The 109,154-nt window shown below is 39.2% G+C and overlaps 3 protein-coding genes across 6 annotated transcripts; 2 read left to right on the forward strand and 1 right to left on the reverse strand.

Annotated features, from left to right (window-relative positions):
• Positions 1–757: 757 nt before the first annotated feature.
• LOC130906666 (uncharacterized) lies at positions 758–6,005 on the reverse strand. 2 transcript variants are annotated; one of them, XM_057821200.1, is made up of 5 exons: positions 5,864–5,938; positions 5,572–5,626; positions 5,425–5,496; positions 3,445–3,792; positions 758–3,377 (listed from the first exon to the last, which is right to left on the reverse strand). In XM_057821200.1, exons 1-5 carry the CDS (start codon positions 5,921–5,923, stop codon positions 3,271–3,273), a joined length of 642 nt encoding a protein of 213 aa, XP_057677183.1. In that variant the 5' UTR covers positions 5,924–5,938; the 3' UTR covers positions 758–3,270. The 2 variants fall into 2 exon arrangements, with proteins under 2 accessions (XP_057677183.1, XP_057677184.1); XM_057821201.1 differs by lacking the exon at positions 5,572–5,626 and having other exon boundaries at positions 762–3,377; positions 5,864–6,005.
• Positions 6,006–21,851: 15,846 nt separating this feature from the next.
• f11r.1 (F11 receptor, tandem duplicate 1) lies at positions 21,852–33,867 on the forward strand. 3 transcript variants are annotated; one of them, XR_009061321.1, is made up of 10 exons: positions 21,852–22,000; positions 22,136–22,232; positions 26,774–26,833; positions 28,869–28,985; positions 29,230–29,373; positions 29,502–29,704; positions 29,800–29,902; positions 32,421–32,528; positions 32,746–32,949; positions 33,035–33,867. XR_009061321.1 is itself a non-coding variant. In XM_057820716.1 (10 exons), exons 1-10 carry the CDS (start codon positions 22,181–22,183, stop codon positions 33,068–33,070), a joined length of 894 nt encoding a protein of 297 aa, XP_057676699.1. In that variant the 5' UTR covers positions 22,007–22,180; the 3' UTR covers positions 33,071–33,867. The 3 variants fall into 3 exon arrangements, 1 of the variants encoding a protein (XP_057676699.1); XR_009061322.1 differs by having other exon boundaries at positions 21,995–22,050; XM_057820716.1 differs by lacking the exon at positions 21,852–22,000 and having other exon boundaries at positions 22,007–22,232; positions 32,746–32,758; positions 32,892–32,949.
• Positions 33,868–35,028: 1,161 nt separating this feature from the next.
• LOC130906398 (ubiquitin-associated and SH3 domain-containing protein B-like) lies at positions 35,029–63,408 on the forward strand. Its single transcript, XM_057820715.1, has 14 exons — positions 35,029–36,502; positions 52,231–52,284; positions 52,452–52,638; positions 55,297–55,495; positions 55,571–55,740; positions 55,840–56,048; positions 59,651–59,795; positions 60,270–60,390; positions 60,465–60,587; positions 62,034–62,126; positions 62,347–62,491; positions 62,579–62,685; positions 62,898–63,007; positions 63,102–63,408. The coding sequence occupies exons 1-14, from the start codon at positions 36,375–36,377 to the stop codon at positions 63,237–63,239; spliced, it is 1,929 nt and encodes a 642-aa protein (XP_057676698.1). The 5' UTR covers positions 35,029–36,374; the 3' UTR covers positions 63,240–63,408.
• Positions 63,409–109,154: the final 45,746 nt, after the last annotated feature.

Below are 109,154 nucleotides of genomic sequence, written 5' to 3' on the forward strand. Positions count from 1 at the left end.
TTGCAGCATAATGTAGGGCACAATGTGAGAAAGCTGGGTCTCCCTCAGAGGTTATGGGTATTCCAGCAGGACAATGACCCAAAACATACTTCAAAAAGCACTAGAAAATGGTTTGAGAGAAAGCACTGTAGACTTCTAAAGTGGCCAGCAATGCGTTCAGACCTGAAGGCACCCTTTAAATCTCAGAGACCTGGAACAGTTGGCCAAAGAAGAATGCTCTAAAATGCTAGCAGAGCATTTTAAGAAACTCATTGATGGATACCGAAAGCGGTTGTTCGCAGTTATTTTGTCTAAAAGTTGTGCTACCAAGTATTAGGCTGAGGGTGCCAGTACTTTTGCCCGGCCCTTTTTCTGGAGTTTTGTGTAAAATGATAATGATTAAACAAAAAACAAAAAAAAAGAGTCTTTTTATGTGGTTTTTTTTCATTGCAAGCAAAATAAATGAAGATATTACTACTAATACATTTGTAATTGCAGTCATTTTCTGGGAGAAATTGAGCATCATCTGACAGAATTGCAGGGGTGCCAATACTTTTGACCAGCACCGCAGTTATTTATAGAGCAAACCACTGTACTGTTATTGTTGTAAAGGCCCATGTTTGATTGTTTTTCTTCATGTTGTTTCCTAACTGTAATTCCATTGTGTGATATTCTCTTGAACCAAATTGAGAGAAGCATAAAAACTGTAGTTTACATGGAGCAAACAAGAACAAAAAATAACAACTAGTAACTAAATAAAAACATTATCTGGAATCTGTATGAGTAGATAAACTACTCACATTTGTGGATTGACACCTTTATTGCTTTAACATGGTTATAGCATTTAGTGTACATCTGGTATCATAACATAGTTAAATGAAGGTGTGTTCAAGAAAAAAAACACATACAGTATCATCATTAAAGTGCTTTTGTGAAAGAAGAACCTGAAAAATGATGTAAAATTTGTTTAAAAGAAAAGGAAGCTAAATAAACGTGACAAATATTTAATAATAATAAAATTAATAACTATAAGGCAATGATTTTGAAATGATTGAATGTAAACCAGTCCTGAAATCACTGACTTTAAATGACATAGTAACCTATTGTACTGTGCTTTCTCATTGTTCTCTTATGTTCTTTTTTTGTCTTTTTGTGTCTTTGTGTTACCTGCCTAGGGACTGAAGATGTAAATTAGCATATTTGCTACAATCTGGCAAATGTGAATCTTTTGGATGTGTCTATTAGATGTTCATCTATTTGCACTGTCCATATTAAATAAATAAATAAATTAATGAATGAATGCTCCTGGGGTGTGGCCTCCCCTCTGCCTGGGCTGCTGCCCGCGGGAGTGGGGTGGGGGGGTCGGGGCTCCGATCTTGCATCGCCCCGTGGCAGTTCCTAGGCGTTCTCCTGCCTCTGCCTTCCCTTCTCTTCTCTGACTGGACATCCGCCCTGCGCTCAGTCGCGGGTCGCTGGCTGGGCGCCGGTGTATCAGCGGGGTGTTGCCTGCACCGGCGGGGGACCCTGCCCTGCCTTGGGCTTGATGGGCCGCTGGGGGTCCCGTGGCGTGCCGTGCCGGTTGGGCGGCTGCGGCTCGTGGCCCCTGGTGGGGGTGGACGTGGGGTTGGTGGTGCGTCCCCTCCTACCATCCCTGAAGGCCGGTTGATGGGTGCGCGAGTGGCCCGGGGAGCACCCTGGATCCCGGGGAGGGGGACGATGGCTCCTTTGCTGGGCTGCGGGAGGAGGGATGGGCTGCGCTTGAACCCCCAAACCCCACGCCCGCCCTTCCCTCCCCGAGCTGGCTGGGTGGGGGCTGTGGCCCTGGGTTGGCGCCCGCGCGGCTTCTCCGCCCGTCTGCGTGGCTGTCGCACGCCCTGTGGGGCTCGCGTGCTGCTGGATGTGGTAGGGCATGCTCGGGTTGGGGGTCCTGGTGCCGGGATTGGCCATGGGGCGGCGTAGGGTTGGTCGCCAACGGGCTTACATTCATAAGCGATTCACACGATTACTGGGTTCTAGATCACAGAACTGATTTGTGTAGACTCTACCCCTTTCAATCGCTTAGCTTATAGACACCCCCACCCACCCCCGTCCCCCTCTTTCAGTGGCCAATAGGCCCCCACATGGTGTAAACCGGAAATACATCTTGCTGATGATGGCACCAGTATATTAGTAATTAGTCTAGATGTTCAATATACAGTATTTCTTGTTGTTGTTTGTGTATGTGTTTCTTTTCTTTCTTCTCTTGTGTTTCTTTTCTTCTGTCCCCCCACAATCCCTTCCTGTTCGCTGCTTGGTCATAATAAAAAGGTATTTTGAATGATCACAATGGGAGTATGTCAGACGCTCAATGTGAAACATTAAAACTGTTCAGACTATCCGGGCACTTAGACTTCCATTCTCTCTGTCAAACAGCTGAACAGGACAGGTATAAAAAAAAATTTTAAAAAAAAGAATGAATGAATGAATGAATAAATAAATAAATGCTTTTCAAGCAAGTGTGCAACTTGTGTACCAAATTAAATAGCATTAGAAGAGGTGAGTAATATTGTTTAAACGTCACAATATATTTTTTTCAATTTTAATTGAACCATTTTTTTAGGCAGGAAAATCCCATTGAGAATAAAAACCTCTTTTTCAAGGAATCCTGCACAAAGTTCAACATAACATGCACTCGTATTGCCTTTTTCTTGTCATGTCTGTTTAGGCTGTAAGGAATGTAAGTACCTATACACTTGTTAAAATGTTGTGTATTGAAACTGATATCTAGTCTAAAAAAACAATACTTGTTACACTGTTTTGGTTTTATATGACTCAAAAAGCAACAATGTGCAGTACACGTTTTACCTTGCAGTTTATCGTAATTATGCAAGACTATGATACTTGTAGTTGACAGAAGATAGTTCAGTTTCTGTATCTACAGATAATATTTCTCTTGTGTTGTTGGCATTTTATTATTATTATTATTATTTTTAAATTGCTTAATTTTATAATTCTGAAGGGTTCGGTGAATCCACATGGGAGACTTGTGGGGTTCGGTATGTTTAGCAAGTTGAGAACCACTGACAGGTTAATCCCTTTGTCATAAGTGGTGTACAATCCACACAATATGACCGTTTTGTTTTTAGGTCATTAATTTTTTGATATCACTGAAATGAAAAAAGGGTGAAACATGGTTCTATAAGGCTCTGGTGATGTGTTTTTCTGAAATATTCTGAATCAGGATCATCTCAAACTTAGCTAGCCACTATAATGAGTCATAATCTATAGGTCCATTGTGTCATTAGGAATTGTTCATGGATTTAGAAAACCCATTGCCGCAGGAAGTGATATCAGCATTGACAAAAGCCATGGCGCTGATTCAAACATCACGCTGATTGCTGAGCAGATTGGAAGAATCCCTGAAAAGAAAGATAAATGTACTTTATATTTAGGTGGTGGTGCAAAAAAACAGAAAACTTGACTCACGGTGATGGACGGCCATGCTGTTCTCTTTCCAACCAGTGCCTTGGTAAACCCTGCACGTGTATGTGTAAGGCTTCTCGTCGGCCATTGGCGCCCAGGTGAGGCGACACACATTTGGGGCGAACAGGCTGACGTTGCTCCTTCGGCGGTCCTCAATGGACACGTAAATGACGGCGTTTGGGTAGGTGCTGCCCACCAGCCTGCTATCCTGACGATACTCACAGTAAGGACCCGGTATCTCATCGGTGACTGGAAACTCACAGTCCACCCTAACGTTCCTCTCCAAATAAGTCAGGCATGGAAACATCTGAGGCCCACGTGGAGGGAAAATAAATGTGTAAAAGGAACTCACTAGAAGAGACACACAAAGAACAAGATTTTTATTATTATTATGAGTGAAGAATCTTGCAGAAGGAAAATTGAAGTTTTACAATTGGAAACAATATTTTCACATGCCATTGGAACCGTCATTTTGGGACTATAAATGCTGAGTTATGCTTCTGTGGCAGACCTACGCCGTCAAAGCAAACCCGATTTACGACCCTCCGATGTAGCCCGACGTGCACCCGTGCTTAGTTACGGACATTACAGTATGATCAACATTTGTTGTTCAATGTTGATGAGATGAAGTTCCACATTCAAGCGTTCTAGCTCCATTGGCATTGTTGTGTAACCGGAAGAAAACTAGAGGAAGTTGACAAGAGTCCCCACAAACCATACAAACACAATGCCACACCCCTCTAGTGGCTTTGCGGTGAATTTTAGAGCAACGCGTTCCCTTGCCGCAGAATTATCGAATGCTCATTGACGCCGTAGTCGCTACGCCGTCACCGCAACGCAGAAGCATAACTCAGGCTTAAGGTGCGACTGACTATAAGCCGCCACCCATCAAATTTGACATGAAAACGACGTTTGTTCAAAGATAAGCCGTACTGGACTATAAGCCTTAACTGTCTTCACTATATTATGCGATACTTACATCAGAAGATATCAACCGGTAACACTTTATTTAACAGCGACATCATAAGACTGTCATAAGACCAAATGAACCACTATAAAGCTTTTAATCAATTGACTGCAAAGTTTCATTCCTTCAAGAAGCTTCATTTAGCCTTCACTGCTCCCTTGCGGGAGATAGTCAACCTCTGCTGCCACCTGCTTTCAACACTGTTGTTGCCCAACATGCCTCCTATCATGCATTGCAGTGCTACGGATGTCAAAATGCATGTTCTGTTCTAATTATTTCTTCAGTTGCTGTTCCACTTGTTTCATTAATTGCTAGTTATGGTGTTTGGTAACCCTTTATTTGACAGTGGCACCATAATAAGACAGTCATAATTATGATGTGACACTGTCATGAGCATTAATGAATGCTTATAACAGATGTCATTTAGTGTCACCCGGCAAATTATCTCTTTTTTGAATGGATGTAAAAGATACGAGCTGGACATAAATGGAGTTAGTGAAATAATTTGCTGGATGACACTTAATGAAATCTGTCATAAGCATTCAGTAATGTCCATGATAATGTCATGTCATAATTATGAAGGTCTTATGACAGTCATATGATGCCGCTGTCAAATGAAGCGTTACCTATTAAGCCAAAGAAATCAACAAATAAACTGCACTGGACTATAAACCGCAGGATTCAAAATGAGAGAAAAAAGTAGCTGTTTATAGTCTGAAAATTACGGTAATTATGTTACTGTAATGGTGATTGATTTGAATCAGTAGCAAACAAACACCCAAATACTGTGATGAACCACACCAATGATTCAACTTTTCTGTCTCCACAGGGATAATTGAATACTGACATCATTGGTTTTATAAAATCGACAATGAAACATTTTTGCAATGCTGTCAAATATTTGGCTTTTTGACCTTACATACAAAGGGGATTATAATACAATATTGCAGCGTCGTGCTTCTCAGCATTTTAAAATCAACAATCCAGCATGAGATAAATTAAATAAAGTGACTTACTGTGAATTTGGTGTGTTATTATGATCCTAGCAAAGAGCAGCCATACTGTGGTGAGCAGGTGAAACGCCATTCCTATGCAGTAGACAGTACAGAAATCCAGATCAGTTCAATAACCTTCACACTGTGAAGTTAACAGCACGTTATCACCTGCTGACAAAGTGCAAAATGGGACCTTATGAGAGTTGCATGCCGACAGCAGTGACTACAGCAGGAAAAACACAACACTATGGAATATTGGAAGTGTTCGCTTGCCGCAAAAATAGCGGGTCAGAGCAGGCTGCAGATGTGACGACGCCCATGCAGTGACTTTGCACTGCAGCAAACTGCACAGTTCCGTCCCATCTCGTCTTCTACGCAGGTTAAAACCTCTGCACCTCGGTGCACCTTGCAGCATGATAAGGCCAGGATATGCGGTTTGCTGTCAAAATGAGCGTCTTACCTGCTTTCCTGACACGATCCTGCTTGGCTTGCGAGCTGGATGCCAAGCGCTCCAACACATACGCAGGCGCGCGCACGCACTACTGTATATAACTATGAGCATTGAAGACAAAAAAAAAAAGACAAAAGGAGAAAAGATTGGCATTTTTTTTTACCTTTATACTGATTTTGTTTCCATATATATTTGAATAAAATACAAATATGTGTTTAAATGGAAAAAAATGTACACTACTGAACAGTCCCACACTAAAGCAATGCCGCAGTTCTGCACGAGCTCCCTCTGCTGGATAGATAAAATAAGTAACGCTGTGGGACTAGTTGGGGGCCTTTTTGTGGTTTGGTTTGGATCAGACCTTGGACACACTGTTGTGATTGACTACTCCGAAGTTTAGATCAGAAGTGAGTCCAACAACTAATTCAGGAGTGTAGGTGCTATATATTTTGGAAATATTTTTCAATCATAACCCGCCATAAATGTGAATTATTATAATATAATTGGAAATGAATACTATTCATTCCCAATATATGGGGTTGGTTCAGGAGTGTAGGTGCCGTATATTTTGGAAATATTGTTCATTTATAACCCGCCATAAATGTCAATTATAATAAAACAATAATTGGAAATGAATACTATTTATTCCCAATAAATGGAGTTGGTTTGCTTCACAGCAATACCTAGTATAAAGTGGTGGTTCACATCTGCGGTTGTGGTTCATTCCAAAAGTTTCTGATGGGGTTATTCCACACTTAACGCATCACAGCATATAAAGGTACTTAGTGGTAGATGAAGTACTCACCATGCAAAAATGTAATATACGTCTATATATGGCGGAAAACACGGACAAGACTGAAAAAGCAGTTTCTGCTCTTGCTCTCCTCTTTGAAAGAAACTGCTATATTTTAGGCCAAAACAACTGTTGTGTTTGATAGAACAATATGTCTATACGCTGCCATAGCAGATTCATGGAACACTAAGCCTCCGAACTATTTTTAATTTGTCCGTTTTACCCTGAAAACGTCTGTTTACAGACATCGTGCAACTACCACTTCCCACCAACTTTCCTTTTTTCCCTCTTTGTCTAATAAGCACACCCTTGGATGTTGAATTCCAGACTTCTCATTACTGTGCTTTTGGGTCACACCGTCCAGCCACACAAACAAAAATTGCTTTAAAAAATTATTCACTCGCGTATTTGAAACTTTTAAACAAATTACATCACAATGAAAAATTTGGCGTTTGTAAAAAAGTCACGAAAATCTACCTCATAACTATCGCTTAATTGTTTTTTTTTTTTTGTTACTGTCGCATTTTCCCCGATATCTTAGATGTAGATAACGTTTAAAAGGGTATTTATATGAAAAAGAAAATCTGAACCACGCCATGTTGTCTGTGATTTCTGCATCGCGACCCTTGTTATATCACCATGTTTCACCCATTAAAAAAAAAAAAAAAAAAAAAATCCGGCTGTGGCCATTCACGGGTGTGTCTTGACACTCGGTGATACATGCTACATCGAGTTTTTGGATCAAAACATGGTATGTACGTGATAATATCTCGTTAAAATTGTGGCGTCTTTAATTCTGCTCTCGCGTGGTCTCGCCTCCAGTTAGGGTTTTACTGTTTAATTTTTGTTTTTTTAAATGCCCTCCTGTCCAAAAGTTTTATTCCCCCAGAAAATTGATATTTTAAGCTTTCCAATGATGTATCACACATGCATATTGGACAATTTTGAAATTTGGCCAAATTGGGGGTCTCATATATTCATATATATATATATATATATATATATATATATATATATATATATATATATATATATATATATATATATATATATATATATATATATATATATATATATATATATATATATGTATTTATATTAGGGCTTTCAAAATTATTGCTTTAACGGGCGGTAATTAATTTTTTAAATTAATCATGTTAAAATATTTGACGCAATTAACGCACATGCCCCGCTCAGACAGATTTAAATGACAGTTTTGCTGCCCTCTGCTGGCGCTTGGGTGTGACTGATTTTATAGGCTTCAGCACCCATGAGCATTGTGTAAGTAATTATTGACATCAACAATGGCGGGCAACTAGTTTATTTTTTGATTGAAAAATTTACAAATTTTATTAAAACGAAAACATTAAGAGGGGTTTTAATATAAAATTTCTATAACTTGTACTAACATTTATCTTTTAAGAACTACAAGGCTTTCTATCCATGGATCGCTCTAACAGAATGTTAATAATGTTAATGCTATCTTGTTGATTTATTGTTATAATAAACAAATACAGTCCTTATATACCGCATGTTGAATATATATATCCATCTTGTGTCTTATCTTTCCATTCCAACAATAATTTACAGAAAAATATGGCATATTTTATAGATGGTTTGAATTGCGATTAATTACGATTCATTAATTTTTAAGCTGTAATTAACTCGATTAAAAATTTTAATGGTTTGACAGCCCTAATATATATATAAATATATATATATATATATATATATATATATATATATATATATATATATATATATATATATACATGGCAGAAAACACAAACAAGGATGAAAAAGCAGTTTCTGCTCTTGCACCAGTCTTTAAACTTCTAAGCCAAAAGAACTTTTGTGTTTGATAGAACAATATGTCTATGCTGCCATAGCAGATTCATAGCACATTAAGTCCCCGAACTATATCCCTCTAGTGGAGAAAAAAACAATGTTAACTCTGATTGGTATAATAGATCTGGCTATTGTTTCGATGTCTCATTGGTGAAACTGAGATGGCCACTGTCGGCATCTGTGGCAATAATAAAGTTAATATGTAGAATAAAGACGAAAAATTAAACGACTCTAGTGTAGCCCAAAGTTGTGGAGCAAGAGTAATTTTTCTTCACAAATCTACTCAAAAAAAAGTAAAAAGTATTGTGTGGTAAAACTACTCTATGAAGTACATTTTTCTTCAAAGGTTACTCAAGTTAGCTGAGTAAATGTAATGTATTACTACACAACTCTGATATATACATACAAACATACATACAAAGATCTGAGTCAAAGAAAGAACCAGAAAATTCATTGACTGCTCAGTTTTATTTAGAACTGTACAGAATGGAAAAAAACAAGCAATAAATTGACTGCACTGTAAACAGAAAGCTTAACAAGCTCAAAAACGCCAAACCATAGCTTAATGACGTCTTGCAAGCAACTGTCAGGTGCATACCGCTATCTACTGTACAAGAGTGTGGTGTTTTTTTATTAGTCAATATCTTGTTGACCTGCCTAATCTTGCTTGTGGTCATGTTGCTGCCTCTAGTGCTCAATTATGGTATTGTTGCACAGGGCTTATCAATTGAGGCATGGAAACAAAACTATCAATTCACAATTAGAAAAAAAAAAGTAACGTATAACGCAGGTGACAATTTGAAATGTAAATGTACAGATACACAAAAATGTACTTAAGTACAGTAACGAAGAACTTCTACTTCATTACATTCTTGAGCCTTGCATTGCGTATATGAATAGGAAATAAATGGGCAGATTGCATCTGTAAAGCAAAAAATTAAATCAATACATAATGTACAGTTTTCAAAGTTAGCTAACATTACATAACTAGTTTTCACTAAATGAATAAATAATCATTTTAATGAGGACTGTTAAGGAGTTACATCAATTAACAGGAGCAAAATTGCATTGCAAAGTACATTGTAGAGCCGCCTTAATTAGCTGATAGCGTTTGTCTTTGAGAGGCTGCAACGCTGCTGCCAATGTCCTTAGAGACTACTTTGCAAGGGAGGTGTTCAGCAAATGTCCTTGAAAAGACGGATGAGCAGTGTGCACAGGATGGACTACAGAGGATACAGTGAGTTTAGCATTCAGGGTAACGTCCTCAATGTTTAAAAACATCCATTCCGACACTGGCTCTTGTTTAAATGCAAATAACCCCCCAAAAATGTGCAACTCTTTAAACCCACCGATGGTCGTTGTTGCTGTGTACACACCGCCCTCATTAATTGCCGTGATGGCAATGCCAATGTGCTGAATATTTGCTGGACAAAAAAAAAAAAAAAGTCAGTTTAATTGCCCTAAAAGACAAATAACGACACAGCAGAAGTGGATCACAAAGAAACTATGATAAAATCTATCAAATTAAACTGAGGTACAGTGGAGCTAGAAAATACAGGAAATCAGGCTGTACAGTTTTGTCGTGATATTTTGTGTTCATTTTAGATATTGTAAGTATAAATGCATGATCGGATATGTCTTAAGCGTAATGAAAAGCAATACATTCAATTATAATAAAATGGCCAACGTGGACCTGCTGTGCTTTTCTAGAGAGTAACCAATAAAGTGTGTCGGCTGATCAACTTCTGTCGTCTGTTAAAATATGGTGTGGGGAGAAAAAAAAATCAATAGAAATGCTGATGTAATGTTGATAAATGTCCCTTAACTGGAGTGGAGCAGCCCTTTCTCCCCCTCCCTTACCGTCCCCCTCCCTTCCTCTCGACTGTGTTTCTTCTCTGAGCCGACCTCTACTGTAACAACCCCTGGCATCACTGCAGAGCACTGAGGAGAGCAATAAAACTGCACCAGACAAGGTGAGGATGATTTATACGCTATTGCTCGTAGAATTTTACTCATGGGTTAATATAGAATTTTATGACACAGATACAGTAATTCATCCAAATTAGATTTTTTTTTTTCAACGGTGAATAATGATCTAAATGACTTTACAATGTTTGAAGTAAATATCCTAAAATATATAAAATAGGAATGACAAAAATGACAATTTAATTCAAACTTATCAATGGAATAGTGATTCTCAAACTAAGTGATCAATTTGAAGTTGACAAATAATCAGCATGTGTAGGTGTGGTTATGAAGAGGAATGCATCAATGTTGGCAGTTTTCCAGTGAACTTTCCAGCACTTCGCTGCACAGCATGAAGAGTCAGGCTAGGCTGCACTTATTCGGTCAAAAATGTGGGATCGTTGGTCTTTTTTAAATACCCAGTAACTCAGATCACCGGAGTTAAGTCAAGAGGATTGGTGTGGAAACTCAAAATGTTTGTGAAAACATGAAAATGTCACAGATGCGCATGTGTAAATTAATTCCAATCGTTTTTTTTCTAGGAAAGTTGCAAGAATGTTCCTTCTCACAACAATTCTTTTGTTTGGTAAGGTCACTCATAAGCATTTTCAAATCCGAACATGATTTTGTTAGTAAGAGCAAATTTAAGTTAATTGGCGATTTGCCATTGTGTGCTGGTGTGTTTTTAATGTTTCAGGCTTTGCCTCAGCTCAGAAGGTGATTCAATTATCCTACTGCTCGATAGATGAGAACCACGTCAGACTAGATTGCAAATATTCGATTCCCGCTGAGTCACCCGAACCATTTTGCAAGTACACGCAAGGGGAAAGACTCCTGGACACAACCAACCCGGAGGAAGAGCAGCATGCCCCCTACAAGCACCGAGCCAAAGCTCGCTTCTTCCCGGGCAACGTCTGTCGGCTGCTGTTTAAAAACCTGCCAAACGGCAAGTCAAATTTCACCTGCAACATCAAATTGGCCAACTCAACAGCATCTGCGACTAAAACCTCAGTGGTGGAGAAAAGTAAGTTACCTCCCTTCTTCGCATTCTGCACTATTTTGAGTGACAACCATTAAAAGTCTTCATCTGTTCTGATTGCAGAGCTCCTCCTCCCCTGTTCTGCTATAAGTGTCTTGTTACAAAGTTGCAGTGGCCTGATGTTGACCTTGATGACACTTCCAATGCTGTTCGCACTTGACTGGTTGTGACCATGGTGCCCAAACTAATGCACCCCATCATCTGGTGGCACCCACTGGACTCTTAAGGCTGTGTTTTGAGCTGGATGCACACACAATATACAGTATATCTAGGCTTAGTGTGCAAGTGTACAACTGCATTTACTGTATCCTCAGCTGAGTTCAAGCACGTCTCAGGAATATAGAAGTGAAATGTGATATATTCTGTAGTATTGAACCTAAAATGGATTATTATAGCTATTCTGTTCCATATAATGTGTAATTCTTAGCTCAGGAGTGATAGAAATTGCTTTCCCTAACCAAGCGATGCAAGACATCCGCCCAACAATTATTAGGAAAATCAAATAGCAATAATACCCTCAAATGCATGCATGAGATACAGTATGTCAGTAAACCACTATATAGGGGGCTATATTTATAATACTGAATGTAATTTGTGGTTAAATAAAAAATGTTTACATGCTCCTATAGCCGACAGTTTGGCTGCTGTGGGGAGCACAACGACAAAAGTGCGATTGCATGAAACCTGCCGAACTGATGTTTAGATTAACAGTATGTGGAAGGTGAAAAGAACAGTTCAAGGCAATCAAGGCCAGGATTATAAACAAAAGCAATGTTGAATTTATAATGCAAAGCACAGATGGGTGTTTCAATGAGATGTTTAAAGTATGTATCATTGTACCAAGAGTAACAGTGTTAATGGGCTATTCTTATATTTTATTATCATATAAAGCATATGATTGTTTTGTGTCCATTGTTTACCATATTAAAAAGTTATTTACAGGAGCAGTGTTTCCCCGATATATATGAGCCATATGGCACATATTTGACATTAGAAAAATCTCACTATACAAGTGGATACACATCGGCTTTTAACTGTCACTGTAAAATACATTACTGGCGTAGCAATACAGTGATCCCTCGATACTTTGCGCCTCAAACTTCGCACCCTCAGTCCGTCACGGATTTTTTTCAATTAAAAAACAAAACAAAACAGTATTTAAAACAGGGGTCCTCAAACTGCGGCCCGGCCCGCCTCCACATTTGGTCCGGTCCCCAGAACATTTTTTTTTTTTACTTGTGTTATTTATTTCCTGGCTTTTTCTGTGAAGAACCCAGAAAGGGTTATTCGGTTGTTATTAGGGTTGTTCCGATCATGTTTTTTTGCTCCCGATCCGATCCCAGTCGTTTTAGTTTGAGTATCTGCCGATCCCGATATTTCCCGATCCGATTGCTTTTTTTTTTTTTTGCTCCCGATTCAATTCCAATCATTCCCGATAATTTTTCCCAATCATATACATTTTGGCAATGCATTAAGAAAAAAATGAATAAAACTCGGATGAATATATACATTCAACATATAGTACATAAGTACTGTATTTGTTTATTATGACAATAAATCCTCAAGATGGCATTTACATTATTAACATTCTTTCTGTGAGAAGGATCCACGGATAGAAAGACTTGTGACTTTGTATATTGTGACTAAATATTGCCATCTAGTGTATTTGTTGAGCTTTCAGTAAATTATACTAGGCTGAATTGGCACCATGGAAAAAGTGCTTAGAAAATGGATTTCGTTCCACTGAAATGGATCTACATGATCTCTAGATTGTAATTTACATACGTTGCTAATTACTACCAAAAAAAAAGTTCTACTCACGGTTTCCAGTCATTTTTTAGTAATTAGCGTTTTCGTGTCGGTCTTTTTTTCCCCCGTGGCGCAGTGATATTGATACGGCGGAGTCGTATCGTCAGTGTGTGAAGCCATTTTAGGTCACGTGCACCAATAGGAGACGAGGACTGTTGCTATGCGCTTCGAAAACAAACAATATGGCGGCGACCGTGTCAAGCTACGACACGAGCGAAGATGAACCAAAGATAAGAAAACCGCATTCGGAATTTAGTCAAAAGGCATCGAAACGATGCTATATGCATCTCTCAACTGTCCAAGGGCGAAAAAGGGCAGGAATTTGGAAAAAACGTGCAGAGCCCGCGTGGTTGCGTCAGACAATGGCTTTCTCTCCAGGCTCCGTCGAAGGATCTTGCTCCTATTGGTGCACGTGACCTAAAATGGCTTCACACACTGACGATACGACTCCACCGTATCAATATCACTGCGCCACGGGGGAAAAAAAGACCGACACGAAAACGCTAATTACTAAAAAATGACTGGAAACCGTGAGTAGAACTTTTTTTTTGGTAGTAATTAGCAACGTATGTAAATTACAATGCAGAGGTCACATAGATCCATTTCAGTGGAACGAACCAACACAATTTTGGCTAATACAGCCTATACTGCAGCCATTCAACCCAAATGCATGATGGGAAGTGGAACCATGACTGTGCGTAGTGCTACCAATTCATATATCTTCTCTGTGTTGAGAAATAACATAAGGTGTTAAGAAAAAGATAATTGCTTCCTTGCTTCCCCACATTGCATCCCATGGTATTTCTAATCGTAAGGCGAGCGATTATAAGGCTTTAGCCTATTAAAAAAAGGCTCCAAAGGCTGCCAAAATTCACTCTACTCATTTTACGCTGCCTTTTATCTCTATAAATGTGTAAAACGGCGCCATTACTAGTGACGGGATCTGTCGTTCACTTGAGTAAACGAATCCATTCCGGATCGTTCAGTAAAAAGATTCGTTCATACGAATCGTTCAACAAATCGTTCGCCCCCCTCATCTCCCTCCCCGCCCAAATGAATCGTTCGGTTAGTGAACGGGAAGTGACGTTGCCGAACGAATCACCAAAGACCGCTTCGCAGTATAACTGAACGGGAAGTGACATTCTTGGTCCCTCCCTCTCTCTTGCACACAGGCTCCTCATTGACCGCTCGTCGTAGTTTCAGTAATGAGTGACAGGCAATATCATTCTGCTTTCACAGACAGCCTCGTCTCCCTCCCGCTGCTGCAAAAGCGAGGGAGAACGTCCGCGTCGTCTGTCCTAGTTCGATGGGCTCAAAGTCATGGCTCGTGCTTGCATTTCGATTGAGGACACGGTTAAACATTTTCCTTTTGTGGGGGGAGCGGGGGGGTTGGGGTCGGGGGCGCACGGACTTTCTTTAGCATGTTCTTGATCACATTTACAATGCTGCTGCTACCAGCCAACGCAGCATGCTTGCTGTCACGAAAATAAAAATAAATCGAAAGTTTAATTTCTAAGTATGGAACGACCAACACATCATATTTACCTCTCGCTCTGTTGTATTTTTGTTTTTATGCTCATCACTATTATTTTTAGTTACTATTGTTAAAACTATAAGTTTAAATAGCTAGTTGTCGAATGTGCTGCTCTGAAATAAAGACAATACTACATTTTGATATTTGACAGTTTAATTGCAAATCAGTATTAAGATGATCATATTGAATTTTTGCACTGGTACTAATAAATAAAATAATCCGGTCAACTCCCCTGTCGTCCCCGCATCTCAGATCGTCAAATGCAATGTAGACATATTGCGACATCTCCCGTGTCCGCGTGCGTTGTTTTGGGGCGCTTGAGTAGCGCATGATGGACGGATTGACATAATTTGTCAAACCAACCGACACGCTCTGACACGAAAAAAAAAAATAAAACACTCGGAAAAAATTGACATGTATATACAGTTTCATTGCAAATCAGTATTATGGTGATCGTATTGAATTTTTGCACTGGTATTAATAAATAAAATAATCCGGTCAGCTCCCCTGTCGTCCCCGCATCTCAGATTGTCAAATGCTGACGAGAAATAATTGTTTGCTCTTTACGATATCGCCTTTCTACTCTCATTAGTCTGTTAAGAAAAATGTAGACATATTGCGACATCTCCCGTGTCCATGTGCGTTGTTTTGGGGCGCTTGAGTAGCACATGATGGACGGATTGACATAATTTGTCAAACCAACACCTGACACGAAAAAAAAAAAAAAAAAACACTTGGAAAAAATGGACATGTATATACCGTTTCATTGCAAATCAGTATTATGGTGATCATACTAAATATTCTTTTTTTCTGTGCACATATGAGGTAAATATCGCTGCCATGAAGCCTCCTTATAGTGACAGTTCTTTGCCCCCTTCATTGCCGTCACGCGACCGCAGCTCAGCTTTTGCTTGCCTCGTAGCTACCCGTGTTTTAAATTACTGTAAATTTGATAGTATGTCGTAATAGGTAGTCGCGAGTCTGTTGAGAAAAGTAGTACACTAAACCATGCTCGCTAGATTTGTGTGGTGTTTTTGTCTTTTTGAGCTGCATTTGATAGGCTCCACGTTAACAAATATGTGACAAAGTCCTTTCCTTTCATTTTTTGATTCGTTCACCGCATAGCCATTACTGGAAAGTCAAGTTAGCAGCAAGCTAGGTCAGGAACCGGAGGACCGAGTCACTGAACGGGAAGTGACAAAACTCAGTCTTGTCCCCCTGCCTGCACGCTGGCTGCTCATTGGCCACATGTGGAAGTGAGTGACATACGCCCTGATTCTGTTTCCGGTCACTCCCCTGCCCGCGATGAGGCTGGCGTCTGATTGGTCGTGTGCGATGTCAGTAGACGCTGCCGCTTGCTCAACGCCCTCCCACGCAGTAAACAAGCACCAACTTCATAGAACGAATCAGTGCAGATGGTGATTAGTTCGGTCTCGTTCACCCAAACAATTAGTTCAAAAAGAACGAATCGTTCGCGACCGATACAACACTAGCCATTACAGATTGAGCGCGACAATGCGTGAGTGGGTCGTGCAACGCATGCATTAATTACGTTAAATGTTTAACACGATACATTTTTAAAAAACTAATTACCGCTGTTATTGGGATAAATTTGATAACCCTACTTTAAGCCTAAACTAAAGACTCTGGATGAGTGTAACATATTATGTCTGTAACATTAAATACAATTAGAAAACGATTTAATTTAAAAAAGGCATGGCCGATATTTTTTTGCCGATTCCGATACTTTGAAAATAACGTGATCGGACCCGATCGATCGGCATCCCGATTGATTGGGTCCGACATCTCTAGTTATTATCTATTTAATTAATAGTGTTATTATATTATATTATTTATATTATATTATATTATATTATATTATATTATATTATATTATATTATATTATATTATATTATATTATATTATATTATATATCATTTTTATTTTCTTTTGTTCCGTGAAGAATCCAGAAAGGGTTATTTGATTGTGGCTTTCTGAAAAACAATACATTTTTTACATTTAGGCACTCCTGCAATCGTCACACTTTTTCTGTTACAAACTGACCCCGGCCCCTCATCAGAGAAGGGAAGAGTTATGTGGCCCTCACAGGAAAACGTTTGTGGACCCCTGGGCTATGTAATATTTGTGGGGCGGACAGTCTTACTTAAATCTACTCTACAGCTATAGTACGTAATGCTGCCATCCTTAGGTGCGGATCGATGTTGTTTGGAACGTCGTTAGAGGTGTTTTGCTTGTTTTTAATCAACTTACATCTTTTCCTTGCCGCTCTTTTTTTTTTCTTTTTTTTTTTTTTCTAGAATTGTCAGTCAACATTCGTGCTTAGGGCTAATTTCAATTCCTGATGCATTCCTTTTAAAATGAAAGCCAATAAATGCATAAAAAAAGGAAAAATTAAAAATTACCCTAATTAAACATAATTACAATGCCAATTTTTTTTTTTTTTTTTTAAGTATTTTTAAAATTTTTAGGGAATTTAGAGGTTCAACAGTTAATCGTCAACTAATCGAAAAGGTTAAAGCAACACTAGGTAATTTTTCAGTTTTGGTCGATTTTAGCGACGCCGGTGGACAATAGCGGTAGTGTTTTGCCTGCATTTCCCATGAGGACCAGCACTCAACCGCACAGTGTTGTAAATCTCCCTGTCACCTGCAGATGGATTAAACAACATTTGTGTTTCCAGCGTCTGTGTGAAGGATGAATATTAATAAGGTAATGAATCCAGCTGTGGCTAAACAATAGCATATTACGTTAACAACCGTGTGGCATATTGTGGCTAACACCCCCCCACCCGAACTCGTCAGCGTTGACGAGTTCAGTTGATGTGGGGCATCACGCTACCGAGTGAAAGCTGGGCCAAAGTTTATTCTGGAGTATCCTGGTAGCCTCCCCTTTTTTCCCTTCTAGAACAAAACTTTTACTCTATTTTGTTGCTCTGCCATCTTTGCAGATTTCGCACGAAAGCGTTCGCATTGACTTCCTTCTTTATAATGAATGGGGTTAGGGGAAGGCGATGTATGCCGAAAAGGAGTCAGCACATTTGTTTTTTTTTTTTGTTTTTTTGTGCGGGAGGGTTCCTGCTAGGGCTGAACGATATCAGAACATTTTTTTTGGGGGGGGTGCGATATACACTCACTGGCCACTTTATTAGGTACACCTGTCCAACTGCTCGTTAACACTTAATTTCTAATCAGCCAATCACATGGCGGCAACTCAGTGCATTTAGGCATGTAGACATGGTTTAAGACAATCTCCTGCAGTTCAAACCGAGCATCAGTATGGGGAAGAAAGGTGATTTGAGGGACTTTGAACGTGGCATGGTTGTTGGTGCCAGAAGGGCTGGTCTGAGTATTTCAGAAACTGCTGATCTACTGGGATTTTCACGCACAACCATCTCTAGGGTTTACAGAGAATGGTCCGAAAAAAAAAAAAATCCAGTGAGAGGCAGTTCTGTGGGCGGAAATGCCTTGTTGATGCCAGAGGTCAGAGGAGAATGGCCAGACTGGATCGAGCTGATAGAAAGGCAACAGTAACTCAAATAACCACCCGTTACAACCAAGGTAGGCAGAAGAGCATCTCTGAACGCACAGTACGTCGAACTTTGAGGCAGATGGGCTACAGCAGCAGAAGACCACAGCGGGTGCCACTCCTTTCAGCTAAGAACAGGAAACTGAGGCTACAATTTGCACAAGCTCATCGAAATTGGACAATAGAAGATTGGAAAAACGTTGCCTGGTCTGATGAGTCTCGATTCCTGCTGCGACATTCGGATGGTAGGGTCAGAATTTGGCGTCAACAACATGAAACCATGGATCCATCCTGCCTTGTATCAACGGTTCAGGCTGGTGGTGGTGGTGTAATGGTGTGGGGAATATTTTCTTGGCACTCTTTGGGCCCCTTGGTACCAATTGAGCATCGTTGGAGCGCCACAGCCTACCTGAGTATTGTTGCTGACCATGTCCATCCCTTTATGACCACAATGTACCCAACTTCTGATGGCTACTTTCAGCAGGATAATGCGCCATGTCATAAAGCTGGAATCATCTCAGACTGGTTTCTTGAACATGAAAATGAGTTCACTGTACTCAAATGGCCTCCACAGTCACCAGATCTCAATCCAATAGAGCATCTTTGGGATGTGGTGGAACGGGAGATTCGCATCATGGATGTGCAGCCGACAAATCTGCACCAACTCTGTGATGAGATCATGTCAATATGGACCAAACTCTCTGAGGAATGCTTCCAGCACCTTGTTGAATCTATGCCACGAAGAATTGAGGCAGTTCTGAAGGCAAAAGGGGGTCCACCCCGTTACTAGCATGGTGTACCAAATAAAGTGGCCGGTGAGTGTATATTGCAATATTTAACTAGAAGAATTTTTAGCAGATAACTTGAATAGCTCTGTTTGGGAAGACTTTGGTTGACTCACCAGGACTCACTGGGTTACGAACGAGTTCCATTCCTATACTGGAGACGTAGCCCGAATTTCCATGCAAGTCGGAATTAAGCCGATAAGTACCCCTAAAAATAACTATCCAAGTCTACAAGTATTGTATTTGGTTTAAAGATGAATACACTGCTCTCTGGTGGCAGTGTTGGGTCTGGCTGGACTGTATGACTGACGAGCAGAGTCGCCTGACATGGATAAAGGACAGCTGCGCTCTGGTTCGGCCCACATAAGGCTGTAAGTTGTACATACATATTTATGGATCTAGGAGGCCATGTCTCTGCACACTTGCTGCTTTTATGAAGCAAAACTAAAGTTAACGTGTTCAAAACAAAACAAACGAAAAAAAAAATATCGCATGTCCTGCGATGGGACTATTGTGCACACGCACATTGCGATGTCCAAACGATATATTGTGCAGGCCTAGTTCCTGGCACCCTCCTCAAAGTTAATTTGTGCTGGTGAAAGCGACACAGACCCCATCAAGACATAAAAGAGGTGTCATTTAACTACCGTATTAGCCCAAATATAAGACGGCTCTGATTATAAGACGACCCCCTCTTTTTAAAGACTCAAATGTGAAAAAAAGACTTTTTGAACACCAAATTAATTTTTATACAGAAAATAATTACAGTAGATCTGAAACAAATGATTATAACAATATATTTGAGAGAAAAAGCATGTTATTCTGCCTCATTCAAATCTTAATATCTGAACATTTAAATATGCAAACTAAAGTGCAATCACATTCGTAAATGAATGGCTTCTGGTTTTTGAAACGTAAATAAACCAATCTATTGTGATAAAAAAACAAAATTGCAATAACTGCATTAACCATCAAAGTGAAGTCTAACTATAATTGTAGTCTTGAAACAAACTAAATAAATAAGGAAAAACATTGCAATAAAATAATGCAAACTGATTAAACTTGAGAGTAGCTGAGATCTGTCATGACAAAACATCACTTCAATGATATCTGGCGCCATGTAGCGTCGTGAATGGGTATAATGTCTAGACCGCAAATATAAGACGACCCCCACTTTTTCAGTCTTATTTGCAATGCAAAAAACACCGTCTTATATTCGGGCCAATACGGTAATTGTCAGTCGACATATCATTTTTTATGACAATACTTTATAAAGGTTGAAAAGTTACCTAGTGTTGCTTTAAGATATATGCATTTATACATGTACAAATCAAAGTTTTCGATGTATCTCACTGATATCATAATTATTACATTTGCTTAAAAACATTTATAAAATATACATATAAGTTTTTTTTTTGTATTTGTTTTGTTTTAATTAGGGCTGTCAAAATTATCGCGTTAACGGGCGGTAATTAATTTTTTAATTAATCACGTTAAAATATTTGACGCATTTAACGCACATGCCCCGCTAAAACAGATTAAAATGAGAGCAAAGTGTCATGTCGACTTGTTACTTGTTTTTTGGCGTTTTGTCGCCCTCTGCTGGCGCTTGGGTGCGACTGATTTTATGGGTTTCAGCACCATGAGCATTGTGTAATTATTGACATCAACAATGGCGAGCTACTAGTTCATTTTTTGATTGAAAATTATACATATTTTATTAAAACGAAAAGATTAAGAGGGGTTTTAATATAAAATATAACTTGTACTAAAATGTATCTTTTAAGAACTACACGTCTTTCCATCCATGGATCGCTTTAACAGAATGTTAATAATGTTAATGCCATCTTGTTGATTTATTGTTATAATAAACAAATACAGTACTTACGTACAGTATGTTGAATGTATATATCTGTCGTGTGTCTTATCTTTCCATTCCAACAATAATTTACAGAAAAATATGGCATATTTTATAGATGGTTTGGATTGCGATTAGTTACGGTTAATTAATTTTTAAGCTGTGATTAAGGCGATTAAAAATTGTAATCATTTGACAGCCCTAGTATATGTCTTGTGTCTTATCTTTCCATTCCAACAATAATTTACAGAAAAATATGGCATATTTTAGAGATGGTTTGAATTGCGATTAATTACGATTAATTAATTTTTAAGCTGTGATTAACTTGATTAAAAATTTTAATCGTTTGACTGCCCTAGTTTTAATTATACTTTGGGGAAAACATGTCTTATATGTTTCTCTTTCCAATGTTGTTAAATCTGAATAAATACATTGAACACGTAAATAAAAAAATAAAATAAATGTAAATAAGCTCGCCTCTACTTTGCGGATTTTCGATTTTCCCATCAAACGCGAAAAACGAGGGAACACTGTAATTGAAAAACTATCATGCATTTTTTGACGGGTAATTAAATAAATATTTTTCTTACTGATAGATATTAGTTGCTGCATTACTAGAAGAGACTGATTAGAACTCACTGTGATTACTTATCAAATGTTTAGTAGATACTGTGGTTTTGTTTCACTCTGAGCTATGACGCATACAACAACACGCACGATACCTTGCTGACTAATTTTAAATAAGCAACAATAAGTTATAAAATCCCAGCCACTTTCCGTTTGACCAACACATGAAACAACCCACGTTTCCTTATGTCAGGAATTACTCTGGTATTTAGTTGTCGGACCAGTTGTTCGTCTCGCCCAGCGACCGTTTCACCACCTGAACGATCTTCTCACCGGAAATGAGGTAGATTAAACACCAGTGTCACCTGAACCCAAGACGAAGCAGGTGGAGTCTCTTTCAGGTGGCCACAGTCGTTTATATCTTACTAAACTGAGCGTTTAACAACAAACGGTTGGATTTTTGCCTTTGTTCCGTTCAGTCTTCTTTGGCTATTCTTTCTAGTGGATCACTTTTTGGACCTTTGTAACACTTTTAGGCGACGGGACGCCGGGGAATAAACAACAGAGAGCCGAACACAAAGATGATTTCCGGTTGGTTGGTTTCGGTGCTCGTATTCGCGTCCGCAGCGACAGGTAAAATGACAGTATTTTTTTAAACGCGCTAAACCCATTTAATGGTGAAACTTATTTTATCGGTTTGAATATGCTCGCAAATCTATTACAACAGATGGAGAAATTTATCGAGGTAAACGTTGAGGCAATTTTCCAAAATGGAGTCATTCCTATTTCTGTTCAGGTGTGTTGGGAAAGTTAAGAACATTGTGCACGATCTACTAGTACGCCTAATAGTCAGACATCGTTTGTGGAACTAGTAATCTTTTCAATGTAAACCTGAAACTGGTTCTGAATTCCAAGAATAGCAGTTGTATGGTTTCGTCATAACACTAGGAGTTGTCACAATCTAATAAAGTCCAATTCCAAAGCTGCGTTAAGCGTTCTACCTAAAGATATATACGTCCAGTGTTGATGCATTATTATTATTATTATTATTATTTGTTAATAAAATGTTTAAAAAAAAAAAAAAAAATCGATTGGTAGTGGTCTGTTCGGGGGAAAAGTATATAGTAGGGCCGGGGTGTCCAAACTTTTTGTAATGGGGCAAGATTTGGTGTTGTTAAAATGTGGAGGGCCGACCTTGGCTGACGTCCTTTACTTAGAACAATATATTTCAGCAAATTTTAGCAAGCCAATCTGTGTTTCACATTTGCTTTATTATTTTTTTAATTATTAAATTTCAACAAACTTGCAACTAGCCTTAGTGGTGTTTTGTTTCGATTTTCGGGCTCTTGCGAAATACTGCTGCTATGAAATTAAACTAGCTTCAAATTGCTTTAATTTCTCGCTACGTGTCTTCCCTGTAATCTTGTCATACATGTCAGCCTGTCTCGTTTGGTAATATCGCCTCACATTGAACTCTTTAAAAACAGTGACTGCAAATGAGGCAGACATAGTTGTTGCGTATGTTAGAGAAGAAATAGTCAAATTTCCACCTATCCTTGAAGCGTCGGCCGTCGCAGTCAACTTTTTTTTTTGTGTGTTGATTGTCGCCATTTTAGAAAATTGGGAGTAAAGGGTCACGCGGGGTAATGTTACTTAGAGTGCTGCTGCCTTTTAGTGGTTAATTGAGGAGCAGAATTTGTGTGTAACCTACTTCATATGCTAGTAGCAGTACTGCTGACCAATTTATTAAAGTCTGTGTGCCGGCCAGACGTTATTGATTTTATGACAGAGGCTGGGGGCCGGATGAAATTTGACCAGGGGCCGCATTTGGCCCCCGGGCCGGACTTTGGACATGTCTGTAGTAGGGTGACCATATTTTGCTTTCCAAAAAAGAGGAAATTTAAAATAAACTGCTGTATTTTAAGCCAAAAGAACTGTTGTGCTTGACAGGACAATATGTCTATATGCTGCCATAGCAGATTCATGACGCACCAAGCCTCCGAACTATTTTTAATTAGTCCGTTTTACCCTGAAAACCCCCTTTTACAGATGTCGCGCAACCGCTTTTATTTCAAACTAGCCATAAAAAGAAGGTAATTATATTTATTATTCAAAATGTCTGTCATTTTTAGCTTAGAATCATTAATTGATGTCTAAATTTTAGTTTAAAAAAAAAAAGACTTAAAAAAATTATTCACTCGCATATTTTAAACTTTTCAACGGATTACGTCACAATGAAAAATTTGGCGTCTGTAAAAAAGCCATGGACATCGACCACATAACTATCGCTTAATTGTATTTTTTTGTTACTGACGCATTTTCCCTGATATGTTAGATCAGGGGTTTTCAACCCAGTCCTCAAGGCACACTGTGGGTCCTGGTTTTTGTTCCAGCCGATCCAGCAGAGACAGTTGAACCAATGAGGCTTCTGCTAAAACAAGCCACACCTGACTGCAATCAACTGATTGCACTTGTAAAACACCAGATTGGGGAAAAAGTGTTGTCATCTTGTTTGGTAAGAATGAAATCCTGCACCCACAGTGTGCCTTAGTGGAATAGGTTGGGAACCCCTGTGTTAGATGATAAATAATCGATTCAAACAAAAAAAAAAAAAACCAAAAATAACGTTTAAAAGGGTAACTATATGAAAAAGAAAATCTCAACCACTCCTTGTTGTCTGTGATTTCTGCATCGCAACCCTTGTTATATCACCATATTTCACCCATAAAAAAAAAATAAATAAAAAATCCGGCTTGACACTCGGTGATACATGCTACATGGAGTTTTTGGATCGAAACAACGTAAGTACGCGATAATGTCTCGTTAAAATCATGGCGTCTTTAATTCTGCTCTCGCGTGTTTTCGCCTCCAACTAAAGTTTTGCTGTTTAAAAAAAAAAATGGCTTCCTGTTCAAAATTTTTGTTCCCCCAGAAAATTGAGATTTTAAGCTTTCCAATGATGTATCACACATGCATTTCGGACAATTTTGAATGTTGGCCAAATTGAGGGTCTCTGAGCGGAACTTCAAGTCACCTGAGTGTTTTCCGCCATATTTAAAGTGTGCCTCCTCTTGCAGGATAGCAAAATTCAGTTAAAAAAAAACAAACAAAAAAAAACAGCCATATATAGGGCATTACCAAAGACAAATTCAAATTCTGAGAGGTTACTCAAAAGGCTTTATTATTATTTTTTTTAAAAAAAAAAGCTTTTAATAATAATAAAAAATATATACAATGCAGACCAATGCAGTGGGAGGGATGGCAGCGAATGAACGAATGTTCATTCGTTGCCACCCTCCCAGTTCAAATGGATTGGACGTCTACTAGTGATAACCTCATTCCAATTCACAGCAGAAGCTTGTTTTTTCTGTTTATTAGTGGTTTGTAGAATATCCTACAATGATTTCCTGACCAATGTATCTGTAAACATTGTATCGCCATATCGTCAAATCATCGTTATCGTGAGCTTTGTATCGCAAATCGTATCGTGAGGGACCAAGAGGTTCCCAATCCTAGTTGACGCCATGATAAATAAAGCCAGTCTGTGACTACGCACACATACGCAAATTTATATCCAAACTAGAATATATTTTTTCGATTTAATTACTCTTTTGGGTACATGAGCATTTGATTATATACATATTGATCGTAATAAAAGTCTTTACAACTCGGCAGGCTCTCTCACGTCACAGGCAGCACAGTACCGTAGTATTCTGTGCAAAGTGTCAGTCAATTTCAACACACGCTAATTGGTTGAAAATAATGAAAACCGGACATTTTCATGGATTTATAAAACCCGCCAGACGTCCCGGACATGATATGAAAAGTGGACATGTCCGAGCAAAAGAGGACATTTTGTCACCCTAGTATATAGTCTGCCATCCATTGCAGTTATACCCAACTATAAAAAATAAAAATAAAAAATTAGATATTGACCTAAATTAGATGTCATTAGCTGATGTAAAAGTTTTTATCTGCTGGTAGGTCTTTGTAGATTTAAATTTCTATTATTTAGTTTTTCCTAATTTTGTTTGACAGCCAGCATTATTGTACCTGAATAACATACTTTCACTATGCACCGTAGTTTTGAGGCTAGTTGTGGACTTGTTTTGTGCCCACGCCCTGTCGGCTGCTTGCCGCAGTCATTGGTAGGCTCAGAGCCTGACAAATGCTGTTCAAATTTATTGTCACTGTGGAGTGTAATATTTTATTTCAAGTTTTTCCCATCTGAACTGCCCTTCATGTAGAGGAGTGACTCTTGCAAATGATTACAGATGTTGTTATAGTGATTCAAGGAGCGTAGTGTGGCACTCTTGTATGTCATAAGGGATAATCTTAGGTGTTGTGGGAAATTATCCTACACCCCATAATTTGTCTGAAAAATAAAATGGTGTTTATTTATTGCAAATATATCTTGTTATCCATCTTTGACGAGGATGTATACTTTTCAAGCATTTACAGTCAAGTGTGCTTCTATTTGATGGCTAAAGATGTGATTAACCTGTGCACTTACTTGTTGTCATTATTTATGTAGATTAAAATGTCTTTTTTTTTTTTTTTTTTTGTAAGTTATATACAACAATACCCAACTTTAAATTTGTCACAGTAAAAAACAAAGCAAAACAAAACAAAACCTACCTACCTTTACACACAAATCCTTCTTTTATTAACTTGCATAGTTCTTGTGAGAAGAAAAAAAAATCACAGGACACTATCAAAACATGTTCTCATAGCTTTGCTAACTGTGAACTGAGCACTGAAATGCTGAATGAGCAAATGATAACAACTCAAAGCAAGCAAACAGACAAACAAACAAAAACTTATTAACTTTAGAGGCTCGTGGTTTTCCGGCTGGCACAAGACATCTCTCATACTCTGCAGCTTCCTGCTTAAGGGGAGAGAATGAAAGAAATATACATATAGGATATGGATAAATTATTCATTCATCTTTTGTGCCGCTTATCCTTACAAGGGTTGCGGGGGTGCTGGAGGATAAGCGGTATAGAAAATGAATGCAATGAACATGCACATGTACGCTGCCAACAACTAAAAATGTCATTACTCATTAGACTACATAGAACCTCATAACGAGGAAGTGCATTCTAATGTGTACAATCTGTTTATTTCCTCAAAAAATACATTTACATCATTAATCTTTTTCTTTTTGTCAACAGTTGTAAGTAGCTTTTCAGTTACAACTTCCAACGCAAATGTGCAAGTCAAAGAAAATGAAGGTGAGTTTTTTTCCCCCTTTTAATATATATATATATATATATATATATATATATACACACAGTGGTATGAAAAAGTATCTGAACCTTGTGGAATTTCTCACATTTCTGCATAAAATCACCATCAAATGTGATCTGATCTTTGTAAAAATCCCACAGATAAAAAAAAAAGTTTCTGCTTTAACTAAAACCACCCAAACATTTATAGGTTTTCATATTTTAATGAGGATAGCATGCCAACAATGACATAAGGGGGAGAAATAATTAAATGAACCCTCTGCCTAAGGAGACTTAAAGAGCAATTGAAACCAATTTTTACCAAACATTTTAAGTCAGGTGTTTGCCCAATCACTGATGAGTGCTTATAGCTACCCTGCCCAATATAAAACACACACCTTGTATGAAATGGCTTGATGAGAAGCATTGTCTGATGTGCATCATGGCTCAGTCAAAAGAGCTGTCTGAAGACCTGCGATCAAGGATTGTTGATTTGTATAAAGCTGGGAAAGGATACAAAACCATCTCTAAAAGTCTGGATGTTCATCAATCGACAGAGAAGTTGTCTACAAATGGAGAGAGTTTGGCACTGTTGCCTCTCCTGTAAGGAATGGCAGTCCACAAGAGATGATGCCAAGAGTTCAGCGCAGAATGCTCAGAGGTCAAAAAGAACCCTAGAGTGTCTGCTAAAAACTTACAGAAATCACTGGCACAGTCCAATATCTCTGTGCACACATCTACTATATGTAAAACTATGGCCAAAAATGGTGTTCATGGGAGGATTCCACAGAGCACTGCTGTCTAAAAAAAATATTGTTGCTCGGTTAATGTTCGCAAAAAGGCACTTGGACACTCCACAGAAGTTTTGGCAAAATATTTTCTGGACTGATGAAATCAAAGTTGAATTGTTTGGGAGTAACACCCAATGTCATGTGTGGATCAAAAATGGAACAGCTCACCAACATCAACACCTCATCCCCACCGTGAAGCATGGTAGAGGGAGCCTCATTATTTGGGGCTATTTTGCTGCCTCAGGGCCTGGACAACTTGCACTCATTAATGGAAGAATGAATTCAAAAGTTTATCAGGATGTTTTGCAGGAAAACCTGAGGCCTTCTGTCAGAGAGTTGAAGCTAAAAAGAGGATGGATGCTGCAACAAGACAATGATCCAAAACACAGAAGTAAATCAACTTCAGAATGGTTTCAGAAGAACAAAACACATGTTCTGGAGTGGCCAGGTCAAAGTCCAGACTTGAACCCCATTGAGATGCTGTGGCATGACCTAAAGACAGTGATTCATGCCAGACATCCCAGGAATCTGACTGAACTACAGCAGTTTTGGACAGAAGAATGGACCAAGATTAGTCCTGATTGATGTGCCAGACTGATCTGCAGCTACAGGAAGCGTCTGGTTGAAATTATTGCTGGCAAAGAGGGGGCACCAAAATATTAAATGTTAAATGTTCACTTACTTATTTTTCCCCCTTCTGTCATTGTTTGCATACTATCTTCATTAACATATGAAAACCTATAAATGTTTGGGTGGTTTTAGTGAAAGTTTGTATATTAAATGTAAAGAATAACCCCAGGTGTATTTGATGTGTCATCATGACTGTATGGTGTAATATATTTTTGTGGTCTAATTATTGGAAATACATGATTTTTTAATAGTGCATTGAACAAATTTTCTTTGTTTTTGTTTGACTTCCTTTTCCTGTTAGCATGGGACACGACAGTCACTCGTAATTGGTCATTCTGGCAAATTGGTGCACTTGGCTTACATGTGCCTTTTTTTTCTGTAATTGGGCAGATTTTATGGAGTCTTGTGAGCTCTGCCTCTTTACAATAAGACACACATTTTTGGTTTGAGATGCAGTTTGTTTTTATATCCAGTTGGTGTGCTTTGCAATGAATCACGGGAAATCGGTTGTGACGTGATAACCTTCCTGCCTTTTGTTTTTATATACTTTGGTCTGTTATATTTACTGTATCTAATTGCAAATTAAATTGTATTTATATATCTTCTGTGCACTATTACAGGGGTTGATTTGACATGTTCCTATTCTGCGGACTTTGGATCAAGTGCCAGAGTAGAATGGAAGTTTAAGGACGTTACAGGTTCACAGAAATATGTCTTTTATGATGGAAAACCCACAGGTAAGTTACAGTAAATATCTTACACTAAATATCTTTAAGGTTTGCTGGGGCAAAACTGTTACATTTTTATACAAAATAGAAATTTTGCTTTATTGCAGTCACGACTTTGTTTGTCCAAGGGACTGTTACTTTTTCAACTTTGCTACTAAACCCTGACAGCACCAGGAAACCACTATTGCTGAAGATTAACCAAGTAGCATGCTAAATGGCTAGCTGGTAGTGATATGCAGTTTTTCCTCCACAGCTCCATATGCCAATCGCGTGAACGTGTTTGGGAGCAATATCAGATTTAACAAAGTGACCCGGAGGGATAACGGAGTGTACGACTGTGAGGTGTCTGGTGTCAATAGTCAGTTTGGGGAGGCCCGGGTACAGCTTACAGTTCTTGGTAAATATTTTAAATTATTTTTCTTGCTTGCTCTGATTTGTTTGCATTCTTTAGCACAGTTTATTTTTAGATCTGCCATCTTTTCGTTTTTATTTTGCCATTCAACGGTATTTTGTTTTTATCCCCAGTGCCTCCGTCGCCACCTCTGTGTAGGATCCCTACCTCGGTGACGACTGGAAATAAGGTCATGCTGTACTGCCACGATAAAGACGGCTCCCCTTCTCCCCAATACAGGTGGTACCGAAATGACATCCTTTTGCCACCTGAGCCTAGCAAGATTTCTGGCTTCCAGAATAGTACATATATGCTGAACTCTGCAAATGGCAACCTGGTAGGATTTACGGCCAGTGTCGCGTATTTTTATTAATTTTTTAAAGTGAAAACTCTTTCAACCATAGCATTCATACTTTCTGTGTTTCTTCTCAGGAATTTCCTTCTGTCAGAAAGACGGATACAGCTCCGTATTCCTGTGAAGCTTTCAACAGTGCTGGTCCCCCACAGCGCTGTAGAGCGGTTAAAATGGAAGTCAGTAAGTGCACGTTATGCAGTTTGTTTCCTCACCTAGAGGCACTTTTCAAATGAATATATTTGTAAATAATAATTAAATGATTGTTTTCAAAATTGTAAATATTAAATAAAAGAGCTAGTGCAACTATTGTATTTAATTCTGGCTACTGTCATTCTATAGACCTTTTTGTATTTGTATAATGCAGCATGTTATACCTTATTTTTGAATACTTTTAAAACTGTTCATTGTAATATGTTGTGGGGGTGCAGCTACCTTCCTATGCAGTGGGCAGTTTTTATAAACGTTCGCCTGCAGTGATATGATTATGCATAGACTTCATAATGATATTGAAGGGACATGGGGCGTGGGGCCGATTAATAGGGGGCCTGTATTGTTGGCGTGGCCTTCAAAGCGGACCGAGTGGAATCACAGACAGAGCTTTTTTTGTTGAAAATTCTTGGGAATAAATGCTTGAATCCCTGAATTCTTTATAGATATGGACGTAAAACGGTCTCGATTCCTGGTTAAAAGAAACAAAAAAAAAAAGTGAAGTTAGCATTTATTTTATGTAAAAATGTCGAAGTACGATGCTAGTCTGTCAGTCAATGTGGCGGCCGCCACATGTAAGCAGAGCTTTGCCAGTGAAAATTCTTGTGAATAAATGCTTAAATCCCTGAATTCTTTATAGATATGGATGTAAACTCGATTCTTGGTTAAAAGCAAGAAACATTCAGTTAGCGCTTATTTTACGTAAATATGACAAAATACAATGCTAGTCTGTCAGTCAATGTGGCGGCCGCCATATGTAAACAGAGGTTTTCCGGTGAAAATTCTTATGAATAAATGCTTAAATCCCTGAATTGTTTATAGATATTGACGAAAAACGGTCTCGATTCTTGGTTCAAAGCAAAAAAAAAAAAAGAAAAGTGTAGTTAGCATTCATTTCACATAAATATGTCTAAGTACGATGTTAGTCTGTCAGTCAATGTAGCGGCCGCCATATGTAAACTGAGCTTTTCCGGTGAAAATTCTTGTTAATAAATGCTTAAAACCCTGAATTCTTGATAGATATGGACGTAAGACGGTGTTGATTCCTGGTTAAAAGCAAAAAAAAAACCCCGTGCACTTAGCATTTATTTTACCTAAATGTGTCGAAGAATGATACTATTCCGTTAGACAATGTGGCGGCAGCCTTACAATAAAGCGCTTTTTACGTTGAAAATTTCTTGTGAAAAAATTAAAAATACTGTAATTTCCCGAATATAAGGCGCACCCGTGTATAATGCGCACCCCAAATTTACTTGTAAAATCTAGGGAAAATTATTGTACCCGTTTATAATGCGCTCCCTAATTTTAGCACCAATTAATGGGTGTCCCCTGCCTACTGCTCATAGTTAGCTGGGATATGTTCCAGCAGCTCCGCGACCCTCGTGAGGAAAAAGCGGCATGGAAAATGAATGAATGAATGAATAAATAGAAGAATACAAGAAAACAGAGCTCGTGTACAGATACAGAAATGTCATTTTACTGACTGGTGAAACACAGCACGAGCATAGCACATTGGTAGTTCAAAACATTACCATAAACTGACAATATGTACGGTAATAATATGATTTGACAACTTCTCCAACTTACCAGAATCTAGGAGAAAACAAAACAGATGTGACTTTTTTTAAAGGCTGCTGTATAACTTGCTCTTTTCATCATGATGAATAAATGTTTCTTCCATGGATTGATAAGGTAAAATGAAAGTGAGAACGTAAGTCGGAAATCCGTGAGAGCTCATCGCTGTCAACACGACAGTAACAATAGGAACTATTGTTACTTGGGTTTGAGTTTCCCGAAGGACAGATATAGTTGACGGACACAGGAAGTCTGTGTTGTTACGTTTGTTATGGTCCGAGTTGCGGAGCTGCAATAAACGTTGACTCAAATGAGTTCAAGAAACTAAATTATGTGCTTTATGAAGAGTGAAAAAAGCAGAATTTAACACAGATGAAATCATTCGGCCGATTAGAGTGAAGTATTACCGAAACAAAATGGTGACGTCACGTACCGTAATGGTCGGCAATGGCTCGCCGCACACGTTTCTTCAACACAACGTGGCCGTGTCAATAAAAAAAAAAATTGGTTTATATATATATATATTTCTGTCTCCATCCATGTACCCGTTTATAATGCGCACCATGATTTTACAAGTTGATTTTGGGGATAACAAGTGCGCGTTATATTCGGGAAATTACGGTAATTACCTTGAATCCTTGAACAAATCACTCCTGAGACAATCCTTCCTGTTGGTATGCGGTACAGCTTTCGTACTTTTTCAACATAAATCTGGTGTTTGATCACTGCATGTGACGCTGTGACCGACTGCGAATAACTGAAGCGGATTGTGGGACGGCCCCCTACTTAAAGGCGTGGCGCAGTGAAGGTCAAATCTAACCCGTCAATATCATTATTAAGTCTATGGATTATGCATAGCAATAGATTAGGGGAAGAGCCTCAAACTGACCTTGTACACAAATCCTATTCTTTTAAGGTGACCCGAATACAGGAGGCATTGTTGCTGGGGTAATTGTGGCTCTTGTACTGCTTGTACTGCTCGGTCTGGGAATTTGGTACGCTCACAAGAAAGGATATCTGCCCCGTGAGTATTAACTCATGCATTCTTTTGTGGCTTGTTGCAGTACATTACTCTCTTCCTCCTTGTTTGCAATGATGCTAAGGTCATAAGAGACATATAACATGGAGGAATGAACACTACACAAATCATAATGCCATTAATCAAAGCATTATTCTTAAGATTAATTTATTGTTGATTAAATTATCAACCTCTGATTTGATTTCCCTCTTTCTCATTTTAGGAATGACTAAAAGGCAAGAACATTTTCTTATTACCTCCAATGTATTGCATTAGTAGTATTTTTCTACAGTATCCAAGCTGGCGTGTGCATTTTTAAAATGTGTGGGTTTTTTTGTGTTTTTTTTTTTTAAAAAATCTGTCTTGCAGCAAACCAAAAAAGGTGGTCTACCAGCCGCCTTCGGGGTACGGTGGTGAGGATGATGATGTACGATACCAATTTTCTTTTTCACAAAAGTTCAGAAATTGTACAATTGATATTCAAATAACGTAATATGCTGTTTGTTTGCTAGGCTGAGTTCAAGCAGAAGTCATCGTTTGTTGTATAGTCTACAAGCAACAGTCCTGGCTGGTTTGAACTTTTTCAGCGTGTGCTTTTGCTGTTTTTATGTCACCCTTACACTTTTTATATTGTAAGATCAAGTGCTATTTTTCTCTCGAACATTTTTACTAACCTTCTGTAAATATAGTCTTTTTGCTGTTTGTAAATGTAGTCATTTTTACTAGCTTTTAGTGTGACTGACAGATTCATTTTAGATGAACATTCTATACAAAATAATGTAAAATTTTCTCCAGAAATGAACTGTTTCTGAAATTCTCTTTGCCTGTGATATCAATTTGAACACTACATTGACTAAATTAATGCAAACAGGGTAGCATTGCTGAATTTTTCTTGCACAATTTTATTTCCTGTGAAAAATAGAGGAATAGAATCCTGTGTAAACCATAGGAGTGTCGATTAATATTGTGATTTTTTTTTTTTTAACATTTTATTTTCAAATATTATAAAATGCATCTTTTATGGTCTCCTCACAGATGTAAACATTTCTTGATTATCATTTTTGCTTCCTGGTTGTTAATCTACCAACAATCATGCGCTTACAGGGTTCATAGGGGGCGATGTTTGTTACATAATAGTATGAAATTTTACAATGAGTTTTTGAATATTTATTTGGAGAACCCTGAATGTTTTCCGACGTAACATACTGAGAGTTTGAAGCTGATGTGTTGACCTAATGATGCAACTAAATTCCAAATAAATCACTTTTAAATTTGTGTAGTTTGCCGATGCCGCAACCGTAATGAACAATAAAATTACAGCATTATGGTGGTTTTACTCAGAAAATTGTATTCTTTTTGTCTTAATATTGAAACAATTATGATCACTCCTGGGCTTACTATACCATTTTCCCTGGACATTTAATTTAAACGTTTACCACGTTTATTTATGTCTGGTACCAATTCTAAATTAGATAAAACTGACAACATAAATACTGTAATTTTCGGACAGTAAGCCACTACTTTTCCCCCTCATTTTGAATCCTGCGGCTTATAGCTATATAGTCCACTGCGTCTTATTTGTTGGTTTATTTGGGTTAATAGGTAACACTTTATTTGAGAGCGGCATCATAAGATTGTCATAAGACATAATTATGATATAATTATAAATAGGGTTGTTCCGATCATGTTTTTTTGCTCCAGATCCGATCCCGATCGTTTTAATTTGAGTATCTGCCGATCCCGATATTTCCCGATCCGATTGCTTTTTTTTTTTTTTGCTCCTGATTCAATTCCAATCATTCCCGATAATTTACATAGACATTTTGGCAATGCATTAAGAAAAAAATGAATAAAACTCGAACGAATATATACATTCAACATACAGTACATAAGTACTGTATTTGTTTATTATGACAATAAATCCTCAAGATGGCATTTACATTATTAACATTCTTTCTGTGAGAGGGATCCACAGATAGAAAGACTTGTAATTCTTAAAGGGCAAATGTGACTTTGTATATTGTGACTAAATATTGCCATCTAGTGGATTTTTATGAGCGTTCAGTAAATGATAATTCAGCCATTTAACTTCTGCCCAAATGCATGATGGGAAGTGCAACCATGATTGTGCGTAATGGTACCAATTGATATATCTTCTCAGCGTTGGGAAATAAAATAGGGTGTTAAGAAAAAGATCAACCACTACGTTTCTTCCCCTAATTGCTTCCCACAATATTTCTGACCGTTGAGAGAGGGATTGTAAGGCTTTAGCCAATTAAAAAAAGGCTTCAAAGGCTGCCAAAATTCTCTCTACTCATTTTACGTTGCCTTTTAGTTCTATGTACACGTAATACGGCGCTATTATAGATTAAACACGTGAGTGGGTAGTGCAGCGCATGCGTTAATGGCATTAAATATTTTAATGTTATTACCGCCGTTGACGCGATAAATTTGACAGTCCCATTTTAAGCCAAAATTACTCTGGATGAGTGTAAGACATTTTGTAACGTTAAATACAATTAGAAAACGATTAAAAAAAAAATATATATATATATATATATATAATTCCGATACTTTGAAAATGACGTGATCCCGATCGATCGGGACATCTCTAATTATGAGTCATAATTATGACATGACACTGTCATGGGCATTAATAAATGCTTATGACAGATGTCATGAAGTGTCATCCAGCACTAAATCCATATATGTCTAGCTCAGATCCTTCACACCCATTCAAAAGTGAGATAATTTGCCGGATGACACTACAGTAAATGACACCTAATGCTCATGACGGTTTACCAGTTGATATCTTTTGGTGTAAATATCCCATAATTCAGTGAGGAGAGCTGTGGTTCATTGTCCAGTGCAGTTTACCTATGAACAAATGCCGTATACGTGTCAAATTTGGCTGGTGGTGGCTTATAGTCAGGTGCGCCTTATAGTCCGAAAATTACGGCACAGGAGACACACCCATTTCCAGTTTAGTGCCAACTAATCGGTTCATCCATGTTTGTGTTTAAAAATATATATTTATTTGTGGGAGGCATCAACTGGTGGAAAATTCTTGATAATTCCCCTCAGTCATTTCTGGGGGTTAAAAAAAATATAAGTTGCAACAATTATTGGAGTTTTCTTCGAGACCAGGTCACCAACCCGAGTGACGTCACTACTATAACAAATCTGACCTATTTAAAGTAAAATCATTCCTGCGTTTACCTTCGCAACTGAGGATTTTAAAAAAGAAAAACATGTTCTTCAGCGCACATGCGCACTAACGCCCCCGTTTTCTTAGACAGGAAGTGTGAACCACTCTTTCCACCATCCGCCCCCAGATCGACTGCATCACGCCACCTCACACTCATCTGAATAATGGCGCTGTAGTTCTTTATCCCAGCCGTCATTTCCACGAGCTCACGGATGTCCTATCCGCTATTTAACGCCTCGCTGGCTCCGACTTGACGGCTCACTGATTCTTATCAGATCCTCAAAATCCCAGGGAACGCAACCGGGTGGTGAAAGGAGTGAGGCTACCGTTTTAGTTGCATCTTATTTCTTTCTCCCGCGGCGGACCGGATGCGAGAGGCGAGCCCGACATGTTCCCCTCCGCGGCCGGGGACGTTGGCTCGCGACCACGGCTGTCCCAAGCAGTCGAGGTGACTCGCCGGGGCTGGGCCCGCATGTGATGGTCCGATCAAACATGCTGTTTGAAAACCAAAGTGTTGGCTGCAATTAAGCCTCATGAGACTGTCGCTTTCTTTTATTTGGGGGTATAAATTATACATGTTTTTGTTTTCATTAAATGTAATGAAATACGTCAGAGGACCGTCCTTACCGACGGAGCAGTGAACGATGGCTGCTAAAGAGGAACTTTACGCCAAAGTGACACCGCGAAGACAGCGCCAGACCCGGGCAGGCACCGTCAAACATGGGTCAACTCTGGACGTGCTGCTTTCAATGGGCTTCCCTAAAACCAGGGCGTGAGTACACCGCAACGCTGCCCCACCACTCATGAACACAAATACTCTGCATTATAAGCTATTCTCTATACTGCCCTTTTTCAATGTGACGTTTATTTTGGTTGCTCGACTCCAGCTGAAAGATGCTGTGTGACTCAGAAGGTGCACTTGTCATTCTCTGTCTTGATTTTCCTGCTCAAACACCTCATTCAGTTTTGAGAGGACAGGATGGGTTGCCAAGAAACAAGTGAATGAAATATGGAGGTTACGTAATGATAAAACCTCATACATGAATGAAAAAATCTTCTCCGAGCAGAACTGTGGATTGTTCTTGGACATTTGCGCAGATGCTTGATACAAACAAAATCGAATCAATAAGGCTTTAACTTATGAAATATTTCTACGTTTAACATAGGATGATTTCGTAGCATGATGGCACACTGCACTTGTCGAGCCACTCCTGCATGACGTTTGCATGGTTTCTCACCTAAATCCAGAAGCATGCATAATCGGTTAATAATTGAACGCTAAATTCATAGTCCATGTACCGTAAATTTCGGACTGCAAGCCGCTATTTTTCCTCTCATTTTGAATCCTGCGGTTTATAGTCCAGTGCGGCTTATTTGTTGATTTATTTGGGTTAATAGGTAACACCTTATTTGACAGCGGTGTCATAAGACTCCGATAAGACCGCCATAATTATGACATGACACTATCATTGGCATTGCATGGCATTTGGGCCTCCATGACATTGCCTGGTACACCAGACTCACCGCTGTTCCAGCTACTGAGTCTGGCCACCATTCAGCGGATACAATTTCCAGGGCGGAGCAAGCCACAGCAAACAGACAGCAGAGTGGACCAATCAGCGACGGGCAGACGTGACGTTAGTAAAACGACGAGGGCAGGACGAGGGACTTGCGCGCGGAAGTAAACATACGAGGAGAGCGGAGTTTATTCAACATGGCTAGCGCGAGACAGACTGTTGTCAATGACTCGTGTTTTTGGTAATTTAAAACTGATTTTACCGTGGATTGGAACATATTCTCGACTCTCCTGTTCACCATCTGTGTTGTTGTGGAGACGACTTTCGACGCGCAAGAGTGACGTTCAGAACACGTCACGCAAATAAACGAATCTGATTTGTCGATTGATTTTGTACCTGCTCGAGAGGCCGTTAATGGGCTGGGTCCCAGACTTTTCTCTCAGTGTTTGAAAAATACAGGGAGAACAGTCTGGCCGTGCCAGGCAATCCATGACACGCCCGGCCATCGCACCCTACACCAACTTGAAAATCAATCTATCCAATGAACCTACTCTAATCGACAATATTGCAAGTGCCATGGCAATCAATGACTTTTGGGAAGATATATAAGTCAAAAAAGGACACAAAAAAAAAATAAAAACGGAAAAAAAAGAACTCATGTAATGTGATGTATGCAACTCTACCATGTTAGACTGTGCGTCCCGGGCTGAAGGGGGACAGGTATTGATAAGCATATGCTTTTTCCCGTCTGCCTTTGTCTGTCATCTGTCTCTTCGGGCAAATTATTCCATATTTTGTGACTGTCAATAATTCTGTCTTTCTTTGGGCAAATTATTCCACATTTTGTAACTGTCAATGATGCCGATGACGATGACATTAAACATTTCATTCATTAATGTATGCTTATGACAGATGTCATTAAGTGTCACCTGGAGAATTATGTCACTAACATTTATGTCCAGCTCGGATCTTTTGCATCTATTCAAACGTGAGATCATTTGCCGAGTGACACAAAATGACATCTGCCATAATCATTTATTAATGCTCATGACAGTGTCATGTCATAACTATGATAGTCTTATGGCGCCACTGTCAAATTAGAATTATTGAAACAACTGGAGCAGTAACTGAAGAAGTAATTGGCACTGAACATGAATTTTGATTATTATTTACATCTGTAGCACTGCAATGCATTCTAAGAGACATGTTGGACGATAGCAGGTGGAGCAGTGATGGCCAAATGAAGATTCTTGAAGCAATGAAGACCATATGAACCACCATGAAGCTTTGAACCAATTGGCTGCAAATCTTCATGGTGATTCATATGGTCTTATGACAGTCTTACGATGCTGCTGTCAAATAAAGTGTTACTTTTTAATATTTTTTGCTGTAAATATCCCATAAAACAGTGGGGACAGCTGCGGCTTGTAGTCCAGTGCGGCTTATTTGTTGATTTATTTGGGTTGATATGTAACACTTTATTTGACAGCGGCGTCATAAGACTGCCATAAGATCGGCATAATTATGACATGAAATTATCATAAGCATTGATGCATGCTTATGACAGATGTCATTAAGTGTCACCTGGAAAATTATTTCACAAACTCTGTTTATGTCCAGCTTGGATCTTTTACATCCATTCAAAAGTGAGATCATTTGCCGGGTGACACAAAATGACATCTGTCATTAGCATTTATTAATGGTATTAATAGCATTTATTAATGCTAATGGCGTACCGCAAGCAACACGTCAATTCCGCTCATTAATATTCTTGACATTAGCTACTGTTGCTAAGTAGGGACAAGCCACCGTTTGTCCCTAATAGGAAATGAATGGAAATTGTGTACGAAGGAGATGTTTACAGAGCTAAACCTACCAATTCTCTCCGAAAATGATGTGGCTGGTGCCAAATTGACTGGCAAAGATGTGGAAGAACATAAAAATGTTCAGTTAAAGAGATGGCTTTAGTGTCGACGGCTGAAAAAGGCGAAAAAAACGAGCCGACCTAAGCATAGCTTTAGCTTTTTTATCGACGCGACTGACAATGACATTCTACTGTTTTAACAAGCTATCCTTTACCATCAGCCCTGTCTTTCTTATATATCCTCTGGTTGTCCTACGTCTCTTACTGTTCTTGGGGGTAATTTAGTTAGCTTTGTGTAGCGATCGCAAATGCTACTCAGTGACAGCCAACGAATACTTTTAATTTTTTCATTGATAAAACATCTTAATCCTATAATTTATTTACACTTCCCCCTTACAAAAGTTTTTTTTTATATATATATAACAGAAACGGTAACAGTGGCAGTCAGATACCGTTGTAATGCTTTTCAGGTCATTCATTGTCAGACAGAAGCAGTACGGCACAACGTTACGCTAAAAAAATAAGTTAAAAATATAAAAATGGCTTACCTCTTTGTCCTCTGAAAGACCATGCCAACCCATCATAATGTTTACTGCATGTGAAACGTGAATGGATTCGCCGAGCTGGTGTTAAAGTCCGCGCAAGAGTTTTTGGTTTCCGGAAACGTATGAAAAAAAAACATCCTTCATGTGTCGTAATGTCTAGAGTCGTTTCTACAAGTTCCAAAAAAGCAATGTGTGATCGGCATGTTCGTTATTGAAAGATTACCGGAGAAAAGTAGCACTACTTACGTTGTGTCAATGCGAGGGCGGGTTTATGATGTCCCACTTCGGCTTTACTTCCGCTTTACGATGCGATGTCACGGTCTAAAAATAGCCTGCGTGCAGTACGCCATTAATAGCATTTATTAATGCTAATTAATAGCATTTATTAATACTAATGGCAGTGTCATGTCACAATTATGAGTCTTATGGTGCTACTGTTAAATTAAGTGTTACGAAATACCATCACTAACAATTATTGAAACAACTGGAACAGTACCCGAAGAAGTAATTAGCACAGAAGATGAATTTTTATTGTAATTTACATCTGTAGCGCTGCAGTGCATGCTAAGAGGCATGTTGGACGACAACAGTGTTGACAGCAGGTGGAGCAGTGATGGCCAAATGAAGCTTGGAGCAATGATGGTGTTTCATTTGGCCTTATGACAGTCTTACGATGCTGCTGTCAAAAAAGTGTTACAGGTTAAAATTTTTGGGTGTAAATATCCCATAAAACTGTGGGGACAGCTGCAGCTTATAGTCCAGTGCAGCTTATCTATGAGCAAATGCCGTTTTTGTGTCAAATTTGGTAGGTGGCGGCTTATAGTCCGAAAATTACGGTAGTTGTGAATGTCGAAGGCTATTTGTTAAAGTGTGCCTATGGTGGCGACTACTCTAGGGTGAACTTACTCTCCATTTTCCACTTGAAATCTACTGATAAGCTCCAATTGTGACTCTATTGGGGATAAGTGTTATATAAACATAGCATAGCGTAGCATCGAAAATAAACGTGTCAGCCAGTTAGTCAATACTAAAACATCCGACCTGTTCCTGTGTCCACTTGAGGTGTTAGGTGCTGAAAATACCTTCCTCTAATATTCAAAACACATTACTTCAATCTCTGTATCATGTCAACTTTTATCAATAAGATGATTTCATTGCTGCGTGAACCAACACATCAAATCAACAAAATACTGACTACAAAAAATACTGTTGGCTTTTTGTATTCGTTTTTTCTAAGATAAGAAAAATCTGTCATCAGGGCCTAGCTTCAGGGAACAATGACTTTCTTGTGTTAGAGGGTGGGAATATCAAACACAAATACACACATACGAGAATCAACAATTCTGTTAAATTTAGAGGAATCATTGCTGAGTCATTCAAGAATGGACCATTGCTATTAGATAGGAGATGCAAGGACACCATCACCTTCCGCTTTGCTGCTGATATTTGATGTCCGGAAGCAGGTTTGAAAACTGATCCCATTTAGATTTCATGATCATCACTCCAGTTTGTTGATTATCCCTCTCAAAGAGTCTCTTGATGTTACTTAAATTGTAAAAGAAGTAAAAATGAACACAATAAACCTTGGTTTGGTTGCTTCAATTTAAATTTTGCATGTTTGCATGCAGCTAATGACTCTTACAAAATCATGTTTTTGGCAGCGACCCAGTAATACAAGGCTGTACTAGTGAATTATTTTTAAGTTATTAAGAGTGAGCATTAGTTATGCTGCTTTTCGATTTAAGTGCATGCGTGGGAGTTACTGTGATGTGGCTTAGCTACTGTATTTATGGACCGTTACAATAAAACCTACCAATACTGTATAAGATACCTTGAAATCAGTCTAGACGTTTACACAGAAGCGTTCCCCATGTCCCTAGCAAAGCCACATACATCCGTTCACATACATAACTCGTTGTGTAATATAACACAAGCTGTGGTAACACTTAGCTTGTTGTAAAGTATAATAATGAATTGGTACACATTATAAAACCAGATTCTTTAGTTACATTCTCTTTTATTGTTATCATACTACAAGCGTTTTTTTTTTTCTTTTTGAAAACGGGGGGAAAAAACTTTGATATTGAATTTCAGCTATTTTCAATGAGAAATATTTATGTGCCCTTACAATAATTTCTAGGTAGTAATAATGACACAGAAGTTATGTATACACAAGATACATTCTGATGCAGGCATTTTTCACAAGCAAACATTGAGCTTGGATTCAAGGCAGCAAAACGGAAGTCGCCCATTTCCTGAAATGGCTTGTGACCTTCTCAGCATTCTCAGAGACTGTGGTTTTTCGGCATCAGAAGAGGAGTTTGTAATGTCTATAGCGAGCAAGAAAACATTGGACTGAGTAAATACTGTGCTTTGTCTTTACAATATTTCACAGAAAGATTTGAAAAACCTTCAAACAACTGACTACGCAGAAAGCCATACATTCAATGTTTACATTTAACTAATTGTGGAGCCTAGTCAAATTTGTTCACACAAAAAGCCGGAACGTGAAACAACATCACTTAACCCCACAATGGCCCACTCACTTCCTTTATAGAGTCCCTGACATGCTCAGTTATAACATGTGACATTGTCTGCTCAAGAGATAATGTAGCTCGGAAAACGTGAAGCAGTTCTGGACTAAGAAATAATTGGGGTTATGGGAACACATGTCGCAATTTTGCAAAACGACGTGATGTGATGATTGTAAAGTTATCCCATCATTAAAGATTTGATATATTTTACATACAGGAGACACTTAAGCTCGGACAATCCACTTTTGTCACGACCCGATCTGTATGGCGATCTGATACGTAGTGCGATACTTAAACTTTGGCAGCATATTATTACTTTTTAAAATTTGTAAAAACACAGAGGCATGTATCTCCGTTTAAACTAGATGCCATTTGATATTTATTATTATTATTATTAGAGATTCGATCGTGTCCGATCACTTCATTTTCAAAGTATCGGAATCGGCAAAAAAATATCGGCCATCGCTTTTTTTAATATATATATATATATTTTTAATTAAATCGTTTTCTAATTGTATTTAACGTTACAGACCTAATATGTTACACTCATCCAGAGTCTTTAGTTTAGGCTTAAGGTAGGGTTATCGAATTTATCCCGATAACGGCGGTTGTTAATTTAAAAAAAAATGTATCACGTTAAAATATTTAACGCAATTAATGCATGCGTTGCACGACCCACTCACGCATTGTCGCGCTCAATCTGTAATGGCGCTGTTTTACCTATATATATAGAGATAAAAGGCAGCGTAAAATGAGAAGAGTGAATTTTGGGAGCCTTTGGAGACTGTTTTAATTGGCCAAAACCTTACAATCCCTCTTCCTACGATTAGAAATATCATGGGAAGCAATGTGGGGAAGCAAGGTAGCAATTGATCTTTTTCTTAACACCTTATGTTATTTCCCAACCAGAGAAGATATATCAATTGGTAGCACTACGCACAGACATGGTTCCACCTCCCATCATGCATTTAGGCATGGCTACAGTATCATTTACTGAAAGCTCAACAAATACACTAGATGGCAATATTTAGTCACAATATACAAAGTCACAAGTCTTTCTATCCGTGGATCCCTCTCACAGAAAGAATGTTAATAATGTAAATGCCATCTTGAGGATTTATTGTCATAATAAACAAATACAGTACTTATATACTGTATGTTGAATGTATATATTCGTCCGAGATTTATTCATTTTTTTCTTAATGCATTGCCAAAATGTATATGATCGGGAAAAATTATCGGGAATGATTGGAATTGAATCGGGAGCAAAAAAAAAAGCAATCGGATCAGGAAATATCGGGATCGGCAGATACTCAACCTAAAACGATCGGGATCGGCTCGGGAGCAAAAAAACATGATCGGAACCAGAGGTTGCGCTAGACTTTTTCATTGTCTGTCATTTTGACTGACAGCGTCATAAAAATCCGGTCATAATCTATTTTTACCCGTCACTTAAATTTTTAAAATGATAATGATGACATATTCAATAGCAGTGTTGGTCAAAAGCGGTGCGTTACTTACTCAACTCTGAATAAATTGAAGAAACTACCAGCCATGTTGTGTCTACTCTCTGCTCTGTTGATTTGACATCCAAGACTCGGGGTGTGTTCAGGTTTGAGTATAGCGCGCGTACTTCTGACTCCAAGCTCTTTGTCCCTGCTCATTCAATTAGGCTACGTTCATACTACCGGTCTTAATGCACAAATCCGATTTTTTTGTCATATCCGTTTTTTTTGGCGTGCCCGTTCAGATTGCTTTTGTCCATTGAGACCATTCAAGTATTATGCATGCGCTCTAATTCGCAGTCCGACACGCGCCGGTGCGCAGAAGCATCAAAACAAATGACAAGTCATCCGTCATTCCAGGGATATCATATTTTGCTTTTCAAAAGGAGGAGACAAATAACAGACATAAATAATCCCCGTTTAGGCTTATATTCACAGTTTATATGGATCGATAGCATGCACGCACTGTCCGTCCATGTCACACACACATACAGGCAGTTTGCCCCGACTCTCCAAAACGGGCTGCAGCCAGACCCCTCTCCCGACTGTCGGCCGTGTAGGAAATGTTGAAATATAGCTCACATAGAGCAGAGAGAAAACCGATCATTCTCATGCTTATCCTCAATCCATTTTTATTTTTTATGACTGTTGTCAAGCCTGGCCCTTCCCCAAAAGCCGTGTTCACTGCAAGCTAGGCGCTAATAACGCACAGCTGAAATCGGATTTGGGACACTGGACGGTACAGACCGCCGCGACAGTCTGGAAAAATGTGGCCCAGATCGGATTTGAAATGGTCCACTTCTATGCGACTTGTCCCGTTCAGACCCTCAAGTTAATGCCTGACTCGAGTCGGAAAAACACGAAAAAATTGGATTCGTGCATTAAGACCTGTAGAATGAACTTAGCCTTAGACAATGCTCTCCAAAGCTTCCTAACGTTTCCGTGTTTGCTACACCTGAATGCTAGTTCGGACATTTTTCCGAGTAAGGCCAACGACGTCATGCATCAAGAGAGACAATAGCTAATTAATATGCTCACTCGCTATCCTGTGGTCTGGGGTGTGAATTGCAACCTGTCAAAATGACGGATGGACTTCAGTTTTTTCCGTCACCGTTTTAAAAAACCGGTCAACGACGGAAAATATTCGGTTAACGCGACCCCTGATCGGAACAACCCTTATTATTATTATTTTTTTTTACATAGAAAAGTGCATTAACTGTTGCAGCAACTGTTGCTGTGCAAAATGGTACAAAAACTATTTAAAATACTTCACATTTTATACCAAGTTCCCATCCGATTCTGAAAAAAAACTTTAAAAAAAAAAAAAAAAAAAAAAAAGTTTTAAACATGTTCCTGTCCCACTGAATTATTTGTAAACAAGAATAATGTAAAAAATACTTGTCCTCATTAAATGCTTCGTTGAATCAGTCCACAGACTTATGGCCAAGTTATGCTTCTGTGGCAGACCTACGCCGTCAAGGCCGACCCGATTTACGACCCTCCGTCGTAGCCTGATGTGCACACGTCAACGCGTGGTGACATGACGCAAATGGACTTTGATTGGTCCGCTCAGACTGTTGTTTCCGGTTCAGCGTGAAATCACCGCCACTTTCAAACATAGTTGTGCTACACGCAAAAATGGACCAAGCTGACAAGAGTATCATCGAAGTGGTCCGCAAGTACGACAACATCTACAATATCTCATCAAGACATTATAAAGATCACCAAATGGCAATTAATTCATGGAAGGAGGTTGCTGAAAATAAGGGGCTGGAGGTCAGCGCTTGCAAAAAAAATGGAAGAACCTCCGAGACAAGTATGTGTGTGTTCGGAAACTAATGGCCACACGAAGCGGTAACCCAGTCGGTCAAAAACTGCCAGATTTTTTTCGGTTTATGTTGTATTTTTGGTTGGTGCACTTTATCATTTATTGTGTATATACTGTATATGTTTGCTGTGATGTGAGTCTGACTTTTTTTACATTTTACACTTCAAGTATATGGAGACTAAAGCCAAATAAATTGGTTCAACAGAGTTGTTTTGATGTTTAATTTTCAACAAAAGACAGTTCCCACATTTGATACATCATCACTGATTGAGAGTGCCTCAGTGCTTTTATGATAACTTGTTTACCATCAAGGCGTCCAACGCAGTGTGGGAAGTTCCTTAGCTGCCAGTGATCTGCTATGGCTTCCCACTGGCTGGTTGTAGGACATGGCAAAGAAATCGGATAAAATGCTGGACAACGCAGCTTGCTAACTTCTACCCGATGCTAGAATTCGGAAAATGCCAATCTCTGTGCGGCATCAACAGTCGGGCAGACCACGTCCGCAACAGTCTTCTGTGTCGCCTGCGCTTAAACATTTGTATCATCAGCATTTGCTGTTCAATGTTGATGAGCTGAAGATCCACATTCAAGTTTTCCATCTCAGCTCGCATTGTTGTGTAACCGGAAGAAAACTACACGAAGTCCACAAAAGTCCCCCAAAACCGTACAAACACAATGACACACCCCTCTAGTGGCTTGGCGGTGACTCATCGTTAACTTTAGCAAGAAATCTTGAGCTCACGGACCAAGAAAAGCAGCAGGACAGGGAGTGAGCACATCTGCAGTTTGTTGGCTTGTGGCCGGCGCTGCGTTGGTGCCATTAGTAGTATCTAAAGTATCGATACTCGGATCGTGACATCTAGGATCACGATATATCGCCAGATGATATTTTTCCCCAGCTCTAGTATACACTGACTCTTAATACTGTCCCGATCCAAAACTCAGTATCGGTATTGGCAACCGATATGGCTATTTTTAAAGTATCGGATTTATTTTGCAGTTTTTTTAAGGTCTAAAATATAGGGTCAGTATTACCAAACATATCTTTAAAAAATTGGATCGGAAGAAGATCGGGAAAAAAAATATCTGTATTGGGACTAGTGCTGTAACGATTAATCGATTAACTCGTTTAATTCGATTAGAAAAAAGATTCGAATTACATTTCGGCTTCGAGTATTCGTTTAAAGTGGCTTCGTAATGGTTTGTTTTGAAAGTTTTTGCATTTAGTTTTATTGATTTTGGTGGATACACTGCCCTCTAGTAGCAAAAGTGAATATGACAACTAATTTCACATGGCTGAATCCAGCTGCTCCCTGTTAAGACCAATATAATTTTTGTTTGAGCTAATGGTTTTTTTTTCATGCATTCGTACTTTAGTTTATAGGTATATTTAGCAGTTTTATGTGGAAATATGTGTTTGAACCATTTTTTAAGAGCATTGTAAAATAAATAAATTTGCATTTTATAGCTTTTGAGCGAGCGAACTTTTGCTATGTAAGTTAGCCAATTGCTCATAGTTTGTTCTTAGATCCTCATTTATTTATTCTTTTATACCGTTTGAGGCTCAGCTCAGGTATTTTTAATTTTTTAGGTTCCTTCACCAATTAATCGATTATTCAAACTAACTAGTTCATTAATGAATCAACTACTATAATAATGGATAGCTGCAGCCCTAATTAGACATTTGTATTGGCTTGTACGTGAACTTTTGCGACATGGATGTTATACATCTATATCTTGACATATCAGAACTGTTAGTGATTGATGAAGTTCTATTATATTCAGTTGTTTTTCAGTCCATATTGCTTCAAAAGACCGTTTGAGATTAGAAGGGTTTTCCTGACCTATGTCATTCAAGCGTGCCTTTTTTGTTTGGCACTCTTCACTCTGTTAATCATGGTGTTTCCCTCTGGTTTGTAAACAGGAAATGTTGATTTGCCTGCCGAAATGAGTCATGGAGTTGTCTTTCGCTGTTGCGCAACACATTAGTGTGCATGTGATGAAAAGAAAGAACAGTTTTGATCACTAGATTTTTGTATTCCCTGGTTATGACCTGAAGCATTTTTAGAATAGCAAAACCCACACAATTTCACACTTGAAGTTTGTCAGTCATATTATGCAAAGACACCTGTTGACAGAACCAAAACTCGTCCTTCTTTATAGAATTGTAGGGTGAAGGTGGAACTGAAAAATTACCCACATTTTTGGAATAAAAGATTTTCTAATGTTGCCTGATCTAATTATGGTCTCTTCTAGGTGAAAGATAAACATAATCCAGAGGTATTTTTCCCCAACCTATCTGTCTGTAGCTCTGAACAGGAAATGCAGTTTATAAATAACATGCTGATTTTTGCTCGGGGCGAGGGAAAAGCCTTTGGTGTTGGCCGCTATTGAGGACAGTAGGTCTATGGCTGCTTTTACTTTGTGGAGCAGATAAAAGTAAAGCATTCATCTCGGGAAAAAAAATAAAGTCTTAAGGGATTAAACGGCAGATGTGATTCACAAGGGCTAAAACATGATCAGTAACGTGTGGTTACGTCTGCTATGGGAAGTTCAGCTACATTCGCACTGGGTTCAACAATGGCTCATCTCTTCCGGGCAACTTCAGTCCACACAATACAACCCTGGAATTGAATCAGGATTTCAGAACATTCTGACTGAAATTGCCTTATATCTCATATCCATCATACCACTCGCCATTAAGGTTGCAAAAGATCTGGAGCCTATTTCACCTGATTTTGGGGAAGAGGTGGGGCACAGCCTCGAGTGACCACTAGGCAATTGCAGGGAACATGAAGGCAGTACAGTGGTACCTCTACATACGAAGTGAATTCGTACCAGGACCTTGTTTGCAAGTCGAAACAGTCGTATATCAAGCAAGACTTTCCCATAACAATAAATTTTAATCAAGGGCGTAGGTTTGCAAAGGGATGGTAGGGTCATAACACTACCAACTTTTCAGGATGCGCAAATTGTCCCCACCAACTTTTGAGCAAACTTATATGCATTACATAATGGGTTCAGTTATAAAGGTAATTTATATTGTCATTCCATATTAGAGCTGAAACGAATACTCGAGCAACTCGAGTAACTAGAGTTTAAAAACTGATCCGAGTAATTTTATTCACCTCGAGGAATCGTTTAATTTTGCCAGCTCGAAGCATCCCGTTTTGCCCGGACTACTTTTAATGGGGGACAACGCGCTGACGTCACGTGCGTAGAGGAAGAAGCAATAAAAATGAAAAATAAAAAACTTACCACAGCCGACAGCCGCTACAAACTACGTCGACGTTGCTAAAAACTACGCCCGCATGATGCTAGTTTGGTAGCAGGTAGTGTCCGATGAGTCTCGTAGATATAGCATGCATTTAGGACTAGATGCGATATGACAGACTCAGCCGCGTCTGGGCAGCGTTAGTAAACAGCCGCCATCTTTAAGCAGTAAACTTCTCATCGCTAATAAATATAACGTTACCGTCACATGCTCACGTAACATTAGCCCTTCGGAGGGCTAAGTTTCTATTGATTATGACCACTGTCGATGCGTGGCTAACGTGTCTTACATACAGACTTTATTTACCGGTCATCTGTAAAAACAGCGCTGTAGAGTGATGAGGGTGTAAAATTCAAACATATTAAAGCTAACTATCAGTTTTAGCTCAGTAGTCATTGCTGAATAAATGTGCTCCAATACAGCAGGTATCATACATATATTTTGAACACTGCAAAAACTCAAAATCCTACCAGTACGTACAGTTTAGACTAACTTAAAACTTAACTTAAAAATAGCTTGACACAAATGGAAACAACACGTGGGAAAAACACGTAGCTTTCAAGTGATGTGTGTTATCGAGCGTAATTACATTTTTAGGTAAGAAATATATATATATATAAGGTCTAGAATTTTTTTGAGTGAAAGATGTGAATTTTTTTTCTAGTCACATCTTAGATGCAATTGTTGCCTGTTTTCAACAATGTACATCGAAAATAAAGACATTGACTGAAAATGGTTCAATATTGGATTAAATGTCTTTTTCTCATGTATATGTATAATTGCTCTTTACCTAAAAAAAAAAAAAATGTTTTATCCGATTACTCGATTAATCGATAGAATTTTCAGTCGATTACTTGATTACTAAAATATTCGATAGCTGCAGCCCTATTCCATATGTTGCAAGAAAAGAATTGACCCTACCATTATTTAGTGAATAATTTTCATTTTGTTAAAACTTATTTACCTCTTTTCACTCGCTGAATACGCCGGTCCCCCCCCCCCCCCCCCCCCCCAACACACGTTTGATTGGCTGATGACTTCACCCGCCCCCGACACACATGTACGCTCGCACTTGCACAGCCCCTATGTCGACAACATGCCGCCTCCTCCGCCCTCTTCGAAGAGGAGGGAAATTAGAAGTTTTTTTTCGGCCAGCAGCAGCCACTGTAAGTAATTTAAGGAGACGCCAATGTTGTGAAGGTGGGAAACACACTACTATTTTTGCTACTGCAAGTCCAACCTGCATCAGAGTTAGCATAACATTATACTGTGTGAACTTGCTAACCTGCAAAACTTGAGTAGGAAGCTGCTTAAAGAGAAGTGTCCTTCTGTTTGTGTTTTTACTGTTAACGTTAATTAAACTGTGAGAAATGGAACTCTGCTGGAGATTATAGAACTAGAAAAACTTGAGCAAAAAGCTGCTTAGAGAGAGGGGTGCTGCATGAACTCATATGTTGCTCACACAACACAACATAATCATGATTATCAATGTACATTAAAAAAATATCAAATCTTGGGATGTCACGAGCTACCCACAGTAGCCTTGCGATCGACTGTTCGATCAGGATCGACGTAATGAGCACCCTTGATTTAGTCTATCAAATAATTAGGTTCATATTCATGAGAATATAGCCCTGACCCCTGTTCACCCAATCTGTTTGGTCTTACTTATGTCCCATCCCGACCAACAAGTGAACATGAAGGTTATGCTGTGACATCATCCCTACCAATGTTGAGACCAAACCTACGCCCTTGATTTTAATTCCATTAATTCGTTCCACAGCCCGAAAACCAACACTAAATCCTTAATAAATGCTGCTGGTACTATTGCAAATAGCAATTACACAGAGCAAAACAAATAAATTATGAATAAAAATAGTAATAATAGTAATAATAATAATAATAAATATAATGAATCGGGTTCTAATGTGGCGCATATGTTTTGCGTGGTGTACTTGAACGCACCGCGTTGCTGACTTGACAGAGTGAGAGAGGACTTTCACTTTTCGTGTTCAGCTGCGGCGAACAGTAGGCATGTTGTGTTGCACAAGTTCTGAAATACATGATTAAAAACCTGACAAAGCTGGCAATTTTTTTGGCAATGTTACCACAATAATCATTCTCACCTTAACTTATAAAGACTGGCTAACGGAGCTCGTCGGAGGACCGTAGAGATCCAAGACATTCCACAGCTATATTGTGGAGCCAGTTCACGGACGCGCACACCATGGTCATATTTTTCTATCATTTCCATCTTCATTTTAATGGTAAACCTCACCTTTCTCCTTTTTCACCACCTACACTAACATTCTTGGATCCCGTGTTGATTTCTCAGTCTTGCGGGAAAACAAAGAAACCGGCGCTGTCATAAATTGTCAAATTTTGAGCATGTCGTCGGCTGTAGAAAGAAATGGCGAGTCAAATTTTACGTCGGATGTCGAAAAGATCGTGTGTCGAATCGAATATATATCGAGGTACCACTTACTCGTAATTCTACCAATCAGTTATTGTATTTAATCACTTGAGCTAATGTAGTCTCCTTATGCTGGCTATCTTTAAGCGTGGTAGCTTCAAGATAATCCAAACCTGGGTTGATACCTGTGTTCACTGGGGACTCGTGTCTATGTTGTACCTTGGATTTGATTTTGTGATGTCACATCCGGCTGGATGTAATCCCTTCATGCCTTCACGAAAAACAAACACACTTTGAATTGAGTGAACCGATTTTTTTTCTCATCCACTGTCTTTGGATTTGAACTATTGTGTGAATGCACACATCTGCTTAGTCTCTGCAGTCATCATTGTTCACACTGCCCCAGGGTCCATACCCCAATGAATCGAGGACCCTGTCACTTGGCCCCCCAAAAATAAAATAGCGTATCAAATGTGAATGCAACTGTGGTACAATGCAAATGACTGAATTCATTAGAAAATAATACCCCAGTGTTGTCATTTGACTTCCATCCCAATAGAACAATAGTGACTGTCTGTGTCTATTCAAAGCAGTTAGAAACAGTATCTATGCTAAGTGCTATGTGTGGAGGTTTTATTATGTAATGGAGTGAAAATAGTCTCTAGTTTTCATATAGCCAACACGACAAAGTGTAAATGTTTGCAAATATCCTCTGTGAATCTGAACAAAAGCCACAGTCATTTTGACAAGGAAGTAAATGAGTCAGAAGCATTTGATTGATGAAAACACAGTTATAAAAGACGAAATCAGCATCATTAACTAACCAAGAACATTTTCTCTATTCTGTCCAAATCATTATGCTCTTTTTTTTTTTTTAATTTTCTAAATTGACTGATTCTGTCACTTTACTGCTCTCGTGGGTTGTGTGTTCTCTTTTCATCACCCCGTGGCTTGTAGCAATGGTGTCCCAATAAATATGTGATAATGACCTTTTCCCCTCTGATCTTGTTGTCTTTGCAGATTGAAAGCTTTGGTTTCAACAGGAGGGAAAAATGTCCAGGCAGCTTGTGACTGGTGAGAAATTGCACGCTCACACAAACATGTTTCCAATTTGGCTAGTTTCTAATTTACCACTGAACTGTGACTAAAAATTGTCGATGGTAAACAGATTGTTAAAGTGATAGTCATACTAGTACTTCCCTCTTTTGTCACACTTCTTTAATTTTAATTCTTGTTGTCAGGCTCTTTTCCCATGTGGACGACCCCTTCCTGGATGACCCCCTGCCCAGAGAGTATGTGTTGTATCTGCGACCCAGCGGTCCACTGCTACAGCAGCTTTCGCTCTTCTGGCAGCAATCTCGCCTCTCGTGCGGCAAGAACAAGGCACACAACATCTTCCCCCACATAACGCTCTGCCAATTTTTCATGGTGAGTCTCAGTAGGCCTCATGTCTACCTCTGCTCAGATTGCGAAGATTTATCCAAGTGAAACGATGTATGATTTATTAATAGCTTGCCATATTGTGCTTAAAGATTGTGTATTGTACTGGATTGTTTAAATTTGTATGCAATTGGTCTGAGATGAAACACTCTTTTTCACAACTACATAATAAAAGAAGTTGCAGCCAGTTGGCAGCCCTTTTAATTTTCGTCTTAGTCTTTTTGACAAAAATACTTAGTAGTCTTGGACATATTTTAGTAATTTCAAAATGTCTCGTCTTTAGTGTTGTTCCGATCATGTTTTTTAGCTCCCGACCTGATCCCGATCGTTTTAGTTTGAGTATCTGCCAATCCCGATATTTCCTGATCCGATTGCTTTTTTGCTCTCGATTCAATTCCAATCATTCCCGATAATTTTTCCCGATCATATACATTTTGGCAACGCATTAAGAAAAAAATGAATAAAACTCGGACAAATATATAAATTCAACATACAGTACATAAGTACTGTATTTGTTTATTATGACAATAAATCCTCAAGATGGCATATACATTATTAACATTCTTTCTGTGAGAGACATCCACGGATAGAAAGACTTGTGACTTTGTATATTGTGACTAAATATTGCCATCTAGTGTATTTGTTGAGCTTTCAGTAAATGATACTGCAGCCATGCCCCAATGTATGATGGGAAGTGGAACTATGACTGTGCGTCGTGCTACCAATGGATATATCTTCTCTGCTTTGGGAAATAACTTAAGGTGTTAAGACAAAGATCAATTGCCACCTTGCTTCCCATGATATTGCTGATCACAGGGAGAGGGATTGCAAGGCTTTAGCCAATTGAAGAAAGGCTCCAAAGGCTGCCAAAATTCACTCTACTCATTTTGCGCTGCTTTTTATCTCTCTATATAGGTAAAACGGCGTCATTACAAATTGAGCGCGACAATGGGTGAGAGGATCGTGCAGCGCATACATTAATTGCGTTAATTATTTTAGCGTGACACATTTTTTAATAAATTAATTGCCACCGTTATCGGGATATTTTTGATAACCCTACCTTAAGCCTAAACTAAATACTCTGGATGAGTGGAACATATAATGTCTGTACCGTTAAATACAATTAGAAAACGATTTAATTAATTAATATATATATATATATATTTAAAAAAGGCATGGCCGATATTTTTTTGCCGATTCCGATAATTTGAAAATGATGCGATCGGACACGAGCGATCGGGACATCTCTACTCGTCTTCATGTAGTTTTAGTCAATGAAAACTGTTTTGTTCTGTAAACTTCAAAAATTTTAGTCCATGAATAAAAACGAAATGAAAGTGTCCAACAATTCCGAATTAACATTGACAGGCGAGCACATTCTAGTAATTGTAGAGTCTACAAGGAAATCATAATCTTCGTGATGATAATACACAGTCAACAGGAAAACGGTACATTTTCAATTAATTAAACTAGTGCTGCAACGATTAATCGATTAGCTCGAGTAATTCGATTAGAAAAAAGATTCAAATTAGATTTTTCTGCTTCGAGTATTCGTTTAATTAAAGTGGAGTTGTAATGTTTATTTTGAAAGTGTTTGCATTTAGTTTAATTAATATGGGGGGATGCACTGCTCTCTAGTGGCAACATTAAATAAGACACAACTCATTTCAAATTGATGAATCCAGCTGCTCCCTGTTCAAACCAATATAAGCAAAGTTTTTGTTTGAGTTAATGTTTTTTTAATGCATTCGTAAATTAGTTTATAGGTATATTTAGCCGTTTTTTGTGGGAAAATGTTGTTGAACCATTTGTTAAGAGCATTTTAAGAGAAAAAGATAGCATTTTATAGCATTTAAACTAGCGAACTTTTGCTATGTAAGTTAGCCAATTCTTCTTTTGGTGTACTTAGATCCTCATTTATTCATTTTTTTATACCGTTTAAAGCTCAGCTCAGGTATTTTAATTTTTTTATGTTCCTTATCCGATTATTCGAACTAATTTGTTCATCGAGTAATCAACGACTAAAATAATCGATTGCTGCAGCATTAGATTAAGCTCACCTGGATGCCATGAACTATATGTAAAAGGTTTTCCAAGATTTTAAGACGACACTCACCACGCTCAATACTAATGCTAATGCGAACGCTATGCTAACGCTACAAGTTACATTTGGTGTGTGATGGTCACCCAGCACAGACCTTTAAAGGCTAAAAGCAACATGACATATCTAACCAAGATAAGAAAACAGAACTTACCAAGCAACACATGACATGTTCCACAAAAGGCAAGTCTGGAGCTTGGAGAGACACCTGTGAGTAAGCCTGTGTGTGTGGGGGGGGGGGCACAGCACGTCACATGAGTGACTAAACACTGCTATAATGCGTGGAAACTACACATAGATAATGTCACACATTTTAAACTTATGACTGAAACTATAGTGAATTTTCATCTCGTTCTCGTCTCGTCTCTATATGTTTGAAGTCTCCATAAGACACGTTTTTGGCTCGTCATCGTCAGGAAAAAATTGTTCGTCTACTAAATATTTTTGTTATCATCATCACTAACAAAAACAACACTGGTTGCAGCATTTCTTTAATTTTGCCTTTGGTTTTTAGTGTAAGTAACAGCAGCAACTTTTCTCGCCAGTGTGCCGACGGGAAGGTGGAGGCACTGTCAGATGCCCTCCAAACCACTGTGGCAAAGTGGAAAGGAAAGATTCCCATGCCTCTTCCCCTGGAGTTGTACACTTCCTCTACCTTTATTGGCCTCTTTGTGGAAGAGCAAGTGGCAGAACTGCTGAAGGGTTTTGCAGCTGATTTTGCCAATGAAGCTGAAACTAAAGCAGGTTCATATCAATATCTGTCTACACTGTAATTAAATGCAAGTGATGATGATTTCATCGTTGTGCACATTTTTCCAGATGTGCATGTTGAGCACCATAAGAAGCAACTGCATGTTACATTGGCGTACCATTTCCAAAGCAGCCATCTTCCAGTTCTGGAAAAACTGGCCAAGAACGTGGACGTTTCATCAGGCTGTGACTGGCTGGCTGTGCTCTTCTCCCGGGATATTCGCTTTGCTAATCATGAGGTAGGATGGTATCCTCTCAATTACATATTTTAGTATACTTCAAAAAACTTCAGTCCAATACATCTGAATTCCTGAGCACTAAAAAAATGTCTCCTTTAGACACTGCAAGTGATGTACCCTTACGTGCCTCAAAATGATGATGAGCTTGAGCTAGTGATTGGAGATTTCATCTTCATGTCACCTATGGAGCAAAGCAATGCTAGCGAGGGCTGGGTCTACGGAACGTCTCTGGGCACGGGGTTGTCCGGCTTGCTGCCTGAAAACTATGTCAACCGCGCTGATGAGTCAGACACTTGGGTGGTTCATGGGTAAGAATAAGTGCACTGTACACCTCTTAGCCTTTTCATTCATTTCAGAAATGTTGTCCTGCCAATGGAAATACTATTTATTATACCGCAATAGTCTAATAGAGACTGTTGCGTTAAATACCTAGATCATATGCCCATAAAATTTATATTGCCTTCTTAATGCTAAATTAACAGCAGGGTATCTATAACCACTGATCTAGCCATATTTTAGTATGCAGTATAGAACCTTAATAGACCTGTCAACCTGTGTGAATAGGATGTATAAATGATTGTTTCCCTTGTAGAGCCAAGAAATCTGTGTTCCTCTATCATAGACTTCATAATTATTGACGATTAATAGAGAGCCTGCATTGTTGGCCTGGCTGTCAAAGCTGACCGAGTGGAACCACAGAAAAAGAGCTTTTTCCGTTAAAAATTCTTGTGAATAAATTATTCAATCCCTGAATTATTTATAGATATGGACGCAAAACAGTCTCGATTCTTGGGTAAAAGAAAAAAAAAAACGTGCAGTTAGCATTTATTTTACATAAATATTAATATAATATAATATAATATAATATAATATAATATAATATAATATAATATAATATAATATAATATATAAAATATATAATAAATATATAATTATGATATGATATATATAATAAATATATAACTATTGCCACGTTTACATGGAGCCAAATATTCCAATTACAATCGGAATATTTGTTCAAACCGAATAAATGTGTTCCATATAAACACCTCATTCGGAATGAACAGGCCCAAACCAAATGGAATTTCATTCCGATTCACAGGGGTGGAATATTCCTTTTCCCAAACCGATTAGAAGTAAAATTATATCATGTAAACAGGGAAGCGGAATGGTGTCTGGTTGCGTTCTTTCTGCACATGCTCTGTACTGACGTGGTGACGTCACTTGGTGACGTAAGTAACGTCACTTGCAACATGGCTTCCAAGCACACGCACAGCGCACCCACACAACTTTTTAAATGAACGGCGTGTCATTCTGAAGTTTTGTTTCCACTCGAAAAGTTAAAACAGCAGCTGATCTGACGATCGATCTCCATGTTTTGCAACGTGACGCTTTGTTTTGATTAATCTGCGTATGTCAGACGGCAGTTGTCAAAAATAAAGGCAGACACATGTAAACGCTGGATCGGAATAGATGAAGTGACATGTAAACAGCTGATCTGAAATTTCCATTCGGAATTATTTGAATCGGTATGAATAAAAGTCAGCATGTAAACGTGGCTAATGATGCTAGTTAGTAAGCAAATGTAGCAGCCGCCATATGAAAACAAAGAGCTTTATCCGTTGAAAATTCTCATGAATAAATGGTTAAATCCCTGAATTCTTTATAGATATGGAAGTAAAACAATCACGATTCTTTGTTAAAAGCAAAAAAAAAAACAAAAAAAAAAACGTACAGTTAGCATTTATAAATAATTTAAACTATGATGCTAGTCAGTTAGCAAAAGTAGCAGCCACCATACGAAAACAAAGAGCTTTTTCCGTTGAAAATTCTTGTGAATAAATGCTTAAATCCCTGAATTCTTTATAAAAATGGACGTAAACAGTTTTGCTTCTTGGTTAAGACAAAAAAAACAAAACAAAAAAACCATGCAGTTAGCATTTATTTTAGGTAAATATTGCGAACTATGATGCTAGTCAGTAAGCAAATGTAAGTGGCCGCCATATGAGAACAAAGCATTTTCCGTTTAAAATTCTTGTGAATAAATGCTTAAATCCCTGAATTCTTTATAAATATGGACGTAAAAGTCTCGATTCTTGGTTAAAACACAAAAAAACCTACAGTTAACATTTATTTTACGTAAATATTGCGAACTATGACGCCAATGCCGTAGCAACTAATTTCTCCCATTGATTTTTTTTCCACAACATTTCAAAATGCATGCATGGTACGAAAAATATAATAATTACTTTGAATCCTCGATCACTCCTGAGACAATCGTTCCTGTTTGTATGCGGTACAGCTTTCGTACTTTTTCAACCTAAACCCGGCGTTAGATTGCTGTGTGCGTGTGTTTGAGAGTAGCTCCTCTTGATGCTAGATTTGGGCAGGCCCGCTACTTAAACGTGTGGCGCAGTGTCTGACGGATGTGAGCCGTCAATAATTTTGAAGTCTATGCCTCTGTTCTACAGTCCCTGACAAAAGTCTTGTCGCTTATCCATTTTGTAGAAACAGTTGCTAATAACCTGACTTTTAATTATTCAATTGGTTTCAGAAATGGCTCATATGAAAGCTAAGACCCTCCCAAATGATGTTGAATGTACAAAAATATATTTGTTTCACTGAAAAAAGATTTATCATTTAATGAAGACATAAAGGTCAAATTTTGGCAAAACAAAAGTTTTGTCGCCTGGTGGCAAAATCATGGTCTGTGTTTACAACCAGTATGGAGATATGCGAGAGATATGCAGGGTGGAAGGCAACATAAATAGTCTGAAATATCAACAGATCTTGGCTGCCTCTTACATTCCTAACCATAAAAAGGGACAAATTCTGCAGCAGGATGGTGCTCTATCGCATACTTTAATTAAGATCCTCCAGGACTGGCCAGCCCAGTCACCAGACATAAACATCATTGAGCATGTCTGGGGTAGGATGAAAGAGGAGGCATGGAAGACGAAACCCAAGAATGTTGATGAACTCTGGGAGGCATGCAAGACTGCTTTCTTTGTTCCTGATGACTTCATCAATAAATTGTATGAATCCTTGCCGAACCGCATGGATGCAGTCCTTCAAGCCCATGGAAGTCGTACAGAATATTAAATTAGGATCTCACAGCACCACTACTTAATTCGCTTATGTTATGTAAAATATTTTTTTATTTGAAGTACATTTTTTGCTCAATTTTCACACTACTTTCTGTAGGCGACAAAACTTTTGTCTTGCCAAAATTTGACCTTTTTGTCTTCATTAAATGATATATCTTTTTCCCGTGAAACAAATATATTTTTATACATTCAACATCATTTGGGAGGGTCTTAGCTTTCATATGAACTGTTTCTGAAACCAATTGAATAATTAAAAGTCAGCAATTGTTTCTTCAATTAGCAATTGTTTCTACAAATTGGATAAGCGTCATGACTTTTGTCAGGGACTGTATGTCTTTGTTCAAACTGGCAGGCAAAATCTTTTTTTTTTTTTCCTATCTACATTGAAACTGGATGGCTCTTTTGTAGTCTAAAGACTCTAAACAGTCACAAAGCAAAGAAATCAGATTTTTGAGAGTTGGATTGAAACCTAGTAGTATTTTACTGAATGGTGAAAATAGTAGTTTCATATTAGATAAGGACAAGAGTCTTCTCAGTCTGAACACCTCAGATTGGTTTTGACTGTCTGTGATGTCACTCAATGCTGGATGACGCCCTTGTTGCCACAGCAACCTGTTAGGTGTGTCTATAATATGGTCCCGTCTGGATCGGATTTGGACACTTGCTTAAAATAGTGTGAACAGTTAGCTCTAAAAATCAGATTTGAGGAGGAATTGATTCGGATTGGAATCAGATCTGCCTGCAGTCTGAACGTAGCCTATGATCATTCATGGCTGAGTGTTTTTTTTTTTCCAATTCTTCAGGTCTCATTCTATTCTCAACTACACCTCTCTGTCTAATGCTGGGAGCACCGTGGGTGGGTTACTGTTTGATGAACAGCCCACTGACAGTCTGCTTGATAGTCTGGTGGATCCTCCCAGCCTTGCTGGTCTCTGTCCTCCCATGCAGGTACAATATTATTATTGTTACGTCCATGTTGTAAGCAATGTCACCTCACCTCTTGACTACCAGATAGACTGTGAGCTCAAACGCCATGTGCCTCCTTAACATGAATTCTGTGCGTCATATTGGACATGTCAACAGCCCTTTGTAGTAATGTGCAGGAAGTCATTTTTCTCTTTTGGTTGACTAAACCGGATCCATGCAGACATATTTGGAGGAACTCATAAAACACTGTTTGAACTAAAACAGAAAACGTGAGCCAACAAGGTCTACATTACTGATCTCAATATTCTTCTGGTTGAATTGACAAAAATTCCCACAAATTTTAACATGTGGTCATCCTAGAGAAGTGAGAGGTCAAAGGGATGACTCCATATGTTCTTTCATTTTCATTTTGTCTGGGTGTAATTGATTCTAATGCATTTATTAATTGTTTTAATACTGTTAAGGTTCAGATGTTCTCCTTTTGCCTTACTGTAGGTGACACGGCCAGCTGGTCAGTCCTCCTCATCCAAGATGCGATTGTTTGTGTGTCGGCACGGGGAGAGGATGGATGTTGTGTTCGGAAAACATTGGGTCACTCAGTGCTTTGACGCCAAAGGTGTGTATGCAAAGAGAAGACGTAACCCTGTTGGGTTTATGTGTAACGATTAACCTCAATATTTGTGCGAGTAGGTCGATACGTTCGCTCAAATCTCAACATGCCATCCAGCCTGCCAACCAGAAGCGGCGGTCACCGGGACTATGATAAAGATTGTCCAATTACTGTGTTTGGCTCCTCCCAAGCACGTCTTGTAGGTTGGTTGCATTTTGACATAAAAGTAACATACAGTGGCATTGTGATAGTTGAACCACAGACTTCATAATGTAATTGACGGGGCCCGGGGCCGATAAATATGGGGCCTGCATTGTTGGTGAGGCCGTCAAAGCTGACAGTGAAATCATGGACAAAGAGCTTTTTTTGTTGAGAATCCTGGTGAATAAGAGCTTTTTTTGTTGAGAATCCTGGTGAATAAATGCTTAAATCCCTGAATTCTTTATACATATGGACGTAAAACAGTCTCGATTCTTGGTTAAAAGCAAAAAAAAAAGCTGCAGGTAGAATTTATTTACATAAATATGTCAAATGTACGGCTCGTCTTAAAGTTCACTGTGGCGCCGCCTTACCACAACAGAGCTTTTTACGTTGAAAATCTTGTGAATAAATGCTTAAATCCCTGAATTCTTTATAGATACAGATGTAAAACAGTCTCGACTCTTGGTTAAAAGCAAAAAAACCAAACCGTGCAGGTAGCATTTATTTTATGCAAAATGTGTGTCTCGTCTTTAGGTTCACTGTGGCGCCTCCGTACCACAACAAAGAGCTTTTTACCTTGAAATTCTCGTGAATAAATGCTTAAATCCCTGAATTCTTTGTAGATATCGACATAAAACAGTCTCGATTCTTGGTTAAAAGCAAAAAAAAAAAAAAAAAAAAAACGCAGGTAGTATTTATTTTACGTAAATATGTTGAAGGTGCGACTCGTCTTGAAGTTCACTGTGGCGCCGCCTTACCACAACAAAGAGCTTTTTACATTGAAATTCTCATGAATAAATGCTTAAATCCCTGAAGTCTTTATAGATATGGATTTAAAACAGTCTCGATTCTTGGTTAAAAGCAAAAAAAAACCGCGCTTGTAGCATTTATTTTACGTAAATATTTTGAATGTGCGGCTCGTCTTTAAGTTCACTGTGGCGCCGCCTTACCACAAAAAAGAGATTTTTACGATGAAATTCTTATGAATAAATGCTTAAATCCCTGAATTCTTTATAGATATGGATGTAAAACAGTCTGGATTCTTGGTTAAAAGCAAAAAATGTGCAGGTAGCATTTATTTTACGTAAATATTGCGAACTATGATGCAATGCCTTAGCGGCTAATTTCTCCATTTTTTTCCCACAACGTTTCAAAATGCATGCATGGTACAAAAAATATAATGATTACCTTGAATCCTCGAAAACAAATGACCCCTGAGACAATCCTTCCTGTTTGTATGTGGTACAGCTTTCGTACTTTTTAAATCGAAATCCACCGTTAGTTCGCTGCGTGCGTGTCTGTGAATAGCTCCTCTTGATGTGGGCGCCCCCCTGCTTGAAGGAGTTGTGCAGTTAATGGCCAAGCTGACCCGTCAATAATGATGATGTCTATGGTTGAACAGAAATGTTTAATTTAATTTAATCATACTCTGTTGTGCTTTATGTCAGGTGAAGCCTTGTTGGAAAGCCACACCACAATAGACTTTGTTTACTGCTCTCCTTCACTTCGGTGTGTCCAGACCGCTCAGCATATTCTGCAGGGTAGGAACATCCTTATTATTTTTATTAGTACAACAGCAAAAGCATATTAAGCTTCCCTGTTCTTTATTTTACCCTGTATTGTCATAAATGTATCATCTTAGCGCACAAAATGTTTTTGTTTTAAAAAAAAAAACAAAAAAAAAACGTAATGTACTCACAAGTACTACCGTAATGTGATACATTAGTAGACATAATCACCTGCATTGTTTTTATGTTTCAGGTCTCCAACAAGAGGGAAAGACAAAAATCCGTGTGGAGCCTGGACTTTTTGAATGGACCAAGTGGGTTTCAGGCACCTGTTTACCTACTTGGATCCCTCCGACAGAGCTGGCTACTGCTAATCTGAGTGTGGATACAACTTACAGGTAAATAGCCTGTGCTAGCTGGCCTATTTGCCCTTACCTGTGAGGCTGTCATTTATTTTAACATTTGATTTTCCCTTGTTCCTTTAGACCTCATGTTCCCATTAACAAGCTAGTGGTGTCTGAGTCCTATGACACCTACATCAGTCGGAGCTTTCAAGTGACTCGTGAAATCCTATCAGAGTGCAAGAATATGGGTAGAGTGGACTCATGGTTTTCAGCATTTTACCAAATTGTAATTTTTCATCTGACGGCTACTATGAACCGTGCTACTTTTTTCCCCCCTTCATACTCGATATACTAAGCGCTAAAAGTTGCATACTATATTATGAATTGCTGAGTGTCATTTAAAAACAAAGTAGTGATAGTGTCTGTGGAATATGGTTGTTCTTTTACCTCTTTCACACAGGAAACAAGGTCCTGATTGTGGCCCATGCTTCTTCCCTGGAGGCCTGCACTCGCCAAATACAAGGACTCAGCCCACAAAACTCCAAGGACTTCGTCCAAGTTGTGCGAAAGGTCGGCCAGATGCTGATTACATCACACCGAATAAGTTGTCTTATTGTTTTCCCTCGATCACACAGAGGTGCATCTGCTCTTTTCATTTCCGCAGATTCCCTACTTGGGATTTTGTGCTTGTGAAGAAATGGGCGAGACGGGGGTGTGGCAGCTGGTTGACCCACCTATCCTGCCTTTAACACATGGACCCAATCATAGCTTCAACTGGAGGCAAATGCTAATGCAAGACTGAAGAAACACACATTTCTGTTCTCATTTTGAATGGCTAATATATTGAGATGCACATTCAACAGCTGAGGAATGTGTAGATAACAGCCAACTGTAGCTGGACTCATATCTTTGTATTCTCCCACCTGCGTATACACTGTGACAAGAAATATATGAGAAGGACTACAGGAATACTTTTTGTGTGGCAGAAACTATCATTTTAAGAAGCACAAAATTGTTAATACTGAAGAACTGATCTTTTTTTTTTTTTTTTTCATTCCAGTAAATGCCATATTGTATCATTCCTCGCAGAAACTATTTAGCTATTATTATTATTATTATTATTATGTGGACACAAAACAATTTGTATCTCCCTCACTGGAACCTGATGTAGAAAATGTTTTTTTTTTTTTTTTTTGGTTTGTTTTAATTATCTTCAGCTGTTGCCGCAATGCTGTTATACTAATATTTTTGTTATTTTATTTTATTTTATTATTATTATTTTTTTAATGTTTACATTCATTTCGTTTTTGTCACATTTCACTTCACTGTACAATATTTTGATCCAAATATCCCATTGCGCTTAAACGAATAAATATGGTAGAATATGGTAATTTTACATTCTTCCAAAATTGCTACTTGCCACCTGCATTAGTCCCAGACATTTGAAATACAAGGTTTCAAATTTGTTTTCCCAATTCCTGAACTTTGAATCCAACCTTGTCGAAGTTTAATTTCACACAGGTAGGCTACCTTAAATTGTTCTCGTGTGCAGCTTTGACGTCTCAAGAAAAGAATAAGAAAATGCTCTCGTTAGCATGAGGTTTAAGCAAACAAAACAACAGCTTTATTTGTCTATTGTTTGTTGTTGTCACGAATGACTCTTTTCAAGTAAGATATTGTGTAGTTGTGGGTAGTTTCACCAGTTTTTTGGGGCGGTAATTTTATTATTTATGTATTTTTGGAGGTAGCCTAGTTAGCCTTGTAAAGCTAACTTGGTATGGGTAACGGACAAGTAAAAGGAGAAACAAACTGGAAACCTATTGTAAAGATGCCTACCAGCCTAGGTAAGTCAAACATGGAGTCATAATACGAATGCTTTTTACAGCACGATTAAAATTATGTAGTCATTCAATTATTTATGTCAGACAAACAGTACATGACGAGTGAGCAGTTTGGGCACTAGATGGCGCTCCATTCGAGTGCACACCGCTCAGGCACAGTAGTAAACGGCTACTGTATATTTCAAGGTGTGGGCTATTAGGCAACTTTTATCACTTTCTTTGTACATGGTCTGCTAAATATAATTTATAACAACACTCAGAAATCATTAGATTTTACAATGCTTGTATCTGGGTTTATTTGCAATGATTTCAAGTCCAAATAACAATGAACATATAATGGCCCATTTCATATTAGCAATTTTCTGTCGGCAAGGTAATAGATGAAAAGGTATGAGGTATTTCAGTAATAAAGCAAAATTGTTTTTAGATTTTGATTCTCTATATATTCTGTACTGTTCTTTAGTTCTTTATTTAACTTACTGTGTGAAAGTAGGGAAATAATTACAAAAACTCATTGCAACGATTCTTTTTCGTATTTTTAATAAGAACGGATATGTGGACCATACTCATTCCCTTTTTTTGGAATCAAAGATTTAAAAATGTGCTGATTTGGTGCATTACCAAACAGTACAAATTATGTTCAAGGCAAAAAATAATAAGTTGCCTGGTAATATTCAACAGTTGTTTAATTTAAAAGAAGTGCATTATAGTCTAAGAAGGACATTTTAATTTCAAAAGGATTAGAAACAGAAAAGCAATGAGAGGTTTCAGTGTGTCAGTTTGTTGAGTAAGGCTGTGGGATGCTCTGAATAGTTAAAAGAATTTCAAAGTATAAATTAAAAGAATATTTAAACAGTCAATATTTCAGTGTTACATGTGCGTGCCTGTGCAATGATGGTTTTTGAAGTTTTTATGATCTTTTTGGCTTTATTTACTCATTGATTTATTTTGTGATACTGATATGCATGTACGGCATGTATAGTTTTGAATTATATGGAGGTGCGTCTTATGTATAAAATTAATTATATTTTGAATGTGTAGGGGTAGGGTCCTTATCAGCTATGCTTTTTCTCACTCCTTTTCAGATGTTTGTGTTATTGCAAAAACACCTAAAAGGCTAATGTAAGATTTTCTCAAACCCTTCATGTCAAAGGCTCCGTCAAAAAAGGGCTCTCAAAGTACCACCATTGTGACATTTTTTTTGTTTTTCCCCATAAAAGCCATTCTTAATGGCTAAATGCAAATGTATTTTGTTGTGCTTGAAAGACATCAGTCAAGCAAAAGTAACAATGGTAATATTTGTGTTGTTGCTAATTTGAAATCTTTCTTTTTACCTTACTTTCACTCTGCTTTGATGTTCAGGCTTTCACCAGCAGAGGACACTGGCAGCATCTTTTACATTCATGAATGGAAACGGTAGGAAACTTAGCTGTCAAAAAGTTTTTTGTACTCTCAAAACAAACCAAACCAAACAAAACAAAACAAATAATACATTAAGACTTAAACAACAACAAAAATCATTAAATTGTTTCCACTCAATAATATAGCTTTCTAATTAAGTTAGTCAAATTACTTTGGTATAATTTATGATACATTAAAATTGTCACTGGGATGCAAATGGCCTCATTTTGTGGTATAGGGCTACAGTGTAAATACATTTGTTTGTTGTTATTCTTATGCAGTTTGTTTGTCCAACTCAAATGAAGTGCTCTGGTTATTGAGTACACCTTTTAGGGAAACAAACGATGACAATTCAGTTGTGCTTGTAGTCTTCGGAAACCTCTCAGTTCAGGTGAGACTTGCAAGCCTGCTGGGTTTCTAACAGCTAATCACATCGGCCAGGGTACTGAAGGAACTCAAATTCTGGTTTCCATAGAGATGCCCTCAACTGGGTTTTTAAATATGACTTTGCTTTGTCCTGGGCTGAATTATTTTCTGAAAGGGGGAAAAAAAAACATCTACTTGTTACGATGACCCTGGGTAGATGATTTTGGCCCTGCGGGTGCTTCTAGAAATAGGCCGTTTATTTTTTGCTCCATTTATTTTTCCCAAGGACAACCAAGTTGGCAATAGTTAAGGGCCATGAGTATACTGTAACCATAGACACCTTTCTGAGGGCATCACACTTATTTTTATGTACTGGAGTAGAGATCTGTCACACAGAGCCAGTGATATTTGTGTATTGGAGTTTGACACAGCTGTTATAAGGCAGTGAGGCCACCTCTGAGTCCAACATGAATCAAGCACGTACTTGCCTGCTAGCCTTTAACAAAAACTTTAATTCATTCAAGCTTCTTTATTTAACAAAATGCATCAACTTGAATTATGAATTGGGCTGGCTATGTTAATTATTTGAATCTGTTAAACAGATAATGTATGGTTTTAATATTGATTGTGAACACGTTGAGTACAGTAATGCAAAGTGCTTCTTTTTTTAATTGTATGATTATGATTTTTACTTTAAAAATCCTAAGGAAAGTTTTTTTTTTTTCCCTTTAATAAAACAATGAACAAATTTAATACTGACTTACCTCTAATTTGTGTAACTCATTGAGTAATGAGTTACCATTTTCAACTACATTATATTTACTTTTTAATTTTTTTTGCAAATTTGATTTGAACCTTGAAATTTTTTAAAATCATCCAACAAAAGCAAAATACTACATGGCAAAACATTAACATGCTAAAGTAAATATGTTCACATCAAACACAAACTGGATCTTAATGGGAAATAATAATGTTCATTTCAAAGAATCAATTTTTAACACAATACACTGACTCATATGGATTTGCCAGAAATTGATTTTCACCATTACGCCATGCATTTTCTTGACTTAACAAAACATCTGTGTATTTCTGATTTCGTTCAGCTCAGGACTGGAAGGAAAAAAAAAAAAATCAGTGTATTGTGCTTAAGAACATTTCCCAATCTACCAGTCCAAAACATAAAAAGCACTATAAAATGCACTCTTTAATTTTTATTGTGCTATTAACACTTTTCTGTTTTAAACAGTAGGAAGTATGAAACATTCATGTTTTCAAACCCACATTTGTGGTAGAATACAAGTCTAAGAAGACCGAGATAAATGCTATGCTTGATTACTTTCTAACTTTTTGTTTAATTTCTAGCAAAAGAAGAAAATAACCTAATCAAAAATTGGTTATAATTAATTTTTCTATTTAAAGGGTTACAGTATTACATTGGAAGGTTCATCACTAACATGCACGTAAAATGTAAAATATTTTCATTAAAGATTGTCTGCACATTAGCCTATTAACATAGCATAATATTGACAAATCATTAGATAATAATCTTTTAATTTTCAACAAGACTGCTAAACGGACATTTACTTTTCGCATGCTGAAACATGCATCAAAAACACAAGAAAGTGGCACTTTTTGAGTGCTTTTCAATTGTGTTCTGTCCTGTCTTGGGGTAGTTAAAAGAGAGGGAGGGAAGGAGGAGAAGGGAGGTGGAGTAAGGTTGGAGTTCCACACAAGAGGACTGGCAAAGGAGCTGTTTCATACTGTGCTTCTCTTGGCTCTTGCTGCTTTTGGCTGTCCGTGCATCTCTGTTTGTATTCGCTGGGAGTCAGCGTGCACCTGTGTATGAGTGTGTGTGTCTCGTAATCCAACTGCTTGTTTACCCATGCTGTCATGTCATGCAGCTCAAGCAGAAGTCTGCAGGGGAGAGACAGAACTGGACTTGACAGACTGAACATAACAAAATCTCTGAACAAAGGAAAGTGTTTGGGAAGTTTCTGCCTCCATTTTGAGTTGAAAGAAATCTAAGGGGACCAACTTTTCTTCTCGAGCAGTCAAGATCTGACAAGAAGGTGTAGTGAATGGTAAGCTACTTGCAAACAGCTGGAGTGATTGCAGTTTGTTTAGTTTGAGAGCATGTTTAGTTTTTACAGATTGTTCAATATCGGTCGTAAGCACTTACTGTATAATATGGGTCATTACGCTAGATTTCTTTGTATAGTCCTTGTATGTGCAGATAGGTGGGTGTGTCTGTGTGGGGTGTGCTTTGTGTTTGTTGAATGTTCTGATCATTGGGCTCGGGTTCACCTTTGGATTAAACTCAGCTGCTTCGGTTTATTTACATCTCTTGTGCACAGAAATACACACATGCATGCACACGCGCAAATAGACACTCTGGCAAACACAGGAAGTGAAGTGACAGTGTGGTGAATTGCTTCATAACAGACGCCAGTGTGTATTATACTGGCAACTAACGTCCGGAAAATATTGTATTTTTAATCAAGATTAGTTTTACAACCCCCATGCATTAATAATGTTATGAAAATATCCTTCAGTCACTCGTGCTGATGGACTATAGTAACTGTACACCAGCCGGTGTTGGATATTTGAGTTTTATAGTTGGAAGTAAAGTATTTAAGTACTACCAAGTAAAATACTGTAATTCAAGGCATTGGCAGCAATCTCAAAAACTGAGAATGCATAGCTATTTTTATTTGTGGTGACAAAACAGACTTAATAATGGCTAAAAAGTAGCGTGGTAATTGACAGCTAAATTTAATGCAGAATTCCTGCCAGGTGAGATAAGTGTGGGATTCGTTATATATGTTCATAACTCATTTTGACACTCAACACCACAAAGCGTCCAATATTTTCTTATATATTGCAAATGTAACCATGGGAAACAGTCAACACATATATTTTGTCATATTGCAGTATTATATTAGTTCTATGTCTTCATTCCCTTTTATACATTTTGTCATTTTAAATAGTTTTGGACTAGTTGGTCATTTAATATTGAAAATAACTAATTATAACACAGCTAGATCTCTTATGAATTATACATTTGACAGTGAGAAAAATGAAAACAGAGAGGTGGGTACTGTATGTATAAAGCTTCTCAGTTACCAAATTAAGACTGGTTTGCCATGCATGTGTCATTGTACTTGTTACTGTGTTAGCTTCGTAAATGTGAAACCTTGATCGCTATCAGGAGGAGGTGTCAATGAAGAACATTTCTTCAGGTTTCATTCTCACCCTCTTTTTCAGAAAATTCATCATATAGTACATGGTTTATGTTTGAGAATGCCCTTTCAAAATCTGTTCACCTGTATTTGACCCTAGTGAAGCACAAATCCTCATTTCAATGGTATTCTAAAAATTTTGAAGTTCTATTAAAGCAAAGTTAACAAACTTGTACACGCTTTTCTACTTTTCTGACAGTTTACAAAATGATTATGAAGAAAGATAGTTATGAGCCTCATACTGGACATTCTTAATAGCTGACCCCAGAAAAAAAAGAACAGCCGTACGCACATGACATTCATCACCATTACATTTCAGTCTCTTTTTAGTAGTATTGTATTGTAGTTAATAGACTTTTATTGTTTAGGCCTCCCGTTTGTCCCTGTTAGTAAATAAATGGAAATAGTGTAGGAACGAGATGTTTACTGAGGTAAACCTACCAATTCTGTCCGAAAATGATGTCCCTGGTGCTAAATTCACTGGTAATAATGTTGAAGAACATACAAATGTTCAGTTAAAGAGCCGATCTGATCCAGAGTTAGCTTTTTTATCGACAACTTTTTCTTGTGTGCATTGCCTTACGCCACTGACAAAGACATTCTCCTGTTTCATCAATCTATCCTTTAGCACCATATGCCCTTTCTTTCTTATATATTATATCATCTGGTTGTATTACGTCTCTGACAGTTCTTGGGGGCAATTTACATTGCTATGTTTGTGTAGCGATTGCAAATGCTACTCAGTGACAGCCAACAAACACTTTTTTTTCATTCATAACAAATCTTGATTCTATAATTTATTTAAACTTCCCCCTTACTAAAGTTGTTTTACAACAGAAAAGGTAACAGTGGCAGTCAGATACCATTTTATGTTTTTTTCAGGTCATACTATGTCAGACAGAAGCAGTACGGCAAAACGCTACGCAAAAAAATAAGTAAAAATATCAAAATGGCTTACCTCTTCGTCCTCTGTAGTACCATGGCCCCCAACAAAATGTTTACTGCACATGAAATGGGAGTGGCTTCACCTTGCTGGCGTTAAACTGGTCTTTTGGACGTCCGCGCAAGTTGCTCCATTCTTCACATTTTTTCAGAGTTTTTTGTTTCAGTAAACGTATGAAGAAAACATCCTTTCATATGTCAAGTCGTTGCTACAAGTTCCATAGCAACAGTGTTTGATCGGCATGATCTTTTTTCAAAGATTACCGGATAAAACAAACAGAAATTACATTGATTGTATGTGACGGCGTGTCTATAATGTCCCACTTCCGCGTTACGATGGTGACGTCACGGTCAAAAAATAGCATTCATGCAGTACGCTATTGTAAGGAAGTAGCAATAAAATGCTTTATTTTATTGTGTTTATTAACTGTCAATATCATTACAGCCTATTTCATAATACTATTCAGCGATTTGTGTATCGGTTTTCCAATGTCACAATGAGTTTTATTTTTGGATTATGGTACTCTGAAGCAATACCATCACATTTGGCATTCACTAGCATCTGGTGTGACATACTACTTGTTGGACAGTGATAATTGTTTTCATACCACTAGTATAGGGCGGGAGAAGTAAGTGGTGTCAGGTGTCAAACATCACACCACAGTCCTGGCACTGCGGAAATACCCTCACACTAAATACCATTAGTGATGACACTAACCACAGAAAGCAGACAATTGCCGGTTCTCTGTCCCCTTTAGTTGTGTGTGTGCGTGCTGCTTTCCCCAGAACATCAACACAGAAAAAAGGAGGAAAATTGTAGCTTTCACGAGTAGTTTAAAAGGTGCTTGTGACACCATTCATTGTCCTCTCACTGCCCTGCCCATCTCATTATCCTGTTTCTCTAGTTCATCCTCAAGCAGTCGAGGGAGAGGGCTGCTATGCATTGAGTATTGTTTTTCTGAGGGTTGCCTCACTTTTGGCATTTATTTCTGAAATAACAACGGTAAAGAGTGGGAAGCTTGTTTACCTGTTCCCTAGTATTGCATTGATATGCCAACATTGCTGTTATTTCTTTTTAAAGGGAACCTCAAACTTGTAGGCTGTAATAAGCTACAATTGTTCTCTTTTACTAAAATATGTTATTAGAAGCACATATAATTGCCATTGATTTAAAATTGTATAATATTTAGTACACGTTTTGACTGACGGAGGGCGACATGTTTTATGCGCGCAATGCATGCTGGGGGTGATGAGGCGGTTGGGCTTGACTGGTAGAATAGCTGTTCTAGCTAGCAAGCCAAAATAGTATGACGACTGGCATGATTTTGTCACATTCTGCCACTTGTCAGATTGTTTTGTTACAGAGCTGTGGGATGAGTTCCCAACGTCATACCTGCATCTGATTCCAGCTCTTCAGTAGTGTCTTCAAACCGATCCTAGGCGGCTTGCTGAGATATTGAGTTGCTGCCATTTGAGAGTTTGTGTATCCCTTCGTTGCTAGTTGCATCATTGCCATGTTTTTTTCGTTTGTCTGCCGCTCACTGCCTTTTTTATTGATCCTGACCTACCGTCACGGACCCTTCTTGTGTCTCCCTTTTCACCATCCGTGTTTTTTTTTTGGTGTGTTCAATAAACTCTTTAACACAATCCCTTTGTTATTGTTGTCTGCTTGCTGTCTGAAGTGAGCCGCATTTCCTAATTCTGTGGCCAAGCCAGCCGCACTGTCTTTTCAGTTGTGTTTTCCTTTCAGGTTTTACCACACAGAGAGAAATGCATGTAGGTTGCCATTGCTTGATAAGGAAAATCATGACTCTAACGTCACGAGGAAGCATAGTTCTGTAGTCTACGCGCTCGTCTGTTACAGGGAAACGCGGGCTCGAATCCAGCTAGAGACCTTCATTTAATTGCTTTGCTGATCATTTTGTTAAATATCGACAGTGCTGTCCTGCTAATCACTTTTTCGCTCTGGTTCAAATTGGAAGGGCAGAACCGACAACATGTTTATGTCCCTAACAAGTGTCACTGTGGAAGTACGGCAGTGCTGCCCAGAGACGTCGCCGCCCAGAGTGCATTCCGTCGTCAACAACAATGGCGTTCTACTAGTTACTAATTTTTCAAATTTTATTAAAATGAAAACTTTTAGAGGGGTGTTGAATATCAAATTATTAGGGGTGTAACGGTACACAAAAATCTTGGTTCGGTACGTACCTCGGTTTTGAGGTCAAGGTTCGGTTCATTTTCAGTACAGTAAGAAAACAAAATGCAAAATATAAATGTGCTAGTTGTTTATTACACACTTTTGTGCTTTCAACAATAGGAACATTAGCCTATACAAACTTAGAATTCTGCTCAAAAAGTAGCGGGTATTTAAAGATAATAATCCAACAACAATTTGCCTTTCAGACCCCGCGTATTGGTCAGCTTTCTTTCTTTCTGAAAGAAAAAAAAAAGAAGTCCTGTGCTAAAGAGAAAAGCAATCCCAATGACAAAGATTTTAACATGTATTTTACAAATGAAATGCCTCAATGAATCATTTTTTTTCTTATGAACGGTTTTCAAAAGCTTTATTGGTGGATTTTCTCTAGATAAAGCGCCACACAGAAATTAATAAATTTAATTGTGTAAGCAGGAGCTGTGTATTATTCTTATTATTTAATTACAGGTGTTATAGCTCATTTCAATTTATTTTATTTAAATGGGCTATTATTCATTTTATTATGTGTTTTTATTTTACAAATGTGATGTAGTATTCATTTATATTGTATATTTTATGTTGTATAAATTTAGTTCCTATGTGAATATTAGTTCCTACTTATTTTGTTGTGGTAGGAGGGTTTTGTATTGAACACAGGGCTGTGTTGGTTATTACTATAGCAGAGAAGACAGCAGTAAATCAACAAAGACAAGTCAACTGTGCCCCGATCTACCACTCAAGAAATCTGATGGACTCAAAAAGTGGGTTACCATTACATATTAGTTTGAAAATCAACCAGATCCACCGTATTTTTACATGAGTGACTTCCGGTCTGCCTGATCCTAGCTAGTAGGATTGACGCGGGAGGGCCGCGTCTCGCTTCAAATGATAAACTCTGCCGTTCTTTTCGCGTGCGTCGTGTTGAGCCGCTTCTGGGACGCGTCTAACACGCGGCCGCACTGCGACTGGTTTGCATTGGCTGATCGACTTTAATGCCCACGTTCACTGCGTTCTCGCGGCGGCCACGTTGTCGCGCCGTTGACGTTTCTGGGTTGTATACTGTCCTACTGTGTTGGTCCTTATTATTGTACAGAAGACAGAGTAAATATAATATACACAAAGAAACTGTAACCCGAACGACTCACAGCCTCGAAAAGTAAGGGTTACATTTAGGGCTGTCAAACGATTAAAAATTTTAATCGAGTTAATTACAGCTTAAACATTAATTAATCGTAATTAATCGCAATTCAAACCATCTCTAAAATATGCCATATTTTTATGTAAATTATTGTTGGAATGGAAAGATAAGACACACGACGGATATATACATACAACATACTGTGCATCAGTACTGTATTTGTTTATTATAACAATAAATCCACAAATGGCATTATTAACATTCTTTCTGTTAGTGATCCACGGATAGAAAGACTTGTAGTTCTTAAACGATAAATGTTATAGTTACAAGTTATAGTAATTTTATATTAAAACCCCTCTTCATGTTTTCGTTTTAATAAAATTTGTAAAATTTTCAATCAAAAGTAGAGTTAATATAATAGTAATAAGAATAAAAATAACAATAATAAACATAGAGTGAAAAGTTTTACGTGTATTTTGCATAGCTATTTTGATATGGAATGCCAGTTCATTTTGCATTGTTGTTTAACTGTGTGTCAGAATAGGGCCTCATTACTATAGACTGAAGTGCTTTTCTTTTTGTGAACTTTTTTTTTTTTTTTTTGAGAGATAGGAATATTATTTTTGTTGTGCTTTCACTAAACGATACTTATGTTTGTTGTGAAGGAGAAGCTTATGCCAATAAACAGCGTGGTCCAAAGAACGCCTGTGTCCACTCGCCTTTACTGTATAACATATATCTGTACATATCTTACCCAAAATAAAACAAGAGACACATAATTACCACTAAAAGAAAGAAAATTTACCGAAATATGTGTGGAGCACAAATAGCAATTTGCATTGCATTGTGAATACAGCATAAACGTCTCACAACTACTAATTCTCCCACGTTTAGAAGACATAACATGAGTATGGAACGGCGCTGCCCCCAAGCGGCCGGTGGCATTCTCTTCACTCTTAATGTCCACAAACGGCCTCATTGTAATGTTTGAGGCAATATGCCAGCAGGTCATTCATTGCATGCTTTAATTGCGTCAAATATTTTAACGTGATTAATTTAAAAAAATAATTAACGCCCGTTAACGCGATAATTTTGACAGCCCTAGTTACATTACGTCAGAAACTTGTTCGGTACGCCTCCGTTCCGAACCGAACACCCCGTACCGAAACGGTTCAATACAAATACATGTACCGTTACACCCTTACAAATTATTATAACTCGCACTAACATTTATCTTTGAAGAACTACAAGTCCTGTCCGTTGTTCCCTTTAAAGCAAGTCTATTTTTCTAGTCGTAGGTGATTCATTAATGTCCTTTTGAATGAATCAATTTTTAAAGCTAACTAAAACCTCCCATAAATATTTGGGCTGCAGTTTCTTATTCAGGTCAGATCTAGGCTTATGGGTTGTTGCGCTGCTCAAGAAGGCCTGTTAGATCAGGTGTATGTAATTTGGTTAGCACGGGCTGGCAGGTGCATTTGACAGGGAGGTTTGTACTGCTTCGGGCATATGGTCATTCACCAATCCATTTGCAGCCAATGACCAGTCATCTACGAATTCTTCACTTGCCAGAAAAGTCTCAGGTGGTCAAAGTGCGCAAAGTAAGAGGAAGTGCAAGCAGACCTCTATGGTTGGGTGATTTTGGATTTTAAATTTGGCAAGAGGGATCAGAATGTGTTGGTGCAATAGTGGCAGATTGGTTAGCATGACGATTCACAGTTCTAAGGTCATGTGTTCAGTCCCGTGCTCCAACCTTCCCATGTGAAGTTGGCAAGTTCTCTGCAACATGTTAGCAGGAATGGGCTGCAGCACCGGTCTAGAAGATGAATGAATGTTGTATATATTTTCACATAAATTCATATTATACAACTAAGAAATAATGCATTAACTAAGAAAGTATACCATTATATAGAGCAGTTGTGCTCATTCCGTCGATAGCAACCTACCAGTTGATCGCAACGCTAGTGTGGGTAGATCGTGGACTCAAAAAAAACAACAACTGCACAATAACAAGTACAGTTTGCGAAATTTGGACATGACTTTGTAAAAGAAGCAACACCAAATATACATCCATGCTACATTAGTCAGGCAAGCTTGCCATCAACTGTACAATAAGCAGCTTCCTCTTTCCTCCCACAGTGTGCCTTTGACCTCTTCACTTCTTCTTTGTTCTATCTTTATCTACTTTAGCTCTTATTGTATGTCCGTGTTTACGTTTTCTCAGCCATTTTTAACTTCTTTTATTCCCTTTTACTCTTTATCATGGTCTCCCACCATGAGGTCATTACTTGTAGGCTTTGAAAAGCCTCAAGTGTGATAAGCAGCAAAGATTAGTCTACTTTCTTCCCAACTTGAACTTGACTTGAACTTGAATATTATCAGAAGCTGATATGGAAAATTGTGTGTGCTTTTACTTTGTTTGTACATTTATTCCTGGTGTTTGCCCATGTGCACCTAGCCTATTTATAGTCTTGCCACTACAACGCGACTAATATTTTTCGCTTTGCTTCATAGCTCTGCTCAATGTCAGGCCCTCTAATTATAGTACTGTAGTTGCATTGATTCAACAGAGAACAGGACCAGGAAATGCAGCATACTGAGAGAGCATCAAGAATTACGCCCTCTAATCAACTGTTTGCATATCGGTCCTTCTCTGACAAGCCTGACTGAGCTCTTGTACAGCTATACTGTACTAAAGTTATGCAGGTGACTCCTTTTTTGGGGAATATTTTTCTGATGACATTTTCAACCCCCATTTGGGTATAGTTGACCTGCAAAGAACAATATCACAGGATATGGCACAAGATGCTAGAACAAGAACGTGAAAGATTACTGTAGTAGTGACAAAACCAAAACGACAAAAATGAATTGAAAAATGCCTTCTCATACCCTCCAGAGTAGGGGGGTTTCCATTGAGATAGCTAAGGACAATCCAAATTTTAGTCTTTAGACAATTGGCAAGCGCTGTGATCATGGGATCAATGGCACTGACACAAGTGGCAACTTTCCCAGTAGCCCTGTCTAATGGTCCCATTGCGTACCCAATCATGGTTTGACCAAAATGTTCACTCAGAATGCTTCTTTCTATACAGATAGGTATGTCAGGCATAGTTGCTCTAGGTCCTATGAAACAATCTCTTTGGAGGAAGAAGAATTTCCATAACCGACGGCACTGTGGACTGTTTTTAAATAACATTTTGTGCAGTACCAGGAGTACGAAAGAGAAAATGAAATAACAGTGCAGTATTTGTTCATATTTCTGAGCCTAGTTTTTTTTTTCCTATTTCGTCTTAATCGCAGGCAAATGAGGGTCTGTATGTTGGTACTTGTGCTTAGTTCATGTGTGCAAATATACATTCCACCTTATTAGTGAAGTCTACGAAACTTGTCGTTGCTCCGGGGTTTTCATGCATGGTAGTGCACTTGTGCTCGAAAGCATAAAACATAAATTGGTTCAGATTTATCAGCAGCAAGAAACAATACTGAAGTCTCATTTTATCTTGACTACTGTGTCTTTTAGATATTTCCAGACACCTGAAACGTCATCTGTGTATCACGATTACTCTTGCGCGAGCAAACAAATATTTGAGCAAACACATGCTCACGCATATTGTACATAACTTGTAGTCAATGGAACATGGGAGGGCCACCTGGTTCCTGTGCGTTTCACAGAGCTTTACTTTTAGGGCGAGCCTCGCTACTTAGTTAAACAAAAGGGCCCCCACGTCGGTCCTCTGGATAAACACACTTTCCTGTGAAAACACGGACACGGTTACACTTTAACCTGCACAGGAGGCCACAGCTACATCCTACGGACATTTAAGGTCAGGTCGGGCTCGGCTTCAGACCTGCTGTGAGAATCATGTGCCGCACGTGAAACCACGCTGGTATGTGTAACAATGGCGCCTTTGACACTCATACCCCCACTCCCTAGTCCGCAGTACAGTCAGAGCTCTGTTTCTCCAGGGCTTGGGTGTCACTCCCCATCTCTGTTGTGCTCCCCGAGAGCTGACCATCTGGCTTGTAGCAGCACAGAGGCGCTACTCAAATGTCTGCCAAAATCAGGCCTGCAAAACTAACCTGACAATGTTTTATGCAGACTCAAATTTTCACTCCTGCTCTGGATGCTGTCGACAGGCTTTGGTAGCTCAAGGCCAATGCTGAAAAATGCAAAAGCATATAGAGAACATTCTGAATGACACGGAAAAAAAATAAACTGATAGCATCTTTATCTCTACGGTCGATGAATACAAGTGACTGAGCTGCTATCTGACCGAGTGGTTATGCAGTGCTGCCACCTCCCCCAAGCTCAGCAGCAGTCGTGTAAACAGACTGCGCTCCAGAGGAATGCTGGACCCTGTGACCTCGCTCCCCGAGTGCTCTTACAGTGCACCGAGTTCAGCCGAAAACAGCCCGCCCCTTGCAACTTCTCACTGAAGCTCCACCTCGCCCTGCCCCAGTCTGAGGCCCCTCAGGGTGGAAAAAAAAAAATCCTCATTCACCTAACACCGGCAGTTTCACGTACACACACACATCTACAGTACATTACTTAAACACGTACGCATATAGACAAATGCTAAAGTGCTGTCTTTCTTTACCTGCTTAGCTGTCAGTGCAGCAACCTAGTTTCAACAGTGTCTTCAGGTACATTCATTACGTTTGATTAAAAAAAGTTACATTTTGCATTTAAGTTTTTTGAGGTCTTTTGAGGTTAGGGTTTCGTATTCAATAGATTCAAAGGTAAAAGGATTTTGATGTGCTTTGACTTAACATAAAGGGAAATTTGATGTCAGTTTCTAAAATAGAAGGATGAGCAGACCATTATTTTGGTTTTCTGTGACTGAAGGATGAGCAGACCATTATTTTGGTTTTCTGTGATTAATGTCTCACTTTTTCTACTGAACATTTGACAATTCCTATACGTAGGCTTTGAAAGAAGTGCGGCTGCTGCTGCTTTATTTGCACTGGTGATGATTGGTTGATTGATTGAACATGTTTATTTCGAATATTCCAATACATAAGTACCAATAATCAATGACAATAATCAAAGAAGAACAAAATATGAGTATTCAAAAAGCAGGAGTAAAACTTATTTAGTCCAACCCCTTGTCCTTACGTTCTGACAAATCTGTTTCCGTCCATACATTTAAACACATACATTGTTATTTAACACATATAAAATCCCACAATATAACCCTACATGTTATCTATACATACATTGTCGCAAAAGCCTAGTGACCAATGATCAAACCCGGAAAAACATAAATAAATAAATAACCCGAATATCCAATATCACAATAGGTGTCACAATTATCACAACATAGTTGTTATCCACATCTCCCTTATCCTTATATATGGAGGAAAACACAGACAAGACTGAAAAAGCAGTTTCTGCTCTTGCACTCCTCTTTAAAAGAAACTGCTGTATTTAAAGCCAAAACAACTGTTGTGTTTGATAAAACAATATGTCTACAGGCTACCATAGCAGATTCATGGCGGATTAAGTCCCCAAACTATTTTTAATTTGTCCGTTTTACCCTGGAAACCCCCGTTTACACACGTCGCGTAACCGCTTTTGTTTCAACCCAGCCATAAAACGGAGATAATTAATTATATTTATCATTCAAAAGGTCTGTCATTTTTAGCTTAGAATCATTAATTGGTGTCTAATATTTCATTTTAAAAAAACGAGTTTAAAAAATTATTCACTCGCATATTTTAAACTTTTAAACAAATGACGTCACAATGAAAAAAATGGCGTCTGTAAAAAAGTCACGGATATCTACCTCATAACTATCGATTAATTTTTTTTACTGTCAGTTACTCTCAGTTATACATGCAACATGGAGTTTTTGGATCGAAACAAAGTAAGTACGCGATAATATCTTGTTAAAGTCATGCCGTCTGGAATTCTGCTCTCGCGTGTTCTCACCTCCAGATAGGGTTTTGCTGTTTAAAAAAACTTTTAAAAGTAAAAAAATGCCCTCCTGTTCAAAAATTGTCTTCCCTCACACAGAAAATTGAGATTTTAAGCAATGATGTATCACACATGCATATCAGACAATTTTGAAATTTGGCCAAATTGGGGGTCTCAGAGCGGAACTCCAAGTCACCTGACTGTTTTCCGCCATATATATATATATTTTTTTACCTTTATACAGTTTCTTGAACTGTCCCATATTTGTACATTTTTTTAAAATCCACATTAAATTTATTCAGTTTTCTCAACCCACATACTGATAGAAATTTTTTTTCTTGTTGTCCGATATGTGGGTTCTTTGAAGTCCCAATATCCCTGTAAATTGTCACATTTTTCATAGTTTGTAAACAACTGCTGAATAGTCTTGAGGTTATCATTTTTTTCTAGCTGGTCTGCAAAGTGGCGTATAATTCATAGAAAATGTTTTAAAAACTCATGTCAAAATTTGTACACGTTATTTTTGAGTCTCCACAAAGTGCAACAAAGTACATCTGGAGGAATCTTTTTATATAGCGTTCATAATACAATTTCTGTCCAAGTTCAGATTTTTGTCTTTAAATCAAGCATAAAAGCATTTGTTGGGTTTGACTGTATATACAATAAACTACATAGAGTTTCAATAACTGTATATACAGTAAACTACATACTGTACAGTAGTTTCACAAATCTATTTTAGAGACAGAAAAAATACAGACACTGCCCTCTGCTGGATGTTAGATAGAGGAGGCATCTCAGGTCAAAAGGATGAATGCAATAAGGTCTGGAGGACACAGTTTCTTTCCAATGTGACGGGACACTAAGGACAAATAAAAAAGAAAAGTAAAGTAAACTGACTTAATGGGCAGGGTTATCTGATATTATGTCAACACCATCAAGGTATCACACGTCTTTTTCAAGCATTGCACCCAATCCTCCTCAGTAACGATATTAGGTGGATGTCTTCAGCATGGTTTTAACAGTAATTCAGACAGAGGGGCTGATCAGAATAGCCTTCCTGCACCTCATGAAAAAATCCTTAGGGGGCCTTACACGTATCTGTGTTGCTCTTATGGACAATTGCACACACTTGCAAATACACAACAATCAGAGTTAGCTGTTGTCTGAGGAAATGAAAAGCTGTCTGGTGCCATAGCAACCAATTCAGACATGCCACCCTTCCAGAACAGGAATGATGCAAAAAAAAAAAAAAAGACAAATGACAAACCAATGACAAACCAATGAAACTAAATTTTAATCCAGAAGCATAGATTTAATCTATCATTCTATGTAATATTGAAGTTATCCGTCTGTGTACGTATTTAGCTGCGTGTCTGATAATTGTCACAGAAATGAAGAGGTGAAAGCGTTTGAGTGCAGCAGTAAAAGAATTTCAGAAATTTGACCAAATGCTGAAAGCATTGGTCATGAAAAGGGAGAGGCCAAACATTTTTCAAGAATGAATCATAATTAGAAAACTCCAGGTCATGTCAGAAAACACTGCAAACGGCCTGCCTTTCAGCTCCGTGACTTCTGGCTGAACTCCTTACATTTCGGATGTAATGCTATTATTCAGAGCCATATAACCGGTTATGTAATATTCTGAGCCAAATGTTGACCTCAATCTGCTCAACAGACATTCTGATTAAAAATCTCCATATCTTTATGAGGGAATGCAATACATTAAGCAATACGTTGCTGGCATAAGTATCTTTAGCCATTGTTTGATGACTTTACTGTAAACTGGGAAATATATTGTGTGACAGTCATTCATTTTTATTATTTTTTTTCTCTCCTGTTCAGGTGGTGGTATGAAACGGATCAACAGCAGCATCCATGTTCATAATGGTAAGTTCAAACCAGGCCTGTCCTGTGGGTGACACATTTTGCTTGTATCTTTACAACACTATGTTAACTTTTGTCCAATCTGACAATTAGCTTCATCACTTCAAGCGCAAGCCTTTAGGATTTGTTTTTTTTTGTGCAATGTTTGTACTATTTATACCCAGAGCATATGACAGGAGATGACTTAAAGTGGCTCACAGCGCTCACCTGACACACATATTTTTATCACAGTGTCATTACAAGGTCTATGTGTGATGCTGGCAAGCTTTACTGATATTGCAGAGCCTTGCTATGAGCTCTGTGGCAAGCTTGGAATGATTTCATGGATATTCCGTGATTGTAGAATTATGAGTCTTGGACTTGAATTAGGCTCTGTTTTTGACGTGCTGCAGAAAATTATTGTGATTTAAGTAAAGTGACAATTTCGTTGACAAAAGGCACATATTTACTTTCCCGCCAAAGAGGGTATCCTAGCTTTCAGCACGAGGTGGAACACTGGTCTTCCTCCTACCAAGTGCTTCAGGTTGAGAATTAGCAGTGCTTTGAAACATGCCAATGTTGAAAGGAAATGGAAATAAGCCTGATTGCTTATTGGTGCGGAATAGTCGTGAGGTGTTGACGCCTAGAAGGGGTACATTACACCCTTGCTTGCAATTGTTCACAAAAAGATCAAAAACTGGTCTAAAACGCCCTTTTCGTTGGTGTAGTCACACTTTTTTAGAACTGAGTGGCGTACATAAAAATATGGCCCACAGTATCTTGAATCCTGCCATGAAAAAAAAAAAAGTGAATATCAGAATATAAGAACAATATTTTATCACATCTTTTATTTTATTCCTATATGATCTCGTTAATTAAGTAGTGTAGCTACTTCTACTAGTGTATGCATGCTCCACTGCTCTCAGCATAGGTAGCTGGACTCTCATTTATCCTTTCTCCAAACTCTGTGTGAGTGAAAATACAGCATGGAGATTAAAGAGCTAATAAATCTTTTCCACTGTCTGTACACTGAGAATACTATAACTTGGGTGGCCCTGTGCGCCTCCTCCACTTCTTCACAAAAACAGCCCCACCTGATGCACTTTTCTGCATGCCTGCTCAGCCCAACCAAAGCCTGGCATAGGGGTGGTGATCTGGCAGGGGTGGAGTGGAGGAGGGGCACCAGCCAATAACACCTCTTCTCCTGACAGCATTCAAGTGACTTGATTCACGTCTTTGGCCAATCACAGCGTACTGCAGCAAAGACATCAGCAGTTGTGAAAAGGAAAGAAGAATACAGTCAAAAATGTCTGAACATGAGAAAGCTACCATATTGAAATGTTATAACTCAAGAGAGCATGTGTACACGAAACTACCGTATTTTTGGACTTTTAAGACACTACTTTAACTATTTTGAGCAGTGCAATTATAGTCCAGTGCAGTTTATATATGGATTTTCACGGGCTAAGTGCATATCTTTTGGAGTAAATATCCCACAATACAATGTGGACCCCTGCAGCTTATAGTCTTATATATAAACAAATTTAGTTTTCTTGTAAAGTTTGATGGGTGTGGTTTATAGCCCAATGTGTCTTATATATGAACAAATTCAGTTTTCTAATGAAATTGGCAAATGTTTAGTTTACCCCTGGTGGTCAGAGGCCGCAAGCTTAACATGAGATAACAGGTGTAAATGGAAGAGGCAGTGAAAATCAAAAGTGCAAATTTAGGATTTTATTTAACAAACAACAACAACAAAAAACTTTAGGGAATGGACACAGAGCACACAAACATATACCCCATCCTCCTTGCACTATGCAACATACACTAAATTAAAAGTCCCATAAAAATCCCCAACTAAATCTAGCACCCAAAACAACCTCCAAACTAATCCCTAGCGTGACAGGTACTCGTAGTGCCCCAAAATACATGTGTTGGTGTTGCTGCGCTATCTACTGATCTAATACAGAAAGCAAATGTCAATCACAAAAGTAACCTAAGTCAAAACAATATAACAAGCTCACCGTATAAACACAACAAAATGGAGCGCTGCCACCACTTCTCGTGAACAAAGCAAACAATTCAACTTACAGTAATTTTCGGAACATAAGCCGCTACTTTTTTCCTTCATTTTGAATCCTGCGGCTTATCATCCAGTGCGGCTTATTTGTTGATTTATTTTGGGCTAATAGATAACACTTTATTTGACAGCGGCGTCATAAGATCGTCATAATTATAACATGACACAATCATGGGCATTACTGAATTCTTCTGACGGATGTCATTAAGGCGCCGTTTACATGGTGACTCTGCGAGAATACGAAAAATGTCAAATTTGCATCTCCATTCGCACAATGTCGCAATTCCGCATGAAAATGATGTAGTATTCATGCCAGACCCTAGGGGGCAGTGCAGATTTACAGGGCGACAGAGAATGATGCACTTTGACCCCACCAAGCTCCCTCAGCCTGGGAAAAAATATGCCCGCCCACTCGAAGCAATGGCATTTTTCTTTAGTTCAAAAAGGCACAAAAATGGAAGCATTCAACATATTTAATTTAAAAATATTATTAAAACAGTAAATTAAAGCCGACATTCCGCAATATTTCCTGTTTTTAATGTTTAGTAGCGCTGCTGCGCACGCCCAATGTGACGTGTACGAGTGCTGACGTTTTCGGCGCGGTCTCGCGCCGCCGGAGCCTTTGATATGCATGCCGAGGAAGCCCCCCCTCAATCCCCTGCAATCGGATTCTTCCACTTTGAAGGCAGGATTCAGAATTTTTCGTCTTCGCCTTCCGTCTTCGCCGACTCCATATGCACACAAGGCCACTCCGCAACACAGTCATTGCGTCTTCGTGTCACAGAGTCGCCATGTAAACTGCCCCTAGGTGTCATCCGGCACATCATGTCACTCAGTCCATCTTTGTCCAGCTTGGATCTTTTACATCCATTCAAAAGTGAGATAATTTGCCGGATAACACTAAATGACATCTGTTATAAGCATTCATTAATGTTCATGACGGTGTCATGTCATAATTTTGATTGTGTAGTGACAGTCTTATGGTGATACTGTCAAATAAAGGGTTACCATATACCATAACTAGCAATTAATGAAACAACTGGAACAGTAACTGAAGAAATAATTAGTACAGAACATGAATTTTAATTGTTATTGACATCTGTAGCGCTGCATTGCATGCTTGGAGGCATGTTGGACAACGACAATGTTGACAGCAGGTGGCAGCAGAGGTTGACTGTCTCCCCAAAGGGAGCAGTGTTGGCCAAATGAACCTTCTTGAAGCAATGAATCATGGTGGTTCATTTGGTCATAGGACAGACACTTAGGCTAGGTTCACATTACAGGTGTTAATGCACAAATCCGATGTGTTTTTCCGACTTGAGTCAGGCATTAACATGACGGTCTGAACGGGACAAGTCGGATAGAAGTGGACCATTTCAAATCCGATCTGGGTCACTTTCGTATGTGGTTCAAATCCGATCGGTGTGACATTTTTCCAGCGGTCTCTACTGTCAGGTCTCCCAAATCGGAATTCATGCAGCAATTACGTCATGAAATAGCGAGTGAGACGCTACGGTAGAGGCACAGCTGTGCGTTATTAGTGCCTAGCTTGCATTGAACACGGCTTTTGGGGAAGGGCCAGGCGTGACAACATTCAGAAAAAAATTAAAATAGGTTGAGGATAAGCCTGAGAATGATCGGTTTTCTCTCTGCTCTATATGAGCAATATTAGAAGCAACGCCGAGAGTCGGAGCAAACTGCCCGTATGTTTGTGTAACATGCGCGAACAGTGCATGCATGCTATCGATCCATATAAACGTTGAATATAAGCCTAAACGGGGATCAATTATGTCTGTTATTTGTGTCCTCTTTTTGGAAATCAAAATATGATCTCCCTGGAATGACGGATGACAGCCAGCACATGTAGTTATTTGTTTTGATGCTTCTGCGCATGTGGGTCTTCTTGCTCTGCGTGTGTCGGACTGCGAATTAGTGTGCATGTGTAATACTCGAATGGTCTCAATGGGTAAAGGCAGTTTGAACGGGCACGCCAAAAAAACAGATATGACAAAAAAATAGGATTTGTGCATTAAGACCTCTAGTATGAACCTAGCTTTATAATACAGTGAGGACAGGCCAGTGCGGCTTGTCTATAAATAAATGCCGTTTTCGTGTCAAATTTGGTGGTTGGCGGCTTATAGTCAGGTGCATCCTATTGTGCGAAAATTATGGTACCGGTTTATAGTAAAAGGAAAGATGATTGGGTGACTGACTGATTGACAAAGTGATTTCAGCTGTGGAGGCCCTCTCTGATCACACAGTTTGAAACTACTGCAAAGGAAAAATCCAGGTGAAGCACAACATAAACCATTATAAAGTAAAAGGAAAACAACCACATACCTCCTCAGAAGCAGAAATTACACCCCATCTGTCACATCATATAAAAGGAATATAGGCCGGCTTCACCTGATTCCACAGCAGACAACCGTAACAGTCAGGTAATGTTTGTGTAATATTCGTTGTTTTTCAAACTGAGGTAATTTAAGTTGTTTACTCAAAGGTCTATGTGAGGTAACTGCTTCAGAACGAGGTCCAAAATGAAAAGGAGTAGCTTGTAGCATGTAGAGCAGTGGTGTCCAAACTATTCCACATAGGGCCGCAGTGGGTGCTGGATTTCATTCCTACAAAACAGGATGACATCTTTTCACCAATCTGGTGTCTCACAAGTGTAACCAGTTGATTGCAGTCAGGTGCTGCTTGTTTTAGCACAAACTTCATTGGTTAAACTGTCTGTGCTCGATTGGTAGGAACAAAAACCAGGACCCACAGCGGCCCTTGCGGACAGGTTTGGACACCCATGATGTAGAGGCTACAAAGGCACAGTATTATGACATCATTCTACAGGGTTCTGAAAGAAAACCTTACAACCTAGCCGTTTCATTTCCAATCCAATGTATTGGCAGAAAAAGTTAAAAGTCTGTTGAGTAAACAAATTATGCAATTTGTAAGTGGGCTCAAGTTAGCTATACAATACGGTATATATGGTTTATGTGTATTTTTTTACGTGACCCATATTGCTGTGTTTACATTAACTGAACGCTTGAACTGCATGCACGCTCCAGAAATGTTAGTATTGCCATAAATGTCAAAATGAGACACTTGCTTGGACCCATTCTTTCCCCCCAATGGTTTATTGTAACCTCAGCATTTGCAAATTTTTACAGAAGGCTCTGGGAACCGTGAAATAGTCACTGAAAACAAAGTCAGTTCTTATGAGCAAATGAAGATGTTTCTTTCTGCTTTATCTGCAGTCAATGAAATCATTATTTTTAAGTATAGAGACAAATTCTAAGTTAATTTGTGTCACACCCACTTAACAAATGCTGTGTTACAAATGAGAATGGCCTGTGGACACTTGAGTGCTACTTATTTGGAAGCTTGAGAAATGAACTGCAGAAATTGGTGGGTTATGTAAAGTGTGAGCAATGCATGAAAAGCAATACAAATGCTGTTTTGTCAAGTAGAAGCAAACCTACAGTATTTATAGCACTCATATCACACGAAGCAACACCTCGTTTGGTATATTTTACATTGCCCAGATGCTTAAAGCTTCTCCCATACTTATGCTTGTTGCACTTGTATTCTTTTATGATAACTCTGCTCTCACTGCTGCGCATATATTGATTGAAGATACGTTTGTATAGAAAATTTTACAGGAGTGATGAAGTGCTTTCCATTATAGGTGTTTTATAATTTGAACACTGCTGTGATTTATATCTATTTAATGCAATAATATTGCAATACTTAAGCAAATTAAGTTTTTTTTCTCGATTTTTTTTTGTAAGAGGATGGATTTGTGTGCTTGTTTGAATTCATACAAGAGCAATGGCTTAATAGGCATGGTGTTGGCTTTTGCTTCGATTAATTGTGGTGTACTGCTTGGGTTGATGCCTGGGGTTGGTGTAAAGTGGACCCCTGCTATTAAACCTCATTATAAATGGACCCCCCCACTATTGAACCTCATTATAAATGCCATGGGGAAAATAAAACTATATTTGTTACTTCAGACTCGTATTGGAAGACTTTTTCCAGACCTCTGTATAGACAAATAGCTGATTCAGGTCCATTGTAGTGTTTATCCGCGAGAAGAGATCAGATTCCAATCTTAGGGTATAGAGTTTCATGAATTTATTTTTTTTATTGGGTGTTGCCGTGATTGAGTTGTGCTTGCTGGGAGAAAAACAAGTACAGTACATTGTGAAAATCCAACCTCAGAGAAGCAGGTGCATCTTTAAATCACAGTGTCAATGACTTCTGTTTCCGATAACTTGAATAAGCTGTTTAAAATGTGTCCAAAACATTAAAATGATAGAAATCAACCTAAGCTTTTTGATCTTTGGTTGACTATCTTCTGTTACTTGTAAAACTAGCATGGATCTTGACACTAAGAACACTATTAACAGAGGATTTAGAACATGTGAGAAGTTGTTAATCACCTCGGTTACTCACATTCCGTGGAGGCTCTGCACTTATTGGGAACTCTACGTGCTGGAGATGAGGCATGGTCTGGGGAGGATTGGGCCACTGCTATTGGACCAAATAGTCTTTAATTAGAGGGGGAACTTGGCAGGACCGATAGAGGAGAAAGGATCTCAGGATGTGAGTCCAAGGTGAGAGGGTTCACACACAAAACACTGGCTTTTCATCACTGCATGACTCACTCAGTTTTTGTCTAGCGTGTGTGTGTGTGTGCGCGCGCGCTTCTTACCTCACTGCCCAGGCATTCCAGTAGAGAAAGTGGTGTGAAGTGAAAGAGCAGCTCTAACAGTGTGGGTATTCATGGATCTGGCCCCTGTGAGCTGGTCTGGGCTCCAGTGTTCACAGACAAAGCCTCTCCTGCAGGACCCAGACATACTCACACAGAAAGGGGAGCAACAGGAGAGGGGGAGAAAAGGTAACAGTGGGGTGGGCGGTGTAGAGTAGGAGGGGGGCCAACAGGAGACTGTCCTTGTGGTGCTTCTCATCCCCTGAGATTGAATACGTGATTGGATGTCATTTCAAAGTTGCTTGAACATGAGATGTCTTTTACCTAGGCTAGAATTTCACGTTTTAGCAAAACAAAAATAACAACTATCATCTGTTTTGACACCTCAAACCGCCTCAAAAAAGCCTCATAATTGCGTCTTGTCATATTGGTAGACATTGGCACACCTACTGCCCTCAAGCAGCTGCAAACCTATACATCTCCTCCTGGGTAACAAGCACCTCCCTCTCGGATTGGATCAGCCAATCCTCATTCTTTCCTCCAGCGCTCCCCCGCCCTACCTCACAGTACCGCTTTAGCACTTAGGATTCAGTGAAAATTCTTCCACTTGGCCGTCCTGTCTTTGCTCCCCCTGCCTGGCCCCTTCCCTCAATTGGGTAGCCTGGTTCACTGTGTCCTTAAACAACCCATGCACACGTACAGGAAAGAGGCCTAAAGATGGGGAGGCACATGTCTAGCCTTCACAAAATTGCTTCTGAAATATTCCTTTTTTTATGTCATAGAGGATTAGGAAGTCGTAAGAAAAATGCTAACAATTACTCTATAACAGGGCGTTTGTCATTGATATGAATTGGACATATTTAGTGCATGGCTTGTGTATTTTTTTCCTCGACTTCATTTGAAGGACTGTAAATAATAAACATTGTTTATTAAATACAAATCCTAATATAGGTTGCTGGTCTAACATTTCATTCGTCAGAATGGATACTGAGGCAATCTAAATCTTCCAATTGAAGTCCTTCCTCTCGAAATTCTTATCGTATGCCTTTATGATCCCTTTTACTCCTGATTTTCGAAAATCCCCTGTGAATCAGAGGCCACGACCCCAGCATCTGTCAGTGGTGGCAGAAGGAGTAGGCAGCTACTGTACCGCCGTGAGTCACCTAGACAGATGCTCCATAAGAGTAGTGAAGCCGCCCCGCACTTACTGCCTCAGTCTCTATGGGCGACACGACCCATTAGACATTGATCCTGACATCTGAGTGAGTCTTTAATTCCAAGTTGCAGAAGATTATTAGTAGCAGACAGTGAAGACATTAGAGATGCACCATATAAGGATGCTGTTTGGTGGAAACTTTATCGCAGTATAATTTATGGAAATATGACTGTGAACCAAAACTTTAAAAAACACCATGTTTGCTCAGTGTATCCTTACTAGGAATAGCATTTCCAGGCAGATGGGGATTTTATGTGAGAACTCACAGACTAGTGATAATGTGTATTTGAGGTAAACCTTATTAGGTGCTGGGAAACTTCTTGAATAGTTTATGTGAAACTTAAAACTGCACCTGACAGTAACTGATGTTTTTTGATTGTTCAATGGCAAGTACTTTTCAAAATAGATTGTTTTTAAGGCAAGGCAAGGCAAGGCAAGGCAAGACATATTTATTTATATAGCACAATTCAACACAAGGCAATTCAAAGAGCTTTACATCCAATGAAGATCATAAAAATCACATTTAAATCAATACAACGTAAAAACCAAGACAATCAAAATAGGAAATAGAATTATACATAAAAATCGCATTTAATCACAAATAGGATAAAAATAGATAAATAAATATAAAACAAAAACTACTACTACTACTAATAATTGAAATCAGCAATGGAGATAAGCACAAGAGGAATAGAAAGCAAGTAGATTGAAATATATAGACAGTTATGGATATGCAGTGCTAAACAAAAGCGTTTTTAGCCCTGATTTAAAGGAGCTAACAGTTTGAGCATACTTCAGACGTTCAGGTAACTTGTTCCAGAGGTGAGGAGCATAATAACTAAATGCTTCCTCACCCTGCTTGGTTCTTGTTCTTGGAACATGCAGGAGACCGGTTCCAGACGACCTTAGGGGTCTAGATGTCTCATAGGAATCTAACAAATCAAGCATGTATTTTGGTCCAAGGCCATTAAGTGTTTTGTAGACGAGCAGTAGTATTTTATAGTCTATCCTTTGACTCACTGGAAGCCTGTGTAGCGATTTCAAAACCGGTGTAATGTGGTCCAGCTTCCTTGTATTTGTGATGACTCTGGCTGCAGCATTCTGTTCTAGCTGCAGCTTCCTGACTGATTTTTTTATATAGACACGTAAATATACCGTTGCAATAGTCCAATCTGCTGAAAATGAATGCATGCATACGTTTTTCAATGTCTTGTTGAGTCAGAAGCCCCTTAATTCTGGTTATATATTTTAGGTGGTAATAAGCATATTTAGTGACGGACTTTAGATGGCTATCAAATTTTAGGTCTGAGTCAATACTTACGCCAAGGTTTCTGACTTGATTTGTAGCTGTAAGTGACATTGTGCTAAGGTGCCTGCTTGTCTTTAACCTTTCCTTTTTTGGCCCAAAAATGATCACTTCTGTCTTTTCCACATTTAACTGGAGAAAACTCTGGCACATCCATTCATTGATTTGATGAATGCATTTACTCAGGGAGACTAAGGGACTATAATCATGTGGGGACACAGAAATGTATAGTTGTGTGTCATGTGCATAGGTGTGATAGGAGATGTCAGACTGTTCCATAATCTGAGCTAAGGGAAGCATATAGATGTTAAATAAGAGTGGTCCAAGAATTGACCCTTGAGGGACTCCACACGTGAATTTGGTTCGTTCTGACCGATGGTTTCAGATTGACACAAAGAAATCCCTATCATGTAAATAGGATGTGAACCACTGAAGAATAGTGTCAGTATGTGCACACTTCACAACATTTTTCAGCCTTTCAGTATTACATTTTTTGGGGGGGGGATCTAAAAACATTTTGAAAGATCACACCTGGATCTCAGACAGTACTTTATAGACAGCTACAGTGCGTTTTATCATGTCTTGCATTATCTTAGTTCAGGAAGTCATCTGGCAGATTGTAATGCCCAACAAGAGATTGGTGGGGGTGTCACTAAAGGTTTGTTTTTCTTCACATTTTTTTCTCTCCAAACAAAGCTTCCAATACACAGTTGGTCAGTTAGTGTTGCATTTAGTCATAAATGAGTGTAAGCTGAGCTGAGCTTTTTGTATGTTTGTGAAGCGGTTCTGCTTCTTCCCCTCCTCTGTGTTGAAATCCCCTGTGCTGCAGACAGTCTGGGATGCAGAGATGTGGGGTGGTGAGGCAGCGGACATGGCAGCAGGCCAGAATCAATTGGCAGTGTAATGAGATGGCCCGCTGCCAGGTAACCATGGAGCTACCCTCTTTGCCTGTCTACCAATGCAGAGTTCAAAATTAACTGAATGAGAGAGAGAGACAGACAGAAAGTGAGAGAGAGAGGGGAGGTGAGGTAAGGGTTTAAAATGGAAGGAGTGGGGGGTGAAAGAAATTGTAAATGCAGTGGGTGGCTTATTAGGCATTGTAAGCGATTTTTCGGCACTGATTGATTTCTTTTTTTTAATCACCTAAATCTCTGATAAGAACTTAAAACTAATGAGGATATAAATGATAGAAAAAAAATCCAGTACATCCTAAAAACATTTTTGTTTGTGTTGACGTTCATTATCTGCCATTTTATTTACCTGTATATATGATTCTGTGTTAATATTGATCTTTCGGTTGCATTCTTTGTGTGAATTGTCTATGCCAGGAAACAAATAGTAGTTCGGCAAACAGCTTTTTCTTCTTACCACATTACCGTGCGAGGTCATTGTGTTCAAAGCCCTCTTGCAGAATTTTTAAGAGGCACCCATGTTCTCTGCTTATCTGCTTACCGATTCATTCATTGGTTATCATGGCCCAAATCCTGGTCAAACTGATTATCAGTAATTGTATCTTCGGCTATCCTTTTAAAAATTAAGTGTTCTGCACTAAGTGCATTTACAGTCAGCCGACTTTAATCTTGCAATTGAAGTGAGCTAACATTCAAAACAAAAGTTATATCTAAATATATATATAGAGATATATAAATATATCAGATCATCTTTGCTTCTTTTGAGTTTTAAAAGATGAAAAAGAAAAAAAAAGTTATTCCGAGTTTTCGGTCCATCGACCATTTTGCCTGCATACCAAGTAGAATTCCTAAACAAAATTCAGGCATTTAATAAAAACGAAATGGCCCAGACTTGTAAAGACAAGACAGTGGACCAAGATGTCTGTGGTGTGAATTAATGGGAGGACTGGAGAAATGCTGCCGCAGTTGTGCGTGAGCAGAATACTTCAGAGGGGAAGCGAGTGAGTGAGGAAGTGAGTGGCCCAGAGTAGGGAAAGCAACAGCATTAGATGACTGAGGTGAAAACTGAAAAGATGTTTAAGTTGAAAGAAACATTACACAATCCAAATATATTTAATTAACAACTTACAATAATAAATACTACTGCTCCAGCTAGTATTTTTGCCAGTTCAATGCTGGCTATATGCGCTAGGTATTAGAATTTACTCACTGGCCTCCCAAACCAACACCTCTGTCAAGTTTAGTGAAAATAAGTGCCAAACATACATTGACTAAAGATATTTTCAGAATTTATTTTACTCGCTGCTTATACTAACTACGGGCAGTAAATCCTGAATTGGTTGCCAGCCAATCGTAGGGCACAATGAGACAAACAAACATACACGCACACCTAGAGAAAATTTAGAGTGTACCTACCACACATGTTTTCGGGATGTGGGAGGAAACCAGCATCCCCAGAGAAACCCATGCAAGCACAGGGAGAGAATACAAACTCCACACTGGAAGCCAGAGCCCGGGATTGAACCCTTGATCTCAGAACTGTGGGGCAGACATGCTAACCACTCAGCCACTGTTCCGCTCTTTTCAGAATGTCCTTTATTGTCTTGTGGTTATTTTGGGTCACATTTAATCCTTATATTTTTGTTTGGAGAGCCATTAGGTAGTGGAAGTGGGAGTGGTGGCTTTGTGGCTTGTGACCAAAGGGGAAGTGTGACCAACATTTCATTTGAAATTAATGTTGGCTTTTTCTTTTTTTCCTCATTTATGACTGATTTAATATTTGTATAAAGACCTTTTTTTTTTTTTTGCATATCAAATGGAGGCTCTTTCCGGATAATTCTCTGTTATCAGATCAGAAAGACTGATAAGTAAAAATGATTTTAACTTTAAGAATTGTGACTCATGTAGGCTCATTGACTCTGATCAAAAGAGTTTGAGTTTGCTTGCAAAAGCAGATTATTAACCTGTTTGATAAAGACGTAGATAACTTTATACTTTTTTAGCGCTGGCTTACACTTTTAAAAATTCTGAGAAGTCAAGGTTGTTGCTTCTCCAGTGTTTTGATCAAATCTTTTATATTTTTTGCTGAATTTTCTCATGAAAACAGCATATGAATTCGTATCAAGAGCTTGTCCTATTGAGTCTCTTTAGAATTGCTAATTAAACCGTAGTTACACAAACACAGCGAGCATGGTAATAATTCATGTGTTAGAAATGTTTGGTTTTTTTCGGAATGTATTTGTCATGGAGGATCTTATGGGGATTTGAAGTCCATTTCCATCTTCTTGAAAATTCGATTGAGCTGGTGGCCATTTGTCAATTTTTACATGTTGCATTAAAATGTCATGTAAAGGTGCTGAACATGGGAAGGATGCTGCTTTGGCACCCCCACATGCAGTCTTTCATTCAGAAGTGGAATATGATGGCGTCCCATTGAGCTGCATACTTCAAAAAAGCTGTGTTTTGATGAGAAAATGGCAGTTATATGGTCAGGTAGCACAAGCAAAGTCAAGCTACAGTTTATCAAATTATCTCTTTTGGCATATTTATTTACTCAGGCACATGTAGAAAATACCGCTGGCCATCTTGGAGACAGAAAATGTCTTTTGCTCTATTTTAAAGACAGATGTTAGCAAGTTTTCGAAATTGTGTAAAGTCTGCGATTTCACTGCCAAATAATAGATCCTAAGGAGAACTTCAAGCCTTATCTGAACAAAATCAAAGTATGCATAAGCAAAAGGCTCACTTTCGATTGTGTGAGGTGGAGCATGGAGTTTTTCAGACGACACCATACTATGACATCAGTGCACAGGATATCGGGTTGTCTACGTTAAAATCGAACCCAAAGTGTTGAAAGAGACAGATTCGACCAAAAAATGTCTGGAGCCGCAAAAAATTAAAAGCCTTATATACAGTGGTACGAAAAAGTATCTGAACCTTTTGGAGTTTCTCACATTTATGCGTAAAAGCCCCATTAAATATGATCTGATCTTTGTCAAAACCACACAGATGAAAAAGCAGTGTCTGCTTTAACTAAAACCACCCAAACAGGAATAGGTTTTCATATTTCAATGAGGATAGTATGCAAAGAATGACAGAAGGAAAAACAAGTAAGTGAACCATCACATTTAATATTTTGTGGCCCCCCCTTTGGCAGCAATAACTTCAACCAGATGCTTCCTGTAGCTACAGATGAGTCTGGCACATCGATCAGGACTAATCTTGGCCCGTTCTTCTCCACAAAACTGCTGTAGTTCAGTCAGATTCCTGGGATGTTTGGCATGAATCGCTGTGTTTAGGTTATGCCACAGCATCTCGATGGGGTTCAAGTCTGGACTTTGACTTGGCCACTCCAGAACGTTTATTTTGTTCTTCTGAAACCATTCTGAAACCATTCTGATTTACTTCTTTGTTTTGGATCATTGTCTTGTTGCAGCATCCATCCTCTTTTTAGCTTCCACTGTCTGACAGACGGCCTCAGCCGTTCCTGCAAAACATCCTGATGAACCTTTGAATTCATTCTTTCATTAATGATTGGAAGTTGTCCAGGCCCTGAGGCACCAAAACCGCCCCAAATCATAATGCTCCCTCCACCATGCCTCACGGAGGGGATGAGGTTTTGATGTTGGTGAGGTGTTCCATTTTTTTCTCCACACATGACGTTGTGTTACTCCTAAGCAATTCAACTTTGGTTTCATCTGTCCACAAAATATTTTGCCAAAACTTCTTTGCCTTCTACGCCTTTTTGCGAACATTACACGAGCAACAATGTTTTCTTTAGACAGCAGTGGCTTCCTCCGTGGAGTCCTCCCATGAACACCATTCTTAGTGATAGTTTTACATATAGTTCAAGTGTGCGCAGAAATGTTGAACTGTGCCACTGATTTCTGTAAATCACTCTAGAGTTTTTTTTTTTTTTTTTTTTTACCTCTTTGAGTATTCTGCACTGAACTCTTGGCGTCATCTTTGGTGGACGGCTGCTCCTTGAGAGAGAAGCAGCAGTGCCAAACTCTCTCCATTTGTTAACAACTTCTCTAAATGTCGATTGATGCACATCCAGACTTTTAGAGATTATTTTGTATCCTTTCCCAGCTTTATACAAATCAACAATCCTTGATCACAGGTCTTCAGACAGCTCTTTTGACCGAGCTATGATGCACATCAGACAATGCTTCTCATCTAGACAATTCTTACCAGGTGTGTGTTTTATAGTGGGCGGGGCAGCTTTAAACCACTCATTAGCGATTGGGCACACACCTGGCTTAAATTGTTTGGTAAAAATTAGTTTGTTTTTCTTTAAGTCTCCTTAGGCAGAGGGTTCACTTACTTATTTTCCCCCATCTGTCATTGTTTGCATGCTATCCTCATTAAGCTATGAAAACCAATCAATGTTTTGGTGGTTTTAGACACTGTTTTTGATCAGTGTGATTTTGACAAAGATCAGGTGACATTTGATGGTGATTTTATGCAGAAATGTGAGAAATTCCAAAAGGTTCAGATAGTTTTTAATACCACTGTAAGCCTTATAATAAGACATGCTGTATGTATTTATATAAGCTATGTTAGCCTACTGTCCAAATGACTAAGTTGGCTCCAAATACATCATGAGCCTTCATGATTAAATGTTTATTTTCCCTGAAGTGCATCCTATAGAGAATGACGCACTACGTGACGACACGGTTGTACGATGCCGCTTCAAGTTTAACTTCATTACAATGTTAATGAATTGGAAGAATGTTTGTGTCATGTATGTCCTACATAAACCATATTAAAACAAAAAAATGTATATTTCTCTCCCCCATTTTTCTTCCATTTTCAAATATTTTAAAAAGCTCCAGGGAGCCGCTAGAGCAGTGCTAAAGAGCCACGGGTTGCTGACCCCCAATCCAAGTTGACGGTAGTGTAGATGAAAATGCTGTATTATTGCCAAAAAGGGACATTCACGTTCCATCTGTGAAAAACTAATATTTTCGGTTACCCCGGATAAATTGGCGAACACAGGGCAATGTTTTATCACGTATCACATTCAAATACAGTTGTCAAAACAGTGCTTTACTGCCTGAACTTACGAAACAGAACTCAATGTTATCAAAATCAATTAATATTATTACTAAATCGAATTTTACAGTGCGCCGATTGCTGCATTCACAGGTGTATTTTATTTGTTCAATTTCCATTGCTGTTGACTTGACAGATGCTCAAGAGAGTTTTATGAACAAAAGGCTTTGAAACTTAGTGCTGTAATTTGATGTGATGCAGTACTTTTGTCACAGAATTTGAGAAGGTGCATCATACTGTTGTCTTACTGTTGTTACCACTCTTCAAACTTTTCTTTTGCCATGTGCTTAACAGCTAATGAATGGATTTTCACATAGCCTGAAATTTTCAAAATTCTAAAAAATGAATGAACGAATAAAACATCAATCATACTGAGTAATTTTAATTCCATACGCAAGGGTTAATTGTAAATGAGATCTCTTCTTAAGAAGGAGTTTTTTCATGCAATTACATGTACCCAATAATTCCAATGGATGAATGCTGCTATTGATGGGGCTTCAGTGCTTTTTCTAGTTTCATTCGATTGAGTAGGCAGCAACAAACAATGACAGGCTGGACCGTGGGTGGTTATTTTATGTTTTAACTGCTTTTTCCAAAGCACCTACTAGTGCTTGCCCCCTGGGAGGCTAAATTCTGCTTTGATTTCAAAAGTATTATGATGTTTTAATAAATGCCATGGGCCCAGAGGCAATTAGGAGACAACCAGCACAGCAGGAAAGGGACACATTTTTGGACTAACTTTATGATTTGTAATGACTCGACTCTAAATCCCAATTCATGCATACTCGGATATTTCCATTGGACAAAATGAAATGGTGACGCAGAAGGCATGGTTGAATCATTGTGCTGGTTAAAGGTTTTCCAGTGTACATGAGACTTACTGTAGTTGTGCTTGGACTAAATAAGGAATGCCTGTCACATAAAAACACATTTATACCATGATATATACCTTTCCTGAGTTGACTATTTGTTGGCTGAATAATATTTTACAACTGATCCTGTAGCTTCATAACCAGTTCACTTTGCCCCAAAAGACAGATTTATATATATGTAATTTGTTGTAATGGAATTGTTGTATAGGTAGATGGATTAATGGATGGTTGGATGGAGATACAAGTAGACATGTGCTGATTACCGGTTTCAATGTATATCGTGGTATGAAAACATCAAGGTTTCAAAACCACAAAAATTTTCAGTCACACCATCCCTAAGGTATTAGCTATTTCTAAGTCCCAAAAACGCACTGAGAAATCCCTCGCTTGCAGTTGTAAGGCTCAACCCTCCCCCACCGGTTGTTGCTCAGTGTCAGTGAGTAAGCTGTTCTACACGATCGCTGGAGGAGGTAAAACTCCTGAACTTTTCCCTCTTCAAAGACATCGAAATCGCTGGTATGGGAATACTTCGGCTCCAGAAAATTTACAGAGAGCTGCGGCTTAGAGGAGGAGGGCCAACCGACATCCATCCATCCATCCATTATCTTCCGCTTGTTCCGGGGTCGGGTCGCGGGGGCAGCAGCTTTAACAGGGAAGCCCAGACTTCCCTCTCCCCAGCCACTTCAACCAGCTCCTCCGGCGGGATCCCAAGGCGTTCCCAGGCCAGCCGAGAGACATAGTCTCTCCAGCGTGTCCTGGGTCGTCCCCGGGGCCTCCCGCCGGTGGGACATGCCCGGAACACCTCTCCTGGGAGGCGTCCGGGAGGCATCCGAACCAGATGCCCGAGCCACCTCAGCTGGCTCCTCTCTACGCGGAGGAGTAGCGGCTCGACGCCGAGTCCCTCCCGGATGACCGAGCTTCTCACCCTATCTCTAAGGGAGAGCCCGGACACCCTGCGGAGGAAACTCATTTCGGCCGCTTGTATCCGGGATCTTGTTCTTTCGGTCACGACCCAAAGCTCGTGACCATAGGTGAGGGCAGGAACGTAGATCGACTGGTAAATCGAGAGCTTTGCCTTTCGGCTCAGCTCCTTCTTCACCACTACGGACCGGTGCAGCGTCCGCATTACTGCAGACGCCGCACCGATTCGCCTGTCGATCTCCCGCTCCCTCTTACCGTCACTCGTGAACAAGACCCCAAGATACTTGAACTCCTCCACTTGGGGCAGGATCTCATCCCCGACCCGGAGAGGGCACTCCACCCTTTTCCGACTGAGGACCATGGTCTCGGATTTGGAGGTGCTGATCTTCATCCCAACCGCTTCACACTCAGCTGCGAACCGCTCCAGTGAGAGTTGGAGGTCACGGCTTGATGAAGCCAACAGCACTAAATCATCTGCAAAAAGCAGAGATTCAATGCTGAGGTCACCAAACCGGACCCCCTCAACGCTTCGGCTGCGCCTAGAAATTCTGTCCATAAAAGTTATGAACAAAATCGGTGACAAAGGGCAGCCTTGGCGGAGTCCAACCCTCACTGGGAACGAATTCGACTTACTGCCGGCAATGCGGACCAGACTCTGACACCAGTCGTACAGGGACCGAACAGCCCTTACCAAGGGGCTCGGTACCCCGTACTCCCGGAGCACCCTCCACAGGATTCCCCTAGGCACACGGTCGAACGCCTTCTCCAAATCCACAAAACACATGTAGACTGGTTGGGCGAACTCCCATGCACCCTCGAGGACCCTGCTGAGGGTGTAGAGCTGGTCCACTGTTCCACGGCCGGGACGAAAACCACACTGCTCCTCCTGAATCCGAGATTCGACTTCCCGACGGACCCTCCTCTCCAGCACCCCTGAATAGACTTTACCGGGGAGGCTGAGGAGTGTGATTCCTCTATAATTGGAACACACCCTCCGGTCCCCCTTTTTAAAAAGGGGGACCACCACCCCGGTCTGCCAATCCAGAGGCACTGTCCCCGATGTCCACGCGATGTTGTAGAGGCGTGTCAGCCATGACAGCCCTACAACATCCAGAGCCTTTAGGAACTCCGGGCGGATCTCATCCACCCCCGGGGCCTTGCCACCGAGGAGCTTACCAACCGCCTCAGTGACTTCAACCCCAGAGATCGAAGAGCCCACCTCAGAGTCCCCAGACTCTGCTTCCTCAAAGGAAGGCGTGTCGGTGGAATTGAGGAGGGCTTCGAAGTATTCTCTCCACCGACTCACGACGTCCCGAGTCGAGGTCAGCAGTACACCATCTTCACTATACACAGTGTTAATAGTGCACTGCTTTCCTCTCCTCAGACGCCGGATGGTGGACCAGAATTTCCTCGAAGCCATCCGGAAGTCGTTTTCCATGGCCTCACCGAACTCCTCCCATGTCCGAGTTTTTGCCTCGGCGACCGCCGAGGCCGCAGTCCGCTTGGCCAGCCGGTACCTGTCAGCTGCCTCCGGAGTCCCACAGGCCAAAAAGGCCCGATAGGCCTCCTTCTTCAGCTTGACGGCATCCCTTACCGCTGGTGTCCACCAGCGGGTTCGGGGATTGCCGCCATGACAGGCACCAACCACCTTACGGCCACAGCTCTGATCGGCCGCCTCAACAATGGAGGTGCGGAACATGGCCCACTCGGACTCAATGTCCCCCACCTCCCCCGGGACAAGGGAGAAGTTCTGCCGGAGGTGGGTGTTGAAACTCTTTCTGACAGGGGATTCTGCCAGACGTTCCCAGCAGACCCTCACAATACGTTTGGGCCTGCCAGGTCTGGCCAGCATCTTCCCCCGCCATCGGAGCCAACACACCACCAGGTGGTGATCGGTTGACAGCTCCGCCCCTCTCTTCACCCGAGTGTCCAAAACATGCGGCCGCAAGTCCGATGACACGATTACGAAGTCGATCATCGAACTGCGGCCTAGGGTGTCCTGGTGCCAAGTGCACATATGGACACCCCTATGTTTGAACATGGTGTTCGTTATAGACAAACCGTGACGAGCACAGAAGTCCAATAACAGAACACCACTCGGGTTCTGATCGGGGGGGCCGTTCCTCCCAATCACGCCCCTCCAGGTCTCACTGTCATTGCCCACGTGAGCGTTGAAGTCCCCCAGTAGAACGAGGGAGTCCCCAGAGGGGGTGCTCTCTAGCACACCCTCCAAGGACTCCAAAAAGGGTGGGTATTCTGAACTGCTGTTCGGTGCATAAGCACAAACAACAGTTAGAACCCGTCCCCCCACCCGAAGGCGGAGGGAGGCTACCCTCTCGTCTACCGGGGTAAACCCCAACGTACAGGCGCCAAGCCGGGGGGCAATAAGTATGCCCACACCTGCCCGGCGCCTCTCACCATGGGCAACTCCAGAGTGGAAGAGAGTCCAACCCCTCTCGAGAGGATTGGTACCAGAACCCAAGCTGTGTGTGGAGGAGAGTCCGACTATATCTAGTCGGAACTTCTCTGCCTCACACACCAGCTCAGGCTCCTTCCCTGCCAGAGAGGTGACATTCCATGTCCCAAGAGTTAGCTTCAGCAGCTGGGGGTCGGACCGCCAAGGCCCCCGCCTTTGGCTGCCGCCCAACTCCCTACGCACCCGACCCCTTTGGCCCCTCCCACAGGTGGTGAGCCCATGGGAAGGGGAACCCACGTTGCCTTTTCGGGCTGAGCCCGGCCGGGCCCCATGGGGACAGGCCCGGCCACCAGACGCTTGCCTTCGAGCCCCACCTCCAGGCCTGGCTCCAGAGGGGGGCCCCGGTAACCCGCGTCCGGGCAAGGGAAACTGGGGTTCAATAATCTTGCTCATCATAAGGGGTCTTTTTGAGCCATACTTTGTCTGGCCTCTCACCTAGGACCTGTTTGCCATGGGTGACCCTACCAGGGGCTTAAAGCCCCAGACAACATAGCTCCTAGGATCATTGAGACACGCAAACCCCTCCACCACGATAAGGTGATGACTCATGGGGGGGCCAACCGACATGTAAAACATTTTTGTGGAGGGTGGCTGCCGAGGAGGCAATACCTCCAATATGATTTCGCATTTATACAAAATCAAAGTTGAGTAAACACTGGCATGAACATTTCTCACCAGCTACGAGAGTTTATTCCAGCGTGTTTAGTGTTTTGTAGCGGTGGTAAAATGTAATGTCTTTCCCCCACTGGCAACTGTATGTGTTGAGAAAGAGAGCATGTGTATAATGTAAACATGATACGAGTCATACACACGTGCTTTTTATATATAAGAATATAAATAATTCAATCATTTTTGTTCTGATGGTAATAATGTTGAGCTGTGACTGTGGAGTTGCGTAGTCTCACTTAAAGGACTGCATTTATTTTAATTTTATATAGAATATTTTGTTATTTTTTTTACATTTATTTTAACTTAAGATTATACTTATGTTCCAATTTGCTAATATGTTTAAAAAAATAAAAAATCTGTTCAATGGAAAAAAGTATATATATATATATATATATTTTTTTTTTAATCCAGATATCCCAAAGTAACACATTTTATACCTTTAATTGCAACACAGTGATGCAGTGAAACCGTGATATTATGGCTTAAGGTTATCACACCGTGATAATATCATACCGGGACATGCCTAGATACAACATTCAAAATTTGCTTGGAAAAGCTGAACTCTGAACCTCCCAGACTGCAGATAATGTGCACAATAGTGTGAAAAAAAGATATCCTACTTTCTCATTTGACCAAGTTAAAGTACTAGAAGTAGTAAATTATCTGAGCAACTTTTTGCACATTCATGTAAACTTTTTTAACCCTAAAAATTAGGGGTGTGACAAAATATCGAAATGGTGATATATCGTGATACTTTGTTTCCTAAAAGGTTATCGATATGCTACTGCCAAGAATTGAGATATCGTTTTAAAAAGGTGTCAACGTTTAATTTTTTTTTTTTTTTTTTTTTTAATGAAGCAACAAGTTGCTATCAAAATCTTCCACCACAACAGTAGCCACGTTTACATGCTGACTTTTATTCATACCAATTCAAATCATTCCTAATGGAAATTTCACATCAGCTGTTTACATGTCACTTCATCTATTCCGATCCAGCGTTTACATGTGACTGCCTTTATTCCGAAAGGACATTTGACAACTGCCGTCTGACATGCGCAGATTAATCAAAACAAAGCGTCACGTTGCAAAACATGGAGCTCGATCGTCAGATCAGCTGCTGTTTTAACTTTTCGAGTGGAAACAAAACTTCAGAATGATACGCCGTTCATTTAAAAAGTTGTGTGGGTGCGCTGTGCGTGTGCTTGGAAGCCATGTTGCAAGTGACGTTACTTACGTCACCGAGTGACGTCACCACGTCAGTACGGAGCATGCGCAGAAAGAACGCAACCAGACACCATTCCGCTTCCCTGTTTACATGATATAATTTTACTTCTAATCGGTTTGGGAAAAGGAATATTCCACCCCTGTGAATCGGAATGAAATTCCATTCGGTTTGGGCCTGTTCATTCCGAATGAGGTGTTTATATGGAACACATTTATTTGGTTTGAACAAATATTCCGATTGTAATTGGAATATTTGGCTCCATGTAAACGTGGCAACTGTCTCAGTTAACTCTAAGGCTGCCAATGACGGTGCTCGACGCTCAATACATTTAGGCTGGGAACGTTCGTTCATTCGAAACCAGAACATTCGCAGACATTGTGTTCGATTTTCGGGGCATTTACAGGTCAGTTGCTGTTCATTTACAGGTCATTTACTGTTGAGTTTGAGTCCCTGCCTATTTATTTGGGTGATTCCCAGGTCACTTTCTATTTTGTAACTCCAAATAAACAGGAAGCGACCCATAAAATACCCCAAAATCAACAGGAAGTAACTGAAAATTAACAGGTAAATGACCTTAAATGGCCCAAAATTACCTCATTGCCTGACATTGGCTGCCACTGACAGCCATAGACATTCAATCCGTTTGAACTGGGAGGGATGGCAGCGAATGAACGAATTTGAACTGATCCCTCCCAGTTCAAATGGATTGGATGTCTACTAGTGATGAACTCATTCCATGTCACGGCAGAAGCTTGTTTTTCTGTTTAATAGTTGTTTGTAGAATATCCTAGAATGATTTCCTCACCAATGTACCGAAAAGCGTTGTATCACCATATCGTCAGATCATCGTTATCGTGAGCTTTGTATCGCAATTCGTATCGTATCGTGAGGTACCAAGAGGTTCCCACTCCTACTAAAAATATGCTCTTTTGTTTACCCTTTATTCTTGTTGCCTCTTTCCCAGGCTCTTAGAGTGGCTTTAAGGATTCGGGTTATGGCTACATCAATGGTTCTGTTCTCTTCAACCTTCTGTTTTGGAGAGGCCCTTGTCTGTGTCGCCACTGTGACAGGATTTTTGGCAATATCCTGAAAGTCAAATCTGTTAATTTAGATTCAAGTGGTGACCACGGAGCAGAGAGCAGCCCATTGTTACGCTTTGGCTAAGCATGTATGCGGGAGCCTTAATGTCGTGTGCAAATCTTCAACTCTTAACATTACAGAACCCAATATTGCCTTTGTACTGTATATAGAGGATGGATGAACCAGATAGACGCACACAATTTTGACCAGTCCACAGAAGATTGATAGGGATACAGAATATTACATAAAGAATACTATCAAAGTTTTTGATATTGTTGGAATCATTCAATTTGAAACTGAGTATCGTATTTATCGGACTGTAAGTCGCACCTGAGTATAAGTCGCACCAGCCATAAAATGCCCAACGAAGAGGAAAAAAACATATATAAGTCGCACCGGTATAAGTCACATCTTAGGGGGAAATTTATTTGATAAAATCCAACTCATAGAACAGATTTGTCAGCTTGAAAGGCAATTTAATATAAAAATGATTGCCTGGGACGGCCAGACTGTTCTCCCTGTATTTTTCAAACACTGTGAGAATAGTCTGGGACCCAGCCCATTAACGGCCTCTCGAGCACGGACAAAATCAACCCTCCAATCAGATTCGTTTATTTGCGTGACATGTTCTTAACGAGCAACGTCACTCTTCCGCGTCGGAAGTCTTCTCCACAACAACACAGATGGCGAACAGGAGAGCCAAGAATATGTTCCAATCCACGGTAAAATCAGTTTTAAATTACCAAAACCACATCGACACGAGTCTTTGACAACAGTCTGTCTCGCGCTAGCCATGTTGAATAAACTCCACTCTCCTCGTATGTTTACTTCCGCACGCAAGTCCCTCATCCTGCCCTCGTCGCTTTACTAACATCACTAACATCACGTCAACTCCGCTGTCTATTTGCTGTGGCTTGCTCTGCCCTGGAAATTGTATCCGCTGAATGGTGGCCAGACTCAATAGCTGGAACAGTGGTGAGTCTGCTGTACCAGGCTATAAAAATTAGGGCTGTCAAAGTTATTACGTTATCGGGCGGTAATTAATTTTATTTAATTAATCACGTTAAAATATTTGACGCATTTAACGCACATGCCCTGCTCAAACAGATTAAAATGACAGCACAGTGTAATGTCCACTTGTTACTTGTGTTTTTTGGTGTTTTATCGCCCTCTGCTGGCGCTTGGGTGCGACTGATTTAATGGTTTTCTAATAAAAAACTTATAAATAAAAATACAATAGAGAACAACATGCTGAATAAGTGTACAGTATGATAACGTTACATGATGTATGAACAACGAAATGCGAATATCCTGTCCTCACCAGGACGCTACGGCTCGGTCCTGGCTATACAGCGAGCTAAACTTCCAAATGATGATGCTGGACGTCCGTATAATTTGCTGACTTTTTTGGCCGTCGTTACGACACCATCATTTGAAGAGTGACACTAAAAATAGAAATAATACAAATAAATTTCGTCCTCCATACCAAACAGGTTCGCATCAACGTAAATAAATGATAATTAGCTGCTATTACAGCAATGACACAAACGGTTAGCATGCGTTTGCTAGCATTAGCATATCGTTCAAACAACCACACAACTGGCTCTAAGTGTCTGATCGCGGGTTGAAAACACACAACAACAACAGAAAAGATGATACATACAGGCGTTGCCTCTGTAGAGATATTTTACAAGCATAAACAATGAACGTAGGTGCGCAGCCGTGTTTCTCTCTCGCCCACTCGCTCAGACACTGCGTAGCTGTCTGTCCTCTTCTGGTGTGTGAGCACTCTTCTTCGCGTAAACAAGTGTGAGTGCGCCCCCACGTGGGCGTGAAAGTGCCACAAACTAAAAGCATGCATTTCAATATAAAAAAGTCAATAATACAATTGAACACACATTTCCAAAGGCAGAACGCGAACGTGGCCATAGCTATTAAGTAGGGCTGTCAAAATTATCGCGTTAACGGGCGGTAATTAATTTTTTAAATTAATCACGTTAAAATATTTGACACATTTAACGCACATGCCCCGCTCAAACAGATTAAAATGATAGCACAGCGTAATGTCCACTTGTTATTTGTGTTTATTGGTGTTTTGTCGCTCTCTACTGGTGCTTGGGTGCGACTGATTTTATGGGTTTCAGCACCATGAGCATTGTGTAATTATTGACATCAACAATGGCGAGCTGCTAGTTTATTTTTTGATTGAAAATTTTACAAATTTTATTAAAACGAAAACATTAAGAGGGGTTTTAATATTAAAATTTCTATAACTTGTACTAACATTTATCTTTGAAGAACTACAAGTCTTTCTATCCATGGATCCCTTTAACAGAATGTTAATAATGTTAATGGCATCTTGTTGATTTATTGTTATAATAAACAAATACAGTACTTACTGTATGTACCGTATGTTGAATGTATATATCCGTCTTGTGTCTTATCTTTCAATTCCAACAATAATTTACAGAAAAATATGGCATATTTTATAGATGGTTTGAATTGCGATTAATTACGATTAATTGATTTTTAAGCTGTAATTAACTCGATTAAAAAATTTTAATCGTTTGACAGCCCTACTATTAAGAGTTATTCAGATAAGTTTACCAAACCATCAGTGTCACTCCAAAACACCAAAATAACATGTGAAATGAAATCATAATGTGTTAATAATTTCACACATAAGTCACTCCTGAGTATAAGTCGCACCCCCAGCCAAACTATGAAAAAAAACTGTGACTTATAGTCCGAAAAATACGGTACTGCTATCATCTGGACTGCAGGATTTCATTCCTCTAAACCAGTGGTTCTTAACCTGGGTTCGGGGAGTAAGTCTAAGGGGTTCAGTGAAGGTAAAGAAACGCAGAGCCCTGTTTTTGTACGCTGATTAAAACTAGGCAAAGTCGCTTTTTTAGACCAGATTTTGGACTAGTTTGCTCGCAATTTACAGGCTTAATCAATTTCTTTTAATTAATAGTCCTCGATCTAATAGGAGGATGAACTGGTTTGCTCAGTGGAAGGTTGACTCGCACTTGGTTTGAGGGAATACAACAGACCAATGGGCAGCGTGGTCTCAAATTTTGACCTGTTTATAAAAATGCTGTCAAAATGAAAATTTTGAACGGTATTATTCTAAAATATTAGCTTGCTAATATCGGTTTTGAATTTGAAAAAAAAAATGCTTTATAATCTAATTCTGAAGATTTCAGTGAATCCACATGTGAAACTTGTGGGGTTCGGTACCTTTAGCAAGGTTAAGAACCACTGCTCTAAACCGATGTAAACACTTTTAATATTGTTCATAACAAATAGAATGCAAGTTTATGGTGTCTATTGTTGAAAATGCTGTGTTGAAAATCTTCATCTACTCTAACCCTTTCTTGAGTAGTCACGTCTCGTGCGACTTTCAAGGTTAACAATACAACCTGAAGGACAGAGCAGTCAGGGAATTTAAGGGACTGCGGATGTTGGCAAGAGGGCCAAATATTTTTCTCTGTGACCTCCTTGAATACAGATTTAGCGTTTATTATGGCCTACCGATGTAGCTCAAACACCCTTGGTCTTTTGTGAATGGGACAAAGACTTTGAGAGAGGAGAGGAACGGCGGCGAGAGATGCTCGGCGAATTGCTCGGCCCTCCCCGATGTGAGACGGGGAGCGCTGCTCTTGCTCTCATATGCTCAGAGCTGCTTTTCGCCCGGCCCTCAGCCATTTTGGAGAGAGGAAAAAAGTGTTTGCTTCTCCTTCTCTCACTACGTGGCATAGATTTGGAAAGGGCTTTGACTGCTGCTTTTGCTGCTGTAGTAGTAGTTGTAAAGGAGGCACATTTTACAGCTCATACTTGGGAGATAATGTTCGTAAGAAAAATCATTTTCCAACTTCATTTTGAATTTTATTTCTTTCTTTTCTTGCTTCGTCGAGCTTATATGCCGTGCACTTTCACAATTGCTGAGTCTCGTCTCTCAATTGAAGTACTATTACTATTTTATTTCGTAAAGACTGAGGAATATAGGCGATTTTTTGCTGCGCTAAGGAGAGCTGGAGCTGCAGCCAAGAATTCTGCCGGGATCCAAAAGAGCCATGCAAAATGAGAACCCAAAAAAAAAAAAAAACACCACCCTTTGCCTAGTCACAAATTCCACTTTCTCTGTGGCCAGCTCTGTGACTCCTCCTCATCTATATCTTACTGCTTACAACCTTTTTCAATCACTCTCTTGCCGTATCCTTTAAAAATAATAATAATAATAATAATCAATATATTTTATATTTTAAACAATTTGAGGATTTTGTAGAACGTGGACTGAAGAACTTCTAAGGAGGTTGTACAAGGATATTATGTTTTAAATATTATTCGGTCCTTAATTTTAATCCCGTTAGTAGTTTTAGTGCTTGTAGCTTTAGCTGTTTGGATCGCAAGTGTTTACAAAGTTTTGGATTCATTGGTGTTCTGTCTTTGAATGTTAGACGTTTTGCTTCTGACAGTGTTACGGTGCGGTTGTGACAATCTGCGTTTGCTTCCAGGCGTCTTCGTTTACGCTGCACGGCTGGCCTGTACTGGATTTCAAAGCCGGAGTCCATTTGACACCAAAGGATGTTTGAGCGTCAGTGTCCAGCTTGTGCCCTGCTGGTATGTTGGCCATTTGCAATATTTGCTTCTGTCCGGCTGAGTCCTGTGTGTGCCGCAGAGGGTGTTTTTCTCTTCGCCTTTTTTTTTTTTTCTTTTAAATTACAGTATATTTACGGTAGATTATACCAGATAGTGAACTCACTGTGACTTACGATGCTTAATAGAACATTTTTAACAATTTTCTTTTAAATTCAAGTACTAATTTTCAGTTTGTTCTCCGCCACTGTTTATTTTTTTTTTTTAGTCTCTTTTAGTCATGTTAAGAGTACTATGAAATATTTAAAAATAAATACTTTTAACAGTACTTGTTAAATCAGTAGGTTGACTTTATATCTCATTTTCAAAGTATTGATAATTGGAGTTTCTCATCTCACAGAAAATAATTTATTTATAAAATAATATTCCCTTTTAAATGTAAGTAAATGTTGACCGCAAAAGGATCGAAACAGGATTTGAAACAAACCACAGTCATGAGCTCTGCCCTGTTTGATAGTAGAGCATCTGGATCATATCTACAAGGATAAATCAGCTATCTTGGTTTTCTTTATCAATGATTCAGCATTGTTTCTTTCTCTTTTACTTTTACAGTATCACTCAGTGCAAATATAGAAAGGTTGAAATAGCCTGTAGTGAGTGATTTACTTTGTTAAAAAAGGTTGACAGATTCAAGA

Source organism: Corythoichthys intestinalis, chromosome 18, assembly GCF_030265065.1.
Source record: "Corythoichthys intestinalis isolate RoL2023-P3 chromosome 18, ASM3026506v1, whole genome shotgun sequence".
NCBI lineage: Eukaryota > Metazoa > Chordata > Actinopteri > Syngnathiformes > Syngnathidae > Corythoichthys > Corythoichthys intestinalis.

Coding starts and splice junctions, on each gene's coding strand:
- LOC130906398 (XM_057820715.1), top strand. CDS start 36,375: ATGGCTGCTAAAGAGGAACTTTACGCCAAAGTGACACCGCGAAGACAG. Junction 52,285..52,451: donor GTCCAGGCAGCTTGTGACTG/GTGAGAAATTGC, acceptor TCTTGTTGTCAG/GCTCTTTTCCCATGTGGACG. Junction 62,127..62,346: donor CGCTCAGCATATTCTGCAGG/GTAGGAACATCC, acceptor TTTATGTTTCAG/GTCTCCAACAAGAGGGAAAG.
- f11r.1 (XM_057820716.1), top strand. CDS start 22,181: ATGATTTCCGGTTGGTTGGTTTCGGTGCTCGTATTCGCGTCCGCAGCG. Junction 29,903..32,420: donor AGCGGTTAAAATGGAAGTCA/GTAAGTGCACGT, acceptor TATTCTTTTAAG/GTGACCCGAATACAGGAGGC. Junction 32,950..33,034: donor ACGGTGGTGAGGATGATGAT/GTACGATACCAA, acceptor TTTGTTTGCTAG/GCTGAGTTCAAGCAGAAGTC.
- LOC130906666 (XM_057821200.1), bottom strand. CDS start 5,923: ATGTGTTGGAGCGCTTGGCATCCAGCTCGCAAGCCAAGCAGGATCGTG. Junction 5,497..5,571: donor ATTTTGCACTTTGTCAGCAG/GTGATAACGTGC, acceptor TCTACTGCATAG/GAATGGCGTTTCACCTGCTC. Junction 3,378..3,444: donor CAGCATGGCCGTCCATCACC/GTGAGTCAAGTT, acceptor CTTTCTTTTCAG/GGATTCTTCCAATCTGCTCA.